This window comes from Crocuta crocuta, unplaced genomic scaffold (genome assembly GCF_008692635.1).
Source record: "Crocuta crocuta isolate KB4526 unplaced genomic scaffold, BGI_CrCroc_1.0 scaffold127, whole genome shotgun sequence".
In the NCBI taxonomy this organism is placed as follows: domain Eukaryota; kingdom Metazoa; phylum Chordata; class Mammalia; order Carnivora; family Hyaenidae; genus Crocuta; species Crocuta crocuta.
The window spans coordinates 7972814-8076527 of NW_027532008.1; the positions used below are offsets into that span (position 1 = coordinate 7972814).

General features: G+C 49.9%; 4 protein-coding genes and 1 pseudogene across 4 annotated transcripts; 1 reads left to right on the top strand and 4 right to left on the bottom strand.

Annotated features, from left to right (window-relative positions):
• Positions 1-2042: 2042 nt before the first annotated feature.
• DDOST (dolichyl-diphosphooligosaccharide--protein glycosyltransferase non-catalytic subunit) lies at positions 2043-10017 on the top strand. The gene is made up of 11 exons (XM_077775473.1): positions 2043-2240; positions 2452-2562; positions 6383-6469; positions 7220-7323; positions 7459-7553; positions 7844-7937; positions 8144-8292; positions 8661-8808; positions 9249-9369; positions 9476-9582; positions 9647-10017. Exons 1-11 carry the CDS (start codon positions 2081-2083, stop codon positions 9794-9796), a joined length of 1326 nt encoding a protein of 441 aa, XP_077631599.1. The 5' UTR covers positions 2043-2080; the 3' UTR covers positions 9797-10017.
• A 1515-nt stretch (positions 10018-11532) lies between these two features.
• On the bottom strand, positions 11533-29431 carry PINK1 (PTEN induced kinase 1). Its single transcript, XM_077775537.1, has 9 exons — positions 29425-29431; positions 28917-28939; positions 19183-19464; positions 17445-17545; positions 14863-15045; positions 14182-14345; positions 13117-13244; positions 12584-12820; positions 11533-11831 (listed from the first exon to the last, which is right to left on the bottom strand). Exons 1-9 carry the CDS (start codon positions 29429-29431, stop codon positions 11574-11576), a joined length of 1383 nt encoding a protein of 460 aa, XP_077631663.1. The 3' UTR covers positions 11533-11573.
• Positions 29432-38012: 8581 nt separating this feature from the next.
• Positions 38013-59890, bottom strand: CDA (cytidine deaminase). The gene is made up of 4 exons (XM_077775735.1): positions 59699-59890; positions 48871-48982; positions 43426-43483; positions 38013-38473 (listed from the first exon to the last, which is right to left on the bottom strand). The coding sequence occupies exons 1-4, from the start codon at positions 59850-59852 to the stop codon at positions 38357-38359; spliced, it is 441 nt and encodes a 146-aa protein (XP_077631861.1). The 5' UTR covers positions 59853-59890; the 3' UTR covers positions 38013-38356.
• Positions 59891-63913: 4023 nt separating this feature from the next.
• Positions 63914-64221, bottom strand: LOC144241102 (HIG1 domain family member 2A pseudogene; annotated as a pseudogene).
• A 29148-nt stretch (positions 64222-93369) lies between these two features.
• Positions 93370-94317, bottom strand: FAM43B (family with sequence similarity 43 member B). Its single transcript, XM_077775539.1, has one exon. The coding sequence runs from the start codon at positions 93868-93870 to the stop codon at positions 93370-93372; it is 501 nt and encodes a 166-aa protein (XP_077631665.1). The 5' UTR covers positions 93871-94317.
• Between the last annotated feature and the right edge of the window lie 9397 nt (positions 94318-103714).

A 103714-nucleotide genomic window follows, 5' to 3' on the forward strand; every position in this document is an offset into this window, starting at 1 on the left:
AATGGGCTTCAGGGATTCTGCAGCTCCCCGCACTCAGGAGGACAAGCACATTTTTCTGGGGAGAGCATCTGAACTGCCGTTAGGTTTTCAGAGGATCCGTGACTCGGGAAAGCAGAGCTCTTGTTTTGGGAAATAGAGGTGGTGTCTTGCGGTAGCCCAGGAAAAGGCCAGGTTTTGATAGTTCTCAGGGGCTGTGCTGGAACTGGATGCTCTGACGTGGCCAGAAATGAACCCAGGCGACCCCAGTGACGGAGGACACACCCTTCCCTTTGCTCACTGTATCCCAGGCCTGCCCTGTGGGAGGGCCCCACAATCTCAGGGAAGGGTCTTGGCTTTGGGTTGAGGATGGGCCTCATTGCACTCTGGGCCCCATCTGTGAGAAGGGGAAACACCTGCCTCCCAGGGGAATCGTGAAAGTTAAATGAGAGCGTATGTGATGTTCCTGGTACATAGCAGGTGCTCTGCATTAGTCCCCCTCATTGGTTATCCTGTGTATTTTGCATTAGTTACTGTGATGGGTCCCACAAGCCATATCCCTGGGCGAGGGAGCTCATGCCCTGGAGCTGGGGTGGAAGGTGCTCTGGTAACTGGAGATGAGGCTAACCAGAGGCAGGCTGCAGTACACACACTCAGAGGAAGAAAGATCAGGTCTTTAGGGGGAACGAAGTGTCCTTGTGAAGGGTGGGGCTACCATAAAGGACACAGAGGATCCTGGGAGGCTTAAGATGGGAATGGCCGGGGTGGGGGTGGGGTCTCCTGGTAGAGCTGTAGGAGCAGAAGCCGATGGGGAAGCTGAGTGTGTTAAAGGCTGGAGATTTGCTGCATGGAAGCCCTGAGCAGAGCCAGAGAAGAGGAGGTTTCGGTGGAGACCTGAGAGTGAGGAGCCTCAGGTGGCCCGAGCTGCGGCAGATTCCTAAGCTACCGACAGGCACCATCACGTCCGAGAGTTCAAGGTGAACTGATACAGCATTGATGAGGAAGGGCAGGAGGGCTGGGCTGGGGACCCAGGGTGGAGGTGAGGCTTAACTGTCAGAAGAGCCACTGGAGATGGAGAGGAGGTAGACTGAGTTACGGGGAGGGAGGGGAGGTTTTGACTTTGGCCCCCACAGTCTTGGTTTGGTGGACAAGTGTTAAAGGTCAGAACAGCTACCTTCTCCCTCCACCATCGCCATTTGCCCCAGGATTGTGGTTGGGACCCAGAGAGCAGTTAAAGCCTTGGAGCTACTTTTACTTAGACCCGTGGTGGGGCTGAGGTGAGCCAGGTGGCCTCCATTAATTTAGAAGCCAGCATTACTTGTGGGGGTGCTGAGCCTCACTCTGCACGAAGGGCTTCAAAGCCTGCCCCTGAGCTCTCAAGAGCTCAGGCTTTTCCAGAGCCACGCAGGTAAGTGGGGGGTCTGAGCCTCGCTATGATTTCTATTTGCAGCCTAGGAAAGCGGCCTGGAGAGAAGTGAAATGCCCCAGCAGCAGCAGCAGGGGTAGTGAGAGGCGGAGCTGAGAAATGAACCCAGCTACAGCGTTTTCACCAGGACGCCAGCTGGCCGCCTATCCAGCTGCTTCCAGTGTGGGCCACCAGGCCTGGCAGGTCAGGCCCGGCCCCTGGGCCCGTTAGTGGCAGGAGATTCAAAGTGCCCTATCCGTGATCTTAATTTTCCAATCCCTTCCTCCCCGGAGTTGGCGGTGGAGCCTCCTTTCTAGTACCAAGTCTGGGAGGGACTAGCTGGCCCGATGAGGAGGCGGGATCTGGGCTCCCGGCGGGTGTCCGAACTGGGCAGAGCCCAAGGTCGTGCGGCCTTGTTGATTGGGTGCGGCCGCAGAGCTGTCTTTCTAGGATTGGGCGTTTTCCTTTGGGGAGGCGGAACCTCACGCCCCTTCCACCAATAGGATTCAGCGATTCCGCTTCCAACCGGGGCACTTCCGGCGGTGCTCCCAGCTCTTCTCCCGCGCAGCAGCGGCTCTGGATCCTCGGTCACAGTATACCCGGATCGCTTCCGGGTGTTGCACCAAGTCCGCGAGCTGCGATTGGGCAGCGTAGACGGGGCACTTCCGGTGCCCGGGTGCTTGGGTCCTCGGCAGGCGGATGAAAATGGAACCTGGCGCCGCGGCCCGCGATTGCTCTCTCCTGTGGCTGCTGCTGCCCTTGCTGGGCTCGGTCTGCGCTAGCGGTCCCCGCACCTTGGTGCTGCTGGACAACCTCAACCTGCGGGAGACGCACTCGCTTTTCTTCCGAAGCCTGAAGGGTGAGACCGGGGCCCGAGGGGGCGGTGGGGGACAGTTGGCTTGGAAAGGCTCCCGAGCCCGAGGGCAGCGACCACCCTCCCTCCCCCTGGCTTTTCCACGAGGGGGACTGCGAGCTCCGGCCTGTCGCTTGCGGGGGCGGGCGTGACCCTTGCAGCGGTGGTTTCCCCTGGCGTGCCGTCTGCCTCAGCTCCCTGTTTTCTTCTCGCCCAGACAGAGCCTTTGAACTCACGTTCAAGACCGCAGATGACCCCAGCCTGTCCCTCATTAAGTACGGGGAGTTCCTCTATGACAATCTCATCATCTTCTCCCCTTCGGTGGAAGGTAAGTGCTGCGCGTCGCTCCCAGAACTGGGCTTCAAGGCCCAGGGCTGATCGCTTTCTTCTGGATCTTGTGCATTTTCTGGGTCATGGCATGGGTCACCAGCCCCGGGCATTGCTGCTGCCGGGGAAGAGGAGAATGCTCACTTCTAACCTGGGCCCGGGAAGGAGCGTCCTTTCTTACAGACACAGCTGAGGGTTGTGGGGTCAGGTGTTGCACAGACCATGGAACCGCAGGCCTTGCTGCTCTGAGAAGGGGGTTTCCCTATAAAGGGCCTGGTAGAAAGTTGGAGAACCGACCCCCCCCTCCCCACCGTGGGCTTGTGTGGATAGGGGAAATGGCATGCTCTTAATACAGTTTGCCTCCAGAGGCCTCCTGATGGTTGATCCTGTGAACCCAGATGGATTCCCAGTTTCACAGCTGAAAAGGAACATTAGCGATCATCTAGCCCAGCCCCCTACGCGAGGCTGGCTGGGCACTTCCGGGGCCTAGTGGAGGGCTGGTCGTGCACAGAATGGTGTCTTCCCCGCGTCATCCGGCTGGTACTTCAGTATTCCTGTGACAGCTTCCAGGTTGTGCTCAGGTGGATGGGGAGGTCCTGCAGAAGGAAGGAAGCTATGGGCAGGCAGCCCCCGGGGGAGGGGGGGTGAGCTAGGCTCTCGTGTTGGGAGGGTCAGAGAGCCTAAACCGTGTTTCTCCAATCTTAGTCATTTTTGTACCTCCTTCCTGATTTCGCCATATTCCATATCACCCCGTTAATAATTACTTAATACTTTCTTTAAATTGACCCCTTTTTTAAAAAAAAAGCATAACATCATTTAAAAAGGAAGCCACTAAAGTTGGAAAGCCAGGATCCTCACGTCTCAGTAGAAGGAATTGTCGATAGAACAAGGAGCTGTAAGCTCTCAGCAGCCTCTGTTGCCTGATCCAGGCATTGAGCCTGTGGGTTCCACTTAGAGGAAATTGGCAAATGTTAGAGAAGTGTTCAGATCAGTATCAAACTAAGATACTCTCTCTGGTGGAACAAGCTTGAAAAATCATTGGAAAGGGCAGAAGTCTCTCTGAGCTTCAGTGTTGTTTAAAGCCCTGCCTCACCCCACCGTCCCACCCTGTCTGTCCCTAGCGGAATAAGCCCCATAGGCGTGTGTGTGCTGGTGGGGGCGGGCGTTCAGGGTAAGAGTTTGGCCCTGGCTCCAAGGGCCCTTCTGTGGTACTGTGACCTCTGGTAGCCCTCTCAGGTGTGAGAACCCTGCTTCCTTCTCCGTGGATCCTTGGGTTCCTCGTGGGCTCTGGGATTAGGAAGCTCTCAAGTCACGTGCAGTGATGGTCACAGAAGAATGATCCTGAAAAACCAGGGTCCTGTTTCCTGTTGTATAGATGAGCACATGGGCTCCGGAAGGCGGAAGGGTTGCCTAGATTCCAGCCTAGGTGGCTCTGTCTTGCAGCCAGTCTTGCAGTCTTGAAACCTTCTAGGGTGTTCTCTCCTCCCTAGAAGGAGTCCTCAACAGTGGCACTTCTTGACATGTTGGACTGGATAATTCTCTGTGGTAGGGACTGCCTTGGGCACTGGAGGGTGCTTACCAGCACTCTGCCTCTACCCACCGGATGCCAGGAGCCACCTCCCCACATTGTAAAAACCAGAAACATCTCCAGACATTGCCCTTCGGGGCAAAATTGCCCCTGGTTGGGTATTCTAGCAGGAGCTAGAATTGTCTAAGCCTCTGCCTGGCCTCTCTGCAGGAGGGTGGGTAGATGGCTTTCTGGATGTAGTAACGTCCCCAGATACAAGGTGTCCTGTCCATGCCTCAAGGTAAGGGAAGTTGCTTTTTTGTCTTTTTCTGAAAACTACCCCTCAGAAAAGAGGGCCATTCTCACAGTTATATCTTTACAAAGTCCTGTTATGGACTCATTTCCGACTCCCTGATGGATGTGTAATGGACAGACTTCTGTATCCAGTCTCTGCACACGGCACTTCCCTCCTTCCAGTTGCTCGGGCCAGCAGTCTTGGGGTTGTCCTCAGCACCCCTCTCTCTCACACCCCATGGCCTGTCAGTCATCGGCCCTGCTGACTTTGCCTTCAGAATAGGACTGAAAGCCCACCTGGTCTCTCTCCCTCCCCCCTCCCTCCCCTCTTCCCCCCACNCCTAGTCCTCTGGACCCGATTCTCCCCCCAGCTGCCAAATTATCCTTTAAAACTGTAAATCAGGGCATGGGGGTGTCCTGCTCAAAAGCCTCCAGCGGCCCCTCTTTATGGCCAACCTCCCGGGGCCTGTAAAGCCTTGTGAGCTGCCCTTTCTGCTTCAACATGGCCGCATTTGCTTTTGCTCTCCCCGCCTTGCTCCAGCTCAGCCACACTGGGCTTCTTGCTGGGACAGGCTCACCTGCCTGGGGACCTCTCCCCTGTCATCCTTGACGCCCCCTGTGCTGCCCAGCTCACTCACACCTCAAGTGCTTGTTGCCCAGGTCTTCCCTGACCAACCTTTACGTAACAGCTTCCCCCCTCCCGCCCTTTCCCCCTTTTTGTCTTCTCTGCACACAAGAACTAATGTTCACTTAATGACCACGTGAATTCCTGAGCACTCCCTCCATTACTTTATGTTCGACCTCAGGTGTATTTTGGGAAGGATTCTTGGTCTGGTTCTGGATGCTTGTGATAACCGGATAGATTGATGGCAGAAGAATACCATCTCATAAGTACCAATGTTGGAAGTTAATGAGCCTTTTTGGTGGTCACTTTTTTTTTTAATTTTTAAATGTTTATTTATTATTATTTTTTAATATTTTTATTTATTTCTAGGAGAGAGAGAGAGGAGAGACAGGGTGAGCAGGGGAGGGTCAGAGAGAGAGGGAGTCACAGACCGAAACCGGCTCCAGGCTCTGAGCTGGCAGTCAGCACAGAGCCCGACGTGGGGCTCGAACCCACGAACTGTGAGATCATGACCTGAGCCGAAGTCGGACGCTTAACTGACTGAGCCACCCAGGCGCCCCGGTGGTCACTTTAATAAAAGTAGTTTACAGATTGGTCCTGTTACGGTTCTTGGATCTAAATCTGTAGGATTAATAGGGGAGAAAACTGCATCTTGGCAAATGAGTACCAGTAGTGTCAAGTGACCACGTCTTCCTCAGACTCTGGAGAACTCTTTTTTTTAATTTTTTTTAATTTAAATTTTTTATTTTAACATTTATTTATTTTTGAGACCGAGACAGAGCACAAGCTGGGGAGGAGCAGAGAGAGAGGGAGACACAGAATCTGAAACAGGCTCCAGGCTCTGAGCTGTCAGCACAGAGCCCGATGTGGGGCTTGAACCCACAGACCGCGAGATCATGACCTGAGCCGAAGTTGGACACTCAACTGACTGAGCCATCCAGGTGCCCCTGTCTCAGACAGTTTAGGTGGATGTGAAATTGATGGGCTCTGGAAAACTGTGTTAGTGCCGAGTGACTCTCGTGAAGACAGAGATACTCACGTGAAAGGCGCAGGTGAGCAGTTTGAATGAAGTTGTATCATGAACTGTCAGTGGGAAAATGCAGCATTTCTGACATGTGTTTTGTATGTGACTTGAGATGTATGTGAGTAACCTGACATCTGTCATTGGTAGGTGTTGGGCTGTATCCTCCATACTTCCGTAAGTTAAAGTTTATGAATTTGTCATTACTGTTGGATCTTCGCTTTGGGAAGACGGGAGCATCTATGGTAGACGTGTCTCTCGTTCTGGGCCTCCAGGGGGCTACTGGGGAATGGATGGTGGCTAGTCTGTGGCCCACTGTCCCACCCAAATGTCAGAGGATCCGTCTGGGTAGCTGAGTCTGGTGCTTCTTTCAGATTTTGGAGGCAACATCAACGTGGAGACCATCAGTACCTTTATTGACGGCGGCGGCAGTGTCCTGGTAGCTGCCAGCTCAGACATTGGTGAGTGTCGCCTGGGGAGGTCTGTCTCCAGGAAGCCTGGCAAACTCTACAAATGGAAGTTGCCAGATTGGTGTTCACCGGGTGGGCCATGGTTGGGGGGGCGAGGGAACTAGAGCCATTCAGCGCCTCCTGTGCTTCCCTGTCACCAGCACTGGGGAGACGGGGGGCCTTTTAAGGGCTGGGAGCCCTGGTTTTTCCCAGTTTGGTTTTCCCTTTGGGTGTGTGTTGGCGGGCCTTCCCTTACAGAAAGAAGACACACTGGGGCTGGCTACTTGGGCAGACCCCAGAGCGATTCGACAGATTATTTTTGTTTTGTTCCCTATTTTGGAAATGTTCAACGCTACCGGGAAGTAGGGAGAGAGCAGTGTGGGGCCTGCACATGTGTCATGCGGCTCCGACCGGCAGCGACACCTGGCCGGTGTTGACAGACTGGGGTGAGGCGGAGGAGAGCAGCCCTCTGAGGCCAGGCTCTTTCAGGTCCAGTCTGCCTCAGGTTAAGACTTTGCCTCAGTGATGGTTTTTGTGCATTTGTGGGCACAGGGTTCTCTGTTAGCGATTCAGGTTCTGCCCTGCAGCCAGAAACCCGTGCTGGTGTCTGGCGGTCCCGCTGGGGCTGCGCACAGCCTGGGGAAGGGGAAGGGCCCTGGGGGTGCTGGCAGAGGGTGGGTCACCAGGAGGCCAGGGGAGCGGCGCTGCTGGGCCCAGGGCCCACCTTAAGGGCTGAGCCAGGCATTTCTCGGGTCTGTGCAGGTGACCCTCTTCGAGAGCTGGGCAGTGAGTGTGGGATCGAGTTCGATGAGGAGAAAACAGCTGTCATTGACCATCACAACTACGACATCTCAGACCTTGGCCAGGTAATCAGGCTCGTTACTTTCCAGGTTTGGGGCCCTTCCACCAAGGCGCAGCCTGGAAACTGAGAGGGGCTGGGGGTCGGGGTCCCCCTGGCATGGAGGTGCCTTTTCCTGACCCCCGTCTCCCTTCTGCTGCAGCATACGCTCATCGTGGCTGACCCCGAGAACCTGCTGAAGGCCCCAACCATTGTCGGGAGATCATCTCTGAACCCCATCCTCTTTCGAGGTGTTGGGTGAGTGAGCAGGCACAGGGTGCTAGAAACCTGGGGAGGGCGTGAAACTAACCCACCCTTCACGATTGGGGGCGGGGGGCATTCCCTTCCCCAGAGGATGGGGTGAGATTGATTTAGGACACTCAGAGTCAAACTTCATTGTTGCAGCAAGAGGAGAGCTGGTGGTGTGGCAGGCGTGCGGCTGTTGAGAAAGCCCGACTCGTCTCAGTGAAGAAGTGGCCCTTCAGGACCCCAGGTCCTTGAGCTCAGTTCTCAGGGCCCGTGTTGGGTGTTCTCTCTCCCTTCTGCAGGATGGTGGCCGATCCCGACAATCCTTTGGTGTTGGACATTCTGACGGGCTCCTCCACATCTTACTCCTTCTTCCCGGATAAACCTATCACCCAGGTGGGGGGCCTTCGCAGCCTTGAGGCCTCCAGGTCCTGGGCCCGGGGGCAGAGGAAGGGGGGTGGCACACGTTGTGGAGGCTGGTGAAGGGGAGGTTGCGGGGAGCAGGAAGGGGCGGAGGCAGTGGGGCCTGACGTCCAGCCTGCTGTCCCCTTGCCCGTCCTTCCCCCGGGCTCTCCGGGCTAACGGCCGTCTGTCGTTCCCAGTACCCGCACGCGGTGGGGAAGAACACGCTGCTCATTGCGGGGCTCCAGGCCAGGAACAACGCCCGGGTCGTCTTCAGCGGCTCCCTGGACTTCTTCAGCGATGCCTTCTTCAACTCGGCGGTGCAGAAGGCCGCGCCCGGCTCCCAGAGGTGAGCGCTGGCGGCTCCGGCGGGTGGGCTGGGCCTGGGAAGGGAGGAGCCTTCCAGCTGGAGGTGAAGTGTCGGAGGCTGGGCGTCGTCAGGTTGAAGACTTAGCTGCCGTGTTGTTGGCATCCAGACTTTTCAAGGTAGGGACGGCTTGTCTGGAGATGTTTCGGTGATTGTAGTTGTGCACGTGGCGCCCGAAGCACCACCACCTGGCCTCTCTTCCTGGCCCCTTTAAGCACAATACCTAGATATGTGTGGTCTCCAGGCAGAAACTAGCTTCAGGCGGTTCATCTCCGTGGAGCGTGACGGTCGGGCACCGCTGCGACGAAGCTGGCTCAGGTCCCCTGGCCTCCTGTCTGCCCCTCCCGCAGGTATTCCCAGACGGGCAACTACGAGCTAGCCGTGGCCCTCTCCCGCTGGGTGTTCAAGGAGGAGGGTGTCCTCCGTGTGGGGCCCGTGTCCCACCATCGGGTGGGTGAGACCGCCCCACCCAACGCCTACACCGTCACTGACCTAGTGGTAAGAGCGCCTTGGAGCAGGAGGGGGCCCTGGGGTTCGGGCCAGGTTGCTTTAGCTCAGAAGCATTTGTTGGATATTTGTTGGCCTAAATAAGGATGGACGAATTAATCTCCTAAGAGAGCGTGCAGAGAGCTTGGTGCACAAGCCCGTGTCTAAAGAGACCTTCCGACGAGGTGGGGGTGTTGCCGTGGAGGCTCAGGAGCGGGAGGACTTCCCCGGTGCATTCCGCTGGGGGCGGAGGGGGGGGTCCCCAGCAGTGCCCGGCCTGCTCGTGAGTGGAGCGGTCTGGGTGCAGACGTCGGTGGTCCAGGGACGAGGTGCAGAGGGGCGTCAGCAGGCTGGGTAGGGGGCTTCTGCCAGGTTCACAAGGGATCCGGCGCTGCTCTGAGTGGTGGTGGCGGGGCGGTGAACGCCCCCGGCTGACCGGCCTGTTGTCTCAGGAGTACAGCATCGTCATCGAGCAGCTCTCCAATGGCAGATGGGTCCCTTTTGATGGTGATGACATCCAGCTGGAGTTTGTCCGCATCGATCCTTTCGTGAGGACCTTCTTGAAGAAGAAAGGCAAGTACAGTCTCGCGAGGGACAGCAGCAGGGCCACCGTCCGCAGTGCTTGCTCTTGCGAGGCTAACGGAGAAACCCCTCCTGGGGGCCTTGGCTCCCCCCGCAGGTGGCAAATACAGCGTCCAGTTCAAGTTGCCTGACGTGTACGGAGTGTTCCAGTTTAAAGTGGATTACAACCGGCTGGGCTACACGCACTTACAGTCTTCCACTCAGGTGAGCCGAAGTCCCGGTCCCCCAGTCGGCCGGAGCAGGCCGCTCGCCAGGGCTGCNGTCGCAGGTGTCGGTGAGGCCGCTGCAGCACACGCAGTACGAGCGCTTCATCCCGTCCGCCTACCCGTACTACGCCAGCGCCTTCTCCATGATGCTCGGCCTCTTCCTCTTCAGCACCGTCTTCTTGCACATGAAGGAGAAGGAGAAGTCCGACTGAGCGCCGGGGCCCCGGGGCGCCTTGCAGCGTGCCGATGGGGGTGATGTAGGGTTGGGTCGTCTTTTTACGGTGGCGTGTGTGTTTCGTTCCGTGTTTTAGTTTTTTGAAGCCGTGGGACAATGGCAGAGCCTTACCTCAGTGGGAGATGAAGAACTGAGTACNGGTATTTTTCATATGTGGTCACTCTCATTTCTAAGATAAAAAGAAACCTTGCCCTCCAACCTCATCTGGCTCTGGTGTGCTTTGCTGGTGGGGGTGCTGGTCGGTAGCGGGACGTAACACAGTAAGTGGCCTCCAAGTGTCGCCAACTGTATTTTCCTTAGGAGTGAAATCAGGCATCCTTAGGCTGCCTCACTTCTCAGGGGAGAAGATGAGGTGAATAATACACTGAGGCCGGTGGGGAAACTGGGGTAACAGTGTTTGACTTGATAAAAATTATAGAATTGCTTATTTGAAAGGAACCTTAAGTTTATGTTCACCTTGCTTTAGGCAGATGCTGTGTTGCCTAAGAAGCGTGTGTGAAGTCATGTGAAATTCCTTCCCCATTGCTGAGCTCTACTCGCGTAATTGTGTCTTTATTATGGTGTAAAGATCACTCTTAAAGCCACATATTCCATTCAAAGCAAATAACACCTTCATTTGTAAATGTGCATTTAATTCTTTCACGATTTCTAGAAGAAACGCTGGTCAAAAGGCAAGTCAGCAAGTAAAACACTACACGTTAACTTCCATTTTCTCACTGCTTCTAGCTCTGCTAGACTCGATTCAGTAGCTGGAGGAGCTCCGTGGAAGTGCTTCCGCAGAGACACTCCAGAGCTTTCCAGAATGCACCCTTAAGTGCAGAGGCCGCCTCCTTCTCAGGCCTCGCTGGATGTGGTTTCATTCTGACGCCCAAGTATACTGACCGCAGCAGGTGTCGGCCTTTGCTCAGGAAACACGCAGACTGAGGTCGTGGCTGCCACGTTCAAACAAGCCACAGTCCCTTCCTGGAGTCACGCTCTGCCACCAACAGCCATGGCCTTGCCTGGCCCCTCTTGGGGGGTGGGGGGGACACGTCTAGGCCTCAGCCTCGCCTCCAGACCTAACAGACCAGCTCAGCCACCGGCTTCACAGAGGTCTGTGAGGAAGGAAGGGCTTTTTGCCAGCAGGTAACTTACTTACACTTCACTCTGTCTTCTCATTTGCTGCAAAGAACATGCTCCTTTGGATGTGTGCCCCGACCCTCTCACATTTAGCATTTACACACAAGGGAATCAGCATGTCTTTTTTAGAGTTAGGCCTTTGGAATCCGGCTAGACCAGGGTTGGCAAACTCCGACTTGTGGGCCATTCTGGCCTGCAAGCTAAAAGTGGTTTTTGGGTTTTCAAATAGTTGGAAAAAAAGCAATCAAAAGTATTTAGTGACCCATGGAATTCAAATGTCAGCGTACTTACATATCTGAGAGCACATTTGCGCTACGCAACAGGCATAGCCGCGACAGTCGGTGTTTGCCAGCTCCTGTCCGGTCAACACTGCAGGCGGGGCCGTCAGACTGCACAGCTTGCGTGAGGCACCTAAAATCGCCAGCTAGGGTGAATTAGTAGCTACGGACTAAACTTGGACGTGAGCTGTTCCTTCTATCTGCCAAACCAGGGGCCTTCTCCAGGGCCGACCGACCCTCTCGGCGCCGTCTTTCCTCCTGCCTCCCGCCCTCACCCCGGGGAGCCCTGCCCATTCACAGACCATCACCACACGGATGTTGCAAAGTTCTTTTAGTAATTGAGCGGCAGCAGGGCCCTCACGGGGCCGCTCTCCAGGAGTAGAGGAGCAGGGCTGCCTGGCACAGCGCCTCGTACTCCAGGTTGGCCAGAAATAACACCTTCATCTTTGTTTCCACGCAGCTCTTCTCTGTAAGCCTGTCGGCCAGTAGAGTGGCAGCTGACTGTTGGAGGAGCCAGCCGATCATCTTGTCTAGTTTCAGATTCTTCAGGGCTAGAGTGTGTTCACCCCAGAGGCTTAAATGAAGCACATTGGCAGCCACTCGGGCCGATGGTCTCTGCAACAGGCAGGAGGCTGAAGCTTAGAACATCGATGGCAAAGCATTTGGCCCAAACCCTGATCTGTTAATGGATCCTCATTTCAGGTCTTCCCTTCTCTGGCCCCAACCAGATTCTTGTCCACCCCCCGTGTCTGTCCTTCCCACGACCCCCTTCACTCTCCTGACACGTGCCGGCTGCTGTCTCCCCGTGCGGCAGACTTTACCGGGGGCACATGTGTGCCCCAGGCAGCGTGCGTCATGGAAAGAGCCTCCCCACCAAGGAAGAGCCACGAACGGCCTGTGGATCACCTCTCCTCACTTAGTAACTGGTGCGGGGAGCACACGCGGGGGCCGGGAGCGCACGCTGTGCATGGGCGGGGAAACGGTAGGACCGTGGTTTGAACCCCGTCCGCCTCTGCGCGCATCCACTGGGCATGCCGCCTGACCTGGACCTGGAACCACCCAGATCTACTCTTGGGAGGGGCCTCACATCCGTCTCATTAGATGTTGGCTGTTCTAGAAGCTACGGCTCATTTCTTCAAAATGCATCTTCCCTCTAAGTGACTTAAGCCACCGAAGGCAAGGTGCATTGCCGCAACTGTAATTTGGCGGCCAGTGCCCCGACTCCTATTTCTACTAAGGTTTGTTTTCCTGTACAAACGTTGTTAAGACAGAGGAGCCGGCGGTGACTCTAGTCTTGCCCAAACCTGGTCTTTACTTTGGAACGTGAACTTGCACACCATCCCTGTGAGACCCGGGGGCTGCCTCACCTTGCTGGCCTCTCGCTGGAGCAGCGACCTCACCAGCCGTCTTGCCTCTAGAGGCACCGACTTGGGCAGTGCGGGCAGCTGAGCCTCCTGGTAACTGCGGCTTTCCAGGTGGGCCCTGCCGTGGCCGTAGAAGGGATTGGAGAGCCCGAAGATTTCGTAGGCGAGCGCGCCCACTGCCCAGGCGTCAGCTTTGCTGTAGTCAATCACTGCTCTGGGGCCGGGGCGGGCTGTGGACACCTGTTTGGAGAGCAGTGCATGAGCTTCACACTGCTGGCACCCCACCACGTTCACGTTCCTACATGGCATCTGACTCCTGGGCTGACCTGAACTCTATCCCCAAGGAACCCAGAATTTGAGCTGTGGCTCAGACTCCCAAGAATCTGCTCAGGCTGCAGGGGACTTGTGCCAAATTAAGGGTCAGAAAAGATGGAGGTGTTGAGTAAATAATGAGGAAGTGGGTCTTGGCCTCTGGTGGAAACGCAGTGGAGAAGTCCGCTTGCTGATGGCATGAGACCTGCTCAGCCGTGACTCACCTCAGGGGCCATCAGGCAGCCGTTTCCGCCCCGATCCACATACCAGCTGGTGAACGGCAGCCGCAGGCCGATGCGCTCGTCAGCCAGGCAGCAGCCAAAGTCTGTGATCACCAACCAGGGGCAGCCATCTGGGGAAGGGACAGGCAGAGGTAAGTGACTGACTGTCCCCTCCGAGCGGCCTTCCTATGATCCTTACCACAGCCACCATCAGCACGTGGGTGAGGGGGGCTTACAGCGACTCCATGTTGGTCCAGGAGCGCAGGCCGGCCTGGATGGGTGCCCTCTCCCCAGGGAGCTCAGCAGGGGAGGGGCAGCTGTGTGGGCACGGAAATGCCTCCAGGAAATCAAGGCCCCCAAGCAAAGAACTGGATAAAAGTTTGGCTCAATCTAATCAAGTAATGGGAGCTGTCCCAGGCCTGATGGAGATGCTCATGGTTGACTCAGCAGATGGTGCTGGGCTCAAATGAACTCTAAAAGCTTTGACATCCCAAGAATCTTTGATCTGAACTTGAAACCCCAAATCCAAACCCAAGAAACAGGTCCTTTAGAATTTAGTTATCTGTAAAAGGATTCACACAGACTTTTTAAAATCTAGTTCCTCTAGCAATTTAATTGCCTATTATTTTCAATCCAGTTGAAAATTTAGCAGACATACAACTCTCCTTTACAATAGCCCAGGCAAGGGGCCATCCAAGTCTCAAGTTCAGTGCCTCGGGGGTGGGGAACTCAAGAGCCCCAGGGCCAGCTGGGCTTACCTGTGGACAGCTGTCACTGTCTGAAAATGCTTTTTTCTGCTGAGCTACAGTCTACCGCTCTTACTTTAAGAGAACTTCTACCACCGAGGCTTGTGTTCTCAGATTATTAATCATCATTCCACAAGCCCTACAAAGAGAACAGAAGCCTCCATTTTGAAAGAGAGATTGCTCCCCTCTTGTGCACGGAGCTAAATTAAGACACAATGTGTAACAGAACATAAAAGTCAAAAAGGACCTGAAGGGTCCTTAAATGTCGGCAGACAGGAGTCGGGTGCGCCCCGGGTGGCTGTGAGGTAGGCCAGGGACCCACCTGCGTCCAGCTCCACGAGGATGTTGTCAGATTTCAAGTCTCTGTGCGCGACGCCCTGTTGAACCAGATGATCCACCCCCTCCAGGAGCTGCAGGACCATCACGGCGGCGAGGCGGGGGCTTGGGGTGTTGTCGCGAAGGTACTGGCGCAGGGTGCAGGGGTAGCTGGGGCACAGGGTGACAGGGCCACCGGCTGTCACACATCGTTAGTCCCCAGCATCTTATTTACTGTTATGATGATGGTCCTTCCTCTTCGTGGAGTTTCTTAATCTTTTTCCCCCAAGTATCCTTTCTGCTGCCACCCACCACCCTGAAGTTAGGAAGTGAGAGCTGGGGGCCCACGTGATGAAAGTAAGGGAACAGACACTCTTTCCTTAAAATGCCTATTACAGTAGTGCCAGCAGGTACAGAGGGCGAGGAAGAGAACTTTTTATGTCAAACAAAACACAACTGGTAAGGCAAGCCTCAGAGAAGGAGCAAGAGTCAAATGTGCTAAAAACACTAGATGAAAACTATGTTCTAAGTGAAGAGGTTCTGTTTCCATGAAAAATCATCCTAAAGGGACACTGCTCTCTAGGGCAGTCTGCCCTCACCGTGGCCTCGCCCTCCAGAAGGCCGAGGTGCCTCCTCCCTGCTGCCCCCGGGGCTCCAGGTGCACAGGGGATGGCCCCCTCCTACTTACTTCTTCATAACGAGGAAGAGCGTCCGCCCGTGGCCCAAGCCTTCGGGGTGAAGACGTGGGGGCAGCACATCAGGGTAGTCGACCAGGGCCCCTGGCAGCAGTGGTACAGAGGAGGTGAAGGCACGGACGACCCGGATGATGTTGGGGTGAGGGGCCAGTTGCTTGGGGCTTCCCTTGGACTTTCTGTTTCAGCCAAATAGGACAAACGTACGAATTTAGTATCAGATATAACAGTTGGAAAGGTAATTATACCACAGTAAATGTTGACATTTACACCCATTTTAATCAAACATTTACTATAGATCTGCTTTGTGTCAGGTTCACAGCCTGGTGTTAGAGTGAAAAAACAAACCCATAAAGATGACTAATCACATTTGATGACTCCGCTGGCCCATCCATCTGTCCATCCATCTCTCCCATGTGGCAGAACACAGTGGTTAAGAGACTCTGGAATCAGACTCTGATTTGAATTCCAGGTCAGCCACTGTAAGCCAGTTACTTCTCTGGGCTCACCCTCTACCGCTAAACGGAGTAAGGTAGTAACGTACCTCATAAGGTTGTCAATTCTTACAAAGGACCCAGAATCTCTGTGACTGCAAGTTGCTTTTTTTTTTTTTTTTTTAACGTTTACTTATTTGAGAGAGAGAGAGGAGAGAGAGAGCATGGGCAGGGGAGCAGGAGCAGAGAGAGGGAGACACCATCCGAGGCAGGCTCAAGGCTCTGAGCTGTCAGCACAGAGCCCGATGCAGGGCTCAAGCTCGTGAACCTTGAGATCATGACCTGAGCCAAAGTTGGATGCTCAACTGACTGAGCCCCCAAGGCCCCCCTGTGATTGCCAAGTTCAAACCCTTAACATTGAGTATGAGCTCAATAAGCCTTTGTTGAATGAATGACTTGGCACAGAGGCAGGTTGTAGTACAGCCGTCACTTGCCTGCCCAGACCTCCTGGTCGGGGCCCCCACACCCACAGGCCTGCTGGCGCACGGTGGCGGTGGTTTGGATGGCGTGTGTCAGTCTGCTACGCAGCCAGTACTGACTGGGGGGCACCCGACCTAAGGGCAAGGAGCCTGCGGTCACATCGGAGACCCACATGGCTGGTGGGAAAAAGGAAAGCGGCCGGTTAGATTCTCTTTTGGAGGAACAATAATGAAGAAACACAGCGGTAATCTAGCGGTCAGCAATGCAGCTGGAGGCGGAAGGTGCCATGAGACTTGACGGCCTGTGGGAAGCCAAGAGGTGTGGAGACTGAAGGCACACAGGAGCGTGTGTGACGGACAGAGGCCAGGGAGAAACAGGTGCTCTCAGGGACTGAGACAGTTTCCCCTGAGTCACCCATGTCATGTTCATGGAATCATCCAACGGACATTTCCGGAGCTGTGAGGGTACACAGCAAACAGCACAGAAAAGCTCTGCTGTTGGAGAGCTTCTAGGACAGCGGGGGAGAGAATACACAGACAAAGACAACTGTGATTTAGGGTTAAATGGTGATAAATGCCATGAAAAAAAATTAAAGCAGAGTCCTTGGAGAGAGACAAGGACCACTTCAGATGGGAGGTCTGGGCGCCTCTCCACCACAGAGGCGGCGGTGCCCACGTGAGCTACCTGACAGCAGAGCAGCAGAGGCGGTGGTGAACACAGAAAGCCACCTGGATATGGCCGTACCTCCCAAAGAGCAGCGGACATGCGGATGCCCACTTTTCCCTACAAAGGATTAAGGGCAGGAGGGGCACTAAGGCCCAGCAAGCAGCTGTTTCCATCGGGCTGCACGACCCTGCAGTCCCAGGGAGCCTTCCAGACCACAGGCAGGGCTTTCTGTGGGGTTTCTCAGGTCTCTGTGTGTGCCTTCCCACCTCTGACAGCACCAGGTCTAGGAACTAACCCTTCAGGAAGCTGCCAAGACGCAGCGCCTCCTGGCGGTCCATAATCATGAATCCAGCACACGTGTCTGTCACTGCTCAGCGTCAATCTTCATGGCCGCACACCCGGCGCTTACAAAGCACCAGGAGCATGGGGGGCCGTCCACCCCTGCTTCCCTCTGGAGAAGGCCTCTCTGCCCAAGTGGTGCCGCCTCATCCTTCCAAAGGCAGCACCGATGGATGGCCCCTTCAAGAGGCCTGTCGGCTCGTGCTCACCCAGCACCTGAGCACCCACGACCATAGGCAGCACTCACCGCCCTGGCCTCTGTCCCTACCTTGTTCGGTTCCTCCGCCACATACACAACTCTTGGGGAATAGGCCACTTTTTCTCTTTTTAATCTCTTGGCAAGGCCACTATTAGCGGAATGAGTGTCACCTCTGCTGGGGACAGAGTTCAGCTTGTACAGACAGGTGACGTTCCACCTGGGCATTGCTTAAGAACAATCAGAAGTCATGGGCATGTTTGTATGGCCTTCTTGGAAGAGCTGTGTCTTCAGTTGGGGTCAGAGGATCTGCCATCTTCCCCAAGTGAAATAATCCAGCTGCTACAAATCCATCATCATTCGGTGAGCATTTATCATCGACATGACTCCGCGCCAAGGACACAGGTGAGGATTCTGCTCTCGCGTAACCCACAGCCAGTCCGGTGGGCAGACAGATGCTTACCTGTAAGTGACTGCTCCATACTCCCCGGCCAAGGCCACTCGACTAGCTGGGACTAGCTCCTGGCTCATTGTGCTCAAGATGGCTTCACTGGAAGAGCCCGCCTGGAACACAATCATGAGCTCAGGGTTACACGGACCAGGGCAAGCCCAAGTCTTCCTTATAATCTGGACCAGACAGCTACTGCCTAGAAGGTTTTTGTAAAAAATATTTTAAAGTAATCTCGATATCCAACGAGGCTTGTGTGGGGCTTGAACACACAACCCCAAGATCAAGAGTCACATGCTCCACAACTGAGCCAGCCAGGTGCCCCTAGAGCTGGTTTTCACATTCAAGGTAATATAAACTCTCTGAAGTGGCAAGCCAAGCCTAGCATCTCCCAAGAGGCAGATGGAAGAGGTGCCATCCACACCAGCTCCCAGGGGGCTTCCACACCCTGCCTCAATCTCCTGGGGCTCAGGGCAGGAAGCGATGGCAAGATGGTCAGGGTCAGGGACCTTCCTCACTGCCATCAATGCCTCGAGTCACCGCGAGGCTCAAAACTGGCCACGGGAGCACTAAGCCTCGCCCCCACAGGCTGCCTTCAGCAGACAGGCAGAACTGGACAAACTGGCCCTGGAAAAAGTTGTGCTGAATCAGAGGACAGCCTCTCCTGTCCCCTCCAGGAGAAAGAAACAACTAGAACCAAAGATGAGCAAAAGCGCCCGGTTTTCCTCATTTCATCGCGAACGGCTCTCAGGCCCTGTGGAGCCTGTTAGGAACCCCACAGGAATCAAGTCTTTCAGCTTTTGTGAGTACGAGAGTCGTCATGCCCTTCGGTGGAGGTTTTGATGCGAACCCTGGAGTTTCACAGGCAAAGGACTTGGCTACTTGTTAGCTATTAGCCAGGTTGGAAGGGCAAAGGTCTAATAACCTCCATCCCTCAGATCAAGACAAGAACCTGCATTCTTGGGGCGCCCAGCTGGCCCAGTCAGTGGAGCATGTAACTCTGGATCTCAGGGTTGTGAGTTCAAGCCGCACGCTGAATGTAAAGATTACTCATAAATAAAATCTTTAAAAAAGAAAAAAGAAACTGCATTCTTCAATGTCCAGCACGAGCTGTGTCCCATTCTTAGGCCTGGACACATGCTCCGGGCAGGAGAAAGAGCATCATCGGGTCTGAGTAATTTTCTAAACCCACCTATATAGTGATAAGGTAAAGAAATGACTTGACTGAAATCTTAGTTTCTGTGGAGGGAAACAACTCAATTTCCCAAGTCCTTGCGTCCTCCCAGAGTTGAGAGCAGGGAGGTGATAAGCACACCTTTGATCTGGAGGTGAGGCTAAAGGGGGAGTCCGGAGGACAGGCCGGTGGCCTCTCCTCCCCGGTGAGGCCGGTCAGGGGACAGAGGGAGGGCGGAGGTAATGCGCTCCTGGATCCAGCTAACTGGATCAGCGCCAACAAAAGAGAACCGTGGTGCTCAGGCCCTTGCTGCCCCAGGTGTGGTGCACAGACCGGAAGCAGGGGCATCCCCTGGGGGCTTGTTAGAAAGCTTCTCAGCCCCCACCCCAGACCAGCTGGCCAGAATCTGCCTTGTAATAGGATGCCCCGGTGACTCCCCGACTATTACAACTTGAGGCGCCTGCGCTGTGGAAACCCCCACCCCCACCCCACCCCCACTACTCGCAGGGAAAGAGGTCTATCAGGCCCAGCAAGACCGTGAGCAACGCCCAGGTCAAAGGTGAAAGGCCCCCTCCTCACCGAGATGTTCCACAACATCTTGATGGCCAAGGGAAAGCCGGGGGCCGGGGGCGCTGGCTCGTGTTCTTGCGCGGTGACACCCGGGCCTCGGCCTGGGAGCAGCCCGATGCCCTCCGCCACCTGCGGCTTCCGGGGCAGCACCGGCATGGTGGCTTCATACACCGCAGCGCTGCAGCCCTTGCCGACAGACCGCCCTATCACATACTCCTCCAGCCGGCAGCCTCGCCACCAGCCGGTGTCCAGCGGGTCTGGCGGCAGCTTGGTTTTCCGGGTAAAAACTGCCTGTGAGGAACAAAACGTGCCCAATGAGCCAAGGTGCCTAATAAGGCCCAAGTAAGGGGGAGCGGGGGAGGGGAGAGGGATAGCCAGGCAAGGCCTTCACCGACACCATCAAGAGCTAATAAAAGCACGACTAAACTGGGTTTTATTGCTCATCCTGGGCTCAGGCCATCCCACCTTTCTCTCCCGTTATTCAGAATGACTTTTCCTCAAACTCTGTACCTTCTGCAAACAGAGACACCCCAGCCCAGGACACTTGTTAGCCAAGAGGTCAAAACTTCCCAGTTCTGCAGCTGGCACCCCTCGCCTGTCGAGCTCCCAGCACAATCTTGGAGGCTTCTGATTTCAGAGACAGCTCTCTGTGCAAGGACCTCGGCAGGCAGCAGCTACTGGATGGTTCTCGTGAGCTGTGGGTGGGTGGCTCTCCTGTGGGGGTCTTCAGAGGAATACTAGGGTTGGTGTTTAGTTAAGTCTATGTCTGCTGCTAATGCCATCGTGAAGGGGTTTGGAATCTCTGAATAGGCTGCCAGCCTGGGAGCTGGATCTGCCAGATTGTTCCCTCGGGCAGCTCAACAGTCCGATTTCTGGTGTCCTGGGCCGTGGGCAACAGCTACCTCCCTGGGTTCTGACGCAACTCTAATAATTAAAAAAAAATTTTTTTTAAATTTAATTTTGAGAGACAGAAACAGCGCGAGCAAGGGAGGGACAGACAGAGAGGGACATAGAATCCGAAGCAGGCTCCAGACTCTGAGCTGTCAGCGGGGCTCAAACTTACACACTGTGAGATCATGACCTGAGCTGAAATCCAGAGTCAGATGTGTAACCATAACTGACTGAGCCACCCAGGCACCCCAATGTTTGTTTATTTTTCAGAGGGAGGGAGAGAATGCACATGCTCTCGGGTTGGGGAGAAGCAGAGAGAGAGGGAGACCCGAAAATCCCTGGGGGATTTTCACGTGGGGCTCGAACCGTGAAATCATGACCTGAGCAGAAGTTGGATGCTCAACCAACTGAGCCACCCAGGCGCCCCAGAAAACTGTCATTTGTAACAGGAAAACCAAATTCTAATTTTATATTGATGTACTTCTGATAGCAAAACTCATTCATTTCAACAAGATGAATTTTTAAAAAATGTATGTAGTCCCTCCTTTATCTCTCCCTGTCATTGCCCATGGTGACATACACTTATTGAGACAGGGCCATGCAGGGTGCTGCGTGGATCCGAGGCCCTGTGGTGGGGCTGGGATGTGCTGACCAGAATCCCATCGGGAGTGAAGGACTCTCAGCTGGTGGGAATGAGGCTAACAGTCCTCAGCTCTCAGGGGTCACGCGGGAGGGCCTTGACTGAAGACACCTGCCTTGTCCAGGTCATGCCCTCTTCCCCAGGCGGTCCCATCCAATGACTGTTCAGTACGAGTGTATAAAAGCCAGCCCTCTGTCCCAGTTTAGGATGGTTCTAAAGAGTAACCCAACTTTTGGAACTCCTCAGGGAATCAGCTGAGGCTTCTGTTGAGGTGGTATCACGGCTCAACCTCCGTCTCATCCTGTTCTCTGCATGTGCCTTCTCTTCCCCAGGGGCCGACCACTGCCTGGTAAACTTCTCTAGGCGCTCATCTCCATAACCTCAGTCCTGACCATGCATAGAATTCCTTTCCAAAGATTTCCTTCTCACAAACCTTCTACAACTTCTTAAAGTCAGGTTTTGTCCTAAGTGTTCCTTTGTTAAATAACCAGTCTCCATTCCCTTGCATACAGAGTTGTTTCCCATAATAGAAGCCAAAATGAAACCCATGCTGACTCTCAACCATTATGTTTAGATTACCCAGAACACTTTATAACCTGAACCTATCAGACTTGCAGCAAACACAGGCAGAATAAACATCAGTTCTACCTCTACTACTGGAAGCTTTAAGAACATGTCCATTTTAATTAAACCAATAACCTTGAATTAGCTTTAATTCAATATTTTCCCAAATCACGTGAACTTGAAGGTATTTTTCTCAGTTTTAGAATGCCTAATTCTTACAAGCACTTGCCTTTAAACCAACTAAATTAACCTCTTCGTCAAATTAATTTTAGCAGCACCATTCACAGGCAGAGGGGGAAAAAAATCTCACATTTACAACACACATGGACACACATACAGATACATGAGCAAGATACAAACAAAATATGGGGCGCCTGGCTGGCTCAGTCGGTTACATATCTGACTCTTGATTTTGGCTCAGGTCATGATCTCATGGCTGAGAGATCAAGCCCCAAGTCAGGCTCTGAGCTGAGCATGGAGCCTGCTTGGGATTCATTCTCTCTCTCTCTCTCTCTCTCTCTCAACATAAAATAAACAAACATTAAAAAAAAAAAAGATGCAAACAAAATCTTCAAAGCCCAGTTTCCAAATATATCATAATATGGATCCATTGATTGGTCATTTTTCTTCAGTCTAATGAATATTGTGGTTAAGTGGTGTTCCAAAATAAGGACTTCCCAATTTTGGAGAATTTGCATTTGGGACTCAAATTCACTTTCCATTTTCCAATTAAAATATGGCTGGTGTTCTCCAAAGATACCAAAAGCTGCAGCAACAAACAAAGCAAATGAAGCACTGAGTACCTCTGGGAGCACTGGTTCCTCCCCCAAAGCCAAGGTTTCACTGTCTGGACCAAACAGCTTCCTAGTCGACTTTCAAACAAGGAGGCGACGGCTCAGATGTCCACACCAAAGCCCCCTATTTGGAGGCAACCCAATAGGAAGAGGAAATAAATAAGCTCATGTGCCCTTGCACATCAAGTACTCACCAAGAGACGTGTCCAACTGAAGCCAAAACCATTTCCTTGCTGCAAAAGTTAAACTGGGTCCCCAAGGTTGGCAGTGCCCAGTTGGGGTGGTGCTCTGGGGACAGTCCCTAGGACAAAGAGCCTAGGCAGTCGCTTGGACTGGTCACAGCACTCCCAGAGTGGCTGGGGCCTGATGAACCACAGGCACAGACCTCCTGTTGACTCACAGCAAAATCAGTCACTGAGACAGAGTGTGCAGCAAGGAAAGGGTGTTTTTCTTTAAAAAATTTTTTTTAATGTTTCATTTATTTCTGAGAGAGAGAGATAGAGAGAGAGCATGAGCAGGGGAGGGTCAGAGAGAATGGGAGACACAGAATCTGAAACAGGCTTCAGGCTCTGAGCTGGCTGTCAGCACAGAGCCCGACACGGGCCTTGAACCCATGAACCGCGAGATCATGACCTGAGCCGAAGTCGGACGCCCAACCTACTGAGCCACCCAGGCACCCCAAGGAAAGGGTGTTTTTCAAGAGGCTGCCTAAGTCCGAGATGAGAACGCAAGCCTCAAATCCAGCTATCCAGAGGAAGAGAGTCAAGGATATTTAAAGGCAAGTAGAGGGGTGCCTGGGTGGCTCAGTAGTTGAGCATCTAAGTCTTGATTTTGCTCACAGTTTGATCTCACAGTTTGGGGGATTGAGCCCCATGTCAGGCTCTGTGCTGACAGCACAGACTGTGCTGGGACAGATTGGGATTGTCTCTCTCCCTCTGGCCCTCCCCTGCATGCATGCTCTCACTCAAAATAATTAACATAACATTTAAAAATAATAAAGGCAAGTGGGTAAAAAATGGCTGCTGCATTTACTAGTCCCATCAACCCTTTGGTTAATTTGGTTCACGTTCACACAACACTCTCCTGTTCAAACACCTAACAGTTTACTCAGCACCTTGGCTGGGTGCTTCCTATTTGCGAAAACTTTCACAGGGCTCATCTGCCCGTAGCCACCTCTCACAGACCTCTCTCTGGACCTGTTTGTATTGTGTTGTTCTGCCTTGCTTAGCCCGTCTCATCCATCAGGTTCCAGCTGGAGTGCCTCCCTCTTCTATAACCAGCCTGGAAAACCAGCCCACAGCAACCTGTCCTTCTGGAGGATTCCTACAATGCTTCGTATCTATAAGCTAATGCACGATAACTTTTAATTTAAGGAAGGAAGGGAGGGAGGGGAGAAGGAAGGGAAGAAGGAAAGAAAGACTATCTTGCCTTGCCAACTAGTTTCTAAAGTCCACAGAGCAGAAGCAATGTTCTGCAATCTTTTATCAACCATGGTTTTAAGAATGAGACTCACAAGAAGTTGCAAAAGAAAAAAAATAGTACAAAGTGTCCTCTGTCCCTTCAGTTTCCTCCCATGGTGACATCTTTTAAAGCAGCGATACAATATCAAAACCAGGAAAGTGAATTGGTGCAGTGCTGTCAGGTATACTACACACCTTACTCCATTTTTACCATCTTTTTAAACCTGCATTCATCTGTGTGTGTGCAGCTCTATGCAATTTTTTGAATAGGTGAAGTTTTTTTATTTTTTTTAATGTTTTATTTATTTCTGAGAGAGAAAGAGAGAGAGAGACAACATGAGCAGGGGAGGGTCAGAAAGAGGGAGACACAGAATCTGAAGCAGGCTCCAGGCTCTGAGTTAGCTGTCAGCATAAAGCCCGACACGGGACCCGAACCCACAAACCGTGAGATCATGACCTGAGCCGAAGTTGGACACTTAACCGAGCCACCCAGGCGCCCCAAATAGGTGAAGTTTAATATAAGTAATAATTGACCTGGGGCACCTGGGTGGCTCAGTCAGTTAAGCGTCCAACTTTGGCTCAAGTCATGACTGCGCAGTCGTGGGTTTGAGCCCTGCGTCAGGCTCTGTGCTGACAAATCAGAGCCTGAAGACTGCTTTAGATTCTGTGTGTGTGTGTATCTCTCTCTCTCAAAATAAATTTAAAAATTATATAAAAATTTAATATAATTTAAATATTATTAAATTATATATTTAATTATATTATATTAATTATATATATTTAATTATATAATTAAATTATAAATATAATTTAAAAATTATATAAAAAAGAACTATTGACTTTAACAGCAAACTGAAATAACAAGGGCTTCACTGATAAGGTGCCTTGGTATTTACTATACATCCTCCTTCTCTGTGCGGTGGAGAGTCATCGCAGGGGGTGCCTCAATGGAGGCACTGCTCTCTGAAAGGGCCTTGGGTGGGGGGGTGGTGGTGTCCAGGGGCAGCTGCTGACCTCCTGACACCAGGAGCCACAAGCCAAGTGCAATGCAGGTAAATCAGGAGCCCGCAAAGCAAGCACACCCTCAGGGAACCAGGAAGCAAAAGCCTTTCCTCCTGTAGTCCCTCTGGTGCCCTCTACTGACACGTCATATCGCACCACTTAGCAAAGGAAACCGAGTTCAAAGGCCCAGGTCAATTTTCACAGAGCAAACAAGCTGAATTTGTGTGTGAATTTGGAGCAGAGTCAATAAACCGATAAGCGGGAGCACCACGGAACTGGGGTGTTACTGACACTGAGTGCATCTCGGCCAGGGCCGCTGTAGCGTGCGGTGAGCTGAGCGGTCTCACACAGGCACGAACCACCCCTGTAATGGTGCCAGTAACACCCCAGTATCAGCCAGGGCCCCGCAGGAACCGGCAGCACTCTCAAATAAGGATACTCTGAGAGGAGTCTCTGGATGAAAGTCAAGGGCAGAGTTTCTTGACACGGCAGTGGGCAGGTGTGGGGAAATGAGGGGGACAGTGCGGATCCCTGGGGCTGCTTACCCCCCCCCCACCTCTGCTTCTGGTCTGAAGGGGCAGGAGGCTCTTGAGACCTGGGAGAGAAGCATGTGGAAAGAGCTGCCTGACAGAATGACAGGAACTGTGACCTTTCAGCCCAGGGTACAGCCAGCCAGAGGCCCTGAGGGGGGGAATTAATACCCCAAACTCACGCTCTCCCCTCTGACCTGCTGGTGCTGCATCCCTCATCCCACCCCAACCCCCATGTCGAGTGAACCCAGATGGGAGCCAGAAGCATGGAGAGCCACAGGCTGCACAGCGCCCCGCTGAAGTCCGGCTCGATGGGGAGGGGGCCGAGGGCTGGGCAGGGATGGGGCTGGCTGCTCCTCCGGCCCCAATTTGAGCCCTGGGCCCAGTCACCCCCAGAACCTCGCATTTGGGCAGCATCTCATCCAACAAGATCCGAACGAGGGCCAGGTTGGACATGGCAGGGAGGTCAGAGGCGTCCAGCCTGCAGAGGTTCAGAGGCTGTCCAGGCCTTGCCACTGGCATGAGAGCCTCTAAAGGCAACGCCTGAAACCTCAAGAACTCAAGAGAGAAATGGGCACATTCGTTTGACCATAGCCACTCCTTGTCCTGAAACCTGACAGCACCTCCCTGCGTCAGGACGAAACAGGCACCCTCGAAGTAAGGGCCTAATGCTCCTCGACGTAGGTGAAGGGTCGATTTTTCTGATGTCCCTTCAACACATGCTTTTGGAATAGGTGCTCTCGCAGAGCCGCCACGTCACAGAGGCGGTCGGCCAGGAAACGGAGCAGCGGCCTTCCCTCCTCCTGATTGCCCTCCAGGGTCCCCGCTCTGCTCAGGCCACGGGTGCCCCCCACCCCCCCATCCTCCTATTCCAGAGTGGGGCCGCCAGGTGCAGGGGCTCTTAAAGCCCCCAAACTCTTCCTTCGGTCTCCCTCCAGTCTTAGCCCGCCCCAATTCTGCCCTGGGCGCCGCCGCCCTGCCGGGATTAGGGCAGCTCTGCAGAGTTTTATTCCACGTACAGATTCGTGTAATCACCACCAGAACTGTGCCATCACTGCAGAAGAAGTCGGTTGTGCTGCCTCCTTGTGTGTGCACCTCCCCTCGCCACCCCCGTCCCCTGGCAACCACTGATCTGTTCCCCATCTCTACAATTTTATCATTTAAAGAATGCTATATGGGGCGCCTGGGTGGCGCAGTCGGGTAAGCGTCCGACTTTGGCTCAGGTCATGATCTACAGTCCATGGGTTCGAGCCCCGCACTGGGCTCTGTGCTGATCGCTCAGAGCCTGAAACCTGCTTCAGATTCTGTGTCTCCCTCTCTCTCTGCCTTCCCCTGCTCACACTCTGTCTCTCTCAAAAATAAACAAACATTAAAAAAAAAAAAAGAATGCTATATAAATGGAGTCACACAGTTTGTACCCTCTTGGGACTTTTTCACTAGGCATAATATCCTTGAGTTCATTTCAGTTGTTGCCTGTATCAGTAGTTGACTCCTGGGTGTGGCTTAATATTCACTGTATGGTTGTACCAGAGTTTAACAAGTCACCTGCCAAAGGATGTTTGGGTTGTTTTTAATATTTTGCTATCATGAATAGTGCTGCTATGGACATTTACGTGCTATATAATTCATTTTTAAGTGCACAGCTCAATGGCACCAAGCACATTCACCTGCTTGTGGAACCGTCAGCACCATCCAACTCCGTGACTCTCTTCCTCTGGCAAAACTGAAGGGCCATAAGCATTCAACACCAACTTCCCATTCCCTCCTCCTTCCAGGTCCTGGTAGCCACCATTCCACTTTGTCTCTGTGAGTTGGCTACTCTGAGTATCTCATATGAGTGGAATCATACAATATCTGTCCTTCTGTTGTGTGGTTGTGTGTATGTGTTAAGTAGGCTTTACATCCAACACAGCACTTGAACTCACAACCCTGAAATCAAGACCTGACACCAAGAGTTGAATCTTGTTGGGAGGGTGCCTGGATGGAAGCTGGTTGAGCATCTGACTCTTTTTATTTTTTTAATTTTTTAAATGTTTTTTATTTATTTCTGAGAGAGAGAGAGACAGACAGACAGACAGCATGAGCAGGGGAGGGTCAGAGAGAGAGCGAGACACAGAATCTGAAACAGGCTCCAGACTCTGAGCTAGCCGTCAGCACAGAGCCTGACGCAGGGCTCGAACCCACAAACCGTGAGATCATGACCTGAGTCAAAGTCAGACGCTTAACTGACTGAGCCACCCAGGCGCCCCGAGCATCTGACTCTTGATTTTGGCTCAGGTCATGATTTCAGGGTCATGGGATGGAGCCCCGCATTGGGCTCCGTGCTGAGCATGGAGACTGCTTAAGATTCTTTCTTTTTCTTTACTTTTCTTTTCTTTTTTCTCTTGCTCTCGCTCACTCTTGCTCTCGCTCGCTCTTGCTCTTTCTCTCGCCCCCTCTGCTCATCTCACCCACGAGCATTCTCTCAAAAAAAAAGGGGGGTCCGACTCTTGGGGTGCCTGGCTGGCTCAGTAGGTAGAGCATGTGACTCTTGATTTCAGGGTTGTAAGTTTGAGCCCCACGCTGGGTGTAGAAATTACTTAAAAAAAAAAAAGAAAATCTAAAAAAGAAAAGAGTCCAGTGCTTAAACCGACTGAGCCTCCAAGGCAATCCAACACCTACCCTCTTGTAACTGGCTTATTTCACTTAGCAGAATGTCCTCAAGTTTCACCCATGTTCCACCACGTGTCAGAATTTCTTCTCAAGGCTGAATAATACTCTGTTATATTTAGACAACACACTTTGTTTCTCCATTCATCCGTCCACGGATACGTGGGCTGCTTGCATCTTCTATTGCGAATAATGCTGCTACGAACATGGGTGTACAAACATCAGCTCAAGTCTCTGCTTTCGGCTCTTTGGGGCACATACCCAGAAGTGGGATTGCTGGATCAAATGACGACTCTATCTGTAATTGTTCGGGAGCTACCATACTGCTTTCCACATCTACATCTGCCGACAAGGACAGCAGCTGGGGACGTGGCCAGATGTCACCTGTCACCCAAACCGGCCAGAGCTCAAACATGAGACGCTCCGCTGATGAGTAAGGAGAGCTAGAACAAGGGCTGGAAAGCAAGAGACACTGCCCAGTCCTTCACCAGCTGTGTCCTTGGGCAGGTCACTCTGTCTCCCATGACCTCGGCCCTAAGCTGTACAACGCAGGCGCTGTACTAACTCAGTGAGTGGTTTCAAATCCCAGGAAGAAGACTGACGTTCCTGGAAGAGATGGGGCTTGGCCAGCGGACGGCCTTCAGACTTGGCTCTTCTTGGGTCCCCGCCTGCCTGCCCACCTGCAGGTTTTGGATTTGCCAGGCTCCATAATTGCAGAGCCAATTCCTTAAAATAAATCTCTTTTTAAAAGCACACGCTACTGGTTCTCTCTGGAGATGCCTAATACAGATTGTGGTTGAAGAGACCCACAGATCTCTGAGCTATTTTAGGTGCTTGAAAATCTCAGCCTCCACCCTCACCCCATATCCAGGGACTCCTGACAACATTTACACGGGTTACCTAAAATCTGTTAGGTCTTAGGTTTTCTACCACTGTTCATAGTTTTTACTGTGGCTCCAGTTCTGTCGCTAATTGGCTAAACTGTGGAGGCTTAGCTTAAAGGCATAGGCTTTGGAGAGTAAGACTTTGGGTACTGCCCTCTTCCGGCAAATTACTTCACCTCTCTTGAGTACTCTTCCTCATCCGTAAACCGGGGATGACAACTATCTCAGGAACAGAAATGCTGTGATTTAATTGTCATTACATTTTAGAAAATTAAACACAGAGCCAGCAGCCCTGGTGTGAGGGGAGCTGTAATTAGCAGCACGTCTACCAAGGGAGAATGTGAGATGCTCGCTCCGTATCAGGAGATCAGTATCACCGCAAGTGAACCGCCACTGGTCATTTCCAACGAATTTCCGCCTCTACGCAGGCGCGGGCGCCGAGGGGCGGGACGGGGCGGGGCCGCCGCTCAGGCTGCTCCCCGGCTGGGCGCGAGAGGGCGCCGTGCGCGCAGCTGCGCGGCGCGTTGTTTCTCGCTCTTGCGCACTTTGGACCCGCCGGGGAGGAATTAAGGGCTGGTGCGGTGCTGGGTGTGAATGTCGCTGGTCCTGGGCCAAATCGAGAAATTGAGATAGGAAACTAATATTTATTGACTATCACCCGTCGCGCCAGACTCTTTTGTAAATTTATTTAATTTTCGCACAAAGATAGGAATGTCATTTTTTCAGTAAGGAAACTGAGGCATTGGAAGGACAGTGACTGATGTCCCATTCATTATCAGAGGTGAGATTAACGTTCACGTTGCCCTCGCTTATTCTTGGGCCCTTGTCCACCCCCACCACTCATGCCCGTAGGCTTCTCTCTACAAGCCCACAGTCCTGTCAGCCTCCTAGGACTCCCCAAGAGAATTCCCACCCAAAGTTTACATTTTTCAGATGAGTAAACTGAGGCCCCAAGACATGGAACAACTTGCTCTAAGTCACAATGGCAGAGTTGTGTTCCCCAAATCCACTGTTAGGAATGGCTGATAAAGGGATTTGTTCTGAGTGACTTCTTTTTTCTTTCCTTTTCTTGACTTTTTTTAATGAGAAATTTCAAACATACACAAAAAATAGAATAATACAGTGAACCCCATATACCCATTGTCCAGCTTTAACAATTACCAATAAATAGCCATTTTTTAAATCCATTTACACCTTCCTGCTAACACTGCCCCTATTACCTGAAAGCAAAACCCAGACTACATTATTTTATTTATACTTTAGTATCTATCTCTAAGAGGTAAGCATTCTTTGTAAAGAAACATAGACAATATTGTTATCATCTCTAAAGAGATTAACATTAACTCCATAATATCATTCACTACACAGTTGATATTCAGATTTCTCCACTGTTTTATTCTGCTTTATGTTACTCAAATTGGGATCCAAACAAGGTCTACATAATGTATTTGGTCAGTGAGTTATTCTTTAACAAGAGATGAAGCCATCTCTGGGCGAAGGAGGTATATTTGGTGGTGCTGTCAGTTTTTGAATGTTCCGATAATCAGGGATGGCTCTATTCCTTACCCCTAAGGCTGGTAGATATGTAAAATGTTTGGGTAGGTGTGGTCATGTATCTCTGTGTGAGGGGGTGAGCTTCCAGGCAGAGACAGTGCTTGAGTTAATAGGCACAGCCTAATCCATTTATTTCAGGGCTCCCTCGGGTCTTTCAGGACAGCCCTGGCTCCACACTGTGGAGAAAGTCGGAATAGCAGGCTTGCGTGTAAAAATGAGGCAACTGCCAAATGCTTCATTGTGAAGCATTTTGAATTGGTGAATTGAAACATGTTGAAACTAATACATACATTAAATGGAGACCTGATACTTTCACTCCTAGGTATAGGCCCACAGGAATGCATACGTATTTTCCCAAGAATGTTTGTACTGGCGCTATTCCACATTGTGGAAAGTGGAAACATCTCAAATGGCCATCTACAGTAGGCTAGATAAATTGTATATTCACTCAGGGGACTACTGAACAGCCATAAAAGTATCTACAACTAAATGCAACCGCATGGACGTAGTTTATAAATATACTGATCAGTAAGGAAGGCAAACATAAAAAGGAATACATATTTTGTAATCCCATTGCACAAAGTTCAAGGGCAGGGGAAACCAATCTAGAGTGTTAGAGGTCAGGATAACAGTTGTCCTTGGGAGGTAGTTACTAGAAGCAGACTCAGGAGGGCTTTTGGGCGCTAGTGACATTCTCCTTCTTGATCTGGGTATGTTCATTTGATGCAAATTCATCAAGGGGCTCAGTCAGTTAAGCCTCTGACTATTGATTTCGGCTCAGGTCATGATCTCTCAGTTCATGAGATCAAGCCCCCACATCAGGCTCTGTGCTGACAGCACCAAGCCTGCTTGGGATTCTCTCTTTCTCCCTCTCTCTGCCTCTCCCTCCCCCACCTGTTACAAAAATAAAGAAATAAACATCAAAAAAATTTCAAATCTAGTCATCTGCTGTGTCGCTATTATGACAGCACTTCTCTGTAATGTTTACGGAGAAGGGACAAAGGTTCTCTGAGAGATTTAATGTTTTAACCACAAGGGTTTTCTTTACTCTCCTAAGAATATAACCTTTTACCATAAGGCTTGTGATGATTACACAGCTTGTAAGATGTATTCACTACATGGGCCATTGTATTGATTTCTGAGTTAAAGAGGGCATTTGTTATCAGCCTTTGGTTTTGTTCCCCTAAGCTGCAAATAACCTCAACAACCCTCCATGCTTAACCCACCCACCCGCAGAAACGAAAACTCCAAGAAGTTAATTAACCCTCCACTGTAGCCTGTGCAGTTTCATGTTCAACAGAGAGCTCTCAACTGGTTCACTTTTGTAAAAAAAAAAAAAAAAATTCTAAGTGTCTTCTGACAGGTCTGAACCAGGCACAGCACAAAGCTTGATTCTTCAGCAGACCTCTGTATAGGAAGGGCAAGCAAGTGGATTTTTTTGAGATGCTTCTAGCAGAAATTGTAGGGGTTCTGTGTTTTCCATTCTCAGGGCAGATACAGCCTCATGGGGGTGGGGGTGGGGGCGCAGAGGCACAGCAGCTGCCTTTCTTAGTGATCATGGCCCTGATTCTACTTGCCCCTGTCTGTCTTCCTGAGAAGCAAAAGTCTTCCTATAGTGCTAGGGAGTCTCAGGTCTCAGGGCATCCTCTGGATGTTCTCCCTTAACAACTTCTCTCTCTCCCTCTTTTTAAATGTTTATTTTTGAAAGAGTGCGAGCAGGAGAGGGGCAGAGAGTAGGACAGAGAATCCAAAGCAGGCTCTGAGCTGTCAGCACAGAGCCCGACATGGGGCTCGAACCCATGAACCGTGAGATCATGGCCTGAGCTGAAGTCAGATGCTCAACCGACTGAGCCACCCAGGCGCCCCAACATCTTCTATCTCTTTAGTGCTATCCCAAGAAGGTGACATTGGGGGTATGGAATTCGGTTTTCTGCCGGGATATCTGTTTATACTGTAGACTTAATGTTCTACACAAGTCTCATTCATTCCCTAGAACATTTATTCTTTTTATTAAAATTTTTTTTTAATGTTTATTCATTTTTGAGAGACAGAGACAGAGTGTGATTGAGGGGAGGGGCAGAGAGAGCAGAGGGAGACACAGAATCCGAAGCAGGCTTCAGGCTCTGTCAGCACAGAGCCCGACATGGGGCTAGAACTCACTGACCGGTGATATCATGACCTGAGCGAAGTCAGACGCTTAACTGACTGAGCCAAGCAGGTGCCACACTAGAACATTTATTAAATATCAACCATGTACCGGGCAGGTTTTGCTGTGCTTAGCCATGGGAATTCGAGGAAAATGGAGGGAGTCCTCAGAGAGGTCCCAGGACACTTCTCTGTCACATGCTCTGCTTTGAGGGCATCCCTCTGTCTTCATTGTACCCTTTTCCCTCCAGGCGACAAGATTGTGTCATTTTTGGTAAAGTAAGTAAGATTCCCAAGAAGCATCATTTAACCTTCCCCGAAAGGACTCGGGGGGATAAAGCTGATGCTGATAGAAAAAGACGGAAAAAGACAAGACTTAAAAAAAAAAAAGAAAGAAAAGAACCGTTGAGGGATGTTTGACCTTCCCTGTGGACGGCGTCCTTTGGCAGCATTTCAGTGCTCTTTGTCTCCTCCTGGCAGGAGACAAATTTTCCCAGAGCAGCAACATCCTTTATCCACAGACCATTCCAGAAATGCTATCTCTAAATTGCCTGCAGAGGTGAAGGAGTTTTTGCTGAAACTGTCGACAGAGCAAAGCTGCTACTAGATCAGAATCCGGCCACGTGAAATTCCTGGCCTGCCGTTTGGGGAGGCTGGAGCCAGACAGCAGTGGGCAGAGAGAGAGATTTCACTGGGAAGAAGGGAATCCGTTTCACCTGGCCAAGATGGAGGACAGCGTGGTGGGGGCAGATTAGGGAGACATGGTGTTGCTGAGAAATTCAGATAGTCCGGGGCTCAGGCCGTCCCATGAATTGCTGCCCTGCAGTGATTACTCAAAGTAAAAACATGGCCAAGTCATCTTTTGTTACAGTCCTTCACAGGCTCTTTGCCTTTGCCCTCTGCCCACCCCACCTCCACCCCCAAAGCCCAAGCTCCTTAGCCGGGCACAGCAAGGTCTTCACTACTTGGCCCTGGCACCTTTCTTGCTGCCCCCCTTCCCTGCCCTTTATGGTCCAGCAAAACCGAGTTACTTGCCGTTGTCCCAAGTATCATGCCGGTTCCTCTGTCTTGATTTACCTCTTTGAAAGAATCACCATTCGTAGTTGAGGTCACCTCATCCAGGAAGCCTTCCTTGACCTTTCCTAGACTGGGCTAGATGCCTCTTCGCTGTCTCCTCCTCTAAACTGTTAGTTCTGTTAGGACAGGGATTGTGATTTTGAAACCTTAGGTCCCTAGCACCCAGCATGGAGGCTGCTTGATCTCTAGCCCTTCCTGAGAGCCATGGGGAACACAAGCCCTCTGCGGGCAGTCTTGCTCCCAAGGTGGAGGGCGGGGGGAAGGGTCAGGCTATCCTTTTAAATCACTGGACTCACTCCTAGGAAGGGGGGGAGTGGGTGGAGAGGAGCCAGAAGGAAGCCCTGGGAGTGACAAATAGCTCCTCCTTCCCCCAACAGGATCAACTTCTGCATCTGTTGTAGCATTTACACTACATGATTGCTAACTGAATTTCTTTTCTGTGGCTTCTTTTTTATATTCTTTCTGGGTTTTTTTTTTTAATGTTTATTTTTGAGAGAGAGAAAGAGAGAGAGAGAGATCATAAGTGGGGGAGGGGCAGAGAGAGAGGGATACAAAGAATCCCAAGCAGGCTCCCTACTATCAGCGCAGAGCCCGATGTGGGGCTCAATCCCACGAACCGTGAGATCATGACCTGAGCCAAGATCAAGAGTCAGACACTTAACTGACTGAGTCACCCAGGCGCCCCATCTTGCTGGGCTTTTTTTAAACTAAAAAAATACTTTAAATAAAAGTAATATGAATATAAGGGTTAGAAAACACTAATGGTGTATATGGATAGGCTCATCATGAAAAACAATCATCTTCTGTTCCAACTCCCTGAGAGCCCAGAGGCAATGATACTTTACTCTTTTAGTATTTCTCCTATAGTTTTCTTCAGATCTCTGAAGTCTCCTGCTTCGGAAGACTGAGCTATTTATTTATTTATTTATTTTTATATATTTTTTATTTATTTCTAGGAGAGAGAGAGAGAGAGACAGCATGAGCAGGGGAGGGTCAGAGAGAGAGGGAGTCACAGACTCTGAAACAGGCTCCAGGCTCTGAGCCGGCAGTCAGCACAGAGCCCGACGCGGGGCTCGAACCCACGAACCGCGAGATCATGACCTAAGCGAAAGTCGGACGCTTAACCGACTAAGCCACCCAGGCGCCCCAAGACTGAGCTATTTAAAGCACAAAGCTGACCATGTCACTCCCCCTGCCTGAAACTGACAGTTCCCTTCACAATAAGGTCAACCCCTTACCAGAGCTAGGCCTGCTCTCTCTGACCCTCAGCCATTCTTACCCGTGTCTTCTTTTCCTCCTTCTGCAGCTTTGGTGTTTACATCTTTAGAGTGACCATGCCTTTGTGTTGTCCCCTCCTCAAGAGGGCTAGACCTCAGTGGCTTTGCTCCAAAAGAATAGCATTTGGCAAAAGTGATGGGATATCATCTTCATGGTTGGGTTACAAAGAGGCCCTGGTTCTGTCTTGCTCGCTCTCTCCTGCTCTCTTGCTCACTTCTGTGGGAAGCCAGCTGCTATGTTGTAAGCTGCTCTGTGGGGAGGCCCATGTAGCAAGGAAGCAAACAGTAACAACAACGGCCCCCAGGAACTGAATCCTGTCAACAACCTTGCAAGTGAGGTTTGAAGTGGACCATTTCCCAGTTGAGCCTTCGAGTGAGATTGCGGCCCCGGTTGACGTCTTACCCACGCCTTGGTATGAGACCTTGAGCCAGATGACCCAGCTCTGCCCAGATTCCTGGCCTGAATGAACTGTGAAATAATAATTTTTTGTTGTCCTAAGCTGTGAATGTTTTTGGCAAAATTTGTTACACAGCAATAGGTAAGTAATGCAGTCATTATGCCATATTATTTTCTGTTCAGTCATTGAGATTTTCACCCCCACCCCTTAATTTTCCCTTATCCTACCCCTCAAAAATGATGTTAACAGACTGGATGTTCCTTCCATGCTTGTTTCTGTGCCCATGTAATCATGCACAAAATATTAAGTGTGTGTGAGAGACTTACTAGGCCATTTTATTACTTATTCTTGCATAGCACTTTGTAGCCTCACTTCTAACAGGCACCCAAAGTATCCCTAGCGCCCGTCAATTATAGCCTTGCTCTCCTCCCTGCTAAAAGGAAATCCTAAAGAACCTTGTATTTTACATAAGCAATTAGCAACAGCTGGCAAGAGAAGCAGAAATATACATGCTTCTATTTCTATTTTTTCCCCTGGGAATCTGGGACTCCACTTTCGAGTCCTAAAAAACACAGACAGCTCTGAATAACAGAGCATGTGCTGCTCTGAAATTGCGGGCGCTCAGAACAGGGGATACAGAATTAAAGTCCTTTTATTTTTAAACAAACATCCCAGCCCCTCTCTGGCCAAGTGAGTGTTGTTCTTCCAAGTGGACATTGTTCAAATAATTCTGGGATCTTTCTTTGAGGATTGCCTTCCCCAGTCTATCTCCATAGAGTATAAGGATACTGGGCTTAGTGCTTCAGGTGGTCCTCAGTCTTCGCTCCTCCCCAAGCCCCGTTCCCTAACCGGATGACCCTTCTTGTGATCTGGCTGCAACATCCTTCCTCAGCGCCGCCTTCCCGTTCTCAGGCAAGCTCCACTCCTGCTGCTTGCTCCCAGAGCACTGTCTTTCCCTCGGTGACACTTGTCATAAAGTACTATAACTGAGAACTCTGTGCGGGCAGGGATTTTTTTTTCTGCCTTATTCACTGCTGTGTCCCCAGGGTCCCACTCCAGCCCTAGAACACAGTAGGCATCTGATCAATAACTGTTAAAGGAATGGACAGATTGGCTTGTTGGTACCAATCAAATCCATCCTCAAAGGACCAACGTTTGTCACCCTTAATAAAAGCAATGGCTGATTCATTAAAAGAGCTTCTTGAGGGTCCACCACTGGGCTCATGGTTTCATTCAATCTGCACAATGACTCTATCATCCCTATTTTAGAGATGAGGAAATTGAGTCTTAGAGTAATGAAATAACTTGCCCAAAGACACATCGTTTGGAGGCTGTCTAACTTCAAAGTTGAAACCCATTGTACTCTCTCATTTTTTTCTTGTTACATTTAAAAAAATGTTTTGGAAATTTAAAAAATCCAGATATGTACAAAGAAAACAAAATCACGAATCTGGATTCCCATTGACCAGAATTTGAACTGATATCAACATCTTGATGTATTTCCTGCCAACTTTCTTTTTTTTCTTTCTCCATCCCCCTTTGTTGAGAACATTCAGAAGACTGTGCTGAAGACCCCAGCGACCATTCCTGAAGAAAGGCGGAGTAGGCTGTATGCATGCAGCAAAGCCGGAACTACCTTCCTGCCTCCCAAGATGGCGGCAGGTAGTCTGGGTGTGTTGTGGAAAAGCCAGACTGCAACACCTGCAGGTGCTCCAGAAGTGAGTAGAAAGGACCCATGGGGAAGGGGTGACTCACCTGTCCACTTCCTGTGCCCCCGGCAACTTGCTTGCCTAGGAAAGAGGAAATCTATGCTCTATTCTTACCAGCCAGTGGGGCTGGTCCCAAGGCCAACTTCCAGGAAAGAAACCCAGAGACATCAGCCCCCTTTAGAGGGCCAGCCTGGCTCCTTCCCTTATTCAGTCCTCACCTTCCTAGTTGTGTGTGCTCACGACAGAAAGAGAGAGAGAATCAATGTTGGTAACCAATGCATCAATAAGAGTCCCCTCTCTGACCCTCCTCACACCCCAGAAGGCAGCATGGCACCTCCACTGTGCCCACCTTGCCCTCGGTATCCGCTTGGATCACAGTTTATATTTCTGTGCATTCGACCTCTTTACACCTCTCTTCCTGTCAGACGGTGAGTTAGCTCCTCAAGGGCAGAGACTGTTTCTTATATATCTTTCTCTTTGCAGTATTTGCCACAGAAAGGATATAAATAAAGGCAGCCAAATACCCGCTGTGGGAGAATGGAAAAATCACTTGGAATCAGACAGACCTGATTTCAAATTCCAGCTCTGCCACAAATTAGCCGTGTGACTTTGGGCAAGTGGCTTTACCTGTCCGAGCTTCGATGTGCTCATTGGTGAGGTGAGGACTAAGTGTGTTCACAGATGTTACACACCTGAGCACAGCTCACGGCAAAGGTCACACACTGTTTCTAGGACCGCCGTGGGAGTTACGGGCCCCGGACTTGGGTCTGAGCTTTGCCACAGTCCTAGGACAAGTCACCAACATCTCTCAAGTCCAGTGCCCTGGTCTGTAAGAAGTGGGGGGACACCCGCTTCACTGAGCTGCTGAGCACCTTAAATTAAAAAAAAGAATCCATGTGAAAGTACTAGGCACACAGTGGGTCTTCAGAGATACATTTTTACCCTGTCTAGACAAACGCATGCCTTTCTCTTTTTACTTTGGAAAATCTCAGAGCCATGCAGGTGGATGGCGCCCGGTGTTCAGGTCTATCCTGAGCCCCAAACAAACTCTAGAAATGGCCACCAGCAGTCTGGCCCAGCCCAGTGGGACCCCCCTATCTGGAGGAGCAAGAAGCCTAAAACCTCAGCTCTCCACGGTACACAGTTCCACGGTGCCCATCTCCTCTCCGGGAGAAAATATCCAGGTCTTTCTATAAAGACAAATCACCCTGTCATCTAAGTGTTGTGAACAATGACAGAGACAGAGCAAAACGTGCACTCCCAAATCAGGATGCTCCGTGATGTCTATAATTAGAAAAGTCACTCAGGACAGGACGGAACAGGAAGGAAAGGAAGGGGTGGGTGCTCCTGTCCTGGGGAGGACAAGGTGGGCTGCAAGGAGGGATGTTGGCCCAGGATGGAATGAAACCCGTTATCGTTTCAGGTGAAGACCGCCATGCTTGAATGTAACTCGGAAGAGCCATCTCTGCCCAGCCCCTGTAAGGCCGGGGCCCGTTGGGTAGACGTCCCCAGGTCTGTGCAAGCATCTCCATGACGTTCTCCAGGCAGCTGTCTCCTTAAGCACGCGTGGAAACCCAGGCTCTTCCAGGTGGTGGGTGTTACCCGGCCTTTACTGGATCTTCTGCGGGCCTATGGACCCAAAGGGGTCAGGTAGCAGCTCCAGGACTGTCCTGACAATGTACGTGCCATCCGGCTTGGTCATGTAGACAGCCCAGTTGGTGCCAAACTGGAAAAGAGGCAAAGCCAGCGTGAGGGAGGCAGCGTGACCAAGGCGTTAGGCCTGACCTGGATTTGAGTCTGGCTCTACCTCTAATGGACCTCTCTGTGCCTCAGTTTTTTCATCTGTAAAATGGGGATGGCAATAATCATACCTGGCCCAGTGAGCTTGAGGAAAGAGCCAGCAAGAGAATGTCTGTTGAGCAGTTAGTGTGGTAGGAACCCCTCCCTAAGGAGAAAGAAAAAAAATGAAGAAGAGAGAAGACTTCAAGGTCACCTAGATATGGGTCCAGCTGCCTACATCCCCCATGTTCTTGTAAACTGAAACAACTTAATCAGACTCCATGTTTATGTGTGTTACCATATATGGGAGACAAAGAAATAGAAAATGTATAAAAAAACTATGCCATATGATGTGGGCGCTCAGTTCTTTTGGTACGAACCCAACTGAGCGGTGCCGGCACGAATAAAGTTCCTTCCTGGAAAGAAAAGCCTCGGTGTCACGACTCTCTGTGCAAGAATCCTACAACATTAGTACAAGTGCTCAGCACCTTGTTGAAGGGCAGTAAGTGATCTGTTCTGTGACGAGAGACTCACCCAGGGCTTCACAGGAACAACATCTAACCCCCAGGCCCGACCACCTCCTGCTGTAACAAACAGCTAATATCTGCTTCCTTATAACACCTTCTCTGCTCTTCACAAGCACGAGCAGTCGCCTGCCTGCCTCACCACACACCAGATGTTGCCCGTGTGTGATTTTGCTTTCTGCCCTCGGAGGTAGATACTATTATTTTTTTTTCTTAAAGTTTGTTTCTTTTTGAGAGGGAAAGTGCAAGTGGGGGAAGGGCAGAGAGAGAGAGGAAAGAGAGAGAATCCCAAACAGGTTCCACACTATCAACGCAGAGCCCGATGCGGGGCTCGAACCCACGAACCGTGAGATCATGACCTGAGCGGAAGTCGGAAGTTTAGCTGACTGGGCCACCCTGGGTAGGCGCTATTTCGTTCCCCATTTTAGGCTTAGCAGGGCAAAACCAGGAAAGTGAACATTTTAGCCCAAATCTGTTTCCCCGTATGTCTCTCCCACTCCCAGGAGCTACCACTTGCTTGCTGTTTGATCTTGGACAAAAGATTAACCCCTTCCCCACCCCGGGGCTAGGGTCTTCATCTGTGAAATGACAGAACTGAAGAACGTACCAGGCAGGAAGACAGCCGTGGGCGATGCAGAGGCCCAGAGATGGTGTCACCAAACTGGGGCTCGGCCTGGCCATCGTGTTGGGAGAATTACAATGGGTGGGAGGCACCTGTATGCAGTGCCTGGCACACAGTAGGTGCTCAGCTAATGGAAGCTATTCTTCCTCATTACCAGGTTTGTTACTGGCAGCTCGCTCTGCAGCCCTGCTCTTCTTCCACGCTTCTGTCTGAATCACTACATTATCACCAGGCACGTCCGTCTTTGGCTTTTTAAAAATGTTTGTTTATATATTTTGAGAGAGAGAGAGCAGGAGAAGGGCAGAGAGAGGGAGAGAGAGAATCCCGAGCAGACTCCACACTGTCAGCAAAGAACCCAACAAGGGGTTTGATCTCATGAACCGTGAGGTCATGATCTGAGCCGAAATCAAGAGTCAGACACTTATCCGACTGAGCCACCCATGAGCCCCTGGCTTTGGTGTTTTAAAAAAAAAATTTTTATGTCATTTTATTTTATTTCAAGGTTTTTTTTGATGTTTATTTTTGAGAGAGAGAAAGAGAACAAGCAGGGGAGGGTCAGAGAGAGAGAGACACACAGCATCTGAAGCAGGCTCCAGGCTCTGAGCTGTCAGAACAGAGCCTGACGTTGGGCTCGAGCTCACAAACCATGAAATCATGACCTGAGCTGAAGTCAGTCGCTTAACTGACTGAGCCACCCGGGCGCCCCTTTTTAAAAATATTTTTTTAAAAATATGTTTATTTATTTCTGAGAGAGAGACACACACACAGCTTGAGCAGGGGAGGGTCAGAGAGAGAGGGAGACACAGAATGCAAAGCAGGCTCCAGGCTCTGAGCTGTCAGCATAGAGCCCGACACAGGGCTCAAACCCACGAACCATAAGATCATGACCTGAGCCGAAGTCGGATGCTTAACCAACTGAGCCACCCAGGCGCCCCTAAAATATTTTTTTAAAGTTCATTGATTTACTTTGAAAGAGACAGAGACAATGCGAGTGGGGGTGGGGCAAAGAGAGAGGGGGCCAGAGAATCCCAAGTAGGCTCTGCGCTGTCAGCACAGAGCCCAACACAGGGCCCAAACCCACAACATCACAAGATCATGACCTGAGCTGAAACCAAGAGTTGGACACTTAACTGACTGAGCCACCCAGGTGCCCCTGGCTTTTTTTTTTTTTTTTTTATTAATGCTTTAAGAAAGGCGATTTTTCTGTTTGGTAGACTCTGCCTGAGGATGCGGATGAAAGTTGAGAGGTGTGACTCTAAGCACCAGGACCCTGGCCCCCAAGCTTCATCTGTAGTTATTTGCAATTTGGTTGCGGTTTGCCTCTCTCTCCTTCAGCTATTTCATCCGCCTTCTCCATTTGCCAACATCTAATCTGTTTAGAGAAAACAGCAACGAGCAACTGGACTAAGCCGGAGCCCTGGGAGCCAGGGAGCTGGCATCCTGATGTGGCTTCCTTCCATGGCCTTGGACTTGACAATGGTGCTGGCAGCCATTTCTGGCCCTCCATTCCCCGCCCCCCACACAAATATGGCGATGACGTCCATATTGTGAACTCAGTGCCTTTTTGGTGGCATTTTCAGCTGAATTTGGGAAGTGAGTTCTGCTACCCGTGTCTAGTTTGCAGGCCTGGCAAGAAGCAGAAAGAAAATGGAGATGTTGGCATTGCTCAACAGATGCTTTGAAAGCCCAAGGCACAGAAGCAAATGAAAGGGGTTGTTACCCCCTCTTCCCCCGGAACTAAACAACCCCAAAGCAGAAGGCCCCGTGCAGCAAGCACCATTATATCTCCTCCGTGGCCGGAAAGAATCTGTCTCGTCAGAGAACCATAACGGCAGGGAGGCGGCTCTGGGGAGGGAGCGTGCACTGTGTGGTCAGCCAGAACTGGCCATGAATGCCAGCTCGCCATCATCGGCTGCGGGTCCCTCAGCAGGTCGCTTTACTTCTCTGAGAAGCGGGGGTAACCACCCACACTTCCCCCATAGGCTGGGGTGGAGATTACAGGAGATGTGATGTCACATCGAAACGCAAGGGCCCTTGGGATTCTCAAGCTGGTGGCTTCAACCTTTTAGGACTCTCAAGGACACAGACCTCTTTGAGAGTGTGTGGAAGCTGACACCCCACCCCTCCCCAAAATGTACACACATAAAAAAAACTTCCACTGCGTCAAGAATAAGAACTCATCAAATCCACCCCCCCCTTTTTTTTGAGAGAGAGAGAGAAAGAAGGGAGGGCATGCAGGGGAGGGTCAGAGGGAGACAGAGACAGAGAGTCTTAAAGCAGGCTCCATGCCCAGCTCAGAGCCAGATGTGGGGCTTGAACTCATGAACTGTGAGATCATGACCTGAGCCCAAATCGAGAGTCAGACGCTTAACTGACTGAGCCACCCAGGCTCCCCGTCATTCAGTCTACTTTAAAAAAAATTTTTTTTTAGTGTTTATTATTTTTGAAAGAGAGTGAGAGACAGACAGCAAGCCGGGGAGGGGCAGAGAAAGAGGGATACAGAGAAAATGAAGCAGGCTCCAGGCTCTGAGATGTCAGCACAGAGCCCAACGCGGGGCTCAAACTCCCGAACCACAAGATCATGACCTGACCCAGAGTTGGATGCTTAACCGACTGAGCCACCCAGGCGCCCCAACCATTGAATCTGCTTTTAACCATTTTTAAGGGTACAGTTCAGTTCCCTTTGTTCTTAGAATACAAAATCCCCTCTGTCCCGTGGCCTATAAGGCCCTGCCCCATCACTCCTCTCTCTGACTCACTGTGTTTGAACCTCTTTAGCCCTCTTACAACTTAATCAAACTCACCAAATGTATGGGCATTAAATTTGCTGGTTCCTTTGCCTGGAAATCTCCTTCTGTAGACCTTTGTCTGCCTCACTGTTTATTATTTATATCTCTGCTCAAATGTTATCCTCAAAGACAGGCCCTCCCTGGCCATCCAAAGCAGTGGTTGGCTGGGGCACCTGGGTGGCTCAGGAGGTTAAGCTTAGGTCATGATCTCATGGTTTGTGAGTTCAATCCCTGCACTGGGCTCTCTGCTGTCAGTGCAGAGCCTGCTTCGGATCCTCTGCCTTTCTCTCTGCCTCTCCTCTACTCTCTCTCTCTCACATACACACACACACTCTCTCTCTCTCGAAAATAAATTTAAAAACATTAAAAAAAAAATAAAGTAGCTGTTGGCAAACTATTTTTCTGTAAAGGGCCAGATAGGAAATATTTTAGGTTCTGCAGGCCACAGGGCTTTGTCAGAACTATTCAGCTCTGCTGTTGTAGGGCCAAAGCAGCTATAGACAAAATGTGAAGAAATGGGTATGGCTGTGTGCCAATAAAACTTTATTTACAAAAGTAAGGGGTGGGGGCCGGATTTGTCCTGGGCCAATGTTTATTGATCTCTGACTCCTTTTTCTGCATTTTCTTTTCCACAGCCCTCATCATTCTCAGAAACGCTGTTTATTTTGCCCCTTATTTGTTGTCTGTCTGTCTCCCGGACTAGTCTACAAACAGTGAGGGGGAGGCCTGGCTTGTCTTTTCACTGCTGTCTCCCCGGGGCTATGTCAGGCCTAGCGCACAGTAGACACTCACTCAAGCAGCTGGCGTATGAAAGAATAATCTCCAGCGATTTATGCAGATGTCAGCCCGCAGGGCGAACGGGACAGTAGCCGTGTGTCCTGGCTGGCTGCCTGGCTTTGCTCCCACGGCCCAGGAAGGCAGGGAGGCACCTAGTTTACATCTTCCAGAAAGGAAAGGTGTTTACCTCTCTCATGACTTGCCTGCAGGCTCCACATGGTGAGATAAAGTCATCTTGCAGGTCACTGCGGGGGGAGGAAGAGAATCGAACATGGATCAGTCTCTCCCAAAGCATGAGGACGATTACCAAAATTCAGGCCCTGAGTTCTAGACCAGCTCCCGATGCAGTCAAGCCCCACCCAGCGGTTTCTGATTCACAGACGCACGGTGTCGCAGAGGCTCAGAAGAAACACGAGGTGGCTTTCCACACTTCTGAGGGGCAAGGCACAGGCAGGCCCGTTGTTTTCTTTAGTGCGTTTGGAAAATGTTTAGGGAGCCCTTGCTGTCGCCCACACTCCAGGGACACGAAGATTAAGAAGAATTTGTCTCTGGCCTTTGGGAAGTGGCGCAGCCCAGGGGACAAATGAGAAAACTAAATGAGTTATCATTTTAAACAAAACGCAATAAGAATGCACAGTGAGAATCCCTGACTGAGCAACGATAGAGAATACTGTGGAGGAGGCGGCATTCGGTCCGGTCCTCAGAGGAAATGCAGAGCTCATAAGTCACCATTAGTGAGCACCTACTGTGTGCCAGGATCTAAACCAGGCACTCGATATACATGATTTCTTAGAATTCTCATGGCAACCTAAGAGTCAGAATGACCATTTTACCTGCAAGAAAACAGGTTCAGTGAAATGAAGTAACTACCAGAGGTGCTAGTCTGAAGCCCCGTGTTTTTCTGTCCTGCAGGCAAAGGAAACAGTATATGCAAAGGCCCTGTGGCGTGAAAAAAATGAAATGTGTGAGTCAAAGAGAAAAATGGGCTCCTCTGCCTCTCAGAATGGAGGCACCTACAGGCAGTCCTCTAGCTCTGAGCAGGACGAAGGGGGAACTGAACAGTAGGAACCGCCGGGCCTGCTGGAGCACCAGAGGCTATGCCAGCCGCCATCATCGCCCTTGCCCTTCTAGACGCACAGCGCTGTGAAACCTCGGCAAGAACACTGGGCTTAAATTCTGGTGTTTGGTCAGCTCCTCCTTTTGCTAAGCATGTGTCACTTTGAGATGTGCCTAGAATGTCCCAGGCATCCAGCGAAACACTGAAATGCATGCTCTCATTTTATTGTATTTTTTTAAAATTTATTTTGAGAGAGACAGAGACAGCACCAGATGGGGAGGGCCAGAGAGGAAAAAGACAGAGAATCCCAGGCAGGCTCCCCACCACCAGGGCGGCACCCGATGCGGGGCTTGAACTCCTTAAACCGCGAGATCGTGACCTGAGCCAAAATCAAGAGTGGGACACTTAACCCCCCGAACCACCCAGGTGCCCCTATTATCCCATTTTGTTTTATTTTTTTAATTTTTTTTTAATGTTTTATTTATTTCTAGGAGAGAGAGAGAGAGAGACAGCGTGAGCAGGGAGGGTCAGAGAGAGAGGGAGTCACAGACTGAAACAGGCTCCAGGCTCTGAGCTGGCAGTCAGCACAGAGCCCGACGCGGGGCTCGAACCCACGAACCGCGAGATCATGACCTAAGCGAAAGTCGGACGCTTAACCGACTAAGCCACCCAGGCGCCCCTTTATTATCCCATTTTAATCGGCAAATATTTATTGGCGCTTTGTGCCAGGCACTGTCAGTGCTGGGGATACAGCAATGAACAAAACAGACAAAGCTCATTGCACTCAGGAGTTTTTCACTAGTGAGAGGAGCCAGACAACCAGAGAGCCAAACAATGAACTATGCATCAAGTGGAGGTGGGCATAGATGGTATGGGTTACAGAAAGCAGCTGAGGGGAGAGACAGCGATGGGAGCTATTTTATAGAATCCTCATGATAACTTGCTGTTATATATGGGATTCAGTCAAAGAAAGGTTCTGCTCCACGGAAAGGTGGGTCCCCTCTGAGCATGCTCCTAGGCTCAGAACAAAAGCCCATGGGGACAGGAGAGGGCGGGGACCCCAGGACGCACACTCAGCCAAAGGAACCCTTGCGATTGCCAGGCTCTGGCTCTGGCTTCCATACGGTCTTTGGAGGCTGGATTCTATGTTATTTTTCTACTTATTCCACACAGAGTGACCACGCTAGACAGGCACAGGAAGGGAAACAAAGTCTAGTCAGAGAACCTCTGCCTTCAGGGCTCTTACTGTCTGGCAGGGGAGATAAAGTCTGCATGTTAATACTGTAACATAGGTGGGCTGTGGTTAAGACCGTGGGACAGGTACTCTGAGTGAAATTCAACCTCCCTTCCATAGCCTGTAAGGCCCTATGTAATCTGGCCCCTGCCAAGATCACCACTTCCTTTCTCAATCTTATGACATGCATGGCCAGCTTCCCAAAGGATAGTTCCCTGGACAAGGTGACCTGTATTAGGGTCTTCAAGGGCATGGGGTGAACATGCATTCCATTGGGAAGTTGGATTTAGCTGAGGCTTCTACCACTAAACGTCACAAGAAACTGCTCCCAGGCAGCTTAGCTCTGAGAGCCACAAGGCAGCCTGATGACACTAGCTGACTCTTGCCTTACATTGCACTTCTCCACGCGGGCACGGTGCTGAGGAGCTTAGGTGAATTAACTCATTTAACCCCCTAACAATTGCATAAGGGAGGGGCTGTTTAGGTATTTTCATTGTCCTCACATTATAGGTTGTGAAAGACATGACCTGACCTGCCAAAGTCACAGACCTAGTAAGTGGCAGAACCAGGATTTGAACCCAGGATCTGTGGACCCTGCCATTGGTAGTTTTGCAACTTGCAAAGGATAAGGTTAAAACAATCATTTTAATGTTTGTTTGTTTTGAGAGAGAGGGAGAACCAGAGCATGAGTGGGGGAGGGGCAGAGAGAAGGAAGCACAGAATCCACAGCAGGCTCGAACCCACAAATGATGAGATCATGACCTGAGCTGAAGTCAGATGCTTAACCGACTGAGCCACCCAGGCGCCCCTAAAACAATAGTTTTACTTTGTTGCATACCCTGTGCTGGGAAATCACTTCCTGCATCCTCACAACAGCCGTGGGTCAGTTTTACTCTCCTCCTTTCTACAGATGAAAAGCTGAGCTAGGCTTCTTGGGCAACAGTCGGGCAGGATTTGAAACTAGGTCTCACTAACCTTGGAGCCAGGGTTTTTAATCATTACTCAACATTCCCTCCGAGAGCTGGGATCAAAAGGCTGGAAGAAGACGCCTCCCAGAAGCCGCCGGGTGCAGGATGCCTACCAGCTCACCAGCCCTGTGCTGGGCTGTGCGGGGCTTGACAGCGTCCCTGCTTTGTGCTGACTGTGGTCACGCGCTGGGGCCATCCTTATCAGACTCGATGGGCTGGAAACTGATCAACTTTGATGGCTGTGCTGGGGCCCGCATGGGACAAGCCTAGCTCCCCATTAGCAAAACCCCAGCCTGGGCTCACACTGTGCGTCCTGGAGATCTCGAAGGGGCTCTCTGAAACCGTTCACACCCCGTCAGTGTTAACAAGGGAGCTGGCACTTTCTGCTCATCCTGTAAACCCCACGCTCTCAATTTAACAAGTCATTAGTGCGATAATGACTACATCTCTGGCTCAGGGATGCCGGTGCAGGCTGAATCCCTGGAGCAGAGCAGTTGGGTGCGAGAAACATGCAGGTTTTATGTAAATAAGGACACTTGCTAATCATCACTAGCAATACCCAGTCCTTTTTTAAAAGTAGATAATGACCAGGAGAAAGGAGCGTTTTAGAACATTCTAAATAGAGGAAGGCCACCGTGCCTTTATCCTTTTGTTGACTTTCGCCTCTTTTTCACACCGAATATCACTGTTTTCTTGGATCAGTTTCGGAATTGAGTTATTCTCTCCCTCTCCCCTTTTAAACAAAGCGTAATCCACATCCTGAGCTCCGCTCATCTGCACAAAATGTTCCCAGCACGGCCTCACTCATCCCTCCCAAAGCCGAAGGGAAGCCAGGACAGACCTCGGTGACAGGGAGGGCTCGAGGAAGCTGGGGCCTTCTCCATACGCGCACCTTGGCTTTAGTTACTCAGGAAAATAACCTTCAATAACCTGGTCCGCCTCCGGGCCAGACTGAGACAAAGTTTTAGGATCTTACAAAGAAACGGGGTTCCTGGGTGGCCCTGTTGCTTGAGTGTCCATGATCTCACATTCCGGGAGTTTGAGCTCTGTGTTGGGCTCTGTGCTGACAGCTCAGAGCCTGGAGCCTGCTTCAGATTCTGTGTCTCCCTCTCTCTCTGCCCCTCCCCTGCTCGTGTTCTGTCTCTCTTTCTCAATAAATAAACATAAAAAAAAATTTTTTTTAATAATAATAAAAAAAGACACGGGAGCTTGTTTCTGTCACACGGTCCCTGCTGGCCATTTACTAGGTCCCTATCTTTCTGCGGCTTGCATTTCTGCCGGCAAGGCTCTAGAGCGCCCCCCACAATGAAGAGGTGCTCCACTCCTAGTACATAACCCATGTGCCTGGATGCGCTGAAAGACCCATACGTGGTCAGCCATGCACCCATTTTCTGGATGGATTAAACATTTCCCATGGCATTTTCCCTGCATCATTAATTTGCTAAGAAAACTCTCAGACAGTGCAAAGGTACACACAAGAGCAATTCTCTATTAAATCAGAAGTGTAACAGGGTCCAAACTAGTAAAAGAGCCCATTTACGTGCTCAAACCTTAAAGCCACTGAGTCGGGGTCCGGGGCCAAAAAGAACTCAGTGAGCATCCCATGAGGGTCGCACATAGGAACTTGGATATTTATGCTGGGGGCATGTGGAACGAGTAGATGAATACTATTATTGTCTGCCAGGACCTGGGCTGGAATCTGATTAGTGCAAACTGTGACCTGGGCTTACCTGGTTGTCACCCCACCAGCTTGTGTTTGTTGTCCTGGTTCTTGGCACTCAGAGGTGAGCAATGCCAAGGGCAGTAGTCAGCTCTCACAGTGAAGGATCCCGGAGCAGCTCAAAGAGAGCAGGGAAGAGTGTTTGATTTCCTGGCACAGTACGGTGCCGTGGAATGAGCGCAGAGGGAGACTTCAGAGATCTAGTTTGGTCCCAGCTTTGCCACTAATTCCCAGGAAAGTTGCTCAACTTCTCTGGGCCTCAGTTTCTTCATCTGTAAAATGGGGGTAGTGGCCAGGGAGTCTATACCAGGTGATTTTCAGGGCGCTCTGGCTTTAAGTTTCTATGCTGCCTTTCTGTTGTATCCTGTGGGCGTTCTGTTGTTGTTTGTACTATTATTAGAGTGAAAACTGCACCTGCCCCTGAGTTAGAGGTGCCTTGGTTGTTTACCTGCTCTGTAGGCTCACTGAGGACACAGTCCATTTTTGACTTAAGTCTTTATCCTCAGCACTCTGTCAAGCCCAACAGAGCCTGGCACGTAGGAAGTACAGAATAAAGGCGTTAGATGAATGAACGCATGAATAACACGTGTGCGATGAGTGATGGTCAACTAGAGGGATGGTTGGAGCGGCAGCCTACCTTTCCCACCACTTACCTAGAGATAGCAATTGCCCTGAACTCTCTGTGCCCTTCTGAGATGGCCTTCTGGATGGCGGTTCGCTCCGCACAGACACCCATTGCGAAGCAGACGTTTTCAATGTTGCACCCTGAGAAGACAGGAGGGGACCCAATGACATTTCCAGCAGAACCACTTCCCATGACAGGTGTTGAGTAAGAGGCTTACACCATCCCAGTGCAGGGAAGGACCGGTTACTCAGAGTGGGCAATCTGACAGGAAGCACTGGGAGACTCTGGGACCCACTGGTGCCACAGCCCTTCCCAGACTAACACCCACCCATGTTACTCACCCAGTGCCTCCATCCTGAAGCACAGCCTGGGGGCAGGAGCAGCAGAGTAGATGAGCCCAGCCCCATCTCCCCAGCAAAAGTCAAGGCCAAGGGAGATACTAAGGTTTAAGAAGATGGGCAGAGCCCCTAGCCCCAGATCTAAGAGACAGAAGATTCCATGATTGGGCATGTGCAACATTTTCAATGCTGTTTACCAGCTATCCGAGTTCAACCGAGTTCCATGTGAGCTGTGTTGCAAAATGAACTGTGAAAACCAACAAACTAACAAACAAGGAACTCCCAAGCTTTGCAAAGGGTGTCTGTGTTTGCACAAGCCCTGGGGCAATCCCAGCCCTCCAATGGGAGGCGTGCTGCTAAGGTGGCATAGTTCACAGGAAGGGAATTCTCCCCAGTGTCCTTCTCAGGAGTGTCCCTGGGGGACAAGGGGCAAAGCCTATTCCCATGACACAAAACATTGGCCTAGTCAGATTGGCTGACTAACAAACTCCCCATTTTCAGGGAGGTAAGGCCGTAAACAAATGGCTGGGATTCCCCCTGACTGTCGAGATGCGGTCTGCATCACTCTTCATAGCTTGCCTTTCTCCCTCAGGCAGAGATATTGTTCCCCAGGATTTATTTTCTTCTTCTTCCTTTAAGTAATACAGGTGACTCATATTCCAATATGGCCGCTCACATGGCCACTCAGCTAGAGACCATATTTCCTAGACTCCTCTGCAGCACAGTATGGCTCTATGACTAAGTTTAGGTCAATGGCATGTGGCCCAAAGTGAGGTAGGAGAGATGTAAATAGATTGAGTGATTGTCCTTTACTTCCTTTCTTTTACCCTCTACAGGCTGGGATGAGGTGCGACAGCTCTGACCGTGTGGTTTATGATCATAGGGAAGGAGAAGAAACAAGAGAGGAGGCACCCTGGTCCAGCTCATGGATGGAGCAGACTTGAGATGCCTATTTGCCTTGGCGCAACTGCCTACTCTGAGTTGTCATGTGAGAGAAGAGAATTCTGTCACATTGGACTCACTGTATCGTGGGATTTTTGTTACAGCAGCTTTACCTGGATCTAAGTGATAGAGAAATCTGTACTGAGAGTGAGACGCAGCTTTAACACAAAACATCTAAAACACATGGACTTGGTTTTGCTGTCGGGCAATACAGACGCGAGGTGGAGAGCTGCTGGCCTTGTTACTCTGTGGCAGAGGGTTTGGTAAAGCCCCTCCCTGTAATGACCTGGAGGGTGGATTGTGTTACTTATTGTCGACCATTAGGATCTTTCTACCTGACAACGGGAATTGGGAATTGGCCCGTTGGCAAAGTCTGACGAAGGGTGTCACCTTCTCACTCAGTCTATTGTTTCAAGGCCTCAAGGCAGCCACCATCAAAATGACCCAGCAGGGATGGGCCAGGTAGGGAAGCTAGTCAGTAAAAAAAGAGCAGTTCGCAGGCTTAAGAACTATGCCAAGAAAGGATCTCTGGGTGTGGTACTCCTGTATCGAAGCAAATAGGCCAGAAGGTTTCTAAGTTTGGGATAGAATTGGCTAGCCAGAGAAGTCAAAAGTCTGCCCTGTTAAACCTTGTGCTTGTCCAATCCCTAAAGAAATCCCTGGGTCCCCCAAGCCCCACCATCAGAAGTGAGCCGACAGAGCTGTGTGCCCCCAAGGAGGTCACTCTCTCCAAAACCCACTTCAGATGTGTGGCCAACGATAGGATGATCAAGGAAGAAGCTTCCAGAGGGCAAAGCCTGGGGCCCCAGTGGACACTGGGCAGGGGGTTGCCGCCAGGGCAGAAAGGGAAGATAGAGTTCATCCCAGGGCGGGGAGTCTTCTCACTTCTTGCCTGGCAGGTTTGATAACTGCACAGACCGGCGGCCACCATGTGCGTCCTCTTCTTCTCTTCCTGTTGGGAAATTTGGTGACTGTTATTCTGTCCTACTCTTTCCTGTTCCCACTCCACACTGAATACTGTGGGANAGCAGCTTTGATAACTGCACAGACCGGCGGCCACCATGTGCGTCCTCTTCTCTTCCTGTTGGGAAATTTGGTGACTGTTATTCTGTCCTACTCTTTCCTGTTCCCACTCCACACTGAATACTGTGGGAGTGTGAACTGAGGTGCGGTGATTACCCTTTAGTTTTGGGGAAGGAGACGGGTCCGCCTCCAGGTCCTGCTCTTAGAGCTGGATGCAGTGACTGGGTGGGACTTCGGGCTGCCTCTCTTGGAAAGGTGATAAGTGGGTCCTACATGTTGAAGGAAGGGTGTACAGAGACTTACAGGCCACAGGCAGTTCTGTGACAAAGACTAACTGCTCCCATGGTTCGCTTTCCCACTAGAAGCCACTGGAGTTAGTAGGGCACACGACTACCCAGCTGGAGACCACATTTCCCAGCCTCCCCGGAAGCTTCATGTAGTCTTGTAGTTTTAGCCAATAAGATATGAATGGCAGTAATGGGTACAACTTCCAGATGGCATTTTTGTGGGGACATTGCTTGCTCCCCCCTTCATCTTTCCCTTTCCCAGTGGCTGGAACACGGATGTGTCCCAGTTTCCAATACGTGGATGTGGACACCACTCTAAGGATGGCAGGACAGCAAGACAGAAGGAATGTGATCTCCTGAACAACTGTGTGGAACACAGCAGAGCACAACAGTCCATCTGCCCACGACTGCAGCCCCTCCCCCCCCCCCCCCCGCGGCGGNAAGAGGTAAGCAGCCATCTTGTTCTAGTCACTATCTATCTATGTTTGTTTCATCACCTTCGACTCTTCCTTACCTATAGGACTCCCTTTTTCTAAGCGATCATGCAGGATTTGGTTTCTCTTGAATTCACCAAATTTGGAAACGGTTTGGTCATTATCTCCTTATATATTTTCCCTACAAAAGTTTCTGTCCCTGCATTATTTACATGGGCGTTGTTTGGAAGGGTTCGATGAATCATTCGATCCATTAAACAACATCATGGTTCTCAGGATCACAGGCATTCGTGTCCGACGGAGGGGAATGGGTGTCCCTAGACGGCCTGCCACACCCTGCCATTCCCTGGGCTGGGTACCTCTGCTGCCAGTGTCCTGCTAGGGCAGGGTCAAAGTGTTTGCTAACAGTTGTGCATAGAATGGCTGTGTGGTGTTAGGTGGGAACAGGTTTGGCCCTCCACTTTTGGGAAGAAGGACGGGTAGATGACAGGGAGTATCTATTGTTTTGACAGTGTAGCACCTTTCTCCTTCCCGGCCCCAGGGAATGACCCTCACCTACGTTCTCAACACTATTATTACAAACTCTCAACACTATTACAAACGGAAGCTGCCATCTTTTTCTCATATGACTTTTTTACTGGCCTAAGGATGAGGGCCTGACCTGCACTGGGCCAATCAGAGTTGGAGCACCTAACTCACTGGGCCAATCAGAGCCGGGCACTCTGGGTCAGGGTCGTCTGTGCCAGAGACTTAGACCGTGGCCTCGAGCTCTGCTGGTGGCCTGGTTTCGTTCGTTGCGGAGGAGACCATTAGGAGACAATGAAATGGACACGCGGAAGAATGGATGAAAGATGAAATGAGGGAGGACCGGAAAAGAGTCTGGCACCGTTGCCCCCGAGGCCCTGGCTACACGCCAGCTCTCCCCACACTTTTAGGAGCCAGTACACCCTCCTTTTGTCTAAAATAGTTTGCAGGCCATAGATTATGTCGTTGATAACCACACAGAAGTTAGTTAATGCAGCTGCAATAAGGGACAAAGAGCGAGGAAGCTGCAACCCTGAAAGCAATGCTTGGCATTTACTGAAGCCACGTTTTTGACTTTGGCCAAGCCTTGTTCACATTCCGATGTGAGTTCCTACAGCCGGGGATAACCGGCCCTCTCTCAGGGTTGATGAAAATTAAATGAATAGCCTCTTTACTCCCCACCAAGTCTCCCCGGCCAGGTTCCTGATGTCTGTCTGAAATGACTTCCTTTAAGCATGCCCTTGCCTGCCCTCCTCACTGTTGCTGACTTTGGCCTGGCTGCATTTGACTTCTGCCTCTCCCAGAGTAAGATCCTTGCTAACTTTATCCCCTGCACTTCATACCCTGTCTGGCAACCATCCCAGCCCTGCTTTGTCCCTGACTCAGGGGCACTACCCTATTAAATGTGAGTCACATAAATCTTGGGTTTCAGCAGAAGGCTTGTCCCTCAGGACAATTGCCTGTGGCCGCCTTTGAAATTCAGAATGGCCTCATCAAGAGAAATGTCCCTTAACTGTGTGTGACAGTTACAAAGGGCCAGAGCCCACTCACACACCCCACTGCCCAAACAGAGTTTTGCAGAAAGAGCCCCTGGGGTCTGTTCTGCCCTGGGACCCTTTGCCCCACAGGCCTGACAATTTGGGCTAGAGACTAAAACCTCAAGACTCAGCATCCTCATTTGTAAAATGGAAGCTCAGGGAACTTGAGTGAGGATGAGTTAGACCATGCAGGTGAAGCAATTAGGGCCAAGCGGGGCACAGAGGAAGCGTTCAGCCGTGGCCCACTGCTCCTATTAATGGCACAAAAGTTCAGGTTCGGGGGGTGGTAGGCCTGTGTGGTTCAACTTCTACTCCTTCTGGATAAGGTGTGACAGTGGCCCTGCCTCTGTCCTTCAGGCCCTTTGAACTTCTTTCTGTGACTACAAGGTCCTACATAATCTGGGGCCAACCTGCCTACCTCCTGGACTTCATCTCCTTTCACTCTTGAAGCCCACGGGCCTTCCGGCTGTTCTCCAAGGATGCCAAGCACCCTCCTGGCATATGGCATTCGCTCTGGCTGTTCCCACTGCCTGCAACTCTTTTCCCTTACTTGCCTGTGGTTCACCCTAGTCCTGTCTCTGCTCAGATGTCCCCTCCTCAGAAAGGCCTGCGGTGGTCGCCCTATCTCGGATCCTTTCTTCCCCGCACGGCCTCCAACCCTCTCGATTCATTTCCCCTGCTTTAATTTCACCACAGCCCTTGACACTTTCCCGAAATAAATATCTTTGTCTAATTCTGAAGTCACAGTGTAAATGTCCCCAGGGCAGGACTCCTTGGTGCAGAATGCCCAGCGCCTGGAGCAATGAGGCCCACGAGGCTCTCCATTACTTATTATCCAATGAGTGGAATTTCCCACTTTGGTGGGTACCAAGGTACAAAGGAATCATTCCATTTGGGGCCTCCAGCAAGTTTAAGTGGAATGTCCTCCTCTTGTTCAAAAAGAGAAAAAGAAAAAAGGGGAAGAAAGGGCTCCAGCATGTACTGTGATCCTTTTACTTCCCTCAGCACAGAAAATAGGTTGTCATCTATCCAGGCAAAGCAATGTCATCACCAGAGTGGCCTTCACTTACTCTGAAACACACACGCGAGACGGGCTGGCCTGGCGCCAAGTTAGGAATTCGTAACTGTAAGGCTGGACCAAATAATACTAGGATGATAGGCCTGTTGTTACTTCTTTTCTTTCATGGTTTTTCTTTTATCTGCTGGGCACTCCGTGGAACACGTCTATCTGTATTATGTCGTTGACCCTTTTGACAGCTCCGTAGGGCAGAGGCTGTTATAACCCCATTTTAGAGATGGTGCAGGCTGAGGCTGCTGGCAGGCAGCCTGGACTCACACCCTGTCCTTTTTCTCTATGGCATTTCAGTGAGGAGGTGTGTTAGAGTGGGTTTGGTGCTCCAGGCAGGGCGAGGGTCAGATGTTATCAAGCCATCAGCAAGGAAAGAAGTTCACAAAGAGGTAGTTTCGGCCTGGCCACCGGGAGAAAAGAGCAGTGCTCAAAAGCACTGACCGACTCCTGACTCCTGACGGATCTTAATACAGTTAGGGCGGTCCTTGTCACACACAGCCGGCGTCAGCATCTTCTGGACAACTACTTAAAAGAGATTTCTCAGGCTCCTGGATGGCTCAGTCAGTTAAGCGTCCAACTCTTGGTTTCTGTTCGGGGGAGCCCTGTGTTGGGCTCCGAGCTGACAGTGTGGATCCTGCCTGGGAGTCTCTCTCTCTCTCTCTCTCTCTCTCTCACTCTCTCTCTCTGCCCTCCTCTGAGTGTGCACTCTCTCTCTCAAAAATTTTTTTCTCAACCTAATGCCTTACTCCTGGAGTTTCTGCTTCAGTAGGTCTGGGTCAGACCCCAAGAATTCACATTTCCAGCAAGGTCCCAGGAGGTGCTGAGGCCCCAGGTCTGGGACCATAGTTGAGAATCACTGAACCAGAGAAATGTCATGTCCTTGTGCTTGAGGCAATACTACACTCTTCCCATGTTCCTACCTCCCTGCCCACGGCACAGGCAACACACAGAGTCACATATGAATTATATTCTAACTCAACTACGGAGTCCAGGGGTCTGAGTGAAGCTCATCTTTGTAAAGAGCTGTTTTTTGAGTGACAGTGATGTGGACCAATGGATGAGCTGGGGGGACAGGTGTGGCGGGTGTAAGGAGGGCTGGAAGGACAGGAAGCCAGTTAGAGACACCTGCTTTGGCTCACCAGGAAGTGCTATGAGGGGTGGGGGGTGGGCAGGGTGCTTGGAGAGCAGTCCTGGAGGAGAAGGGGAGCCCAGGGAGAGAATCAGGAGGCCAGCGGCTGGCCTAAGGGAAGACGATGAAGGACCACATTTAAAGGTTAAAGCCAAGACAGGCAGCATTTAGCGATTAACCAGGACATCTTTAAGAATCTTTTTAGAAATGCAATTTGTTCCTCTCAGAATTCATTACAGCTGATCCAGTAAAGTGGCTTGTCCCCCAAATGGCGAAAGGGCATATTGAGTGTGAAAGCCCTCTAGGGAGAAGGACTGAGGGAGATAGACCAGTGCCCGGACAAACTTGCCCATCCGTTGGGTGGTGCCAGGAAAGGGTGGTCTCCAGGACTCTCCTCTGCCACCGCCTATCTGGCATTGTGCAAACACCGGCTGCCCCTGCTGTCCGCCTGCTGCTCCATCTCTTCTCTCTGTGTCCCCCCCGCACAGCTCTTCCTTCCCCCATGGGCTCCTCCTCTCCCCAAAGCTCTCCCACAGCAATCACAGAAGGTAACTGTTGGGATCGATCACCATCCTGGTGGCCCATCCTGGGCGGGGGGGGCGGGCACAAGGCCCTGGTCAGCATCGAGGGGAAATGATCATTATTACAAGATGGTGACAGCAAGGCTGTCAGACCTGCTTTTGAATTGAATGAGACACCAGTGGCCTCGGAGGAGGGAAACTCCCCACAGGCTGGGCTTTGGTGCAGCTGGAGAAAGTCACGGAACTGGGCAGATCTGTCGCACGATCAGATATAGACTCACAGCATCTAAATCCGGCCGCGCCCTCTCTGCCTCCTAATCTGCCTCCTAATTCACCCCATCGTGCCCTGTCAGGTCTCCTCTGACTGTTCTAGGTCCCCTCCTCTCCAGGCCCTGCCTTACTACCATCTGCCCTCCCTTTCCATCTACAGAAGGGATTCTGGCTAATGCCCTCCACTTGTCCCCGTCTCTCAACACACTTTCTCTGTCCCTGTCTGCACGTGCACCCTGTGGCAACGGGGCAGTAGGAAGAGCGTGGCCTCAGTTATCTCATTCATAGAGGGTGCCTTTGGCATTTGCTTTGGCACCTCCACACTCCTTCCTGTGGTAACAGACCAACCCAGCCCCCACTGGGAAGGGATGTGCGCTGGGCCAATCACACTCCTCTATCAGGACAACAGTGATTGGCCCGGGGATGTGCATGTGATTGGAGACAGACCAATAAGAGCTCTTCCCTGGAGTTTTTCCATCTCCCGCTAGTGGAGGAGAGTTCTTTCCTCTCTGCTTTTGAGGCTGTAAGAATATGAACCAGAGGCTGCCCGCACTCATGTCCCCTGATGCCTGGAAAAAGCCCATCTACAGGATTAGAGAAAGAAGCAAGCACCCAGAAGGATAAAGAAGGGCATGGTGACATCTGAGTTCCTGGATCCAGCTCTCCTTGGGATACTATCTACACTTGCTCATTATGGTTCTGGTTGGGTTCTGTCACTTACAACTGAAAGTGCTCTAATGCATGTGACACTCATTGTCTCTCTTCAGGTGGTGGCTGTGAGATGACAAGAGATCTTCCATACCAAGTGCTTAGTGAATGATCAATGCGTTGTAGCTATTACTATTGCAGTCAGTCCCTGCCCAGGATGCCCTCAGCACCATCCAGTTCTGCCTCCAGCTCCACACCTTGGTCATGCCTCCTCGTTCCCCCGGTCTACCTGGCTCAAGCTCTAGAATGATATTCCTTTCCTGCATTCTACACCGCTCATCCCAAGCCCAGTCCATTTGTCCCATACAATTTTTCTCAGGTCCTTCCTTCCTCTTTGTTCCACTGGGCACTGTCCTAGTCTGACTCATTCATTCATACATTCAACAAACCTCAGCTGAGGACATCTTACAGGCTGGGCGATGTGTCGGTCCCGTGGATGATCAGTAAAATAAGACAGACACCCTCCCCCTGACACTCTGTCCTCTGTCTTGGCCTCCTTGAGTACCTGTCAGACCAAATGTCCTTGAATTCTGTTTTCATGTTATTCTTCTTCTTCTTCTTCGCATTCCTGGTTCCCTACTTCCTACTTCATCAAATCTCAATGTCAAATGCTTGCCCTTCACAAGTCATCCACAATCTGCCTCGAAATAGTAATAATATAATTATACCTTTAATAGTAGAAGGAGGAGAAACAGCCACTATTTGTGACATCCTTCTTGTGGGCAGAAACTGTGCGAAGCACTTGATAGGCACCAAATTGCTGAAAGCCTCACAACCTGAGAGTCCACAGCTGATCAGCACAGGCACCAACCAACAGGGAAGACCCTGGGGCCGTGCCAGGCTCAGCAAACCAGCTCTGTTTATGGCCATCCTGAAAGGTGGGCACAACAGCCTCTGCTTAACACATGTGTAAGGCACGTTTGGGTGACAGATTTGTTGCCTGGCGTCACACAGCTGATGAAGGCCAGCACTGGGATTCAAACCCAGGAGCCCCCAAGTCCAGGGCGTTCACCCCATCCCAAGGGGCCTCCCTAAATCCCCACTGCACAACCAGGTTCTTCCCTGCGACTTAAATAGACCACATTCCCGCTCACCCCATTCATTCACTCCTTCAGTCATCAGCTGAGGCTTCCCTTTTGAAACATGCCCTGTATAAGAGGAGGGACCTCCATAGGGGGAGAGACTGTCATTTCTGCTCCTTGCAATGATATCCGGGGTACTTGGCCCATTACCTAGCTTATCACAGTACTTATCAAATATTTGCTGAGTGAATGAATTCACACAAAGGGGCACTGGAAAGAATTAATGGCCAATTCAATGTTCAAGATGCTGGAGCCATGGGGCAATGTGGGCTGTGGTGTTGTTTGTGGTGGTGGTTAATGTTTAATACTCATCTGAGCCATCAGGGTTTGCAGCTTGATGCAAACTGAGCCTTGCAGGGTTGTAAGTGTTAATGGACATTCCTCAGCACCCTTTCACGTCTAGCACTGACTTCAAGGTTACTTCCGCTCAAAAATGTTTAAGACTCAGATAACTTGAGAAACCAGAAAGAACCTCAAAGGTAAGAGATAACTTGAACAGCAAGAAGGGGGTCCATACAAGATGGGGGGGGTGCTCCCCGCCAGACTCACAGCTGAGTGGCAGTGGGGGTGAGTGGCTCATAACTGGCTTCAGGCTACTGGGGGTCACCCATTGGATGCACACATGTGAACTTCTTTTCCTTCTTGCCAAACAGAGGCAGATTCTGGGCAGCAGGGCTGGGTGTCCCCATCTGGCCACTGTGCCAATTCTCATCTGCCCCCAGAGAGATGGAGAGGGGCATGGCTTCCCTGCCACTTCCTCACTGCGTTTCCCCACTGTTTTGAATGAAAATGCCTCCCAGCTTAGCGAAAACAAGTCTGAACTTTTGTTCTGAGTGAGCTTTTCTATAAAACCAACAAACCAAAGAAAAGGAGCTTAGGAACACATTAGCGCTGACTCCAATCCCCACCCTCCCCAGGCGGGCACTCACTGCTGGTCACCCAAACTTCGATGGCTTCCTCCTTCCTCCAAGACCCTCTGTCCTCTGAACTCCTCCCCTAACAAGTCACCGGGGCCGTGGGCCATCGGTTCCTCATTTTTCTTTCCTAGCACAGCAGTCGATGGGAAGAAAGCAGGCTTTGGGGGGAATCTCAGCCCTGGGTTCCCCCACCAGTGCCCGGTGCGACCTTGACCAAGTCGTCTCACCTCTCTGGTCCTCAGTTTCTTCACTGAAAAGTGGGCATAACGCGGAGGTCAGCAGGTGCGAGGGGAGGACTTGCTGATAAAACCCGTGGAAGCCTTAGCGGGGTGCCACGAAGACGGGCGGGGGTCAGAAAGTCAACCTGCTCCCTCCCAGCACGGAGTTACGGTCTCCCCTTTCCAACTTCCCTCCCCGTCCCACCTCTGGCTTCCCAGTCCTCTAAGCATTGGACGTCGCTGCGTCCGAGCAGCACCTGCGTCCCCGCGGTCCGGGACAGCAGGTAGGGCAGGGGCGAGTGGCAGCGTCCCTGGGGTGTCCTCCTACGACCCCCTGCCCGGGGCGCCGCCCTTACCGGAGAAGATCCTCCCGTCCCGAGTGAGGAGCGCGGCCCCCACGCGGAAGTGACTGTAGGGGCAGTAAGCGGACTTCTTGGCCTCCCGGCAGGAGAGCAGCAGCCGCTGGACGAGCTCGGGCTCCAGGGCGCAGTCGGGAAGCTCCTGGGCCATGTCTGTGCCCCAGGGCGGCGGAAGCGCGGAAGCCGATTCTTCGCTGCCAGCTGGCCAGGCCCGCGCGACGCTGGCTCCTCCCCCGGCGCGTGTGAGGGCGGGGCGCTGGGCGGGGCCTGGAGAGGGACCGCCCACCCCGCTCCCAGCTCCTACCCCGCTCCAGCTCCGCCGAAGGTTGGGGTCGGTGGGTGTGGTGCGGCGGCCCAGCGTGGAAGGGTGCGACTGCGCGCACGCACCCGTGCTCACCCTCTCCCCTGGGGGCCATTCTCGCTGCTGACACACTGAGGGGCCAGTGGGACGGGACATGGGTGCCCCTGTGTAGGGGGCCACTGTGGACACACACTTCTCAGGAAAGAGGCTGTTGGGGATCAGTGTAAGTCCTGGGGTGTCCAAGCTCCAAGGGTTGCAATGCTCCTGTTTGTTGAATGACTCTCTCCTTCACTGGGGGATGTGATGAGGCTGAAAGGGCAGAGCCGGGGCAGCCACTCTGGCTCTGTGAGGCAGATTGTGAGATAAAGCAATAGGACCAAGGTGCTGTTTTCACCCATTTTCCTTCCAACTCTGGTCTGAGCCCAGAATTTAAAATTTTTTTTTTAATGTTTTATTTATTTCTAGGAGAGAGAGAGAGACGGCGTGAGCAGGGGAGGGTCAGAGAGAGAGGGAGTCACAGACGGAAACAGGCTCCAGGCTCTGAGCTGGCAGTCAGCACAGAGCCCGACGCGGGGCTCGAACCCACGAACCGCGAGATCAAGACCTAAGCGAAAGTCGGACGCTTAACCGACTAAGCCACCCAGGCGCCCCTGAGCCCAGAATTTAAAAGGATCTCAGCTGGAGGCAACCTTTGAGGTCGTCTACCCATGCTTCCTCATTTTTTTTTGTTGGCAAAATGAACATTGGGTTGGTGGCCAAAGAAATGGGTTTGCATACTGACACCACCACTTTCCACACGTAGAACCACTGGCCGGTTCTTTGACCACTCTGAGCCAGTTGCCTCGTTGCTACAGCAGGGATAGTGATCATCTCTGTTCTACAACCTCAGATTATAGAAGAGCTTGAGCTTTGGAGTTTAGTAGACTTAAAATTGATGTCCAGCTCTCCCATTTATTAACCATATGACCTTAGGAAATCAATAATCACCTCTCTCTGCAGCCTGTTTCCTCATTTGTACAGTGGGTGCACTAACAGCATCTTGCACAGTTGTTATGAGGATCAAAGGAGATAATGTGTGTACAGTGAGCATGGTTAGAGGGTCCTGTGACATCATGACAGTAGCACACTTTGTGACTCCATGCAAATCGGGTTATTGACATTAAGTGACTTGGCAGGATCATAGGAAAAGCAGAGAACACCAGACAGAGTGTCCAGAGGCATCCAAATGTCCACAGACCCCCAGCAAGCAAGAGTGAGTCAGCAGCTTCTCTGAGGGCTTGGACAGAGAGTGGGGAAGAGGGAGGGGGGAAGGCAGAAGGTGCGGAGAAAAAGAGGCAGCACATCCATGTCCCAGATGCTGACATCTCTGGGCTTTGCAGCCCAGTGTCTTCGTGTCCTCTAGCCTGGAGTGCTCACCACGTAGAGGTACAGGCAGACCAGGCAAGGTAGGCCTCATTTTCCTCTCCCCTCCCCTCTCCTCTTCCCTGCAGGCTCCCCCCCACCCCCTCTTTCTACACATCCAGCCTTAGAGAAGCAGCTGGCTCCTTCCTGCCTGCTGTTGGAATTTTCTTCTGGTTCTATACAGTTGGCTTCTAGTGCAGTTTCTTGGATCGGAAGCAGGGCTGGCTGAGAAACCAACCATGTCCCCCGGCTTCTCTATCCCCGCACTACCCAGCTGCCCCAAGGGCCCCTCTCCTAAGATTCCAGGAAAGAAAGCAAAGGATGTCTGGGGACCATTTGTTCCCATTTCACGTGGAAATAATTCTAAAGCTTTGGGAGACCAAGTATCATTGAGACAGGAAAAGGGATGGAGGTCCCACTGGCCTGCCGGAACTGTCAGAACCTTCCACAGGTAGTGCGGTTCCGTCCCTGCCCTGTCTTGACGCACTCCAGCCAAGTCCAGCCCTACCCAGGACTGGGGTTGGACTCTTTGGCTCTATAGCATCCTGAGAATGCGGATGACCTCCAGGCAAATTATGGCCTTGGCCTTGTCAAAGCTCTTTACCTGCACTTGGTCACATGTAGGGACAGCACCCATTGCAAAGCCAGCTGTAAGAGGCTTGGGAGCCAGTAGTAGTTCCAGAATTCCTTACAGAAGGGGCTTAGAGTGCCCTTCTGGAAGAGGAGAGTGGGCCTGGAAACATGTATAGGGCTAAGTTTTAGATCAATAATATTAACCTTTTCTAAACATGCTTTAATTTCCACTCTACCTAAAATTAAGAGAATTGCCCAGCTCAAAGAATAGGAAATCTTAAGAAAGGGGTTTTGAGTGGAGGTGGAGATTCCCCCTCACTCCGAGCCCTTCCTCTGTGAGGGGAACCCCCCACAGTCCCTCTGTTAGAGCTCAGATACCATTAACTCACTTCTTCACCCAAGGAATAGTTACTCATACCCATAATAACCGCTAACTCTTTTTAAGCTCTCTCCATGTTTCACACCCTGCGCTAAATGCATGGTTTGAATGATTTCATGTAATCCTCACCACAGGTAGGTGCTGGCAAGATCACTGTCCATATTTTACTGATGAACACCTGAGCTCATGGAGATCAGAAGGGGATCTCAAACCTGAGTTTGCCTCCATCTAAATGAATGGCGGGCTCTGGTCTGTCCCAGAACTCATGGAAAACTGGCATAATGGACCAGTGAGAGGAGGAGGAGGGCGGTCCTTGGCATCAGACCAGACAGTCTGAATCCTTCTTCTGCCTCTTATTCCCAGCTGTGCACCTAGGCAGGTGGGCTCATTGCTCGGTGTCCCTCTATCCTCCTTTATACAGGCGGCAGGAGTGGTACCCACTAAGGTGCATCATGGTGCCCGGAGTCCATTCTGCTCAAGAAAGCTTCCCAATTCTTTCATCGTGGTTCCTGTGAGGGAGACCATCTGGTGGGCTGTTTGTCACCATGTTCCGCTGCCTGGTAGGTATAGGCAGTTGGCGCAGGATAGCCAGTCGGCCCTTGCTTTCCAGCTGAGCAGTGGGAGCCGGCGGTTTCTCCCATCACAGGTACTGAGCTAGGAGGATCTGATTATTGCTGACAGCTAGACTGCCCTCTGGGCAGAGAAAGCTTCCTTGTAAAGTGAAGCCGGGTGGAAAAAAGCAGAGCTGAGAGACGGAGGAGGCGAAACAACAACCTGATTTTTCTCTGGGCATCTGTATTTGGCCATGAAGACACACTTCCAGACTTCCTTTCTTTTGAGCCAATAAATTCACTTCTTGCATAACCTTGTTGGAGTTTTGTTTCTGGCAATCCCCTGGCCTCGAGACTAACATACTACTTCCTAGGGTTGTTGTGAAACACGAAGTGAGGTTATCAGTGTAAAGCTCCTAGGGTGCTGACTGGCACATGGTGAGTGCTCAACTAGTGTTAGTTCATATCATACCGAGTACTGTGTGCTGGGCCCTGTGCAGGGTGCTAGGGAATCAGAGGTGAATGAGACTCGGAACTTGCCTTGGAGGACATTGCGCTCTAGTGAGGGAGAGACAAGTCAGTGGACATGTGTAAAGCATCCTAACATACGGGTAGGTACGGGGGCCCGTGGCAATACTGAGTAACCCGTTGTCTGGAGGGAGCGGTGGGCACATGGGTTGGAGAAAGCTTCCCAAATGGCAGGAGACTAAGAGGAGTATTTATTTATTTATTTATTCATTTATTTATTTATTTTTACAAGTGGACCAGTTTATTTAGTAGGAAGTGGAGGAAGTGAGGCACAAATAGAAGGATGCAACACCCAGACTGAACCGAATCTGAGATTCCTGGTAATACAGGTGTCAGTTACACAACTGGCCCCTTCCTCCCCCACTGACTCAGGGACTTACTTGTTGGGGGAGATGAGGGAATAAGTCAGGTGGCAGGACCGGGGTTGCTCTTGGGGCTGGGAATGATCTCTGGGGAACTTTCAAGTCCAGGTCTCGGGCTCAGGATCCAGACCTTGTAGCAGATGCAGCCAGACCCAGCAAGACGGCACAAGCGTGAAGCCCTGTGTGGAGATCTGGATGCACATCATGAGCTGAGAGCTATGGCTCTGACCCCGTAGGTTAGGGCAGCTGCTGTGCCCAGGCAGCCTTATGGGCACCGTTGGGTTCTCATGGGTCTTGCGAAGGAACTTTTCCTTGAAGCTTTCTGGAGTGCTGTAGACACTGGGGCTAAAGCCCTCAATGACTGGGGGCTTTGATGGTTCAAAGGGCGCCTGGGGAGTCACGGGGCCAGGAGCCGCCAGGGACATGGCAACGGCTTTAGGAGAAAAAAAAAATCAAGACTAAGAGGAGTATTAAGTGATAGGCGATGTTCACAGTGGGACAAAGTAGGTGTGATGGGTTGAATTGTGTTCCCCCAAATGGATGTGTTAAAATCCTAGTATCTCAGAATGTGACTGCCCTTGGAAACAGAGTCACTGGAGCTGTGGTCGGTTAAGATAAGACTGTAGTGGAGTAGGGTGAGCCCCTAATCCGATATGACTGGTATCCCTGTAAGGAGATGACCATGAAGACACAGAGACTTGGGAGAACACCATCTCCAGACGGAGGCAGAGTTGGAATGGTACACTGATGAGCCAAGGACTGCCAAGCGCTGCTGGTGGTCACCAGAAAGCAGGGGGGAGGCATGGAACAGATTCCCCCTCACAACCCTGCAAAGGAACCAAGCCCTTCACCTCCTTGATTTTGTACTCTGAGCCTCTAGAACTGCGAGAGAATAAATTTCTGTTGTTCAAGCAGCCCTGTCAGTGCTACACCCCCTTTGCCATGTCAGCTGTCACCTCCAGCTTCAGTGGGTGGCTGGACATACCCGTGGCTTCCTGCCGGGCACAGGAGTGGGCTCAGTGCATGCATAGGGTAGGCCGGAAGTGGAGGGGAGTTAACACCCTCCCCCAGAGGGATTAGGATCCATAATACATCAAGATTTCCTAAAATCAGTAGAAAAATGGCAGGCATCCTGTAATATTTTCACTGATAATAAGAAATATGGAGGCACCTGGGTGATCAAGTCGTTTTAGTGTCTGATTTTGGCTCAGGTCATGATCTTGCAGTTCACGAGTTTGAGCCCCACATTGGGCTCTGTGCTGAAAGCTCGGAGCCTGGAGCCTGCTTCAGATTCTGTGTGTGTGTGTTTCTCTCTGCCTCTCCCCTGCTAGTATTCTGTCTCTCTCTCTCTCAAAAATAAAAAATAAATATGAATTTGGTCTGTTTTGCGCACAGAGGCACAGAGCTCCAAAACCCCTTGGAATTTCCTAACTAATGAGAGGTGTCTTTGGTTATGTTAATGAGGTGACTTTTGGACCCTACCCAAGGAGGAGGGCTGCTTGCCAGGAGGCTAACCTCACAATTAGAGACTTGGAATTATCAGTCCTACCCCCTGACTTCCTGGGAAAGGAGAGGGGCTGGAGACTGAATCAGTCACTAATGTCCAATTATTTAATCAACCTATATAATGAAGTGTCCATAAACACCCAAAAGGAAGGAGTTTGGAGAGCTTCTGAGATGGTGACCACGTGGATGTTCAGGGAGAGTGATTCACCTGGAGAGGACACGGAAGCTCCATGTCCCTTTCCCATGCCTCACCCTGTGCATCTCTTCCATCTGGCTGTATCCTTTCATAATAAGCTGGTGATCTAGTAAGTTAAATATTCCTCTGAGTTCTGTGAGCTGCTCTAGCAAATTATTGGAACCTACGGAGGGAGAGGGGTCATTGGAACCTTGTAGCTGGTTGGTCAGAAGTACTGGTGACAATCTGGGCATGCAACTGGTGCCTGAAGTTGGGAGGGCAGAGAGCTGTCCTGTAGCACTGAACCCTTAACCTGTGGAATCTGATGCGATCTCCGGGCAGAGAGTGCCAGAATTGAGTTGAACTGAAGGACGCCCAACTGGAGTCTGAGAATTTCTTGTTGTTGGATGTGTGGAGAACACCCCATCCCCAATGTTGGAATTGGATGCACACATCCATGTATCTCCTAAAAGTATAGTAGGCAAAAGACTTGAACAGATATTTTACAGAAGAAATGGGGATGGAAAGAACTCCTGTACAAATCTGCTCGTCTTCAAAGTTAGCCACCCAAAAATAAAATAAAATAAAAGAGTTTGGTTCAGGTAAGGACCTCATAGATAAAACTGGCAGAAGATTGAAAAATTGGGGGGAAATATTTTCAAAGGCTAGAACAATAGCAAACAAAGAGTATAGTCATTATGTAAGGAGCTATGGCAAATTGATAAGACAGAGACAGGAAACTCTAGAGAGATGGGCAAAGGATATCAATAGGCAATTTGCAGAAAGGGAAATGCAAATGACCAAGGAGGTATTTGCTCAACCTCCTTAGAGTCACAGAAATGAAATTAAGATGAGATGTTCCTTTACACCCATCAGAATGGCAAAGAGAGAGAGAGAGAGAGAAAGCAGGATGGTGATAGGAGCTGGTAAAGATAAGGGGAGGCTGGAACTGTCATGTGCCACTGCCGGATTTCAAATGAGTACAGCCTTCCAGAGAGAAATGTAGCAGGACTTGGTGAAATCAGATGTGTGTTTACCTTGAGCTGCAGTGATTCCAGCTCTAGGTAAACAGAGATACTCTCACATGGATCCTTAAAAGGATATGTATGAGAATGTGTTCTGAAAAGTGTCAGAGTTTTACTTTTCACTTTTAAGTCTTCCATTCATCTGGAATTAATTTTTATTAATTTTTATTTTTTATTTTTTAACTAAATTTTATTTTATTTTTTTTACAAATAGTTTATTGTCAAGTTGGTTTCCATATAACACCCAGTGCTCATCCCCACAAGTGCCCTCCTCCATGCCCATCATCCCCCTCCCCCCCACACCCATCAGTCCTCAGTTTGTTCTCAGCATTCAAGAGTCTCCACGGTTTGCCTCTCTCCCTCTCTCCCACTATTTCCCCCCTTCTTCTCCCCCACGGTCCTCTGTTAAGTTCCTCCTAATCCTCCTGTATGTGCAAACATATGGTATATGTCCTTCTCTGCCTGACTTATTTCACTCAGCATAACACCCTCAAGGTCCATCCATGTTGCTACACATGGCCAGATGTCATTCTTTCTCATTGCCATGTAGTATTCCATCGTATAGATAAACCACATCTTCTTGATCCATTTGTCCGTTGATGGACACTTGGGCTCTTTCCATGTGTTGGCTATTGTTGAGAGTGCTGCTATGAACATTGGGGTACATGTGCTCCTATGCATCAGCACTCCTATATCCCTTGGGTAATGGAATTAGTTTTTATTAATTCTTGTGTAAGGTAGGGGTCCAATTGAATTTTTTATATATGGATATCCGATGATCCCAGCACCACTAACTGAATGTTCCATCCTCTCCCAAGGGATCCACAATGCCAGCCAGCTACATTAAATTGCAGAATTATATGAATGGAAATGGTTTTGTCTGTATTATGTTCTATTGGTGAATATTTCATTCCTATACCCATATCATACCTGTCTTTATTAATTGTATTGATTTCTAGAGGCCAAATATTCCTACCTTTTCATTCATGCCTTTGTATTTCTGTATAAATTTTAGAATCAGTTTTTTTAATTATTGTCTGAAAACTCTCTTATCTAGCCTGTGCAGGAATTTGTATAAGGTTGGAATAGTCTATTCCTTGATGTTTTGGAAGAATCTTCCTATAAAACCATCCTGAGTCTCATGTTTTCATAAAAAAATTAAACTATTAATTTAATTTATTTTAAAAAATTGTTTAATGCTTATTTATTTTTGAGAGAGAGAGAGACAGAGAGAGAGACTGAGCAGGAGTGGAGGAAGAGCAGAGAGAGAGAGGGTAACACAGAATCTGAAGCAGGCTCCAGGCTCCAAGCTGTTAGCACAGAGGCCGATGCAGGGCTCAAACCCACAAACTGTAAGATCATGACCTGAGCTGAAGTCAGACACTTAACTAACTAAGCCACCCAGGTGCCCCAAATTTCTTTAAATGTTGTAGTTTTGGGTTTTCTATTGCTTCTTGTGTCAGTTTTAGTAAACCAGTTGTGTGTATGTTTATAAATTGTTACTTATTTATTTATTAGGTCTATTTATTTATTTATTTATTTAGAATGCAGGAGGGGCAGAAAGGGAGGGGGGGGAGAGAGAGAGAGAGAGAGAGAGAGAGAGAGAGAATCACAAGCAGACTCTGCACTGTCAGTGGGCTTGAACCCACGAACTGTGAGGTCATGACCTGAGCTGAAACCAAGAATCAGACACTTAGCTGACTGAGCCACTCAGGTGCCCCAAATGTGTGTGTTTTATTAAAGAATTTCATCTAAATTTTCAAGATAGTTGGCCTAAAGTTATATATGGCATTCTATTTTTTTAATGTTTATTATTTCTGAGAGAGAGGATGTGAGCAGGGGAGGGGCAGAGAGAAAGGAAGAGAGTTCCAAGCAGACTCTGTGCTGTTAGCACAGAGCCTGACATGGGGCACCACTCATGAACTGTGCGATCATGAGCTGAGCTGAAATCAAGAGTCAGATGCTTAATCAACTGAGCCAACCAGGCACCCCTATGCTATTCTATTATTATCTTTGAAATTTCTGCTATATCAGTCTTCGTGCCTTAGCAATTGGTTGATCTTTGTGTATGTTCCATAGGTACAGAAAAATTTGTGCATTTTAGGTTTGTTCAACATAAAGTTTTATATGATATTTGGAACTTATTAATAAGGTGTTCAAAAACCTTTACCTTTTTGTTTGTGTCTAACTGATTTATTAGTTTCTGGGAGAGATTTGTTAAAATCTCTAACTATTCATTGTATATACATTATACATACATGTATATACATATTATTATATATATAAATATTTTCTCATGTATTCCTAGTAGTTGTTGCTTTATATTTTTAGTTAATTTTTTAATATTAATTCCAGTATAGTTAACATAGAGTGTTATGTTAGTTTCAGGTGCACAGTGCCGTGATTCAACAATTCTGTACATTTCTCATGCTCATCGTGATAAATGTACTCTTTTTTAATTCTTTTTTTTAAAGTTTATTTATTTATTTTAAGAGACAGAGAGAGCATGAATGAGGGAGGAGAAGAGAGAGAGGGAGAGAGCGAGAATCCCAAGAAGGCTCCACACTGTCAGTGCAGAGCCTGACGTGGGTCTTGAAATCACGAACTGTGAGATCATGACCTGAGCCAAAACCAAGAGCAGGACACTCAATCGACTGAACCACCCAGGCACCCCATGATCAGTGTACTCCATTCCTTTCACCTATTTCACCCATCTCCCACTTCACCTCCCTTCTGGAAACCATCTGTTTGTTTTCTACAGTTAAGAATCTGTTTCTTGGGGTGTCTGGGTGGCTCGGTTGTGCGTCCGACTTCGGCTCAGGTCATGATCTCGTGGTTCATGGGTTCGAGCCCTGTGTCGGGCTGTGTGCTGGCAGGTAGCTCAGAGCCTGGAGCCTGTTTTGGATTCTGTGTGTGTCTCTCTCTCTCTGACCCTCCCCTGCTCACGCTGTCTCTCTTTTTCTCTCTCAGAAATAAATTTTAAAAATTAAAAAAAAAAAAAAGAATCTGTTTCTTGTGGAAGGAAAACTTCCAAACTCATTCTATGAGGCCAGCATCACTTTAATTCCAAAACCAGACAAAGACTCCACTAAAAAGTAGAACTACAGACCAATTTCCTTGATGAACATGGATGCAAAAATTCTCAACAAGATTCTAGCCAACAAGATCCAACAATACATTAGAAGAATTATTCACCACAATCAAGTGGGATTCATACCTGGAATGCAGGCTGGTTCAATATCTGCAAATCAATCAATGTGATATATCACATTAATAAAAGAAAAAATAAGAAACACACGATCCTCTCAATAGATGCAGAGAAAGCATTTGACAAAATACAGGATCCTTTCTTGATAAAAACCCTCAAGAAAATAGGAATAGAAAGATCATACCCCAAGACCATAAAAGCCATATATGAAAGACTCATTCTTAATATTATCCTCAATGGGGAAAAACTGAGAGTTTTCCCCTAAGGTCAGGAACACGACAGGGATGTCCACTCTCACCACTGTTATTCAACATAGTGTTGGAAGTCCTAGCCTCAGCAATCAGACAACACAAGAAACAAAAGGCATCCAAATTGGCAAGGAAGAGGTCAAACTTTCACTCTTTGCAGATGACATGATGCTCTATGTGGAAAACCCAAAAGATTCCACCAAAAAATGGCTAGAATTGATCCATGAATTCAGCAAAATTGCAGTATATAAATTCAATGCACAGAAATCAGTTGCATTTCTATACACCAATAATGAAGCAGCAGAAAGAGAAATCAAGGAATCAATTCCATTTATAATTGCACCAAAACCCATAAGAAACTAGGAATAAACCTAACCAAAGAAGTGAAAAATTTATACACTGAATACTATAGAAGGCATATGAAAGACATTCAAGAAGGCACACACACACACACACACACACACACACAATGGAGAAGCTTTCCATGCTCATGGATTGGAAGAAAAATACTGTTAAAATGTCGATACTACCTAAAGCAATCTACATATTCAATGCAATCCCTATCAAAATAACACCAGCATTCATCACAGAGCTAGAACAAACAATCCTTAAATGTGTATGGAGCCAGAAAAGACCCCAAATGGCCAAAGAAATCCTGAAAGAAAACCAAAGCAGGAGCCATCACAATCCTGGATTTCAAGATGTATTACAAAGCTGTAATCATAAAAACAGTATGGTACTGGCACAAAAATAGTTCAACCAATGGAACAGAATATAGAACTCAGAAATGGACCCACAAATATATGGCCAACAAATCTTTGACAAAGCAGGAAAGAGTATCCAGTGGAATAAAGACAGTCTCTTCAGCAAATGGTGCTGGGAAAACTGGACAGCGACATGCAGAAGAATGAACATGGACCACTTTCTGACACCATACACAAAAATAAACTCAAAATGGATGAAAGAGCTAAATGTAAGATATTTTAACTAACTAGAATTTAAATGAAAATATGGAGGGGGAAAGAAGCTCTTTCTTGGTTTGTCTCTCTCTCTCTCTCTTTTTCTTCCCTTTGTTCATTTGTTTTTTTTCTTAAATTCCACATATGAGTGAAATCAGATGGTATTTGTCTTTCTCTGACTGACTTCACTTAGCACTATACCTTGTAACTCCATCCATGTTGTTGAAAATGGCAAGATTTCATTCTCTTTTATGTTGAATAATATTTCATTGTATATATACACCACCTCTTCATTATCCATTCATCTATTGATGGACACTCGGGCTGCTTCCATAATTTGGCTACTGTAAATAATGTTGCAATAAACATAGGGGTGCAAGTATCCCTTTAAATTAGTGTTTTTGTATTGTGGGGGTAAATATCCAGGAGTGTGATTACTGGATTGTAAGGCATGAAAGGGACAGAGAGAGAGAGAGAGAGAGAGAGAGAGAGAGAGAGAAAGGGAGGGAAAGAGAGAGAGAGTGAGAGAGAATGTGAGTGCGTGAGAGGAATCCCAAGCAGGCTCTGCGCTATTGCACAGTCAGTGTAGAGCCTGACACAGGGTTCGATCTTATGAATTGTGAGATCATGACCTAAGCTGACATCAAGAATCAGATACTTAACTGACCAAGCCACCCAGGAGCCTCAAAAAATTTAGTTTTAGTTTTTTTTTTTAAGTCATCTCTACACCCACCATGAGGCTTGAACTCACACCCTGAGAACTGAGCCAGCCAGGTGTATGATGTATTTTGAGTTTATTTTTGTGTGTGATGAAAGAAAGTGGTCCAGTTTCATTCTTTTGCATGTAGCTGTCCAGTTTCCCCAACACCATTTGTTGAAGAGGCCAGTTTTCGGTTTCTATTTTTTGAATATATATTGTTAGGTGCATGTAGGTTTATCATTATATCATTTTGATTTATTGATTACTTTGTTTATGTACAATGTTCCTTTTTGTTTCTCACATTTAAAAAATATTTTTTTCTGAAATTATTAATAACCTTGGAATCCCCTTATTTTAGGAGTTCTTAACCTTTGTTGTGTCACAGATCCCTTTGGCAGCCTCGTGAGACCAATAAACCCTTTTCAAAATAATGCTTTTTTAAATGCATGGAATTCTAATGCAAACCAATGTATTGAAATAGTTATCGGAATAGTCAAAATATTTGTGACAAGGTATGTGTTTTTAAAAATTATTGTAGAGAGAGAATGCACATGAGCAGGGGAGAGAGGCAGAAGGAGAGAGAAAGAATCACAAGCAGGCTCCACACTCAGTGCAGAGACTGACGCAGGGATCCCACGACCCTGGGGTCACAACCTGAGCCAAAAATCAAGAGTCAGATGTTCAACTGAGAACCACCCAGGAGCCCCTATCTAATTTTTTACTAATTAAATAACAAGATCTAATAGTTAGCTTAACAACTACTGTGATTTTGAAGTAGTGATAGGAGTAAAAGATATTTTAGGATACTACAATAAAGTGATATGAAAATATTTATGATTTGCATTGGTGACAAAGTCACAGGTGCACTAATATTTCTGTGATTTGTTGTCTACATTTAAAAATAACAGGAATGCAAAGTTTTAGTTAGAGGTTAGTGAAAATAAAGGCATATTTTTTCCTTCCAAGGTCACAGTCTCCTTGGATTTTATCCAATGACTCACTGAGAGGTCTTGGGCCCTAAAACAAGAACTCCTGTCTTATTCTTAATCTTTTGGTCCGTTCTAAGTGAATCCATTATAAATGACATATTAATGTCCCTTAAAAAACTCTTCTGAAAGTCTCTGTCTTGATCAGATACTTCAGTCCATTTATATTTATTGTAATTATTACTATGTTTTAGAGTTTCCTCTGACATCTTATTCATAATATATATATCCGTTAGAATTAGGTTTAACTTATATTTTTAAAAACCCCACCAAATAATAGTGGTTTAAATAACATACAATTTTATCTCTCTTTTAGTCGAGGACCCCACAGTCATCAGGAATCCAGTTTCCACCTTCTTAGCTTGTGGCTTCCACCTTCAAGTTCATCTTATGACCCAAGGTGGCTAATTGGAGCATTAGCATTTACAAACTCATTCTGAGCAGCAGGACGAATGGTAGAAGAGTAAAAAGGGTGCATCTCTACTTACATTTCATTAGCCAGAACTTAGTTATATGGTCTCACTTAATAGAAAGAGAAGCTGAGAAATACTTTCTTTCAGACGTGTACATGGATGGCATGAACAAAGTCAGGGTTATTTTATTAAGGAAAAAGAGGTCAGTGGATATTGAGTGAATAATAGCAATCTCTGCTTAAGTCTCTTCACCACAGTTGAGGGTCCAACTATCAGCAGCGGCTCTGAGCCTTCAGTATGGTACCTGATCTGGAGAGGACCAGCCTGCCATCTGGTGGCAGATTGGTTACTTTGGATTCCTTTCATTATGGAGGCAGGATTAATCCTCTCCCCAACCCCCCCCCCCCAAGAATAGGCATTTATTCTGGTTATGGGTTTGCCTTCTCTGCCAGCAACATCATTAGTGGATTTACTGAATGTCTTGCTCACCATCATGGTAGTCCAAATAACAAGGCTTCTGACCAGAGACCTCATTTTTCAGCAAGAGTAGTAAAAGAAAGTGATAGGTAAGCATGAGATTCACTGGTCTTACCACGTGCTCTTATTACCAGAATCATTTTGCTTTATGGGTTGGTGAATTGATTAGTATCTTCCAGAAGACAGCCTTGTATGAATCCGAAGTGCTGGCCTAAAGCTGGCATATGTTCTAAAACAGTAATTAACACAGGATGATATTTCTCTTTCTTCCAGAATTCATGGATCAGAGAATCTTGAGCTGGATAACTTCTAAAATTTTTGCCCCACAAGACGTTGGGCTCTGCTAGTCTAGAGGTCTTTGTATGCTCAGGAAGAATATTTCCACCGGGCAAATCACAGAGGTCCCACTTATTTGGAAACTGAGGCCAATGTCTGGCCATTTCAGACTCAACATGCCCTAGATGAACAGAGGGGAAAAGTAGGGTCGGGGGGTGGTTCTGTGTTGGCTGCAGTGATTGACTCTAGTTGTCAAGGGGGAAATACAGTTGCTGCTGCACAGCGGGGACAGGGAGATGTGTGTCTCGATCCCCTGAAATCCTCGGGGGTGCTTTCTAATTCCAAAGTTGGTGGTGAAAGTTAAAGGAAGAGAAGAGCAAACCAGAATGAGCAGGACAATTGTGGGGTTAGGTTCCTCCTGGATGAAGCTCAGATCATCCCATTAGGTTAAAAACCCTGACCACATGAGGTGTTGCTGAAGGCAAAAGGAGCATGGAATAAATAGTAGAGGAAGGATGTTTTAAGTGCCTCCTTACCTGTGACAGAAATGAGAATTATAGCACTTATTTATGTGTTCTTTCCTTACTAAGTCATGTATATGATTACTGATGGTGCCATTTGTCCTTCCTTCCTCTGCCATTTTGGATAGTGTGGTTTGTTGGGGGTAAACTTTATAATTAAATGCATATATTACAGGATATCAAGATGGGGTGAAGACTAGAGAAGAGGGGGGCCTGAATGTATTAGTTGGTTGAGCCCTATGTGATCATGAGCGGTCATGATCACATAGGGCTCAGTGCTGTCAGTGCAGAGCCCACTTTGGATCCTCTGCCCACCACCCCCTTCCCTTGCTTGCACTCTGTCTCTTAAGAAAAAAATAAATATAACATTAAGACTATGAAGAGGAGAACATGACCCAGGCTCCCTGGGGTGGGAGCTGGATAACTTACTACCAGCCCTTAGGATTTGTTTTTTCCCAGGAAAGGATAAAGATGCTCTTGCTTGATTGAGATACATTTGCTTTAGGCTGGGTGGTAACATGTCATGACTGTTTTATGGAAGATTAAGAATGAAAAGTGGGGTGGGGGCACCTGGGTGGCTCAATTACTTAAACTTCTGATTTTGGCTCAGGTTATGATCTCATGTTTCTGGAATTGGAGCCCCTCATCAGGTTCTCTGCTGTCAATGCAGATCCTGCTTTGAATCCTCTGTCTCCTCGCTTTGCTCCTCCTCTTCTTCAGATAAATAAATATTTAAAAAAGAATGGAAAGTAAGGTGGTGTTGGATGTTGAGGAACTAAGGCATAGACTGTGGCAAGTACTGAGGACTGACCCTACTCAGCACCCCTCCAAAGCTCCTTGCATCATGACTTCCGCTACGGAGGCTGGAATGCTAGACAGGACATTTCCAGACTCTCTTGCAGCTAGGATTTCCATATATCACTCGGCTTCTTCCAGGGAGAGGCAAGTGGAAATGTACGGTGGAGGCCTGCCAGGAGGTGGCTACATGGCTTCTCTGAATGCACTGTTGGAGGTGTTTCAGTTCCTTTAAGGCAGCTGGGGTGGAAGCCTTAGCACCAGGACGGTCCTTGCCTTCTTGGTGCAGAGCAGGAGTGTCAGCCGCTGCCTGCTTGGAAGTTTTCCTGACTGTAACTAGGACCCTAAGGTTCTTATGTCGACAGTGGTAACAGCGGAGGCATAAGCTTCCCTGCCAGGCTGGCTTTGCAGTGAGATTNGCCCTTCAAACGAGTCTCAAGTCAACCTAGTCACCTTAGTCAACCTCTTTTTTCTTTTATTGTTAATTTTTTAATGTTTATTTATTTTTGAGAGAGAGCACAAGCAGGGGAGGGGGAGAGAGAAGGAGACACAGAATCTGAAGCAGGCTATGGGCTCTGAGCTGTCAGCACAGAACGCGACACAGGGCCCGAACTCACCAACCATGAGATCATGACCTGAGCCGAAGTCGGATGCTTAACTGACTGAGCCAGCCACGCACCCCAACCCCTCCTTTTAATTGAGATGGAACTAACATGGAACTGATTTTAGTTTCTTTTTTTTTTTTAAATGTTTTATTTATTTCTAGGAAAGAGAGAGAGAGACAGCGTGAGCAGGGGAGGGTCAGAGAGAGAGGGAGTCACAGACTGAAACAGGCTCCAGGCTCTGAGCTGGCAGTCAGCACAGAGCCCGACGCGGGGCTCGAACCCACGAACCGCGAGATCAAGACCTAAGCGAAAGTCGGACGCTTAACCGACTAAGCCACCCAGGCGCCCCGAACTGATTTTAGTTTCAAGTGTACTACATAGTGATTTGATATTTGTATATATTGTGAAATGATCACGTCTACTTAACATCCATCACTGTATCTAGTTACATTTTTTTGTGTGTGAGAATTTTTTTTTAATGCTTATTTTTGAGAGAGAGAGTATGAGCAGGGGAGGGGCAGAGAGAGAGGGAGACACAGAATCTGAAGCAGGCTCCAGGCTCTGAGCTGTCATCATAGAGCCCGACGCAGGGCTCGAACTCACAGACCATGAGATCATGACCTGAGCCGAAGTCAGATGCTTAACAGACTGAGCCACCCAGGGACCCCTAACTGATTCAATTTTAAATAAAATGTGACTATTATGCCTCTTTTAAGTTTCTGAATCAGAACAATTAAAAAAAATTTTTTTTAATGTTTTATTTATTTCTAGGAGAGAGAGAGAGACAGCGTGAGCAGGGGAGGGTCAGAGAGAGAGGGAGACACAGACTGAAACAGGCTCCAGGCTCCGAGCTGGCAGTCAGCACAGAGCCCGACACGGGGCTCGAACCCACGAACCGCGAGATCATGACCTAAGTGAAAGTCGGACGCTTAACCAACTAAGCCACCCAGGCGCCCCTGAATCAGAACAATTAGAGAGCATTGGGATACTGCAGGTGAACTGCTCACCTTTGTGAGAATGGGGATTTTCTAGATTCTGCCCATTCACACAAAACATGCCAGTCCAGTGGATACTAAGGCTGCTGCAAGACTGAAAGATCAGCCAAGACCTCCAGCTTGAGATTTTCAAAACAATTACAACAGGCTCCTGGTTCTCAGTGATTGACTTAAGATTAAATCAATGTATATGTCTGAACCAAAAAGACACACACACTAATAAAGCACTGATCTTTCCTGTTTAATATATAAGAGTTACTTATAAGTTTATTTGAAAAAAGAGGCAACGGCTAAATCACATGAGGACCAGTAGGCTAGCTGCATGACCTTGATCATTACTTAGCTTCTTTCTGAGCCTCATTTTCCTCATCTATGAAGTGGGGTAACAGCATTACCTCCCTACTGGGTTTGTTCTGAGGATAACAGGAGATAATGCATGTGGGTCCTAACACATAGTAAATGTTCACTAACTCTAAGCTGCTATTATTATTATGGCTATTGTTGTTGTTGAGGCGAATGCTATAATTATTATAAACCTTGGGACACTGGGGACCTTCTTGGCTGAGCTACTCCTTCCTACCCGAGTGCCTAAAGACAATGGCCTCCATGCTCCAGGCATCTTGGGGAAGCTCCCAGGCCAGTCCTTCCCCTTCTCACAGCTCTGGGGACAGAGGAATCAGGCAGAGCTGGTGGGGGAGGGACAACTTCTTCTGGAAATTTCTGCAGAGTGGCCCACTCAGGGTAGCGCGAAGCACTTGCAGATTAATTTTTAACATGGTCCAGGGTCCAAAGGGCTGAGTTCCATCTCTGAGACCATGAATCCCATTCCCTTGCAGGGGTCTTTAGTAGGGCAGAGGCTGTCCTGAGGGGAGGGCAGCATGGGAGCTCTCAGAGATGCTCCTCCTCTGCTTACCCTCCACGCAGCTCTGACCAAGGCAAGTCAGGATGCATCTCTGTACTTCCTCTCCTCATGGGTCAAGGCTGCAAGGAGGGGTTGTAGGGTTCTGTCCGCCTGGGAAGGGGCAGCAGGAAACTACTCCCCCTCCTCCCACAGGAGGTGCTATTACAGCTGGGTCTTGAAGGATGAGTAGCTCACCAATGAGTTAAGCAGGGAAGGGCATTCCAAGAAGAGGGAACAGCTTGCACGATGGCTCAGAGATGCTGTCCACTCTCCCGCTGCACTTCTGTGTCCCTATAGAGATTGATGGCAAAGTCTTTAAAGTGTCAACGGTATGTGGGCTTGTTCTGGGGCCCTCAAAGGAGGATGCTGGGGAGAGTATTCTAGGCCATGGCTGGTCCCAGAGAAAAGACATCTCAAGTGATTGACTGGATTGGGCAGTCACACAAGGGGGGGGCGGGGCACCAGAGTCTGACGAATGCCCGCTGAGAGCCAGGTCTGGAGCTGGATGCTGTGATATACCTGCCATTGTCACAGCCACCCCACAAAGGAGATGTGCTGCCCATCATATAGATGAGGAGATTGAGGCTCTGAGAGGTGACATCTCGTGCACAGAATCCTGCAGCAAGCGAGAGGGTGGCGGAGCCAAGATGGGACCCACGATTTTTATGACCCTAAATACCATTAAAGAAGAGAATGAGTAACAAAAACAGGCAGCTGCATTTCCCTGCTGTGCATGAGCAGCTCAGCTGTACCGTTCCAGCAACAAACCCTGATTCTTTAAAGAAAAGAGCCCTTTGCTTTCCCTGGGGTGGGGTTCTGGAGGAGGGTTGGGGAGGGGGGTTGTGCATTTGAACAGCATTTGAACCTGCTGTTTCCTGGCCCCTTCCAGTATACTGGCTATGGAGTGGGGTGTGCGGGCTAGGCCTGTGTAGGGCCCAGGACACATTACATTCACCTCCCTCCAGCCCTGGTGCTCAGAGGGACCCCAGGGGAAGCCAGTAAATGGGAGAGAGAGAATGATAGGATCCCTGGTCGGGGCTCATAGGAGGGTGGAGTTGGGGGGCTATGATGCCCCCATCCTGCCAGCAAAGATTCAAATGGGGGAATTTACATGGTTCAAGTTTCCCCCAGAATGAGGCCCATCCACAGAGGAAATTCTCCCCTGGAATAGGGTTGGGGGACTGAAGAGGGAGAAGAAGGCAGTTAAGTGGCTGCTAATTAAAGGACTAAGACCCATACACAGTAGGGCCTGACCTGCCCCCTCCTGGCTTTCCCTAGAGAGAAAGGCTTCTTCCCTTTTCTCCTACTTACAGCCACCCACCTTAGCCGTCACTTCTCTCCATATTGGTCTTTTTAAACCACACTCTACCTGTGGAGGATGGTGTGCTGCCTACTAGATGCTGGAACTGCCCAGGGAGGGAGGAGGTAAGCTGCTCCTTTTCCCAGGTTTTGGTTTGAGGTGGGCCAGACTGGCAGGGACAGGGATCTTACCTCCTGACCCCTGTCCCCCTTCCAGTCTTCTTCCCTCCTGGCTCTACATCCAGCTTCTTTCAAATGTCCCTTCCCAGGCTGTGGCTCCCAAACCATCACTGTCCTGGTCACTCTTCTCCAGAGCCTACTTGCTATCCTGTAGGTGCCAAATGCCTTGCTGCCTCAGGGCCTTTGCACCTGCTGTTTCCGGAGTCTGAGATTCTCTTCTCTGAGATGCACTGTCCTTTGGGGCTTGACTCAAATGTCAGCTTCTCAGGAAGCCTCTGACCGCTCACTGAGGCCAGGTCAGGGCCCCCTGTGAGATGCTCTCCAAGCACCGGAGTATTTCTAATTTAAGTCCAAATCACTACTCTAGTTAGCAGTGAAGGAGGTATCAAGTCATCATTGTTAGTCTCCCCAAAGGGACCTCTCAAATTTCTTAAATATAAGTTGGATCTGGCACAGGGACTAACACAAGGGTCTCACTTTAGGTAGGGGGGTTGAGAAGTCCTCTTGAGGAGGTAGCTTGTAAACTGAGGCTGAAGAAGGGGATTGTCCTGTTCCTCACTGTCCCCCAGGGCTCGGTGCCTGTCCTTTCTGGGGCTTCATAAGCCATGAGCTGGGGAAGCAAGCAGCTGACCCCTCAGTTCCCACCAGCCACTGCTGGTTTTAGGTGCTCTCAACAAAACTCTCCCTGTCTCTGTTTCTCACTTCTCCTCTCTCTCTTTTTTTCAATGTTTATTTATTTTTGAGACAGAGACAGAGTACGAGTGGGGAAGGGGCAGAGAGAGAGGGAGACACAGAATCTGAAGCAGGCTCCAGTCTCTGAGCCGTCAGCACAGATCCCGATGTGGGGCTCGAACTCATGAACTGTCAGATCATGACCTGAGTAGAAGTCAGATGCTTAACCGACTGAGCCACACAGGCATCTTCTCCTCTCTTTAATGCTGAGGTCACCAGTGACCTCTGTGTTGCCAAAGCCATTAGGTTTCCGAGGTCATTGTCTTTGACCTCAAAGTGTTGTTCAATGTGTTGATTCCCTCTTTCTTGTTCACTTTCTTTCCTTGGCTTCCAGGGAGCCCTGTTCTCCTGCTGCTCTGTGTCTGCAGCCTGGGCTCTTTCTTTCTCTGCTCAGCCACCAAGCATGATGGGGCCTCTCTGCCTCTGTCTATATCCTCTCCTCTCCCAGCTGACTCCATCCAGAAGTATGGCTTTAGAATCGTGGCCTCCAGATTTCATGTGCCTCGATCCTGGAGGCCATCTTGCCTATCCAGCTCCCCCACTGGCCTCTAGGCTGAGATATCTGTTAGCATCTGAATTCAAGGTGGTCTGAACCAGACTGCTTCTCCCCTCACCCAGCCCCCATCTTGTCCTGCCCCCGCCCCCTCTGTGCCTCCATTAAAGGCCTGGCCAGCAACTGGTTACTCAGGCCACAAACCTAGCGGGGACTCCCAATGCCTCATTCCCCCTCGTCCCCACACTCACTCCAGCGCTACGCTCTGGCTCGTCCTTCAAACTAGGTCTGGAGTCCAGCAGCTTCTCCCCACGTTCATGGCTCCAGCCCTAGTCCAAGACATCACTGGTCCCCAGTTGCATCTCTAACTGGTTCCTCTGCTTCCTTTCTATCTCCCTCTCCCAATTCCATCCTGTAAAAAGTAGCCCAAAGACGCAAGCATTCCAGAAGTTTCCACCGCTTAGAAGAAAACCCAGGGTCTTTGCTGTGGCCTGAGCGGCCCTGCCTGTCATCTTCCCTCAGCTGCCAACTTCATCAAACACACCAAGGTTCTTCTCATCATAGGATCTTTGCACGGGTTCCTCTACCTTCCTGGACATCCCTTCCCTGGGGTCTTCACATGGCTTCTGCCTCATGAGCCTTTCCTGACCCCATTTCCCCATCTCCCTCTACCGCTACCCTCCGCACACTCCTTCAGAGCACGATTGCTGTCTGATAGCACTACTTATGGGTTCACTGTCCTTCTGCCGATAGACAGATGCTTGTCTACCTTATATCCTGCCGTGTCCTGGGCACCTAGACCAGTGCCTGGCACACAGGAGAGGGTCATAAAACAGACGTGGAAGGGATGGAAGAAGCCTCCAAAGTTGCAGTTCAGTGAAAACTCCGGGGCCCCAGAAAACACCCAAGAGTCCACAATAGAGTTGCCAATCTTGGTTACTTAACTTTAAGTAACTCCCTGTTGGGGCCACCCACCGGAAGGGAAAAAAATTCCTTTCTTTTCTCATTCAAGAGTAGTCAGGCTAAAGTCCACCCAAGGTAGTAGCCCTTAACCCCCCAGTCGGTAGCCACCGCAGGCAGATTTAAGTGAACTCACAGAATTCTCCAGAATCAGTTAATGTTACACTTGGGTAACTAAAGAGGCTAACGTGGAGGGTTCTCGGAACTAAGAAACCTGGCTTCAAATGATATGGTGTTAATAATAACGACATTCTGTGGAGCCATGATTTTGTGCCAAACAAGATTTTAAAGGCTTTCTATCATTTTTTCACTGAATCCTCAGAAACGCTCCTTGAGGCTGTGGTACCTGCTACCTCCCGCTGCAAAACGGTCCACCCTAAAACTCGGTGGTTTAAAAGAATACCCATGTTATTTGCTCACAATTCTACAGGCCAGCAAATGTGGACTGGTCTCCGCTGGCAGCTCTTCCCATGGTCTTGCCTGGGGTCCCTTGTGTGCAGTCATCTGGGGGTACAACTGGGGCTCAGTGGTCTAAGATGGGCTCACTCGCCTGTTTGGCACCGACTGCAGACTGGGCCACGTGTCTCCCCCAGGCCAGCCTGGGCGTCTTCCGTGTGACGGCAGAGTTCCAAGACAGCAAGCCCCACTGTGTGGTTTTGCTGCCTTTGCTTGACTCACGTTTGCTGAAGTCCCATTACCAAAGGAAGTCACGTGGCCAAGCTCCGCGTCCACGTGAGAAGAGACCACACAAGGAGAGGGTACAGGGAGAGAGTATTCATTAGAGACCATTATGGAACAATCCTCCGTGGAGGTTAATGCTTTACAGGTGGAGAAGCCGAGCGTCAGGAAGGGTAAGAAACATGCACTAAAGCGTCTCAGCTGCTGGGAGGCAGAGTGGAACGTCCGTCCTTGGCTCTCAGGCCTCAGGGGATCCGCTGCCTTGTAAAGGCAATTAGGCTCCCACCTTGTGAAATGACGACATGTCAGGTTTGTCTTTCCCAGGCTCCCAGGTGCGCTTTTATTACAGTCAGCCAAAATTACATCCACTTAAGTCACTTACCCTCTGCTCCTCGGGCTGCTCATCTGTAAAATGGGTCTAGTATTAGTGCTCTCTTTTCTTGTTTTTTTTTTTGTTTTGTTTTGTTTTGTTTTGTTCTGACAACTGGTAGATTGGAGAGAATGGAAGCCCCTTGCAGGGCTGATATTTTGATCTGCTTTGTTCACTGCTGTCTCCCCAGTGCCTCGAACAGTGCCTGGAATATAGTAGGTGCTTGATAAATATTAGTTGAACGAATAAGCACGTAGAAGGATGCACGGGGGGCACCCGGGTGGCTCAGTCAGATAAGCATCTGACTTTGGCTCAGGTCATGATCTCACAGTTCTTGGGTTCGAGCCCCGCGTTGAGCTCTGTCCTGACAGTTAGCTCAGAGCCTGGAGCCTGTTTCAGATTCTGTGTCTCCCTCTCTCTCTGACCCTCCCCTGCTTGCTCGCTCTCTCTCTCAGAAATAAAGTATAAAATTAAAAAAAAAAAAGAAGGATGAACGGGGGCTGAGGAGTAGGACAGGCTGGAGATAGTGAGAAAAGAAGAGAGCGTGGCTTTGAGAAGTCTTTCAAAAATGTCTAAAAGCCCCTGGCTTCTCTTCTCTGTGTGAAATGGTTTGCAGACTACCTCCCTGGTCTTCAGGCCCCGTGGTGAACCCCCTCATTTCTCATGCAAAGTCTAGTCTGGTGGTGGAGTCTCTTCAGGGACACCCCCCCCGCCCCCAGTTTTCAGGGAGCTAGACTCCTTCCCTCTTGTGTCTCTTCTGTCCGCCAGCTCCTCAGCGTCCTCTCTGCACAGCTGGCAGAGACGGAAAGCAAAATCAAGGCTATGTTCAGGGCAGCATTTTGTTTTTTTTTTAATTTTTAATGATTTATTTCTGAGAGAGAGAGACAGCGTGAGCAGGGGAGGGTCAGAGAGAGAGAGGGAGACACAGAATCTTTTTTTTTTTAATGTTTTATTTATTTCTGAGAGTGAGAGAGACAGTGTAAGTAGGGGAGTGAGAGAGAGAGAGGGAGACACAGAATCTGAAACAGGCTCCAGGCTCTGAGCTGGCTGTCAGCACAGAGCCAGACGCGGGGCTTGAACCCACGAACTGTGAGATCATGACCTGAGTTGAAGTCCGAAGGGAGCCACCCAGGCACCCCCAGGGCAGGGTTTTATGGGTCTGGCCTGAAAGAGCTCACATTCTATTGGCTAGAACTTGGTCACATGGCCACACCCGGCAGCACGAGAGGCTGGACAATGCACAGCTAGGGTCTTGGAGGAAAGGGCAATGGGTTTGGTGACTGTCTAACCAGTTTCTGCCACCATAGCCAGTTTCTGCTAGCCTAGAAATTCGATAACCTTGGAATCTTCCATCTCAAGGCACCAGGGGAGAGAGGAGGCACCCACTTTCCTCACACCACTCTACTTTTTCTCCCCCCCCACGCATGCCACCTTTTAACAGAATCTATTCATTTCTATGATTCTTGTTTATTGTTGGCCTCTCCCCCACTAGGATGTGGGCACGAAGATCTTTGTGTATTTTGTTCACCGCTGTCTCCTCAGCCCCTAGGACAGTGCCTGTCATGCAGTATGCACTCTGCATTTATCAAAAGAAAGTTGAAGGGACGCGGGCTATGGATCCCTGGTCTGCAGCCCAAGCCCTAGATAGATGCTGAGTATCTCCTCTACCTGCTGGGAAACCCACAGGGAGGCCCGGGTTCTAAGGGGGGGAGGGGGGGGAGTGACCTTGGACAAATCCCCCTTGTCTTCTGTGAATCAGGGGACTGGACCACAGGTTCTCCTCCTTTCCAGCCGAGACATCCCGGCATCAGGAAGTCTTGCCAACTCTTCTTGATTTTATTTATTTTCAGCCCATATGTGGATAGCTCAGCACACCTCTCTCCTCCTCCTTCCTAGACCTCACCCCTGGGAAGGGGCCCCTCCAGCTCCATAATGCTGGGGTGTCTCAGCCAGAAGGGCCCATAGCACTTGTGATTCAGTTCCCAGGGGCGTGGTCTGGACATCTGCACACAACAGGTGTTTATTAGGTGCTTTAAAAACATGAGACAAAGGAACGCCTGGGTGACTCAGTCCATTTAAGCATCCGACTCTTGGTTTCAGCTCAGGTCATGATCTCATAGTTCGTGAGTTGGAGCCCCGCATCAGGTTCTGCACTGACAGTGCAGAGCCTAGTTGGGATTTTCTCTCTCTCTCTCTTCTCTCTCTTAGCCCCTTCCCCGCTCGAGTGCTCTGTTTCTCTCTCAAAATAAATAATAAACTTTCAAAAAAATGAAATAAAATAAAAACACAAGGCAACCTGAACATACATTAACAGAAGATGGTGAACTGTGCCAGGTGGCTATTAAAAGAGAACAAGCTAGAATCAAATCCAGGGAACTGGAGGGAAGTGCATGATGTAAGTGAGAAAAATAAAGCGACTTGCAGAATGTGTTTGAGAATGACTCCATTTTTGTGAAGCCAAATGGCAAAATCTCTCTCTGTGTGCATGTGGGTTTATTTGTGTTCACAAGTAAGGAAAACGGTGGGAGGGAGGAACCCCCGGTCTGTACCGGTAGTTGCCTAGCACTGTGTGTGTGCTGAGGGCGTGGGGATCCGGGAATGGAGAGAGCTTGGGAGACAGTACTAACTTTTTCATATATTTTCACTATTCTGCTAGTTTCAAATAAAAATGTGTTACTTAAAAAAATTTTTTTAAAAACATTTATTTATTTTGGAGGCAGAGAGAGAGCAAGACAGAGCGTGAACAGGGAAGGGGCAGAGAGAAAGGGAGACACAGAGTCCGAAGTAGGCTCCAGGCTCCGAGCTGTCAGCAGAGCTTGATGCGGGGCTCGAACTCACAAACCTGAGATCACGACCTGAGCTGAAGTCGAACACACAACACACTGAGCCATGCAGGCGCCTCAAAACTTGTTACTTTCATAATCTTAGAAAAAGAATTTAATTCACCTCTAAGGAGTCAGACCGCTAGGGGACACATCCTTGTGGACGTCTCCTGCCACTGACCACATGCACTGCTCGGTGGGCGATACTTAACCCTTAAAAGTCATCCCCCTGTGCACTTCCCCTAAGGATAGCGGGAGACTTCCCAGGGCCCCGCCTGCCATCTGCGCCTGCGCATTAATGGAATTTGGCGGAGGGGTTGACCTGATGCAAGTCTCCTGTCCCCTGGAGACTGAGTGAGTCGGAAGTGTCCACTTTGATCTTATTAAAATGTCCCTCTCCCCTCCCTGTATCCACACCTGGATGTCAAGGGCTGCTGACTGATGAGATCGGGGGTGGCTTTGGATGTTGGACATGCACCGAGGCCCATGGGGAGGAGACCCCAGGTGTGATTCAGTTCTTCCCCGTTCCTGCTTCAGAGCTAGCTCCGGCTGCACGGGTCTCTGCGGGTCCCCGCTGACTGCAGACAGGGGTGCCCGGCGCCTCCCCCGAGTCCACCCTGGGGGGCGGTATGTGCGCACGCGCAAAGGTGTGGGCTTCTCTTGGGAGCTCCACAAGCTGTATCCTCGCCGCGTGGCTCTCGCCTTCAGGAAATCCCTGCAGGTGGCTATTTTGAACCACCCTCGCTCTGTGCTCTGTGCTCATTTCCTCTGCAGCGGGCTCCTTCCTCCAAATGGGAGTCCTTCAGGCTGGGTGCTGCCTGCCTCCAGCTTTCTTGTCCTGAAGCCGATGGAAGCACGCTGCTGCAGGCTCTAGTACGGTACCTGCTGCTTTTCAGAGCCCGCTGGCGCTCCATCCCACCCGAATGCCCCCGAGGCAGGAGTGGCTGGGTACTGCCTCCATATTACAGAGGAAATGGAGATTTGGAGCAGTTAAGTGACTTGCCCGCATCCCAGATGGAATAAACGGCAGTTTCAGGCCTTTGCCTTCCCATCAGCCTGCTCAGCTTGGGCTCCACTGTCAGAAGCTACCTTCCCTATTAAAGGTCCCCTAAGAGATTGGCTTCTCGGCCAGATTTACATCCAGTGAGCCTCCTCCTCCATTGCAGCTGAGCAGACGAGGGTGGATTTGTGATGGGGGTGGGGGGTGACCGCCCAGATGCGAGGTCGTGGGGATCAGCTTCATGCTCTAGCGCTTGAACAAAGGCCAGAGCCTTTGGTTATACTGAAGAGGCATGTGGAGTTGGGGTCACAGCCGTGTGCTGGCCAAAGGCATGGAAGGACAGGTGCTGTGACCAGGGAAGGAAGCCACTCCACAGAGTGGAGAGTGGGAAGGTGTGTGGGAGGCAGCCTCACACTGAAGACCAGGTGGCCCCACAGAGGGGAAGGAACTGGGGACTTCTGGATCCTGTGAACCAGTCTGATGTCGTCCCATAATCAGACCTGACCTGTGACAGACCCTGAAGCCTTTCAATGATCTCCTTTTCCGGAGTGGGGGACCTGATGAGAACAGTGACGGCAGGACCAGGTTTCTTTTGGACCCGAGGGACAGGGAGCCCAACTCACACTAGCCCAAGCAAAAGTACAACTTACGGGGCTCCTGGGTGGCTCAGTTGGTTAAGTGTCCAACTTCGGCTTATGATCACTTGGTTGGTGACTTTGAGTCCCACGTTGAACTCTGTGCTGACAGCTTGGAGCCAGGAGCCTGCTTCGGATTCCGTGTCTCCCTCTCTCTCTGGCCCTCCCTCACCTGCATTCTGTCTCTGTCTCTATCAAAAATAAACATTAAAAAAAATTTTTTTAAAGTACAACTTATTGGTTCATGGAACCGAAAATACCAAGAGCAGAACTAGGCATGCCCGGTGGGATCCAGGGGCTCAAGCAATGTCATGGGGCTTGGTCTTGCTCTCTTCAAAGTGTCCTGTTCTGCTTTTCACTGTGCTCTGCTCTCAGGCCCTTTTTCCTCATGGTGACAAGATGGCTGCCATCAACACCAGATACATTCCCTACCTCTCAGCAACTCTGGCAGTAAATGAGTGTCTTTTTTCTCCAGTTTCATCATAGCCCCAGCACTAAGTTTCGCTGGCTCTGATGGAGCCAATGCCCATCCCAGAACCAATCTCTGGAGATGAGGAGATGGGATATGCTGATTGGTCAGGCCTGGATCACATGAAGTCAACTCCACTAGTATCTCAAGAACTGAGAGCGGTAGATGGTGATTTCACCGGAGCATCAGGGCAGTGGGTCACAAGAATAGCGTGTTGGTCGAGGTAAACTATGTGCTGAAGATACAACCCTGATAAGTTTGTGGCCAACAAGAAAATTTTATTTCTTGCTCCCATTGGTGCCAGGGGCGGGGCTCCACTTCATGTGGTCATTCAAGGACCCAGGCTGGTGGAGGCTCTGTCATCTTGAATACACAGCTTCCAAAGATGCCCTGGGTGATGGCATCCAGCAGGCGGGCAGGAAAATAAGGCAAAGGTTATATTTTGTGGTCCAGGCACTGAGATGACATTCATCAACCGTACTGGCGAGAACCCAGTCACGTGACCACCCCTCTGAGTGCGGGGTGGGGTGGGGTAGGGAGGTGGAGGGGTGCAGGGGTAGGTGGTGGGGGTGGGGATAGAATGGGAGAGTTTAGTTGTGTTCCCAGGGGGAAGAGGAAGCTGACTCCACCAAAAAAGGGCAATGGCGGGTTGCTGGGCAGGCAAAACCAAGATCTGCCTGAGTTTTCCAGTATAATCTTTTAACCTCTTTGCCAAGGTGTTTCAGCACAGAGTCCTGGTCCACAATCCAGCTGAGGGCTCCCCTATGATGGCTTGACCTCCAGCTTCCCCTCCAATCTCTTGCCTGCCCAACTTCCTGCCCACTCTTAAGTTGAGGATGATGAAACTCAGCTATTCTAGATCCGTGGATAAACCCATATGTGCTCATGGACAGGCAGGCAGCGGGGCAGAGGGAGAGAGGGGATGGTCCTGGCTCCTCATCTCACCACATCTGTATGTCACCCCCTCAATTCTTGTCAGCTGGGCTCTCCTGGGGACCGGCTGGTCCCTAAGCCACCAGCATCCTCCTCTTCTCCATAGCCTGTCGCCAAGGACAAACAGGAATGGGGGAGGGGAGGGGAAGCTGAACCACACTCACAAAGGAATGACTTCCCTGCTTTCTGGAGACCTTGGCTGGGAAGGCTATGTGTCAAGTCACTGCCTGCAACAACTATCATTCACTTTTCCTCCCTCCCTCCCTTCCTTCCTCCTTCCTTCCTTCCTTCCTTCCTTCTTCCTTCCTCCTTCCTTCCTTCCTTCCTCCTTCCTCCCTCCCTCCCTCCCTTCCTTCCTTCCTTCCTTCCTNCCTTTCTCTCTCTCTCTCTCTCTCTCTCTCTTTCTTTCTTTCTTTCACCTCGGAGTGCTTTGCTGTGTGCCTGGCATTATACTGGGACTAAGGCAAAAAGAAAAGGATATACAAAAAGCATAAGATATTATATTTAATCTAGCATGAAGGTGATGAGGCTTATCTCAGTTGAATAACTGGAGATAAAAGTGAGACAAGCTGTAGTTGAATGATGGGATTTTAGGCAGAGAGCCACCCTGGGGTGTGAATAAGCAACATGCTCAGTGTCTCAGAGACCAGGCACCTGATCTCAGCTTGGTGCTGTCGGTTAGCAGTGTCAGCTAAAATGCTAATAATAAACAGAATAGCAGCAGCGACCACTTCCTGGGTGCATCAGGCACCGTGCACTAAATAAATTACCCCAATGCAGCGCCTTACTTTATTCTAACAACCAAAGAAGACCTACACTCATCTATCCCTATTTTTACAGATGGGAAACCAAGGCTCCAGAGCTTTCGAAACCTGCCCAAAGTTTTACAGGCATCAAAAGGCAGCTCTGGGACTGACATTTGGGTGCGTCTGATGCCCAAGGCCAAGTTTAACTGCCTGTATGTTAAATCAGAGACTGTGGCTGTGGGGACGGTCTTCCTGCTGCCCAGCCAGCACCCCTGGAGGGTGGCCGGTCACCTCCAGGAGCTGCTCTGTACCAAGTGCCAGCCCTGTGCTGGGTGCTCTGGGTGCTGGTCTAGTCCACAGAGCAGCAGGTATCGTCCCGAGGTTTTGGAGCTTGGAGCAGCCCCTATGGACAGAGCCTTCAGCTTCCTCCACTGGTCCCATCTCAGGCTGCTGATTCCCCCCTGCCCCCCAAGAATAGCCATCCATCTGAACAGGGCGTCTGAGGATATAGTTCTCCTTCAGCATCTCCAGAAGGAAGCTTGGCAGAAGGAATGCTTCTCCGCCCACTTAGTTCCCTATCCCGCGATGGCTCTTCCATCTGGCTCATTCATTCACGCACTCATTCAACAAATTAGGATTGAGCACCAAGTCTCTGTCCCACCATGGCCAATGCACTGAAGGGGGCGGGGAGGTAAAGAGGGGTCAAGATGAGAGACAAGATATGCTTACATAAAAACAGCAGTCTTGGGGCGCCTGAGTGGCTTAGTCGGTTAAGCGTCCGACTTTTGCTTAGGTCATGATCTCGCGGTTCGTGGGTTCGAGCCCCGCGTCGGGCTCTGTGCTGACTGCCAGCTCAGAGCCTGGAGCCTGTTTCAGAGTCTGTGACTCCCTCTCTCTCTGACCCTCCCCTGCTCACGCTGTCTCTCTCTCTCCTAGAAATAAATAAAACATTAAAAATTTAAAAAACAAAAAAACAGAGTCTTAGGGGTCACATGACAAAGGCCATATCCTGCATGAGCCTGAGAGGGGAGACCAGACCCGGCAGGAGTGGAGGAAGGGTGTGCATCAGGGAAAGTTTGGAAGAAGTGGAATTTGAGCTGGGCCTCGAAGAAAGGGTGGGATTCGAAAATGTGTGGCCAAAGGGGACACTCCCGGTCGTGAGAGCAGGCACCTGCCTGGAGATGGGAGCACATGGCCGTGTCTGGGGAACAGGGAAGAGGAGCAGGGAAAGTCAGGATGGCATTAATGGGCGGACCAGCGCCTTGTCCCCCCTGAGCTGCGTGCTGTGGCACCCGTCACATTAGTCACAGCCCAGCCGCTGTGGAGGGGATCGTGAGAATGGGAAATAAGGTCCAAGGGGTCTGGGGAAGAGTCTGGACACCCGAGTGGCTGGTCTAGCTGAGTCACACTTCTCACACTGTCCTTGGCTGTGTGTTGTTGTTGGAAAGCCCCCCCCCCCCGCCCACTGTCACACTTACACGCACCAGCCTTCTTCCTCAGGCCCCATCAGCCCCGTGGACCTGAGACATGTGCAGCATCAGCGTGCGTCACCCAGCGATTTAAACTTAAACAAGAAAAATCAGGAGGATCCCTGTATTCAAATGGGATCACAGAACCCCCAAGGGAAAAACAGATAAAGTGCTTCAGTTAAAGCAGGTTGGGGAGGGCTCCCCATTCCATCTCCCCATCACTCCCGACAGCAGCTCCTAGGGCACCCCTGGATTTGAAAGCCACTGGCCCCACCCACCCGATCTGCATTTTACAGGTGAGGGATCTGAAGCTGGCAGGAGAGAGAATGCAGGGGCACCAGACAGCTTGACCAGTGGCTCAAGGCTCTTCTCCATCTTGTGCCCAAGATCAGGGAGAAAGCCAAGGTCAGAGCAGAGATGGAGGTGGGAGTGGTCTCCCTCTCTCGGCGGTGAGCTGTCTGGGGGCTGGAGCAGCCCGAGATCCCTTTCTGTGACCTGGCGGCAGCTGGTGCTGCGCTGTGGCTCATCACCCTCAACCCCCTGAATGGACAGAAGCTGCGGCTGGGTCCTTCTTGCATCACGCACAGTGAAAGTGGAGATGAGTCCCGGAAGACAGTTTATAATCCCTGCTGCCAGGGGTGGACCGTGGCTGTGGGGAAACACACTGAAGTCCTAATCTGAAGAGAAGGGCCTCCGGGTAAAATGGTTGTTCTCCACCTGTGTTTTATTGTTTACCACCGTGTTCTCAGTTGGGATTCTATTTCATTCTTACAAGTAGCCTGGGAGGTAGATAGTATCCTTATTTTACTGTTGATAAAGGTGAGGCTCAGAGAGGCTGAGTGACTTGCCCAGTGCCACACAGCTGGTAAGAAGGCAGAGTCCCCTCACCCTGGTCGTCTAAACCCAGGTATATTGGGAAGGAGGGAAGGAAGGTGTGGGGGTGTGGGGGTGTGTTTTGGGAGGCTGCCAAAGAACAGTGGAGTAGGAGCCGCGGCTGAGAACATGCCCGTGAGTGATTATACAGTAACTCTTCCTTTAATCACGTGCAGCTCACCTAAGACCGTAAAAAGCCACAGGGGAGGGACTCTGGGACCCCCAGTGCCGAGCAGGCACCGAGTAAGCACCTGTCGCTTGAGTCTGATTCAAGAGGGCACGCATGTGTCCTTGTTTCTGGGGAGGTTGCCTCCGACACCAGCGGCTGCCTCACCCGCAGCCCCTCCTGGTCTCCCAGGTCTGACATTCTTCCCGCTTCCTCTTCTCCTCCTGCAAATGGGGAGAAACACGAACAAAATGCCTGCCAGCGTGTGGGAGGGAGGCGATGGACCTGCACGGTATCTCCACGGCGTCAGCCCCAGCTTCCCCCTTCAGAGTCCCCTGACCCTGCCTGGGTTCTGCCGGGGGAGGTGGCAGTGGGGCCCTCTGTTCTAGCGGCCCCAGGAAACAGAACGGCCCTGACTGCTGGCCGCTGCAGACGCCACTTGTCTGGGCTCTGGAGGAGCCTGGGATCAGTGCCTGGCTCAGCACAGGAATAAAGAAGATATCCAGGCTCAAGACTCACACTGTCATAAAGGTCTGGACAGATGTCTCTAGCTCCCCTGAAAGCAAAACGCACTGCCCACCCGTCTCCTTTACAACCTGTCCCCGGGAAGATGCAGGATATAAACCACATGCTTTGACATACATAGGAATCTTCTCGAAGATGCGTGGCCGGGGGCTTGCCATCAGTGCCCCCTCCCTGCCAAATGTCTCAGAGACACTCGTGTGTGAGTGCCCAGGCAGACATGACCTGGGAGCCCAGACAGACATGTCCTGGGAGGCCCAGACAGACAGCTGACACTCCACCAAGGCTTGGCATGTACGACTTCACACCTGCTACTGAAGTCTCCTTCCCTGACATCAAGGGAGTAGCTTCCTGGCAGCAGCCCCGCCTCCCCAAGCCTGCGGGGATGGCTCTAGCTGCTTAAGAAGGCCACTGCCTGGGGTCTTCTCCTGCCCCTTGGGGTTCTGATGAGAGTCTTGCTGTCCCTAGCAAGGCCCGACATCAAACACAACACAGGAGTGGTGACCAGGATGAAAAAGCAGGTCCACTTTATTTACAATGATCAGTTGGTGACACATAGATCTTTGGGCTTTTTGTGGCCCTGTTGAGACACCTGGGCAGGGCCCACTGCCACTTGCAGGGTTAACACACTCTCCGTCCTCAGCCTGCTAGGAGCACACAGCGTGGTCAGGACCCTCCCCCTCTGACAAGCCCCCAAGGGGGGAGGGCATCCCTCCTGTGTCCACTTCCTGGGTAGTCAGTGTCCTCAAGCACCTGCCAAAGGTCCTCCTTACCTCCTGCGGAGGCCCCATCTCGGTCCTGGTTGGAAGAACCTAGTGGGGAACCACACACATCTGTCTGCAGAGAGATGGGGTGGGTGAGGAGTCTTGTAGGGGGTGCTAGGCGCCAGGGCACAGTCTCGGGCAGCTGTCTGGTGCAGAGGGCTGTTACCTGGTCGAACCCGTTGTTTGGGTTGGTAGGACCAGCCCAGTCTTCTCCAGAGGCAGAGCAGTGAAGTCCAGAAATCCTCCAAGGGGTAGAGAGGCCAGGCGTAGGGTCTGAGAAATCTGCTCGTGTGTCTGACAGCCGACCCCGGTCTGGCCTCGGGCGGCCTCAGTTCCCGGGGCCACTATTCCTCCCCTACAAGAATGCCTCCTCCGAGCTGGTCCCGTCCCAGGGAGGAAGGCTGGACTGGCCAAGGGCTGGGCCGCGGCTTCCACCCGGCCAAGGTCCAAGGCCACCCTCCTGGATTTCTGGAAACTTCTTCCCTCTTCTTTTGAGAGGTTGTTTTGGGAGGGAGGGGATGGTCTATGGGCAAAGACCTGTTGTAAAGCTTATGGGCAATTCCAGGATGGAGGGCGCTCTCGGAAACTCCGGATGTGGGGGGAGAGGCGAACAGTCGATGACCGATGACCGCTGCTCTCCCTCTCCTCCAGGAATCAAGGGCGTATCAGGCGTCACCCTGAGCCAGGATGAGGCGCGGGGCAGACAAAAACAGAGACCACGAGGGAGGCAAGGGCCGGGGGACCAGAGGGGAGCCGAAGCGGACGGGACCGGGGTTGGAGGCTGGAAGTCAGGCCGGCGGGGGCTGGGGCCGCAAGTCCTGCNTGCGGCCCCAGCGTCAGCTTCATCTTGGTGCCCCCGCCCGGCCCGCAGCGCGCCCAGATTTTGCCCACGGCGTCGTCGGTGCAGCCGTCGCCCTTGGCGTGCAGGGTGACGGCGTTGCCCAGGTACCACACGGTGTAGGTCGGGTCCTCCTTGTTGAGCTCCACTTTCTGGCGCCGGCTGCGGAACACGCGGCCCAGGCGCTCCAGCGGCCAGTCGGGTAGCAGGTCCGGGCAGGAGCGCAGGAAGCTGGAGAGCAGCGACGTGTAGGCGAGTCCCGGGCTCAGGCTCTTCGCCTTGCACTTGGCCTCGTCCTCCACTAGCACGAATTTGTTGCGTCTCCAGGGCAGCATCGCGGCGGCGGCGGCGGCAGTGGTGGCCAAAGGGGCTGGGGGCACCGGGAGCTCACGGGCGTCCTGCCAGGAGGCCGGGGGAGGGGAGGGCGCGCGAAGCCCGCGGCCCCGGGGTCGCGAGCAGCTGGGCGGCGCCGGAGTCAGTCGGTGCCCGGAGATGCTTAGTGCCAAGCAGGGCTGGCTTCGCAGATGCCCAGCGCCCAGCCGGGCTGGCAGCCGAGATGCCCGGGCGGCGGCCGAGCGTCCGGGAACAGCTTCCCCCGGGAGTAGCTCCAGCCGTCCGGGAAGCCAGGAGAGGAGGGGGCTGGGCGTGGCGGAGGCGCCCCCCAGGCCTGAACAGCGAGGATCCCGCAGGCCCCCGCCGCCCAAACTGCGGCTGCAGGGAGGTCGCCGGAGCCGGGGCTTGGCGACTGGCCGCTCGGAGGGGTAGACCGAAAGCGCGATTGCGGTGGGGACTCCTTCAGGCGTCGCGGCTCCACCTCCCCGGGCTGCCTACATCACCGGGCGGGACCGCTAGCTCTCTCGTCCCCTCCCCTCGCCTCCTCTCTCTCTCCTCCCCCGCGCCGGCTAGCGCTGCTCTTCGCCCAGGACCCGGCACAGGCGCGGTGGATCGGGTTTAATCATTATTATTGGAGGGGTGAGGGTGGAGGGGCGGTTAAGAAGTAGGAACCTTTTGAAACGTACCGGAGGGCTTTGCGAATGCAAATTTTTCTGACCTCACCGGTGGTCTCCGCGCTCCTTTCGGGACCCCCCTCCTCTCCCTAGGACTCCAGCTGCCTCTCAGCCACTGCCTGTCCCTACCCTCATCTCTGAGAGTGATTTTGGGTGGGTTCCTGATGGGGCTGGCCTGGCGCACTTTGCCTCCTGTCTGCACAGCAGAAGGCCAGCTGAGGTGGCCGAGCCGTGCAGTGGAAAAGTACTGTGGCTTGGTGAAGCTTTCTCCTAGGTTCTTCCAAGGTCGTGGGCCAGGCGGCTGCTCCTGAGCTGGGAGAGCTGTGCCCCTCGCCTGGGCTGAAGCAGAAAGGGTACTTTTTGAGGGTGGGGGACCGGTCCAGAGCAGTTCTGGGTCTGTGGGAATTGCAGATGAGAAGTGCCTTCTGGCCAAAGGGCTGCCTCCAGGCCCTCTGAGGATTAAACAGATAAAACTCCTGTTTGTGAACTCCAATCACGTTCCCCAAAGCCCTGGGGTTTTGCATTCATTATCTCATTTAATTCTTGGAATAACCCAGGCTCAGTTTTATGACTTGCCCAAGGTCAAAGGGCTGGTGGGGGGTAGGACCAAGGCTCCATTACACTTTTGGGTGATCCATAAACAAGTCCTGACCCTTCTGTGAGGGCACATATGCTGCATATACATGGGGCATTTTCTACCCTCCCCTGGGACCCATCTGCGGGGGGCGGGCTTTTACTAGGGAGGGGTTCTAGTGTACCAGGAAGGAGGCAGTTGTCCCTGGGTATGGGGACGCATCTTCCCCTGTCAGGATTATTGTTAAGCCACAAGTTCTGTAGAATGCCTGGTCTGCCCTGATAGGGATTGGAGTCTCAGGACCTTGGGCTCTCACACAGCCCACAGCCAGGCTCTTTCCTTGGCTCCGAACAGGTCTCCTGGGGAGTCTTCCAGGTCAGGATTGAGCCCAGAGGCTTGGGCCCGGCCAGGCCAGACCAGGTGACCTCTGAGAGTCGGTGCAGTGGGAAGATTGTATATTCACAGCCCAGCAGCATTCAGGGCTGGGCAGGCACCAGTAGTGAGTGACTGGATTCAGATTGGATTCAGAGTGACTGGATTTGCGAGGTGGGAATTAAAAGCTAAAACAAAACAAACAAACAAAAAATCCAAAACTCCCCCAAAACTCTCTCNCTGGACGTTCCTAAAATGACATGCAAATAAAGAATAGGAAATTACTTAGAATTATAGAATCTTAGCTTTGGAGGAGGCCTCACAGATGATCTGGTTTACTATGGCCTCATTTTGTTTTTCGTCTGGAAATGTCTTTACTGGTTTTTGCTGATTATAAAAGTAATACGTGCTCGTGGTAAACAATCGCAGAAGGACATGGAAGCCTCCTGGCGTTCCCACCCTGTAGAGGCGGCCTCATTTCCCCATGAGAGAGCAGGCTCAGTGGAGCACAGTGAGAGCTTCACTTGAGTGCTTTTCATGGTACTAGATTTGTGTCTTGGGCCAATGGAGACATTAACTCAACCAACTCCCTTTTTAGAAAGGGCTTTGGGTGGTTTTGACTTGAAGGGTAGCTCATAGAAAAATCCGGCTGTCCCCTGCCTTGGGTCTCCTGTGCCCACCCTCTGGACCTCGCCACCTTGCGTGAGGATGTCCTCTGTCCACCTGTGGTCGGGAGGGGGCTGGGGGAGGTGGCCAGCGGCAAAGTATCCGTGTGCAAAACAGATACCTCCAAGCCTCTCTCTCTCTCTTTTTTTAATGTTTTATTTATTTCTGAAAGAGAGAAAGAGACGGTGTGAGCAGGGGAGGGTCAGAGAGAGAGGGAGACACAGAATCTGAAGCAGGCTCCAGGCTCTGAGCTGTCAGCACAGAGCCCTATGCAGGGCTTGAACCCACGAACCGTGAGATCATGACCGGAGCCGAAGTTGGACGCTTAACCGACTGAGCCACCCAGGCGCCCCCAGATACCTCCAAGCCTCTTGAAGTTGCTGGAGTTCACATAGGAAGATGAAAGACTCACAGAGTTAAATCTGAATTTCAGATAAACAGCCATATTTTAGTATCAGTATGTGGCAGGATCATCTGCATTTGATCTGCTCATTAGACCTCCTGCCTCCCAGAGAACAAGAGATCGAGGAGCTGCAGGCAGAGAGCCTCCATTGCCTCCCCTAGTCCTGGCGTCAGGGCTTTGTCCCCACGGCCTTTGGGAAACCCTCTCTGGAGGGTCACACCAGGGGCTGTGTGACATCGCAGTGCGTCATGGTCTGTTTTTACGGTAAGTCCCCTGGATCTCATTTGGTACTGTGAGCCCTTGTGTTACCTTGTTCACAACTCGCTTAGCCTCNCCTCCACTGTCCTTTTTATTCACAGTCCCCTCCCTCTAGTCCTTCGTCAAGAGCTCCCGGGGTGCCTGGTGGCTCAGTCGGTTAAGCATCCAACTCTTGGTTTCAGCTCAGGTCATGATACTGCGATTCATGAGTTCGAGCCCCACATCGGGTTCCGCGCTGATGGTGTGGAGCCTGCCAGGGATTCTCTCTCTCCCTCTCCTTCTGTCCTTCCCCTGATCTTGCTGTCTCTATCTTGAAATAAATAAATAAATATAAAAGAAATAAAAATAAAAAGACCTCCCAACTTTGCATTAGCCATCACTGCTTCAGGCACTGGTGTGCGATTGGTTTTTTATTTTCTTTTTCCAATCATTTTTATTTCTACCATATCGATACTTGTATTATTTTGGAAAGCCCAGTTAGCTGCCATATGGTAGGCTTATAAAGAAAAAAAGTATAGTCTCCTGCTCCGCCCTTCCCCAGTCTCAATTCTTACTCCCCCCCCTTTTTTAATGCTTTTATTTATTTCTGAGAGAGAGAGAGAGAGAGAGAGACAGCGTGAGCAGGGGAGGGTCAGAAAGAGAGGGAGACACAGAATACGAAGCAGGCTTCAGGCTCTGAGCTGTTAGCACAGAGCCCGAGACAGGACTCAAACCCACGAACTGTGAGATCATGACCTGAGCCAGTTGGTCACTTAAGCAACTGAACCACCCAGGTGCCCCACAATTCTTACTTCTAAAGATAACCACTCTTACATATTTATTTTTATTTTTAATATTTATTCATTTTTGAGAGAGAGAGAGAGAGAACGGGCACTTGAGAGAGAGAATGGGGGAGGGGCGGATAGAGAGGGAGACAGAGAATCTCCACATTAGTGCAGAGCCTGATATGGGGCTTGAACCCAGGAACCGAGAGATCATGACCTAAGCCGAAGTCTAAGGCTCAACTGATTGAGCCACCCAGGCGGCCCTCTTTTGCATATTTTAGATGGCACTTCTGTCACATGCTTCCATATATATATATGTTTATTTATTTATTTCTTTGTTTATTTGTTTATTTATTTATTATCTTTTGAAAGAGAGAGGGAGCATGTGTGTGACGCAGGGAGGAGCAGAGGGAGAAAGAGAATCTTAAGCAGGCTCCATGCTCAGCATGGATCCCGATGCAGGGCTCGATCCTGTGATCCTGGGAACACGACCTGAGCCGAAATCAAGAGTCAGATGTTCAACCGACTGAGCCACCCAAGCGCCCCTGCCTCTGTGTTTTCAAATAACACATCTACTTCAGATTTTCTAGTTTTTAAAACTTCATCTGTTGCCTGCCTGCTGTGGAAGATGAAGATTTCACGCCCTTCGATGTACCCCATCACACACATTTTGCCTCCCCCCTTCCTCCTGTTCAGCCAGAACATTTTGTTGTCATATTGTACCGTCAGCATTCAGTGTTTAATTATTATGATCTTGCAGACATTCAAAGCTGAGCCTTGAAGTGTGGTATGATTCCATTTAACTTGTTGGGCAACCATTTGGCTTTTTCAGAAATATGTAAACCCCTTATTAAAAAACAAAGAAACCCTTCCTTATGTACTGTACCTATTACTAATTCACCCCCCAACTGTCCAGCCTGGTTGAACATACCAGGTGGGCTTTCAGTTCTAGGTGTTTCTTAGAGACACCGCTCCTGGAGGCCCCTCCCTGGGCTCCAATCTGTTCTGGTGACTCTTAGGACCTGCAGACTTCTTGTGCTGGGACTTTTCTCTATTACCATACTGGGGAGTTTCTGTTGCCTCTTTGCTGTGTTGGATCCTATTTTCTGGATCCCTTGGCTTTCCCTGTTCACCCACCCCCCTCCATTGGTTTATTTCCTTGTTTTGGCATAGCTCTTTTCTGGTGGCTTTGATTGATAGTTTGGCTGGGTGTAGAATGCTAGGGTGGAAATAAATTTCCCTCTGAATTTTGAGGACACGATCCATGTTGCTGTTGAAATGTCAAATGACATTCTGATAACTGATCCTGTGCGTGTGACCTGATTTTTCTCTCCGGGAGTTTTGAGGATCTTCCAGAAGTCTGAAGTTTCGTAATGATGTGCATTTACTCTGGTCACTTAGCCAGTCTTTTAATCTGGAAATCAATCTGTTTTAATCTGGAAATCAATTTCAGTGACATTTCTTTGTGCTAATACCCTCCATTCTGTTTTCTGTTTTTATTTTGTCTTTCCAGATCTATTTTAGTCAGATGTTGGACCTCTTGGGCTGGTCTTCTAATTTTTCAACATGTTCTTTCCAATTTTCCATTTTTAAAAATGTTTCTTCTATTTTCTGGTACATTACTTCACATTTATCTTCCAACTTTTCCATTAGATTTTTAAAATATATATCTCGTCTCATAACTTTTCACTTCTAAAAGAGTAAGTTTTATTTTTTATAGCATCTCATTCTTGTTAATGTCTCAAAGAATGTTAATTATAGTTGCCTTAAAAATTTTTTAGTTGTGGTAAAATACAGATAACATGAAAGGTAGCATCTTAACCAATCTTTGGTTGTAGTGGGTGTGAGAATTTCCCTCCTTTTAAAGGCTGAATAATACTCCATTGTATGGATATACCACATTCTGTTTATCCACTCATCTGTTGATGGATATTTGGGTTCCTTCCACCTTTTGGCTACTGTGAATAATACTGCTGTGAACATGGTTGTATAAAAATCTCTTCGAGGCCCTGCTTTCAACTCTTTTGGATCTAAAAACGGAAGTGGAATTGCTAGATCATATGGTAATTCTATTTTTTAATATTTTGAAGAACTACCATACTGTCTTCCATAGCTGCTGTACCATTTTATACCACAGATGGGTTTCAGTTTCTCCATCTTACAATTAAGAACTATAATAATACCACTTGTTATTTTCTGTTGTTATTATTTTAAAAATATATAATAGCCATCCTGATGGGTGTCAGGTGGTATCACATTGTCATTTCGATTTGCATTTCCCTCACTAGGGAACATTTTTTCATATGCCTGTTAGCCATCTGTGTATCTTCTTTGTAGAAATGTCTGTTCAGTCCTTTGCCTGTTTTAAAGTTGTTTAATTGTAGGAGCTCTTTATATATTCTGGATATTATCCCCTTATCAGATATTTGACTTGGAAATTTTTTTTCCTTTTCCTTAGGTTGCCTTTTTATTCTGTTAATTGTGTTTTAATGCACAGAAGTTTTCAATTTTGCTGTAATTTGGTTAATCTATTTTTACTCTTGTTGCCTGTAATGTTGGTGTTCTATCCAAGACCTCACTGCCAGATTCAATGTCATGAAACTTTCCCGTGGTGTTTTCTTCTAAGAGTTTTATAGCTTTAGGTCTGACTTTTAGGTCTTTGATCCATTTTGAATTAGTTTTGGCATATGGTGTAATGTAGGGGTCCAACATCATTTTTTTTTGCATTTAGGTATCCAATTTTTCCAATACCATTTGTTGAAAAGACCGTCCTTTCCTCAGTGAGTGTGGTCTTGGCCCCCTTGTCAAAAATCATTTGATCATATATGCAAACATTTATTTCTGGTCTTTGCATTTTATAACACTGGTTTATATATCAGTCTTTGTGTCCATACTATACTGTTTTGATTACTATAGCTTTGTAATAAGTTTTGAAATCAGGGGCGCCTGGGTGGCTTAGTCGGTTAAGCGTCTGACTTTTGCTTAGGTCATGATCTCGCGGTTTGTGGGTTCGAGCCCCGCGTCGGGCTCTGTGCTGTCTGCCAGCTCAGAGTCTGGAGCCTGTTTCAGTCGGTGACTCCCTCTCTCTCTGACCCTCCCCTGCTCACGCTGTCTCTCTCTCCTAGAAAAAAAAACAAAAAACATTAAAAAAAAAAAAAAGAAATCAGAAAGTGAGAGACCTCCAACTTTGTTCTTCCTTTTCAAGCTGGTTGTGGTTAGCCAGGATCCCTTGACATTCCATGTGAATTTTAGCATGGATATTTTTATTTGTGCAAAATATGCCCATTGAGATTTTACTAGGGATTGTACTGAATCTATAGATTGCTTTGGGTAGGATGGGCATTTTAACAATATGAAGTCTTCCAGTCCATGAATATTGCCATTTATTTGTGTCTCCTTTAATTTCTTTCGGCAACACTCAGTGTACGAATCTTTTACCTTTTTGGTGAAGTTTATTCCTAGGTATTTTGGAGTTTTTTTTTTTTATGCTATTATAAATGAAAAAATTTTTAAATATCCTTTTCAGATTGTTCACTGTTAGTGTATAGAAATGCACCCGATTTTTCTATGTTGATTTTGTTCTTGCAACTTTGCTGAATTTGTTTACTCTAAAATTTTTTGTGTGTGGAATCTTTAGGGTTTTCCAAGTATAGTTTTTATTTTTACTGATTATTATTATTATTACTTCTAGAGACTGTTGTGATTTTTATTCCATTTGGTATCCAGATTAAAATAAGAGCAGTAAGAACTATGTTTTATAAACTTTGCGTTATTTCTACAACATTGTGAGATGGCTTTATACATTGATCATATTTGGAGAAAACAATAACATTGGAATTGTAATTATAGTTGTTTTTTTTTTTTAAAAGCCTTCTTCAGTTTCTTGCACTGCTCTGCTCCCTGAATTTTTTTTCCTGTTTTCCATTTTTTCATAGTTAATTTTAAGAAATATAAATCTCTGACTCTCATGTTTACAGCTTGCCTCTAATCCTTGTTTCTTGTATTTGAGAGGTGCAAATGTTGATTGGAAACTCTTGTCTGGAGGGTGGAGGGGGATGAACAGGACTTGTCATTTATGGATATCCATATCTGATGATACGCTCAGCCATTTGGTAAGAAAGCCCCAACAAAGACCCTCCCTGACAAAACTTGAGTCCGGCGGTGCCTCAGTGGCTCAGTGGGTTAAGAGTCCAACTGTGGCTCAGGCCATGATCTCATGGCTTGTGATTTCGAGCCGCATGCCTGGACCCTCTGTCTCCCTCTCTCTCTGCCTCTCCACCTGCCCTAAAACATAAATAAACACTAAAAATCAATGGAGTCAGACTCTTCTGAACCCTTTTCTCTATGGCCCATCCTTGCCAGTCCTGCACTGCTCAGTTTTAGCAAGAATCTTGTTAAGTCGGTTTATTGATAAAATAGGGCCCCACCCTCCATATCCGCCACCCTCAATATGTGATCCAATTGCTCACCCCCCACCATCCTCCAGGTGATATCTGATCACCTTCAGCAAGAATCCTGCGGAGTCGGTTTAGCGAGAATAAGCCCTTACCCCTGATGTATCCTCTTAATAATTTTCCACCCACTGATGCCCCCCTGCTTCTTGGCTGTAAACCCCCACTTGTTCTCGCTGTATCGGGAAAGGAGCCCAGTTTTGTACTGTGAGCTCTCTTTTCCCCTATTGCAGTAGTTTCTGAATAAAATCTGTTTTTACCACTTTAGCAGTCCAGCTCTGGTTTTTCTTAACAACCCTCACAATATCGAGGTCTGTAGGTCTTCTCTTTTGCGCTGGCCACTGTCCCCAGACAGAACTCCCAGATTGGCCTGTCCCTGGGGGAGGGAATATATAAACAGGGTTGCCAGGATTCTGGGGGAGGAGTGGAGACAGAGCCTCCTGTCTCCTGGCCGCCAGTGCCTCCGTGTTCAGCATGGTGCTCCCTCACCTTCGGCTGTGCCCAGAGTCCTCGGTCCAGATAGTTTGGAGACAGTCCTCCCTGAAGGGAAAGCTCTAGTCCTCTGGCCGAGGGCGTGGGATGTGCGCACATCTCAGGAGAAGGGACGGATCTGGGGCTCTCACTGCAGGCTTTCATCCAGCCCTCATGTTTCCTTACCATCTGCACCTTGCCCACCAGAGATGTCTGGTGCATGGAATACCTCGGTTCCGGACTGCCCGCCATGACTCTCGTGAGGTTTCTGTCCCCCCACGGAGCTTGCCTCCCACCCTTGCTCATGTGCCATCCGTCTTCCAGAATGTTGTTAAGAATGTCAGCTACTGTCATCACTTCTCTGTTTTTCCTTGTCGGTTTACGCCACTGTTTTTTCTTTTATTGTCACGGTAGTGAGGCTTGGGGAAGGAATGGGGAGTGTACTTCAACCTTCCGGGTCTACCAGAAGTCTCTCCTCAGTAGTTTCTGAGGAACCATTTTCGTGCTGGAGATTTACGTGTCACATTCCCATGGTCATTCGTTCCTGGGAACATGAAAGTACCTCGATCTAGATCAATTGATTAATTAATCCATAGTTATTTATGTGTCCATTCAGCAATGTTTTTCTGCAAAATGAGGAAGTTGGACTCATTCCAATAGTCCCTTCTGGTTTACATATTCTGTCATCATCGGGATTGTTTTATTAAGCAGGTGCTGAGTTCAAAACTAGATGCCACAGGGGACAGTGTAGAAATGCATGAGACATTCCTGCTGTCGCCAGCCACACTGATCCCCGCCTCCCAGTATTCATGCCTGTGCGTAGTCCCTGCCTGAATGAGGAGGGCTGACCTAGGTTGTGAATCAGGCATTGGAGAAGGGACATGACGTGGTTTCTGAGATAAGGACAGGAAGGAAATTGTGGCCTCTGCCATGCTCTCTACTGGGTCACTGTCTCTGGTGGAAACCAGCTGCTGTGTCATGAGGACACCCAAGCAGCCCTCTGGAGAAGTCCATGTGGCAAGAAACTGAGGCCTCATGCCAACAGCCAGCATCAACTCACCATGTGTGTGAGGGCGCCATTTTGGAAGTGACCCTGCCACCCCAGTCAGACCTTCAGATGACTCTAGCCCCAGCTTATGTCTAGACTGCAACATGATGAGAACCCCTAGCCAGAGCTATGCAGCTAACCCAGTCCCCAATTCCCCCCCCCCCC

What these genes read in the sequence shown, in the direction of transcription:
- DDOST (XM_077775473.1), top strand. Translation starts at nt 2,081, where the DNA reads ATGAAAATGGAACCTGGCGCCGCGGCCCGCGATTGCTCTCTCCTGTGG. An exon ending in GCCGCGCCCGGCTCCCAGAG is followed by an intron (nt 8,293 to 8,660) that starts GTGAGCGCTGGC and finishes CCCCTCCCGCAG; the next exon opens with GTATTCCCAGACGGGCAACT. An exon ending in GACCTTCTTGAAGAAGAAAG is followed by an intron (nt 9,370 to 9,475) that starts GCAAGTACAGTC and finishes CTCCCCCCGCAG; the next exon opens with GTGGCAAATACAGCGTCCAG.
- PINK1 (XM_077775537.1), bottom strand. An exon ending in CCTCGTGGAGCTGGACGCAG is followed by an intron (nt 13,245 to 14,181) that starts GTGGGTCCCTGG and finishes TCCCTTCCCCAG; the next exon opens with ATGGCTGCCCCTGGTTGGTG. An exon ending in TCCAGCGAGAGGCCAGCAAG is followed by an intron (nt 11,832 to 12,583) that starts GTGAGGCAGCCC and finishes TGCCTGTTGCAG; the next exon opens with AGACCATCGGCCCGAGTGGC.
- CDA (XM_077775735.1), bottom strand. Translation starts at nt 59,852, where the DNA reads ATGGCCCAGGAGCTTCCCGACTGCGCCCTGGAGCCCGAGCTCGTCCAG. An exon ending in AGGGCAATTGCTATCTCTAG is followed by an intron (nt 43,484 to 48,870) that starts GTAAGTGGTGGG and finishes CTCCCCCCGCAG; the next exon opens with TGACCTGCAAGATGACTTTA. An exon ending in GCAGGCAAGTCATGAGAGAG is followed by an intron (nt 38,474 to 43,425) that starts GTAAACACCTTT and finishes CCTCTTTTCCAG; the next exon opens with TTTGGCACCAACTGGGCTGT.